Here is a 144179-nt window from a genome sequence, read left to right as displayed (position 1 = left end):
CAACAGCATGCGAGAAGCGGTTGAAACGCTGCTTTGCCTCTGAAGTAGTAAACAGTAGAATGATGTCTGATGTCTTGAGGGCATCTCCTTGGAAATCCAAACCAGAAACCCAAAAATTGAGGTAGAAGCAACAACAACAACAACACAAATCCACTCTTATTGAGCCCCCAATATGTCAAAGACTTATTTAATGACATAAGTTGTGGGTAACAGAGCATCTAACCTTGCTTCAACCTTATTTAAACCTACATTTTTGGTGTTACTTCAGACCCACTGTGTGACTCATATCACATAATAAATGGTGACAACACCTCTCTACCATCTATACATCTCTCTCTCTCCATTAATGTGGTACAGTAAAGGAAAGTTTACACATGCACCTCCTTTCTATCCCTCATTTGCTCTTTACAACTATCATTTTTCACTTCACTACCATCATACTAGTGGCCCTCATTAGGCTGTTGTGCAAAAGAGCATAATAGCTTAACATTTCTATTGTGGAAATGCCGCATAGATACTTCACATGTCTGTGTTGCTTTCTCCCACCACCGAAGTGAAATTTCACCCCTGATATGTATGATGAGACGCAGATGTGCAAAGAGTACTATGTGAGTAAACTGATCATTTTCATTGGACACTAACAAAATAATGCATGTTTGTTGGCTCCTGGTCATTAAAAGGATGGCTTGGTGGAGCAGAATCTTTAATTTATGGGGGGGGGGCAACTATCTAAAATCTCACATTGGACTAACAGATAAGTAAAGCGCTTTACTTTTAGTTATTGTAAAATTGTTGAATATTTTGTTCTTAAATGGCTGGAAAAAATGTGTATTACCATTTTGGCTATTATCATGCATATCCACTAATCTCACCTACCATCAAATTAGTGAGGGAAGGAGGGGGGGGCTCCAATCTAGAAATCTTGCCTAGGGCACCATATATAGTCAGGGCCGGGCCTGAATCTGCATATCCCACATGCAGGGACAAAAAACAAAACATCTGCTTTAAAGATGGGATGCAACTAGTCTATAACTGGCCAATGCCATCTTATAATTGACTAAAGCTCACTGCTTTCCTGAAGAGACTATGCAACATTAAGCAGCTATTTAGTCATAATTATGATTCAAAAATGCCCAATAAGTGCTAAATGTTGCATTATGAAATTTAAATGTGGCAACAAAAAAAACAACAAAAAACAATCATTCATTATGCTCACAGGCTATGGGGAAATACATCTATGAATTAGTGTTAATGTTTAAATATTTAAATGTATTCTTCATTTTAGTCTTGTGTCAAATATCCTTTTTAGCTTTTATCATTTTTAGTCAAAATCATCCTCATTTTCTTCATATCAAGTTTTAGTTGACATTATATTTTATTTTAGATTATATTTCAGTGAATCTAATTTAGTCAACACATTTTTATTCATTTTAGTCGATCTTATTTCATATGAGATTTTATCCTATCATTATCTGATGAAAAACAGGTTGAATTATTAAGAACACAGATATGCATAAAGTGTCTGGCCTGATCAATGTTATCAATTTAAGGAACACATCCAGACATAAAACATGTTCAGATTTGCATATTTGTCTTGAACCAACATGATTCAACAACTAGGGCCCAATACATTAATAACAAATAATGAGAGCTGTAAAGACAATAAAACAATTTGAAACTGATGTTTTGGTTGCCCAAAGTTCTTTCCTGAACAACAGAAATAAAAGAATACTGTAGAAATGCACACCAAGAAATACACCACTTGCAATCTGATTCTATTAGATAAATAAAAAAGGTCATTGTTAACAAGCAGAGTAGACGTTTCTGGCACAACTTCACCTACTTCCAAGATGCACAGAGAAGGGAAACAAGTCTAAAAACAAGAACAACTTTATTATTAATATATAATAATATATTATAATGATATAATAATTCATTCATAATATAATAATAAAGTTGTTCTATACTACAAGTGTAGCTGGACCTTTGACTTTATCAGTGTTAACAAGAAAAGAAAAAAAGTGACACATGGACTTAATAATCTCATAATTACTGTCTAGCGAGCTGCTTCACATGGCATTATTATTAAAAGGTTAAAGGTTTGCTAGAATAACAACAACCACAATAAAGAAAGGTAGCATTATACACTGTTGCAATACCACTCTATTGACTGGTTCACGGTTTGCATTTCACTCGACCTATATTTATATAAATGTCACCTTCAGTGTATTTCCCCCCATTTTATAGTATAACTACAGTCATTATAAATTATAGTCTGTATTGTGCTGTGAGGACTTCCAAATGTGGGTGACCTACACCCAACACTGTACCTGAACGCCTCCAGTGTAGACGCACAGACGGAGCAGTCGCTGCTGCTGCTGCTCTGCTACCATGCTGCTCACACTACGCCCTTGTGACTCTATATTTGTCACTTTTTTTTTTGGTGAAAGAAAATAAAAAGAGATTTAGATCAAACATTTTCAAGCTTTTTTTTTAGTCTCATCTTTTTCCTCAAAAATATTGCATGTTGATATATTAACAGTTAGTGTTTAATGACATCAATGCCGTCTAATCAAAGTCATGGAAAAAAAGGTTGTTGATAAATATATTTAGTCATAGTTTTCATAACAAAATTAACTTTGCTATGAGGATTTCATGAGGTCTAATTTTACACACAGAATATCAAATATTTGTTTAAAAAAATCACAATCATAGTCAACACATAACGATAGAAGTGGCATTTCTCTTTTATGCAAATGAAATCAGGAAGGCAACATGAATAATGTAAATGACCTCAGGACACAACGGCTAATCCGTTTGGCTCAGGTTGACATGTATTATTTTGTACTGAGTGCTGCTAGGGATGGGTATTGAATTTTAAATACTTTACATATCAAAATGGGCCCATAGCACTGAGTTTTCAAACGTGTCAAATATCGAACTGCTTTATAGCTTTATGATAATAATATTGATGATTGCAGCTTTAATTTTTTTTAAAGCAGCATGGCCCACTATGGATGGCTCTGTCTGTTAGTCGGTCCATCATTTGGTCTATACCAAAAATATCTCTACAACTATTGGATGGACTGCCATGAAATAATGTACAGACATTGATGGTCTCCCAAAACTTAATCTTCTGACTTTGGTGATCCCCTGCCTTTTACTCTGCTGCCACCATGAGATTGACATTTGTGGTTTTAGAAATTAAATATCTCACAGCATTCAAACAAAACTATTGGAATGGATTGCCGAGAAATTTGGTTCAGATGTTCAGGCCCCCCTCAGGATGACTTGTAATAACTTTGATGATCCCTTAACTTTTCATCTAGCTCTATCATCAGAAAAGTTTAATTTGTCCAATGTGGTCTATGACTAAACTCCTGCAATACTAATGCCATATCAGCCTCAGCTGTACTAAACTATATGTAGTGCTAATTAGCAGACGGAGAACATGTACAGTACATTCTACCTCATAAACATTAGCACATTAGTTTTGTCATTGTGAGCATGTAGTATTTAGCACTGCTGTAATTAAGTGCAGCCTCACAGATCTGATAGCATGTCTGTAGACTCTTATACCTTCTTATAAAATGACTTTGCATTACTATAACTTATATTACTTTGCTGTGTAAATAAAACCTCTATAGTATATTATTGTTATTGTGCATCACTGTGTCCCACTTTCTCTGTCAATCCGACCAGTCAAAGCAGATGGCCGCCCACCTACAGTAAACTTCTGCTCGAGGTTTCAAATGCCACTGTTGCCAGGTGCTGATCATGTGGGACAGCTGGGTCTCTGTAAATTAAAAGTGTACAGACCTGCTCTATGTGAAAGGTGCCCTGAGATAACTTCTGTTGTGATTTGGCGCAATATAAAATTAACTTGACTTGACTTGAAAGACATTGTACTGACTATCCAAATATGTTCATGCAGTCTTGCAATTGACAGCTTCAGTCAAGTGTGCCATTGTGTTGTAAGTTTTCCCTATTTGATAACAGCTACATTATAGTTGTTTGACTGTACTGCTGCTCTCTCAACCACAGCTCTTAAATAAATCACATGGCATGTGTAATTTGATCAAAATGATGACAGACCACTCTGGTACTCAGAGAACTATTATATAATAATGGATAATGTGATAGTTCATGGATCTTCATAGGGAGAGGTTGTTTACTGTTTTCCCTGAAAAAGACCAGAGAAAGAATACAGGGTCAAGTGCAGAACAGCTGTCTTGTTGCTGGTAGTTGCTCAGTGGCTTGCTGATGGACTCAGAAAATTGTCTCTTTTAGTAATGAAAAAAGAGCCCAAATCCAATACATGAAAGTCTCATGACGGACTCAATTACAGTAATAGGTAGGAGGAGGAGTGAGAATATGTGGATGCGCAGCGATTGACGTGTGTTCAGAAAAGTTAAGAGTAATAAATGTGTGGCCGTCCTGTTCAAGCAGCGGAGCCTCCATGTTTTTATTTTATAACCTATGTAAGTATGGGTGTCTATAACGCTTGGTTACACAAGTATCTCTTAATTGCTAAACACAACTGAAAAGTACAATTAGATCGGTTCTTCCACGGCAGGCATAATGCACGACAAGCAACGTCTCTCCACTGTTACAAAGTGAGGCTATGTGACTGCTTGGCAAAATAAAAAAAACTTTATAATGTCAGAGAATGTCCAAGTTTTTTTGTCGTAATATTACCCACCATCCTCCAGTTTAAAGAAATATATATTGCCCTTATACACCATCGTAATGATTTGTTGTATCTCCTGATCAGCATAGTAAAAGGCATTAGTTACCTTGACGATGTGTTGGACGATTGCCTGTTAGCTACAGATCACTGTTTGGTTCCTCTTTTAACATTCTTACTTTACACTATTTAACACACACCTACCAACAAAATGTGGAGAGTCTATATCTTGTTGAAGAGTCCAGTTTTTTCACAAACAATAGCTGTCAGGCGGAAATCTAGGTCACAAATGCTGCTGCTGCATTTCTTATAGCTGTTTTACAGTGCATGCTTTTTTGTGCTTCACCATCAGAAAACCTTTAATGTCAAGCAGCTTTGTATACTGGCTCACCATAACATGGTACAGCTAGAACGTGTTGGAACGGATGACTAGATGAGTATTTGATAAACCAGCAGATGAAGGTACCTCTATATACTGATCTCTATACTGACTGATGCTGACAGTCCAGTATGTATTGGTGATATTTTGACAGTGAAGCTAAATAATGTATTGGGGAACTTTGGGGGATTGCTGTCTTTTTGACTTTTTCTCTCCATCGTTCTCTCTTTAACCTTTCTCTCTCTCTACCATCTCTTTTCAATGGTATGAGAGCAGGAGTGTAAGTGCTTAAGGGTTGTCCTGAAGCAAAGACACACACACACACACACACACACACACACACACACACACACACACTACACACACAGCTCAGAAGAAGATCAATCCATACCACCACTACCAGCTACCACCCACTACACACACACACACACACACACACACACACACACACACACACACACACACACACACACACACACACACACACACACACACACGTACAATATAAATGTTAGCATGATCACTATACCCATGTTCTCCACCACACACACGCAGGCTACTAGAATGAGCCGCTCCATTATTCAGCCACAGAGCAGAGAATGACGAGGAAGGAGATGAAGTAGATAGTCTGAGATGGGATGACAAGCAACTTGTTTGTTTGCCAAATAATTAAGGAGACATCAGTCTATGCCCGAGCTCAGATTTAAAGAGGGGGAACACAAGCAGGCAAAGAGAGTTGTAATGACGGCGACGGCTGCGCTGTTGATGCTGTCACTCATGTAGATTTTATCTCTCGCAGAGAAGAAGAGGCACAGACAAGGAGAGGAAGTGCTTTCATGACAGGAAAGGTTTTAGTGCCTCACAAGTGAGCTGAATAAACCAGGAGAGATGTGGTGCTCACTTTCTGTTTATGGATCGATGCGGTACAGTAAATGTAGTCCAGACGAAAAAACTGCAGAAATCATATTTATCATTAAAGTGTATCATTTGAAATATTAAATATCACTGTTTAAATGTATTTTTTGTACATGTAAATGTATAATTGTATCATTTACATGCAGTAAATTGGGTCAGTTTTGTATAATCTGAAGCACTTTGGTGTTTCTTTGGTTGACTGATACCTCTGAGTGTCTCCTAGGCAACGTTACTCATTACACTTGCTGTGTTTACTGTATATGTTTAGTGTGCCAAGGGTTTGAGAGTGAGTACTTGACTGTCTCTTGATATCAGAGAGAGACCCCTAAGAGAGAGCACAGTATTGCATAGAAGGGGGCCAATCAGAGAAATCAGTTTTCCTGTCACTAATGAAAGGAGAGTGTTTCTATAGGTGCCACTTCATATATGTGGGAATTAGATTACTCTTGATAATGTATATTTTCCTGTAGCAGATGTAATTCCTGCCTGGAATTCTGCTCACCGGCACTATTTTTACAATTCATGAAGCAATAGTGCCTGGTACCATCTAAAAAAAAAGGGTGCAGGACTTGTACCCCAGAGACCAGGATTCAGAACCTGTGACTTGTGCCTTAAGGCAATTCAGGCACTTGGTTGAGATCCTCCATCACTCAAAAATATTCTTGTTCAATTGAATGTTTGAGCTTCACTGAGCAGAATGATGTATGTTTGACACTAGAAGGCTGTTTTCGTGTTCAGATGCTGGAAGTGGAAGTTTCTCTGTGCTCATCCGAAATTCTTTTTATAATTTTAAAGGGGCGGGCCTGTGAGATTTGTGACATCACAAGTAGTTTAGGACTTGATCCTGGTCCAATATTTTACATGTTAAAATTTCAATGAGTAGGACGTAGAGAGGCAAAGTTTCCACAAGGATTTGGATGAAAGTATTGCAGGCTCAATTTTTGGGGAAGTGTGTCAAAAACTGTTTTGTGACTTTCTCTCCAGGAGACGAAGGATCAAACCCTCTTTATCTTGTTCATTTTGTCTAAGACAAGACTCACTACAACCATCCCTCCATTCCAACTTGATGACTTGTTGAAATGTCCGTCAGCCAGGGCTTTGTTTGCCTCAGCAGGGAGGACAGCGGGGTTTGGGGTCAGTGGAGGTGGTGAGGGGTCTTGCCTGTGATATATTATACTTAAATATAATTTTCATCCATAATAAATGTAGGAAATAACAGATCATGAAAAGAAAAAACAGCTTTCTTGTGCTTCTTTGTTGTTTAGACCTACAATTAACACATTTTATTATTTAGATGGTGAATCAGAAAATAAATCTAGGGAGTGATACGCTTGAGTTTAATCTTAATCTGTCTCTACTTCAGTATGAAACTGCAGTGCTGTCAAGATTTTCATGACAGAGCAACATCGATGCTTAAACCTATCTTTAAATCATCTCAAAAACAGCTATTTGTATTCCTTTTCATTCATCTTCTAAAGATTAGGGATTGGACTGATTTAAGTGATAAGTGAAAATCAGATTAGAGTGTGAAAAATTCTCATGTAGGCATAAAATTGGTTGAAACTGGCTTTTGTTTGCTTCCTCATGAAGAGCCATGTTTATGACTCTTTACTATTTACCGTTAACCTTTAATGTACATTTGACATATTAGCAATGTACTTCAGGCATGCAGTTTATATGTAATTTGCATATAATTTGCAAAAACGACACAGTAGGGAGCAAATTACAAATTACTCAAACAAGTGTCTACACTTTTTTTTCATTTGCACACAGACACACACACACACACACATGCAAACATTAATGTGATGGTTACAGTATAAGAAAATGTTTTCCTGCTTTCTTAACCTCTTACACATTTCTCATTTGTATAATAATGCTGCTAGAAATATGCTGTCCCCAACAGATTTTGAATACTCACTCCCACCTACATTCTATGATTAATGGCTGTTTGGCCTTTCCTTTATTCTAGATTAGACTTGAATCAACTTTATTGTCAAACCTTCAAGCGGGCAGCCCTGCTGTAATGGAAATGCAAATCCCTGCTGCGCTAGGCTGACATCAAATGATGGAATTTAAGCTCCAATATCAGACTTTCAAACCAATTACTAGAGAGTTCTCCAACATTCAAATAAATCATCACTTAAGTATTTCGTATTGATGATTTATTTGTTATCCACAGCTGCTTTATTCTGTATGTAAAACTTCTTCAGTTCATTAAATACGTGGAGCATCAACTTCAGCCCTTTGGTGCATCAGTGCAACATGGTGAGGAATGAAATCATAACTGTTGTGGGTGACTCCATGTGTGTCTACACTGAAATGACATGTTCATTCCTGAAACTTAGTTCACAAAGTTTCAGTTTGCATTCTGAAAAAATACTGTAAAATTCACCATTCTGCTGAATAATGCATTCACACTGTGATCATATTTTTGGAGATCTATGAATCAGGTGGTATAAGCAGCACATATTTTGGACCATTTTGGCTTGACAGTAGGAATTTCATAGATCTAATAGTGACCCAAGCTGAAACACTCTTTCTCTGTCCCCCTGTTGTCTTCTTGCTGAACAAGGTCCAATTTTGTATTTATTTTGTATTTGTACTGACCCTACATTAGAGAGTCAATTCAGGGGCCACATCCCTCAAATGTTCAGCCTTTACAGTCTACCAGGGACAAACCATTGAGGACCGTGAAGGCTGAACCAAGCGTTGTAAATAGACTGCATTTAGGCTAGATAGATAGATAGATGGACAGATGGATAGATGGATAGATGGATAGATGGATAGATGGATAGATGGATAGATGGATAGATGGATAGATGGATAGATGGATAGATGGATAGATGGATAGATGGATAGATGGATAGATGGATAGATAGATAGATAGATAGATAATACTTTATTGTCAGACAGGTCTGACATTTTTCTTGCGTCCATCAGCAGCTCCATTGCAAACACAAAAATGCAGACAAAGCAGTGTCATATCAGCAGACAAAACACTGACACATCAAACTCTACAAACAACATGCACAGTACATTAGTGTCCCTTCACCTGGTCCTTGATCTTTACTTAGATTCAGTGTTTAGTATGAGTATCAATTGGTGTACAAAGGAAGGAAGGAATGCTTAAGCCTGACCTTATTGAATGAGGGTACTCTGAATCTAGAGTTAGATGGTAACAGTTGAAATTCTTTATTTAAAACATGGTTATGATTAGAGATGATGTTGTTAGCCAGCCTTAACATGTTGTTGTGATAGGCTGTTTCATAGAGTTTCTGGAGGGGACATCCTAGTCTTAATAACCACTCAAAGCTGTCAACATTAACCTATCCACACACATTCATACACTGGTGGCAGAGGCTGCCATGCAAGGTGCCAACCTGCTCATCAGGAGCGATACACCGCTTCCTATCCAAAGCCCCACAATGTTACTATGCTCACAGGTTCTGTATCTTGCCCAAGGACACTTCCAGCCAGGGATTGAACTGCCGACCTTCCAAATGGTGGACGACCCACTCTACCTTTGAGCCGCAGCTGCCCTTAAATGAGACGGTCGGGTCTACAAAGGATTTCCTATTTGCATCACCAGCTGGTTCTGCCCTTACCCTTGCGTCGTTGCCTAGCAACGTTGACAGCTTCAGTTGACAATCGGGACACAGCTAATAGAAATGGAGAAATTTTAATTTTATTAATGTGGCAGCCCATCAAGGTCCAGTAGCACCACCAGCTGAACCAGAAAATACATTTCCTAAGGCATAATATTTGTAACATTGAATTCAAGACTTTTAAGGACGTGCAGGCATGCTATTATTCCACTTCTTATGTACTTCATTTATGTTGTAAAGACATGTTATATAGATTTGTTAAATTATTCTCTCAACTGAAGAGCCCGTCCCTCCTCTCTCTATCTCTCTCTCTCTCTCTCCTCTCCTCTGCCTCGCTCTCTCTCTCCTCTCCTCTGCCTCTCTCTGCAATCTCATATCTTCTTCATAAATTAAAGAGACTCATCCTCTGTCTCTTTCCTTCTCTGAAGTGGCTTCTGAGGATAAAGGGAAGCAGTACGATCATTCTGCAGTTGGAACAGCAGCGTACTTGTTGACAGCAGCAGCTCAGCTTCAACACACCTGCCTGACTGTACTGTGACAAAATAATCTAATTTCAAAGCTCCACTATCACTTTTCTCTCACAAAAAATAACCTCAGTGACATAGAAATACAGTATATTATGTTATTTAGTCTGTAATGTAGTTATAATAAAAATCCAAACTGTTATGTAGCTTTATAACATAAAACTAAATGTAATATAGACTGATCTGTTCATTTTAATACATTTATACTGTATGTAGTGAAATGTGATGATATCTGTATGTATAGAGCTCCAGAGGCAGCGTTGTTGTTCTCTTCAGTAAAATCATGAAGCTTCACTTTACATTCAAACTAACGTTGCAGCTTCAACTGTTGGATTTCACCTGTGAGACCAACATTTATCTACTAAAAGGAATTACATCATATATTGAACCACTGATCATGTTCTCTCTCATGTTAACTTGCCGATCATCTCAGGAATCGGGCTGCTATAGCTGCTGAGATGATAGGCCGTTCTTTATATCATTGTTCTTTGTCATCAAAATAACTCTACATTTATTCAGCCTGTCTGTCAATTTTGAATATACACTTGACATGTGCGTAGTTACAGTATACATCTAATGTATGTGAATGAGAGCTTGTGCCAGCCTGTGTTTTAATGTGTTCTACAACAACCAAAATGTGTCCTCTCTACACTCTCTTGTGTGATCTCTTGTATCCTTTCATCATTATTGCCCTTCTGATGTTAAAAGAAAATACTACAAGTCTTATTCCTCATTTCCACTGGATGCAGCTACATTGTGTTCAAGTTGTGTCTCCACTCCCTAACTCTAACCCACATCTTTGTGACAGTTGAGATATCCACTGGAAACATTTCAGAAACAAGGCTTCTTCAAGCAGTCTGTTGATCTATGAACACAAATCCAACACTGTTCCAAGTCGTTTTGCCAGCATTTTTTGTGTTTAACAAGTTTATTGAAATATGCGGTTTATTCATTCTCGTTGTGTTACTTGTGGGCGTACGTTACTTATTGCTCACTTTCATTCGTGTGTTAAGCAGGCGGTAAATAGTTTGTATTAGCAGGAGGGAAAACTGTTGCAACTGTGGGAGGCTTGTGCAGCTTACCCCGATATCCATTGTTCTGTATGAGTCCTTGTTCGCCCAAATCTCAGTAATGGAGGCGGTGAGTGCACAGTTTGCGTGACCCATAGAGCTATAAATGGTAATTGTCTAAGAAAAAACTGAGAAGTGCCATAAACAAACAGGAAAAACTAGTTTTGCCATATATTAAGACAAAGGCAATAGCAAATGTACAACTGGCAGTGGGTTGTCATGGAGCTTGTTATTTACCAATGAGCACACACAAGAGAGACCTAAAATATTCAAAGGATTGTAAGGTTTCATTTGTCTTGTGTTGACTTGAATAATGATGGATTAATGGTTAGTGACCATTGACTCAAAAAAGCTTGTGAAATGATTTGTTACGATGCAGCACTTTTTATTTTCTTGCAGTTAACCAAACAAGAAAGTGCAGCCACAATCGATAAAGTGATTATTTGAAATCCTGCTGCAGTATTAATGTACAAAATGTATAAAATATTCAGTGAGTCAATCACTGGAAAAGGGGAATTTATCTCTCAGTGGCCAGAATTAACCAAACATCTCAACAATACGTCGCTAAGTTTGTGCCATGTTGCTCTCACAGTCCTCTTCAATTGTGCCAAATGGAAAAGTTGGAATGGCTAAATACAAGTAGCAGAGTGAATGAGGATGGAGGGGCAGCAGTGTGTGTTTCTTTATATCAAAGCGTCTATGCTAATCAGCTGGCTGGTAATGTGACGTTGAGCTGCTCGGGGCTCTGTGGGTATTTGGACCGCATTGCTCTGCTGTGCTGGCCAGGTAAGGCACGCTGCCAGGACCAGGCCGTCTGCCAGGCTGGATTGGAAACGCACTGCCAGAGCACTGGCACTGACCGTCAGCTTCAGTCACCACATTAACCTGTGGATGCTCCTGTGAAAGAACACAGAATATACAAAGTATGACAAATTCATATCAAATCTCAAGCATATCAAGAAATATATACAAGGGGGTTTAGGGTGGGAGGGAGTGTGGTCAATATAGGGAATTAAAACAAATGACAATATGGGCACATTTCAAAAATATCCTCCTCAACAGGTCCTGGACTATCATGAGCGCTCTTTTGAGTCTATGTACTGTATTACCAGGAGAGGTCTCATTCAGACACATCAGGAGACTGAGTGGAGAAGCTTGTAAGAGACCACCATGCACGTGGTACCTAACAATGACATGGTGGAAGCGTCACTACTTTTTTCTGCTGCTGTCTCTGTGAATGCATTGAGCCACACAATCATACAATAGCTGGCATAGCTGCAAACCTTTGTCAAGTTGAATTGTTTTCATCTTAAGTGAAGCCTTCCCAAATTGGCGCCACCTTGTGTGGACTTGCATTTGTTGCATGCTTCCATTGACGTTTGCATTCATACAGCCTCTAAATTTCTCTATGTTTTACAGTGTAATTTAATGAAATAGTAGCATTCACCACATTTGCTTTGTATACTGTTTTTTTTTGTCCTAGAAGATGAAGATATTTATTCTTCACTTGCATGAGGACGTTATTATCTGAGCATTTTTTATTCATTTTAAGGGGAAAAAGGATTTGCTTGTAAAACAAAATGATTAATTTTTTTCATTTTAAGAAGTTTTATTTGCTACAGTGATTTTTAAATAAGTCTATCGCAAAAACCAGAAGTGGTATATCTTTAAAAGCACTCTCCTTTCATGCTTAGTTTAGACTGTCATAATATTCATTTTTTTAAACTTTTGAAAAGAATATTGACTGTATTGAATTTTGAAACTTTAATTGTTTATAGTTGGATAGTGAGCTGATGTTCTTGTTTCAGTGTGTGCAGTGAAAAGCTTGTTGCTGCAGCTTAAATGAACCAGTCATCGTTAAGCATGGATGAAACAGATGATGCCAATCAGCTGATTAAAGCATCATTTAAGTGCTCTGGCTTGAACATACACTACTATCTATACCTGTTCATTATGAATTCATCATCTATCTTCAACTTTAATACTGAACATATTCTCAGTATTTTTTAGTTGTTTATTCTCATAATATCTGCTGATGCACTTTGAATAGATTAATAAATTATTATTAGAAAAGTAAATGTATGCTTTAAAAGTCCTACCAGTAGAAATCTAATCTGCTTCTGTGGTCTGTCATATGCATGAGTATAATAAACATATTATGATACATAAAATAAATGCATTTTCAACAAGTATTGGGCTCAAGATCTAGCCTTGGCTGTACCTCATGTGAAGTCAAATTTTTTATTTTTGGAGGTGAACATGAAAGCTGCCTGAAGTCCATGTGTTACTGAATGTATGTTTTAATATTTGTATTTATAATACAACATTTTGTTGAACATGAATTAAGTTGGGATGGCAACCTTAGTCCTCAGTCCCTTAAGGCAATAAAGCCACTTGGTTGGGGTTAAGGAATGATCAGGGTCATGGTTAAATGATAAAAATGTCAATGTATTTGCTGCTGGCGTTGAGCATTTCTGCTGTACAGTCATCCAACTCGCTGACCTCCGCAACCTCACTTTTCCTTACACTTTATATACCTCACACCACTGCAATGCCATCGAATGCTAAGTTCAGATTTGCTTCATATAGATATCTGTTGCCTGGTAGCTGTATATGGATTGTATACGTTGTAGAATGGTATGTTATGTTCATATAAGTTTGACAGCTCTGGGCTATTTGTGTGTATCAGTGGTTTTTTGTTTTTTGTTCAGTCTCTCAACACCTAACTCCCACATAGGTGAAGCTGTTTGGCAGTTTCTCCATTATTTGGGTTGTCATGTATACAATAGTTTTTAGTCAGTGTTTTTAGCTGTTTTTGATTCATATTAAAATATTCCTGCTCCTATTTATTATGTACTTCTTTATGATTGTTTTTTTTTCTCAATCTCAGTTTTCTCAATCTGTAGGCTTTTCCAATTCCTGCATTAATACATAGCGTACCTCATACTAGTTAATCAGTTAAAACTAATATTATTTGTATTTATAATATTGTTTCAATTTTTCTATGTATTAGCTGTTCTGCCTTTTTGTAACATTTTCTGAAGAAAAGTGCACTTAAAGCCAATTATCTGCTCAGCTGCAGCACAGTTAACAGTGTGTAAACATACAGTACATGCAAATGTCACTTCACTCCTGTTAGATACTGGTTTAGTCATTGCTCTTAAATACCACTGCTAGGAACACACGTTCTACTTATGACATGTATAGGCTACAACACATGTTAATTGCATCTCTTGTTGCATACAATGTCACACTAACACTCTGGCAGCCTGTCAGCAGCTGTCAATCAACACCTACATGTTCCTTAAAGTGGCTGAGACAAAAAGGAACATTTTTAATATTTCCCCAGAGACACTTAATACATAAAAAAATTATAAATAAAAAACATGTTTGAATGCAAAAAGGAATGACTAAATGTGATATTAGCTGGACTTTTTGTTCACTCTTTTGTGTAATGGTTACTATTCTAATACATTTCTAGGAAAATAGTCTGCCTATTGCCTCTGTGTGCTGCTTATTCATTGTAAGACCATGCTGAAATAATGCAGTAAGAAATAAAGTAAAGAAATGTCGAGAGAGGTCTTGCATAGAAATATCAACAGCAGATATAAACATTGCCAGTGTAGGTTATTTTTGTTTTTTTACTCTACTCAACAGAGTGTGTCATGTAGAGGCAAATTAATTTTTACAACTCCTTTTTCAGAACTTAACTATGTGACAAATATAGCTTTCACGCATTTCAACTTCAGACAAAACACTGTTGCTAAAAGTTTTGTGCATTACATTATTTCTGGTACAACTGCATTGTCTCAAACAGCTTCCACAGTAATTAAGCCTCTGAAGATGATACACTATAATAAAAATGTTGGATAGGAAGCTATTAAAGTCTGTCTATTGCAAGCTCTACAGCACTGAAACATGGTTTGACTACATCACTAAATTTGGCTCTTAAAGGTTTCTGAGTGACAGGGTGAAAACTCTAGGTTTATGGCTTGATTAGGTAGGGGGCATCAGTCTACTCATGGGGTCAATATGTGGAACTTTGTACACACAGAAGTCAAACATAAGCTGCCTTTCCTTCAAATTTGATCTACTTTTGTGTTAATTTCAGTCAGATTAATATTTCCTGTTCTTTGTTTGTGCTTTTTAAAATTGCATACACAGCTTTAAGAGTAAGTACGGAAGCCTAGAACCGCCATTATCTCGAAATCACGAGTTAATTATTTTGTTATCTTGAGAAAATTAGCTATGTTATTTCAAGATAATAAGATAATCAACTTATTACCACAAGAGAACAAAAAGGTTATTTCCTGTTATTTATTTCCTATAATTGTTTCTTATTAAGGCATTAATGTTTCAATCAAGCACTTTTGAAAGAAAGAGTTCCTGAAGTAACCTTGGAAAGAAATATTATCCTTTTATAATTGTTTGCCATTTGATTTGATGCTAAACACAGCTATAGTTAATTAATCACAAATTAATCTCTATTATTGACATCTGTCATGAAAAGTTGATTAATTCCTGGCCATTATATGATATATATTTCATGTAGGAGAAGTACCAAACAATATCTTTCAAGCATTTTCATTTTATTAGACTTAATTAGAGAAAGGAAAGCGGGGTGGAGAGAGAGAGAATAAGAACCAACATGTGACAGATTTGATACCATGTCCTTAAGAGCCACCTGAAAGGTCTTGAATGTGGTGAAAATGTAAGCATGCATGAGATTTATGATCTGAATCTTATCTCTAACAGAATGACACAATGCAATTTCTGCCTCTGTTGGACCTTGATTGAAGTACAGTCTGATATGTTGATCAGTAATGGGTTCTCTATGATCTGATCTGATTTTCGGCTTAAATCAGTTGCTACAGTTCTCAAGAGGCCACCTATGTATGCTGGTATGGCACTCCTGATATCTGACAAACATTAGAAGTAATAAGAGGAAATCACCTTTTCTTTTGTTGTGATAAAAGGTTGATTAGCTCATTTATCTCAAGATAAAATAATTAAACTTGTGATCTTGAGCATTAAAAAAGATAATCGCAAGCATGGCCGTTCTCGGCATCCGTAGGTTTGGGTTTCAGATTGACGATGCAATTAATATGGTCTCCCTCTCTCCAAAAATTGTACACAATGTATTGTCAGATTTGATCATTTTTGGCCCAACTGAGATACTTTTGTATGTGACTGGGTGTGTGAAAATGGCTTTTGGGTATCTTCTGATAACTTGGTTCCGTTTCGTACAATTTCAGCTGCCTCCACCAATGAAAAAATTGTCCTTAAATTATATTAAGTATGATAGAGATTGACAGGGATGCAATCACTGTGTCCAGACTGCTTCAACTTCAAGAAGAAGAGGAGATTGATAAGGCTCCCTGAGTTCAGAGGACTTGACATACAGTGACTGATGATTTGATGAGTGATGACTGACAAAACCAAATGTCATTTTAGTTCATTAAAACTCAATTAAAACTTTTTTCCTATTCAAGTATTATTTGATTCCAAAGACAAAAGCTCTTTGACAAAATATTTGTCATATAATTAAATACTGCTTAATGTAAAATTAACCAAAATTCTTGGAGGAAACCATGTTTTATTTCTGTAACTGGGATTTGAGGTTGGCCTAAACTGATAATAGTGACTAAAAAGATTAGAGACTCATCTTATGAATACTTTACAAAAGAAACTGGTGATTTCCTATGTGTGTATGTTATATTGTTATTGAGATAAAGTGTTAATCTTAACAAAACAATCATACCTCACTTCAGACTTTAAATATATCTATATTTCAGACAGCAAACAGGCAATAAACCCCTCTCTAAACCGTGGGCTACTTTTATGACAGCTGGCCTGGTTTGATGTTCTGATTAAGCTGTTTGGTGCCAGTCAAATCTGGCAACACTTTGACTGTCCGCACTGTTATTTGAAAGTGATCAGGTAGGATTTGAGTGTCCAGACATCAAAAATGCATTTGCATTGGGTTGCTGTGGTAACCACATAGGCGTCATCAACTATGAACACTGGTGACACAGCTTTCCAGCAGGAATCAATGTGGAGGCAATCTGGATATGCCAAAAAAAAACAAAAACGGATGTGGGCTGGTAGTCTGAACAAGGCCTTTGTCCATGAAAATCATACTTTAAATTAAAGCTTGTGTTCTTTTTCCTGTGTAGACATCATAACAAATGACAACTGTCTCTGTGAGTAAGCAGTAGGGGTGGTAGCAGTTTGTTTCCTTTTTTTTGCCAAACTGCCAAATGGGCCCAGCTGAGAGTACTGAATGTCCCTTGTTGCCTTGACTATTCATTGTTAAAATGCATGTGGGCGAGCAAACTGAAGGCAAGATTACAGTAAAACGGCTATCATTAATCCATAAACACCATATCAAGTATCTGATTCCATTTTTTAAGTGTTTTTATCGTCATTGCAAGTTACCTCAAATTATCTGTAAAGGTTAGCGTCTTGCTGCCTGACCCAGAGTTTCACTGATTTCACAAATAAGAAAAAAAGGTAAAAAAAAAGTGGTATTGGATTAAAATTGTTTTCTCTTTCTTGCTATTCACTTTCTGTTCTTTCATTCATACATTTTCCTCACATGCACTTCCTTTTTTCTCATTTTATGGTTCTCTTTTTCTCTCAAGCTTTATGTCCCTTAACCAAACAGTTGTAACTCTGTAATTGGATATCCTGAGATCCTTAATGAAGCAACTGACAGACCTCTGGCTGTCCTGTCTTCTTCTTCCTCTTTGTTCTGCTATAAAGAAATGTGCTGACAATATAACATAGAAGTTATTGGGTAACTTCCATGAGGCTGCCCAGACACTTCTGATGTAACTCATCCAGCGGGCAAACTGCACAGTGTGTGTGTGTCACTCACTTTTTTCCATTATTGTGAGTGTGTGGGTGCAACATTTGCGCGTAATTGTGTGAGTGTCCGTGTCTTGTCATTGAAAACCTTCTGTATCTAAGCTTGGTAATTTTAATGTTGTCAGATAAGGTAAAGAATAATCAGCTCCTCTATGGAACTCCTCAGACTCATAACACCCTTTAAAAAGCAATTAAGAAAGAAAAGTGTATTGTCATCAACATGTTTAGTGTTGATGACACCTTTTAACATTTGCAAGCAACTAAAGGCTAAAATAAGTGTTTCAACGATGTGTTATCACTGCCTTTTGTGGGCTGAGAAGTCAAAAACTGTTTTTACTCGCAGCCTAATTAATACTGACAACCTGTATCTATAACCTGAAAATGTGATGAGCAGCACAATGTGACGTTTAAAAAAAAATGTATCTGACTCTTTTAATTAAAATTTGCAGCATACTATACTTAACCAGCTACGTACATATAAAAAGGTCCTGAATCACAGATCCTATTCTGCTGCCTGTGATGTGATGTAATTTTAACCAGCGGCAGCTGGCAAAAAATTTGAAGCTTGCTTTCTTTTTGCCATTTGTTGTAATTTTTGATATCCGGGAATTGGACCCAATGGAATCAGCTATCAGAACTCTTCTCTGGTCATCGAACATTAAACAGCTCCCTAGAAGTTGACATTTTTGGAGATACAAGGTTTTCACCTGACAACATCAATGTGCGAGTCTTGGCACTGCATTACAGTCAGTTAATTAAAATTCTAATTAATGTGAATCCAATAGGCGGCAGAGGCAGTTGCCAGCCCTTTCAGCTTGTTAAAGCTTATTTACAGTCGGTACTACACGTCTTGTCTTAAACTCACTGCATGACAACCTGTTGATGCTCTGACATTTAACAGCAGAGAGGATCTGGTGTAACACTTCCCCTTTGGTATTTGAGTTCTGATGATGAAACCAGGTCTGGACAGAGTGGGGAGTGTGTCAGTGAGGTTATTGTCACTGTAGAACTATATATATATGCCATCCCAGGTGGATTTACAGAATGGGCTGGTGTCCCAGAACCTCTTCCGTCTCTTCAAATTTACTCTCACAGCTAAATAGAACAAATAGCTCCACCACTATGAACACTAGCTACCTTTCTGCCTTGTTCACATTGTTACATTTGAGGTTTGTAGTTGTCATTGAAAACTGAACCAAGATGCTTCTTCATGTTTCTGGTATGTTACCACATGATCCAGAAGCTAATTGAGAAAAAGTGACTGACTTTATGAAGTCACAAATTACACAGCTATATCTATGATAATGTAATTTCAGGATTTCACTAAAAGCCGACATGACTTTTATTGAAACATAAATGCTCAATGTGGCTGCTAGCGACTGTTCATTTTAGCAATCTGAACCCCAGTTAGCAAAGCATGCCTCGCTACAAGAGCTGGTTATCTCAGATTTGAGACACCTAGTGGTTGGATCAGATTAAAGTCAGATCAGATTTCCACCACAAACATACTGATCAAGGACTTGTTTGTGACTGATTCAAACCACTTCCTCTAAAGAGTCTCAGTATGGCTGTTTTGGTCCATACATGAGTGTGATTGGTGTGTTCAGATCTGCACAAATGAATCGAACCATGGAGGAAGATCCAATCCAATCCAACTTTATTTACTAAGCACTTTAAAACAACCATAGTGGACCAAAGTTCTGTACAGAAGAATAAATAAAAGAGATCATAAATAAAAGACATAACAGCTCACATGAGGCATAAAATTATATATAAAATACAAAATGAACCAGAGTCTCATTAAACCAGACAAAATAATAGGTTTTGTCCTGAGTCTGTCCCAAAACCCCCCCAAAAATGAGCATGTTGAATTACTAGAACATAACCAATTACTTCTTCTTTATAAAACCATGTAGAGAGTTCAAGCCAGTCACTTCCACCTGTGGCCAGTCTTTTATGGACTGAAATGAGTCTTCAGTTTGCTTATAAAAAGTTACACCTTGCTGGATGCATCTAAAAAGAAATTATAGGGTTTTATTTGTGTTTTTTAAGTTTCGTGTCTAAAACTATGAAAAACACACATCCTCTCACAAAGGCTCATTGATCTTCAGACTAAAGGTGACTTAATTCTGCAGATAAAAAATTTTCTTTGTAGTCGACCACAGAGAGTCTGTGCGAGTTGAACAATGTCTGACATTCTCGCCGTGTGAGCAGCTCATCAAGGGTGTCTTCTTCCTCCTGTTCTGTTCTTCTTGTACAAAAATGAATCCATGGTTAAGAAGAAAGGAGTTTCTTTGTTTAAATATGTAGAAGACATGACCTTAGCTGGCCTTCTTCAGAAAACAAACTCTGTAAGTAAGTTTCAGATATTCAAAAATTTTACCAGGTATCTTTTTTATTTTACTTTTTGATGACAAGCTTCAGGCAGGTATAAAATATATCCATATACAGATCATTACATACTGTTTAATTTAGCATCTCAAATACCATTCATCATCTATTATGTAGTGCTTGTTTCAGGAGCTACCTCTTAGCAATTCATTAATTGTGTGTTAGTCCCCTTGTTTGTTAATAGGAGCCTTTAAGATCTCAGAATGTTGTGTGGTGAATTGAAAAGTTTTACTCTTTAAAAATTAAAATCAGGTTCGTATTCAGCATTTATTTTTTAACATCTGATGCATAATTTTGTCCTGAGGGCATCTGTATGGAGCGGTATGGATGATTGTGTATGTATGCAGGTCTGTGTGTGTGTAGGTTTGTCTGTGTGTGTGTGTGTGTGTGTGTGTTACAGTAGCTCCCTGTGGAAGGTGTCTGCAGACACCTAACTGGGGAGTCCAGGCCTGAACCTTCAGTGTTAATTGAATGATAAGACAGCCACAATGGGAGGTGGATCACTGATGAGTCTGCTCCATTTACCCAATTACTACTTTACCCATCAACTGATGGGTAAAAAAACCCTTAAAAAACCCTTAAAAAAACCCAAATGTAGTCTTTATGTAAATTAAAATAGTTGGTGATTTGACTCAGGTGTGGGAAACAGCCCTGTTCAGTCATATTATTTCACAGTGTGTCTCTGCAGCACCTTGCATGCACAGGTACATGGACATGATACTGAAAATGCACTTAATATGAACATATCACACATGTTACAGTCCTGCTAATATTTGAAGTGTAAAAAAGATATAACACCCTTGGGGCCTTAATTAAGTTGAGATAGTTTATCACTGCAGGCGACATCCAGCCAATAGGGGATCATGATTGTGTTAAAAACAGGTTTTAGTCCACTCTCACTGAGGATGCTTGTATCAGTTATCTTTAGAAACATATGGTCAACATTTGGACAACATTTTATTTTTGTAACCTCATAGCACTATTATGAAATGATGTGCTGTTATCCCCATATTTAACTGATATTGCGTCTCCTTGTTCCCCCTCCCATCTCTGATGACCAGCTTTCCTTTGAGTGAAGCGGTTCAAAACAACAAAACAACTATAAACACATTTGATTTCCAGTGTGGGTCAGGCAGCACATCACAAGAACCAGATCTGAGCAACCTTAAATCAGCATAAAACAGCTTACAGATGTCTGGACCACTTTGCAAGAAACAGAAAGGTTGTCACCACTACAGCACAACTAAACTGTTTCAGTGATAGTTTTGACCAATAAGCCATTGTTGGATGTTTACATTTTTCAAAATAAAGTACTCAAATAAGATTTTATACCTTTTTTGTCTGCTGTACTAGAAATGAACTGAACCTTGACCCTTAAACTGAGGTATATACTGAACCGTGAATTTTGTGTACCCCCTTATAGTTATACAAAGTTATACATTTCATAATAAAGCTGAAGAAGAAAAACGTAGCACAGCCAGACTACATCTTGCTGCCAAATATTAGTCTGAAATATCCACTTATAAACTTCTTTTAATCAGGACCTTACAGAAAAATCGGCAAACTCTCGGGGAAAGTTAAATGATGGTGTAGCTCGCAGCCTTTCAAAACTCCTGAACCTCATTAGCAACTTTTTAAATGAGGTGTTGTAAATAAAAAATGACACACGGTTTCAGACCTGCACATCCTTGTCTGTCACCTCATGTTTATTAAAAAACTCTGCAAAAATGGACACATTTAACATTTCCAGAACACTTCTGAGATATGTGGGGTGTGTGTCACAGACTTATTTCCCCTCTGTCACAGTGGAGTGTAGGCAGGTGGAGCCAAGAGCAAGAGACAGCAGGCGGACAGGATGTAAAGAACAGCTATTTATTGAAACTAATAAAAAAACAGCAGCAGAGGAACAGGGAAAATGAACAGAAAAGTCAGCAAAGACTGAACTGTGAACTAGACTTAAATACAGACAGAACTAAAGAGGGAACAGAGAACAGGTGACTAAGCAGGAGAACCAGCAGGGAGCTGATTGGCTGGGAGAACAAATTGAACATGGCAGTGCTGATGCAGGGCAGGTGTGGAAATTACACAATGGCACTGTATAAAGTACTAGTGCTGTTTAACTTTCCCAGACATGTATAACTAACACTATGCATTATATTTACAATAATAATCAGTCTTTATCCACATGACCTGCTTTAAAGGATAATTTCCCTACAGTACATGTGCAATTGCCATCCACAGTCCTCTAAACACAGACTCATTCCACAAAATATCTTGGGTGTGGAAAAGTCATTTTTTATTAGTGCTTTGAACTCCAACCTGACTTAAAACTGAAACTATCAGCATCAAAACATGCTGACTACAACTGGACAAAAATGTGTTTTTTTCCTGTACGTGAAGTGACACTTTAAACTTATATACTCCACTTTCAAGCCCAAACAAGGTTGTAGAGTACGGTGCCAAAGTTTTAGGCTCTAAAAGTAAAGTGCTTTCAAAAATAATACAATGAATAGTTTTACTTCATCAATTAACTTCATACAAAATGCAGTGCATCGATAAGAAAATACTAAATGAACTGTTGATACAGAACATATGAGTGAAATGTTCATTGAAAACTTTCCTTTTTTTTTTTTTTTTTTCTCCAACAAAATATCCAAACATCTCTGTTTCGAGAGTCCTGAACCTTGTACTTCAAAGGAATATGTAAGTATATATACATGAAGCACATTTTTTTCTAAGCTGCTTTTGTCTCAATGTAATCCTCAACTGACTCTATGATGTTGAGATCAGGGCTGTGTGGGGGCCTAACCATCTTTCTTGCGTCACTAAAGATCAGTCTTTATAACTCTGGCTATATGTTTCAGGTTGTTGTCATGCTGCAAAATAAATCTGGGACCAATCAGGCGCCACCCTGATGGTATTACATTATGGATAAGAATCTAAACATCTAAAGTGTCTAAAACTTTTGCATAATAATGTTATTAAAGTAGATTTGTAATGAGAGAATTTGGTCTAGATCATGTGAAAAGTGCCTTGAGGTAATGTCTTGTTATCATTTGGCACTAAATAAAATAGACTTGACTCCTACGTGTAAATCCCAGAAATATACAGATTTGTGAAGAATTTGATATGAGCATGGACGTATCACATTCTTGTACATTCATTATCTCTATCTCTTTCTCACAATCCCACGTATTCTACACATATTGGAACATAGCATGTTATGATGTCAAGGGCTGCATATATAATGTGCAGTTGTTTCTCTTGTGTAGTTTTATTTATATCCTTTTGTCTTTGCTCTATCAAAGAAATCTCCCAACAGAGATCATTATATAGGCTACTACAGGAAAAACCTCTAAAACAGAGCCAGATAGAGAAAGAGGAGCAAATGCAATACAACGAAGAGTTTGTCTTGTGAGTGACAGTTCAACTCTTGAACAAGGAAAACAAATTAATTACACAAAACTTTAACAGTTCAAGATTGTAAAAAAAAAAAAGAGTACATTATAAAGTTACACAACGCTATATACACAGGTCATTTAGAACAAATCATTCTTAATTAAAGGACATTATCTTTATACTGTTCCATAATTACAAAAAACGTAAACTGCCATGGAGACAAGTGAAATGATCTAATTGCATTGATATAACACAAAGCCTGGTTTAGTTGTATAACATTGTATTTTCCAAGGAGAGAATTGAGCGCAGGATCACTCTACTTAGAATCACTCGAAAAGCCTTCATCACATCAACTTCTCGTTAATTTGAACATCACTTGACTGAGTCTCAAGCTACCGGGTAGGTTTTTAGTGCAGTTCATTGGAATTCTTTCACACAAAGGTAGGCACGCTGCTCTGAATACTTAATGATTCTGCCTAATGATTCTGATAATAACAGGCAGAGGGAGGTGAATTAGAAAGAGAATTAGCACAAACAATTAGCTCTGAAATACCACAGCTCTCGGAGAATGATAATTTAATGTGCACTCATAGAACACTAGTTCTTTTGGTAGTGACGTACATAGATTATTTTGAGGGGCAGTAAAGGGCACACCCACTGTAATGTTCTAATGCAACCTGAAGTCAATGTTTGTTCCCAAACACGCAAATGCACACAAGAGACAAACTTCCTTTATGTAGGTCTTCAAAAGATTTAAAAACATTAAATTTGATGTTGAGTGGTTCAGATACCCTGTTACAGAATGTAGAATTTTTTTAAGTGGAGGTTTTTCTGTTGCTCTCAAGGGTCCAAGTCTAAGGCCTCTTACAGCTTCCCCATTCTCAAAATCGTCCTATCTACCCTCGCAACACAAATGCCTTTCATTAGTTTTTCTTTTGTCAATTACAAATCTGCCAACACCTCCTTGTCATTCATCGGTCCCTGTTCAAAGCATCCACCCAAGGTCAGAGTCATAAGTGACCCTCCATGTGTAGACAATGAGCCATCGCGTTAATGAGAGGCATTCAAAGAAAAGCGCTGAGTGCTGTCTCGAGGGTCAATGATGTGTCTGAAAAGACAACGTTGTGTTCAGTGTTGGCTGAAGTACCAAGAATTTCTGATGATTTTTTGGGTGATTTAAAGTGTGTGTTTAGCTGCAGTTATGTAAATTGTTAAATCCATCGAGAAGTAAATACAAAACACTAGAAGTGCTCAGAGATGCAAAATTCTTAGTGCGCTCTCAATGTTAGCGTTATTGTAAACCAAACAAAGCATTTCAGTAAAATCTATCTTAAACCTGCAGTGTGGAACTTCTACATACAAGCCCTTGTCAAACAGTAGTTCAAGCAATGCTGATTACACCTATCAGTACTAGATAAATCTCTGTATTTCACAGCATGCGCACCAGACACTTCTGTTAACCAAATGGCTAACTTAACTCTTTCTTAGCTAACTAGAATGGGGATAAAATAATTTCATCGTGCAGCATTTTTGTAGTTACTCTCACCGCCAGAAGGCTGAAACAAATTTACCACACTCCAGCTTTAATTCTGACCTGCTTGTACTGCTTTCAGGAAATACTGTAACATTAACAATGAAGGTCAACAACATGGCTATAGCAAGGATTTTAGAAGTAGGCTACTGTGGTCCTCACAATACATACCTGGCAGAAGTCTCTAAAATGTTTTAACTATTTGTATTCAGCATATTTTACTAGCGTTTTCTACAGTAAGATCATTTTTGAGCCAAACCTAGACCCAATATGGTCTAAACCAGTGGTAACCAAACCTGCTCCTAGAGAGTTACTGTCCTACATGTTTCAGGGATCTCACCACTCTTACACACATGATTCTAATAATTAACTAATTATCTTACTTGCAGAGTTGGTGACCACTGGCCTAAACAATGTTTGAAGCCTTCTCTACAATACAATGGATCAAATTCTTAAGTACTAAATCCTTAAATTATTGAGCTTTTGGTAGGCCTGCATGTCGTCAAATATTTTTTGTGATCTGTTTGGAGGGAGATCTCTTTGAAATATATCACAAATCAAAGATTGATCAAAGGAAATGATTAAGAATGAATAAGAGAATAAGGACTGACTGGCTTTTAAGAGAGTGAACAAAAATACACTTATTGAAGCATTCAAAGGTTTTAAATTTGCAGTACTGGTGTCAGATCGGTACTGGGTATCACCCCATACCTTATACCTTAAACCTATACTCTGAGTTTTAGTATGGGAATTGCAACTTTATTGGCACACAAGAATGCAATATTGGACAATTTAGCAAAACCCTAGATTATGTTTTATATCCAATCACTATGGTATGATTATGGTTAGGGAAAGATGATGGTTATGATGTGATTACGGTTAAGCAACAACCACAAGATAAAAGTTAATTGTAACCTATTGAGTTTTTGACTTCTAGTAGTGCTATGGAGGATAGTTTTACAACAGGGTCCTAGTTTGTTTATTTGTATTGTCCATGCATGTCGGTCAGTTTCATGCTATTTGCTGGTTGACAGGTGGTGGTTTCAACAAGGCAAAGAGCTTAAGAACGTGCCAGCAAAGGCAGTGCAAAAGACTCCACATGTACATATAAGGCATGCAACTTCCTGCATTGGCAATGACCTCAATCATGACACACTGTATCATCCAATATGGAATAACTCCTGTAAGCATTCTGAACCTCACAATTGATACTGCGGGAGAAAAATCAGATGGGTGAATCCTTACTTCTTAAGACACGGTGTGTTCCTCCTGACATACAGTTATTGTGGGCAGCTAATGGGTCCGATTGGGTTATGTTAAGTGACATTTAGACAGACAATGACTCTGGGGCCTATCAGTGTCAGCAGATTGGGAGTGTGGCTAAATATATGATAGCAATTAGAGCTTTGGTGATGTATTCTGTACAAAACTACTGTGCTGTATCTCATGACGTTTGCCTACAGGGATAATAACTCTCAAAGTGTTAGCATTTTCCTAATTGTATTATTTCTAACATTCGGCCCTCCCGCTGCCACCCCTTCCCCCTCCTTCACTCCTTTCTTTCTTTCTTCCCAAATGAGATGGGGTGATGGACTCTTCCATTACATGAATGCTATCAAGGGAGTGGTTAATGAGAACGGATAAAGCTCTCCCAATCAGTTAACTGACCCATTATTGTCCCTTATTGTGGCAAAATCTCATTTGACTGTGTTTTAATTAAACAGCGCCGGCTAAGTAAAAGGCCGCCTCGCATTCAGCGCGGCTGAACCCGGGGCACCGCAGCAGTAATCATTTGGCACAGGTAACTTTTAATCATTCTGCCAACGCAACACGGGACTCACCCTGTGCTGTGATATGTAGGCAGCTTATTAGAGGCCCCTTTTGTTGGCTGCCCCCAATTGCTCTTTTTGAAGAACACAAGAAATAAAACCCCTCTTGTTTCACAGCCCGCTACAGTGTGGCATCAAGAGAAAAAGAGAGGGGGAATAAAAGGCGAAGAAGAGTGAGGGGAGAGAAAAAAAAGAAAAAGGAGAAGAGCTCAGTGAAGCATAGAAGCAACCCTAGCTTTAATCACCCCCCCGCACCCCTAAAAGTTTTATAACAAACGATACCACCTCCGCTGTGCTGCCAACTGCCTGGCTGTGAATTAAGTTTTGCAAGTGTGCTGTGCACTCGTCCTTAGAGGACAAAAAGTTCTCCTGATAAGAGAGAGGAGAAACGGGGAAAAAAAGAAAACATTGATTTCAAGATAAGAAAGTTCAGAGAGAGAGAAAAGAGGAGACCAAAAAGGCAAGAAAAGGAGAACACTGACTTCTTGTCTATGTTCTCCTCCTAAACTATTAGAGACAGGAGAGGAAAAGAAAAAAACTCATGAGCATATGAGAGAGCAAGTGAGGGAGGATGAGAAACTTTCTTCTTTCTCCCTTGCGTGGCCTGGTTGTGCAGGCTGGCTGGCATGTATACAGCCCAGGGGAGACAGTGAGTCTCCCTGAACGACACCAAAGCCAGAGCGCTACAGAACGATGGAGGATGAAGCTGCTCGCATCATACAGCCTCCCGCTGCTGCGAATCAAGAGGCGAAAAAAAGTGAGAAAAACAGCTTTGATCTACCCTGTCTTTCTCTCTTTTTCTCCCCCCTCTCCGTCCTTCCGCCTCTTTTATGCTCCCCTTATCGTGAACCTTTTCTCTCTCTCTCTGTTTTTATAAAGCATCACTGACTGTGATGTTACCGTATACGCTCCCATTGTTCTAATGATGTGAGTTGTTCTCACCGCATACATTTAACACAGCGTACGCACATTTCAGTCGCACTTCACTTGAAGCATGATATGATATATAACAAGCAGATCAAAAGCCCTTTTTTTTTTTTTTTTTTTTTTTTTTACAGTTTCTCCAAGGTAAACATCAGAGAATTATGTCTAATTTAATGACATGTCATTCAAATATCAAGTACTCAATCCACTATTATTATTAGAACAAACACATAGTCACAGTCAGACATTTCACTGTGGTTAAAGTGACCTGTAAGTCACCTCTCCAAAGCTGAGCATTATCAACATTTTGTACATCTGTTAAGAAACATTTTCCCCGGTCAGTTTAATCCTGGATTGGAATTTTTAAAGCAGTGAGTGAGTGAATGTGTGTGTGTGTGTGTGTGTGTGTGTGTGTGTGTGTGTGTGTGTGTGTGTGTGTGTGTGTGTGTGTGTGTGTTTGTGTTTGTTACCCCATTGGGACCTTTTATAATAATGATAATAATAATAATAATAACAAATATTACATTTTATTTATAGGCGCTTTTCAGGACACTCAAGGACACCTTAAGAACACAAAGTAAAATCAAACAGAGCAGTTAAAACAACACCAATAAATCAAACAAAGCAGCATTATACAAAAATATGGTTGAAATAGATAAAATAAAAGTATAAAACCATCTGGTATAAACAATGACCTTGTCCAGACCAGTAGCTCTCACTGGGACTAAGTCCAGTCATCATGAGGCAAAGTGTCATTCCTGAGGTCCTGGTTATGTTTAGCGGGTAGGTGTGAGATTAGGTTAAGGTACGGGTTAGACATGAACTGATTATGGTTAAGGTTAGGATTAAGGTTTGGGTTAGGCTGTCCACAATGTGTATGTGTCTGTGTGTTATGGGCTTCCAACTAAATCCAATGTTAGGTTTCTGGTTAGGTTAAGGGAAAGATTATAGTTTAGGTTAACATGATTACCTCAAACGTCGTCATGGCAACAGTAGACACCATTGCTCTGTCCCAACTCGTGTACTTCTATACTTATACTTAATGTTCGATTGAATAAGTGCATTCATACTGAGAAGTATGGGAAGAGTACCAGTAAGAACCCAGATGGTTCACTCAAACGGCCAAAAAGTTGAGTGTGGAACTGTGGACACTTCTTGTCCTCAACGGTCACCATCTTGGCTACGTAGCAGATGGGGGACCACTTCTCAAACAGGAAATGACAGCTGAGGACATTGTAACTACAGTGAACATCGCAACATTATTCAAACACACTATACATGTGTTTTTTGCAGTATCAGTTGGTTTCTTGGGTTAATTTAACATCTGTAATGATTTGATACCGCGAACGATAACACAAATGCTAATGCTAGCTTGCTAACTAGCTGTCATTTCCAGTATTTGAGACAACACAAGTAAGTACAGAGTGTACACAATGTATTATACAGAATTATGTGATATGAGACATGGCACATGACAAAAAACTCTCCTGACTCATGGTTATAAAAGTGACACTCACGGTTGGAAGCAGGACGTGAACAGTGGTCTCCTGCAGCAAAGTTCACTTTCTGCCATCTAACTATCTAACCACCCAGCCCGCTTCCTCCTTAGAGGGAAAATGTCATCAGTCTCTTGGTGTCTATTAATGCCATGGATGAGTTGACACTGATACAAATACAGAGGCTAGAGGGTGCCTTGTGTGTCTGTATCAGACATCAATGGGCATGACAAAGCATCTTTAATGCCCTGGGAATGAGAATGGGCCAGTGTGTGTGTGTGTGTGTGTGTGTGTGTGTGTGTGTGTGTGTGTGTAGGAGGTAGGGGAATTTATGCATCGTGTGTTTAGGGCTTGTCAAGTGAGAGCTGTATGGTGGACTGGATGTGAAATGGATTCATGGATGGACAGAGAAAAAAGAGAAAAAGGGGAGGGGGGATATTAATATTTAATCATCACCACCTCCTTCCTCCTCATCTCCCATGTCTCCAACTCCACATCACCTCCACTTTTATCTCTATTATTCCTCTTCTTCCTCTGAGCTAAAACAGGTCAGTGAAGTTCCTCCCTGTCGCTCTGTCTTATGGATTCAGGTCTACAGAGAAGTTAAGCTAACACAACGTGACTTCACTTGCATCTGACAGAACCACCAGGGGTCACTATTTACCTAAAGCTGTCAACAGGTTGAATTTAACCAGTGGCAGTTATAAGTGTAAATACCTGTGTTTTTATCATTTTATCACTATTTTTTAGCAATACGGGGTGCTACACACCATTATTTTAGAAAAAGTCAAAGTCTGGGTGACCTAAGTTTATTAATACATTAACTGAAAAAGTGCACGGTTTCAATGTTAAAGGATCATTCTGGTTTTATTAAAACTTGCGTTTTATTTTCATGGTGTTGGCTACGATGTCAGTGAGGATAACATTAACTCTGTAGTAATTTATGAGATGTGGAAACACAGCAACATTATTAATACAACAAAGTTAGGCAGTAGTTCAATGGTACAGATTTTTTTAAAAACTGCTGTTGACTTTATATAGAGATAAAGCAGAAGAAAATCATCACCACGAGCAATTACTATTTAGAGTGTACATTGATGTATTTCAAGAATGAAAACCTTAAATAATAAGCCCCCCCATCTGTGCACCGTGCACCCTCTTCCGGGCACCAAAATACCACACAGAGAGGCTAAGGTCAGGAAAATAACAAACTGTCAGAGCGCTGCTTGAGCGGGTCATCACACTGCCAAGAAAATAGGGCCTTATGTCTGATGGTCTCCCATCCTCTGTTCTATTTGATTTCATCACACTTTGGATAAAATCAAGAAACTGGCTTTTCGGGAAAATTACAGTGTTATGTTTAGACTTGAAAGTGAACTTGATGTATTTCCAAAATAATCATCTTTCTGGTTGTGCAACGCCCTTGGCCAGCGTGGAGAGATCAGAGGTGTTAAATATCTCATCCTGCTACCCAGTCGATGAGTTTATTAGCCCTCACCCTGAGATGTCTCCTTCATTAGCCTCAGTAAAATGTCAATCATGGGGTGTGAGTCTGTGAATGTGCGTCTGTACTAATCAGACATATCTGTGGAGCTTCTGAAGGGTTGGGATTGATCAGTCACTAAGCATCACACATCAGATAAGCATTAATGATGGGGAGGGAGAGGAGCAGCCCTCAGTACATGCATTAGTTAGTGGACAGGAGAGTGTGTTTTACTGCTGTGAGTGTGTGAGAGAGAGATAGGTGGAGAAAGGGAGGGACAAAGTTAATGTGCATATGTGTACTTATTTGTGTGTGTTTCATGTTTTAGTACCACCGTACAGGAGGTGGGACGAGGATCTTTTGATGCTTTGTAGTTCCATTAGTGTGCCAGCAGAACACATTACATTAGTGGGATGTCTGCTGCCATGTTGACTCCTGCGTGACCTTTTCTTCCTTCAAAAATCAAAAAATCTGTCAGATGAAGTTCTAACAAAATCAAACAGTGTTCGTGTTCATTGTTCTCGCTAATTCACCAGAAAAAGTCAAAGAAATAAAAACACTTTAATGCAGCCATATTAAATATACATTTAACATGTAAACTAGCTTGAGGACGATGGTTCAATTTGATTCTAATTACAGTGATGAATAGAGAAGAATTTTTTCTGTTTGGACACTGAACAATAATGTCACATAAGACACATGTAAAATAGATCAAATTAATTTGGTTTCATTTATTTTGCTTATTTAAGAGAGAAAATATATTCAGCTGCTCCTAAATGCTCCAATGTTCATTCCATCCCACAACAGCTGATGTTCTTGAATGCAGGGTCATGAACAAGTTCAAGTTCAGTGAATATATTTATAAATAATCAACCATCTAGACTTTGTGTCTAAGATTGGCATTTTGACCAGTCATGCAATACGAAAGCTCATGAAGTGTCAAAATGCAAAGGGTTTCATTTTCTGAAGGGCGTGATTGTGCTCAGTCAATCTTCTAACAATCGGTCCATTAGATTTTGTAGAGCCCGACCGATACTGGATTGATAATCTTATATATACAGAATATATGCATAAAATGCTTCTTCTTTTTTTGCAATGTGGTTATTAGAAGAAGGCTTGGATATATTACACTTTAACTATAAAAACATTGTATAAAATGAAACAGTAAACTACACTGGGAATGTAATAATAACAAGTAAAATAAAATTCCTATAAATAATAAAACACAACAAAAAACATGCATGTATATATTCAATTTAAAAAAAGAGTCAAATATACAAACAATGTTGCCTACAGTATATAAAAAAATATATCGGTGCATATCAGACAACATACATGCCGATACCGATATATCTGTGATAGGCCAACATCGGCCGATATATCTGTCTGGCTTTTGTATGGTGAAGCTGGTGAAGGGTCAGGGATTCGGTAAAGAATGTAGGATTCTTCCTGTGGGGAATGTTTACTGGAAATTTAATGAAAATCCATCCATCAATTGAAATTTTGGTTGGACGTTTTGCAAGCCAGAAATTTAGAGGTTCACCAAAGGGTTAGGATTATGGTTAGGGTTGCTATCTCATGAAGAACTGTTCTCTGGGGACCATGAATATCCATACCAATTTTCACAGGAAGTCGGACAGTTGTTATTGAGAGAAACATCTTGCTGAAAGTTCTTGATAGACAGACCAACTGACCATCCAATTGACAAGCAAGACAAAAAAATAGTGACAAGACAAAACAAGTGGTAACTCATTAATGGAGACCATCCATCAACTCTAATGCAGTTTTTCAATACGATTGGAGATACACATGCCATGCTGGAACAGTAAGACAGCTGTCTGTATCTGGTTGGCCAGCTTTGTTGAAGATCACCAAAAATAAGCAGATAAAAAGTGTTGTTATGTATTTTTATTCATTGCAACTTTTCATCTTCAGACTGGCCTTTTAGGTTTCTCTTTACCTCCATCCATCTTTTCAATCAGATTCTATTATCTTCTGCTTCTCTTATTGTCCTTTGTGTTATCTTACTGTCCATCTGCGTTAACCGGACTCACACACACATGCATTCATTCCCTTTAATTCTATCACTAACTCACATCATGTTCACTTTCACACTTAGCCACAAACAGGAGAGAGGGCGGAGCATCATTGTTCTTGATAATATGAACCATGCTGCCTGAGTGTGTATATATGTGTGTGTGTGTGTGTGCGCATATGCGGTCCTACTGTCAAGGAACATGAACAACATCCAACACCAGCCGTTTAGAATCAATGGAACAGAGCGAGTAGGCGATGTGACACATACTCAGCTCACAGTCTGGAGGCATCTATCTGGTGCAGTTTGGGATGGTGTGATGCTGACTGCAGAGTGTCACTTATAAACATACTAACAGTATTCATATATAAGCAAAAACTTCTATTTAACAAGGACATGCTCACCAATCTGCACTGACAGCAGCACAAACTCTAACTAGAACCTTTGAAACTTGAATTCTGTCTGCTGATGTATTTTGCATTGCCTTAGATGATTGTGTTTTATTGCAGGCATTGTGCATGAGCAGCTAAAGCTGTCAAATATACCAAATATGGTTAAGTACTCAGCTTCCACTTGTTTCTAGCAGCACATTTACAAAGTGATATTTCGTGCTGTTTCATTGCTGATATATATTAATGCCAACACTGTTTGCTACTGTAGCTCCCTCCATCACTCCAGCACCCCCCTTTTGTTCTGGCATTATTGCTGTAATGATATACATGCATGATTATCAAAGGGAGGTCAGCTCTCTCATTGCTGCAAAGATTTTCTGAGAGCTTTCTAAAACTGTATAGATTATAAATGATCAGTTCTCTGAAGAAAGAGTCTCTGACTGTAGTTACATTGGTGATAAGCAAGTAATGTGGTCCAGTGGTGGAAAGTAACTAAGTACATTTACTCCTGTACTGTACTTAAGTGCAATTTTTGAGGTACTTGTATTTTACTTGAGTATTTCAATTTTGGTTTTAGGCATATTTTGGCAAAAGGTGTTTGGAATATGAGCATATATGCGGGCAATCAAGAAGCTGGTTATGCTGCAGGAGTGTTTGAGATTTTTTTATGATTTGATCCTTTTATGTCAGGTGCTATTGCAGTCCTCAGACTCAAACTCTTTTGATTCATATTTCAAGTCTGCAGGGGCAGGGGTGGGGGTGGGGGTGGGGGTGAGGTGAGTGTTTGATATTTCATAGGAGATTTTGGAGTAAGTGCTGCCTAACCTGGTGGTCGCTGTTAAACATTCTGATCAAGCATAAAAAGGTTATCAGATATTGACCGTTGTGTGAGCTGACATTTCCTGGGTGAAGCCCTGCAGTGTGTGTGAATGCGTGAGAGAGCAGCAGCATATTTATTAGAAATAATCCATATTTAAAAAGTCTCTGTGTGGGGAGAAAAGCATCACTCATATTCAAGTCTTACTTCCATTCTACTATTTATCTTAACAACTTCAGCCTGTGGTTGCTTTGTTTCCGTTTTGTTCAACATCCTGAAACCTGGCACAAAAGACAGAGCGTATTTTTCAAGGCCTTGATTTTGTGAAGTCTTCACAGGCAGGGGTGCTTAAATTGTCCTTTTGCTGTTGCTAGGCAACAAGGCAAAATCAGTTACTGTCAATCACCTAGCAAATAAAGAGCAATATTAAGTAATGTAATTAGCCAACGAAAGAAGAAAAAAAGCATGTATTTCAGAGTCAGCTTGATGCTCTTAGTTATATCTTAATATTCTATATTCATGACTCAGTGTGGGAAGGAACACTTTACTCCATTTTCTTTCCCTGTGAAGAATCTCAGACATACAGGTAATGGTATTTCCAGAAGGGGCAAAGTCAAGGGCAGCTGTACTTCCTTTATATTCTCACCCACGTGACTGTCAAGTTGAAAGCGACCACAGAGGTCAAAGCTTGGGACTCTCCACCTGTCAGCCACAAGTGAAGAAGCCTTTTGGATGAGAGTGGAAACATCGTTAAGAACCTGAAAGTCAAATTGACCTTGAATAAACCCTTCTGGATGTTTCTTTACTTACATCAAACCTAAGAGAAGAAAGACCTACCTTTAGTTTCATCTGACTGGACGGTTGACCAGGGTCATTTTTTTTTTGCTTTACTTGATCATTTTCAACTAGTTGTTGCAGGTGCTTCATTGATAAAAGAGAGGGGCGACACAAGTGGATAAATGAAAGGTGCCCGGAGCTCAAAAGCTCAATGCAAAAGGGCTTCAAAGTCATTCAGAACAACTACAAAAAGCACCCCCTGCTGCTGGAAATGCATCCTGTACGATTACAGCCCTGAGGCACCACATGTCGAATCCCAGAGAGGACGTTCAGGGCAGTGCACGAGCAACAAAGTGACCCCTGATTTTGGAAAAGTCATGACATTCACGTTATCAAAGCGTTTTGGATTAAATAAAAACTATACTGTAAGCGAATATGCTAATGTACGGAGTAAGGATCATCTTTTCTACAGAACTATCATTTTATGACAGCAAATTTATTTGATTTTGCAATATTGTGACATTTCTTTACCCCAAGAAGTTCTGCTGAGATGTGCTTGTTTTAAAGCACCTCTAATTCATTCAGTTAGACATAGAAGACGTTCATAAAACTGGAGAGCACTTTCACTGGAGCTGTTCAGGGTTCAAGGAATAGAAAGTAAGATGTCTGAAGTATCATTTCAGAGTAGAAATGGATTATTATAAAGTATATCTGCAGGTCATGACCAGGTTCAACCTTATTTCAAGTCCCCTGCCCATCTTCTGACATATTCAAGTGCTCAACATCGGTAAGTGGCTCCTGCTTTCCTGTCTAAAATAAAAAGGCATCATTATTCTAATATTACACATGGTGGTATATTATCAATTCAGTGAATGTTTGGTTTCTGTTCTAATACCTTCTCTATCTGTCTCTGTATAACCTACAAAAGAGATACTGTGATAAGGTGCTTTATGTAAATGGAGATGACAAAAAAAACAGAAACAGCCTTGCAACATAATGCAACCCAGTGCCATTATATCTAACTCTGACAAAAGCCATGCTGAATTAGCTTAGTTTAAAGAGCACTTGAACATTGTGTTTTGTTCAACACTTTCCATTCACAGTCCCAGCCTCTCACTGCTCTGTCACTTCATTGCTCCAGCGTCCCTCTGTCACCGGCACATTTCAGATGTTTTCACCCATGTAAATGCCAGGATGTGCATCTGCAGGGTATCTAGAATTAAACATTAACTCTTGTTCTGAATTGTAAACCGGTCAATCATGTCTTGTGATTCACTCGTGCAACCTGAAGCATCTCTTTTTAATAGTTGAAATTGAAAGCAGTATCGGTGACTCCAGTCTCCTTCCCTCACCGACAGCTGAGACAGAGTGGCTCAGAGCTGTACTCATTTGAGCTTGCTTAGCTCAGAGAGGTATCACCAGGTGAAACAGGGGCAATGGAGAGTGACAGAATAGGGGATATGAATGAGTAGGGAGGGAGGTGGGATGTAAACTTCCCACAAACACTCACTTTCTAATAGTATTTGTACTACTTCTACTATTTCTATTTTTATTTGTACGTGACACTGATGACAGTTAATTGTATGTTTTGTATGTATTTATATTTTGAGGGGTGAGTGGGTGGGTGGGGGGTGGTAGAAAGTGATGTTGCGTTACAGTTCTGGGACGTGGTGTACCAGGCAATGACAGCAATTTCAGGGCAGATCTAGAGGACAGAAATACTGGATTTCCTCTGGTCAAAGCCAAATAACTTCTGTTGTAATCAACACTATAGACCAGAGGTCACAAATAGGCAGGCCGTGGTCTGGATCCAGAACCAGACGCCGTCTTATCCGGAACCTGACCTAAGGATTGTTAAATTGTGTCCGAGCATTTTTATTTTAACGGGCGCAGCTTCTCCAGCTATTACGGTAAAAGTGGAGCGGCCATCGGGAACTCATAGACCATTGAGCATAGTGAATCTTCTCACGTGACGCAAATCAGCCAATCAAATCCGTGCATTCAGACATGCGGGAATACTCGACTGTCAGTGAGTCTTTATGATGTTCCGGACCTTCACAAATTAGACCTTAGTGAATTTTGATTGAATACCCCTGCTATAGACCCTGACCAGGAGGCTGGTGTTCTTCTATATTTTTGTTATTACCAACAAATTATATAAAAAGACCCAAACTCATGCTAACTAAAACTGACTTCCCTACCTCATATGTGGCACTCTGACTTTATTATTCGGGCCATATTTTTTTCGTATAAGCGGGCTATTGTAGTTTTACTGTATTATTCATTCATTCATTTTCCATACCACTTAATCTCTAAAGTGTATCCCAGCTGCCATTGGGTGAGAGGCAGGGTACACCCTGGACAGGTCACCAGTCCATCACAGGGCTAACATTGAATAGACAAACAACCATTCACACTCACATTCACACCTACAGGCAATTTAGAGTGACCAATTAACCTACTTTTACTGTAATGTTACTCAAATAAGAGTAATCTGTGCATTTGTTGGGGACTATTTTCACCTGTGGATTAATACACATCGATAGCTCTAGTGAGAACAATACTTTTTTGGATACATATTCACCCAATGTAAAGATGGTAATACTTGTTGGTAGGATTGTTGGTTTTTCTTTCTTCTGTTGTTGTTGACAGGAAGATTTTTTTTCCCCTTTTTTTTTTTTGGTGATGATGGACATGTGTGTTATTTGTAGGCATATTGTGTGAACTGCTAATGCACAATATCGCATGTACAACCTATTTTTAATTGATTTAAATGCCATATTCAAAGCCTCTAAATCAGTCTTAATATCACTCCTCCTACATTCACCTACATGTCACCCACATGACATTTACATCTTCCGACTGGAATTATTGCTGCCGGTAAAGTCAATAATCCATCTAATCTTTCACCTGACATTCTCTTGTCAGCCTATAATATGGAGAAAGTGGTGCTAAAGTTTTGCAGACTCAGGAAATATGACATTTGACACTGGTGTTCTCAGTCGGTTTTTATAAGAATCTTCAGTCTCTTGGGTGAAGTGAGATGTGGTTTTGATGTGATTCGAGGAGCCCTTAGCGGCACTTGAACTCTTACCTGGAGATGGACCATTGAAGGAGAGAGGAGATGTTGATTGGCCTCATGTTCACTCTCCAGTGAAGCGATCCCTTCTTCTTCTTTTTCTCCAGCTGTAACAAGTAGCTTTAAAGGATGAGGGACTGATTAGCGAGGGGCTGAGAGAGGGTAGAAAGAAGAGAGACTGTGTAGAGAGATGAACATGGACGTAGAGAGGAAGAGGAGGAGGAGGAAGAGACAAGGAGAAAGGCAGAAAAGGGGATACGTTTTTAGCAGAGACAGGCTGAAGAACACGAGGATGAAGGGTTTAAAGGAGAAGAGCGTGGGCGGAGGTGGAGATCTGAGGCGGCGTATCAAAGTTAGGGTGAAGTGCAGGAATGATTAAGAAAGGGAGGATGAATTGAGCGCTGCAGTTAAGAGCAAAGGAGAGCAAGCTGAGTAAGGAGAGGCAGCTGTGACAGTTGTTTGCTACACTATAAGAAGCTCATATACATGGGAGCACTTCAAGTACCCTTATTTAGCACATATAAGCAGTATAATAACATTTAATAAATAGTTTAATACTATGACGTAGTTATAAGAAGATATGAGGACAATAAAGTGTTATTTATAAATCAAGTAAAATGCAACTATTAAAAAAATTGCAATAGTAACTGATAGAAGAACTAATTGAATTCTAAAGTGAAAAGATACGTTTTTTAGCTTTTTCAAATGGTAGACTGCAACTGTTCAGAAGTCAAATTTTCAATTTTTAAGTGTAGGCTGTGCATAGTCCTCTTATTTGAAAAAAAAAAAAGAAACATTTAGTTTTCATAACAGGAGTATTATGCTCTGAAGTGGGCAGAATATTATTGGTATACTTGTTTTGGGGGTTTTTTTTCTCCATTTTAGCAGTAATTATCAATTTCCAGATATAAATAGATAGATATAAATAAAAGATGTAAATAAATATATGAATAAAAAGATATAAATAAAAAATTGATATTAAATATAAGCTTTAATTTCGTCCTCAATAATGTGTACAGAAATGGAAAACAGAATTTGACTTGGATTTAATTATTTCCTTTAATAGTCCTTTTTTCGCAGAGGACATTTTGACATGTCAAAGCTGGAAAAGCACAGGTGTAAATAATAATATAACAATAACATTAATAATGTCTGATTTCCATTTAGGTGCTTCACTTTCAGGGTCCTGGTATTTTTCAAGCTGGCTCACTCATGACTAAGTAAAAATGTCTGCTATAAATAACGCCTATATTGGCAGCCCTGGACTTCCATACAAAACCAGATAAACATGTTTATAATAATACACTTCCTGTAATTTTTTGGTCTTTAGTAAAACTAAATCTTTAGTAAAACTGAAGATCAACATTATTGATTATGTGTGCAAGTGTGTGTATGTGTGTTGTTTTTGTTTGTTTTTTTACATTTGACTGACCAATCTTCTCTTTGACTAAGCACTTGGCTGAAAGTTAAAAAAGGATTATGCAGTCTTATGAAGCACAGTAACTTCAATGATGGCAACTTGAAAGTGGATTTGAAATGAAAAGACTGTGTTCTGCTGTGATATAACTAGGACTGACTCATAGGATATTTATTGGATTTTCATGTTTTATATTCTCATGGACGTGTAGGGTACAGAATAGCTCAAATATATGTGTATATGTATACTTTCTACTAACTTAAATAAGAAATATTAGACATTTTTAGATATCTCCATCATAGTAATTTGCACACCTTGCTGTTCTTTTACAAACACAAAATGATAATGCCAATGCTACATCAGACTAAGCCCATTACCATCGTCATGGCAACTAATCCAATACCACATACAAGTTAAACCTTGACCTCTTGTTCCTCTGCTCTTCTCTGCCTACCTGGCTGTGTCAAGCTGTCACTCATAAACCAATCATAAGCTTACATCTCCCTCCTCTGGTCTCCTGTCACCTCTGACCCCGCCCCTGAACTCAGGTCTTCTCCAATAAGGCTCCATGTCACACCGAGGCGCTCAGCCATGGCCGCAGACAGAGCCGCCAATCATCTTGGATAATCAGAAATGGGCTGACCCTGAGGTGACCCAGCCTTGCAGAGGGGCTGTCAGGATGAGAGGCGCTGGAGTGGAACTTACATGGTATTTCACTATCTCTCTTGCTCTCTCTCTCGCTCACACACACAAACACATATTGTGCACTCTTAAATAGCGTGTAGAGGTATATATGTCAGCGCAGCATACTTCAAAAACTTTAAAACTTGTTTTCACAGACCATTGTGGGTAATTTAAAAAAACAAAGCTGTTAACATTCTGAAGCTTTTCGGACTTCCTGATACCTCCTGTGGCCTCCCATAATATTCACACACTCTCTTGCTTTGTCTTCTGTGGAAATGTTTCATGTGATCAACTTGCCCTTGAGCAACAGCAACCACGGTGATCATCTGATTGTTTTTTTTTATGATGTGCAGCAGTGGATCCATTGGCTTGCTCGATTAACCTTTAACATGCTACAGTGTCCATCATTCATGCATGCCATTGGATGCATTATGTCCTTTCTTGTCATTGGATACAGTTTCATACTCCTCAGTCAACGGCACAGTTAGAGAACGTGAGATGGAGTATGGGAAGAGAGAGGGAGAGGTCTGGGCTAACCAACAATCCTTCATGCTCACTCAGTATAAATAGTGACACTCAGTCAGTACATATACTCACTGAGCGTGAGGGTTCATGACTATAGTCAGTAATGTCAGTAACTATAGTCACTAATCTGACATTTTGCCATGACTGACTGGATGACTGACAAACTAGCTTAGTCATAGTGATAGTGATAATGACAGTGGTTGAGTGTACAACCTAAATGAAGCATTCATATGATGTTATGTTTAAATTGCAGCTTACGTTTAGAGCAGGTGTGCACACTAAGCACAATAGATAAACATAACAATAATATTAATAATGATAATAATAATACTAACTTTAATAGTAATAATAATAATAATAATAATAATAATGATTTTAACACCTTTCATACACAAAATGCGGCTCAAATTGCCTAACCTTTTTTATAGGAAAGAACAGGGTATTTAGAATATAAACAGTTAAAATATTAAAACATATTTCAAAAGGACGAAGGAAATTAAATAATATTTTCATTTTTTAAAATAAAATAAAAATAAAGGTTTAAATGAAACTGTAAAGTAAAACATGAATATACTGCGTATGTATAAATAAGAACAACGACTATAATTATCATTACCATAATTGTGTTCACCATAATCATCTTAATAATTGTAATCCTACCAGATATTGGCAGAGCTGCACAGGGAATCACAGAGTTTAAACTGTATTTTAGTGGAGTAATATAGTTTAAAGAATAGGTTCACAATTGTTCAAGTCTGTCTTAAAACAACAGTGTCCACACAGTCATTTAAAAGTAGATGTGAAGCTTATATGAGGCTTCAACAATCAGAGTTAGTCATATCAAGTGGATATATGTCACACTTAAAGTCTTTTTAGCCTCAAATTCCCTCTTTGTGTATCTTCGGGCAGGGTTTTTGACTTGAAATAATGTGAACCTGCCTTTAAATACATAACTTATATATAAAAAAAGAACACAAAAACATACCACCCTCCCTTACTAAAGGTCTATGGACACTGTTTCGCTATGTGGAGAAATCCAAAGCTTGTCAGGTCCACCATGCTCAGTTACACTTGCTACACTATGATGTAACAATTGAACTGTTGGTTCATGGGGTTCAGTGAATGGTCAGTTTGCACCAATTAGACTGTATTCGCATCGTTTTGAGTTCATATGCAAAACCCACTCAGAATTCACAACATATTCCACTTGAACACACTTTAAAAATTAAATGGAGAGGGGAGAAAGAAATATAGCATGAGGGACACTGGGAGCCTTTGCAAATGTCTGCCTGTACATTTGTCCTACATTACCAGTGCAGACAATTCCCTTTTGGATGCAACACAAAACAGCCGGTTTGTATAATTATGACAGAAAACTCAATAGCCTTTCCAATATCTGGCAGCTGAAAGATGAGCAGAACTCACATTATCTGTACAGAGGCTATATAGATACATTACTGGTTTCATAGCAACTGCAGTGGACACATCATCAAAGGCCAGTGGAAAATTTACTGTACACACAAAAAAGCTTAATACTCCACTATTGGAGGAGGAAAAGAAGGTTTTTAAGATGATTTTGTTGGACTTTCTGTTTGTGAAGAAGGCAAAATGGGTTCAACAAGTGATTAAGGCCCCTGGTTGTAATGGAAGTTGCTCAGGATGATTTTTGGTACAAAATGCCCTTGAATTCATAAGAAGGTAGCAGGTCACAAGAAAATAGCACTAAGTCAGTGTCCATGATTTTTAAAGCTGTAATGACAACTGTCAATGCCGTGTTTGATGACCTGTAGCGTGAATTGGTTGAAAACTTCTGGCTGAGTGGTGTGAAAATGACCACTCTAGAAAAGGGTCTTACATATCAATGTGATGGTCACATACTGTACATGGAAATATATAATTTAACTGATGATACACTAACTCTTGCCTTGGCCAATTTAAATAAAAACCCTCTGCCTTTAGTTGTGGAGTGCTGCTCATAGTAAAACCATGTGCACACTTCTTCAGCATGCATTAAAGGACCAGTGTGTAAAATTTAGTGGCATCTAGTGGTGAGGTTGCAGATTGCAAACAGAATTGCATTTGGTATTTGGTATATCCATTCTGAAAACGGTAGAAACATGGTCCCTATGTAGATGTAAAGGGCTCATTCTGAGGTAATGAAAATACAGCAATTCTTATTTTTATTGGATTTTATACCAATTAAAACATACTTATTGATATAATATTCCATTTCTGCCAAGTCTGTTCCTCTAGATGCTACTAAATCTTACACACTGATCCTTTAAGCATTCTTTAGAAATCCAGAGCTTAACAGGCTTGCCTTGCTTAGCTATGGTTGCTATGGTATGACTGAGCAAACACTGTTTGGGGAAGGGGTTTAGCGAAAGGTACAAAAGGTGAGGGAAAAAAGCTAAAGATAAGACAGTCTTTATAGTCACATATGACTAATTTTTAGTAATACATCTACATTAAATCATTCTACTTCACCTTTGAACCCTTCTGTTGTCCTCAGGTTCATTTTGAAAACTGAAAAATGAGGTATATTTAATTTAAATACTCACTAATCATTTAATTCTATCTTTTAAATGAGGCCTATTGACCATAATTTCCAAAGAATGTGTGTAAAAAGCTGTGGTACTAAATTGGAATTAAGTTGGCTAAAAGGGTCTAACACAGAATTGGGTGATACTTTAAACCTTGTGCTTTATACAATCAAACCAAACCAAACAAAAGTTTGATGGGAAGAAAATAGAAGGGTTAAATTGTTCAAATTACCTATAATGTTCCTTTCCCAATTCAGTTGACAAATATTGAGCCATCATTTGTCCTAAAATGAGCCATAATTAAAGTTGATTGTACAGTTAGTGTATATGGTCACCACTAGATATGGTAACTTTAGAGCCTCCATAGCCTTTTTTCGTAGCTATGAGTGATAGTATGAGAAGAAAGAATAGGAAAAAGAATGAGATGGAGAAAGCAGAAAAGTTAAGATGAGCCTAACAGAGATTTGGGAAAAAGGTTGTGTTGTTAGAATTCAACCTCTAGTCTCAGATGTGGCCTTTTTTGAGACGTTCCATCTCCTATTCAGCTCTCGGCTGTCGTATACTGAGGCAAACAGAAGAGGAAAGTGCAACAGAGAATAAAAATTAGAGAGGTCACAAAAAAAAGATTTAGGTCGACAGAAGAGGAATAACAAAAGGAAAAAAATCACACTCAGAAGCTACTGATGCCGTGTTAGAATCTCTGATCTGTCCTTTTTTGGTGTGTTAGAAGTAGGAATGAGGCGTCTGTCACTGCAGCTGTCATAGCATTAAAACTTGCAATAGCCCTTCATCTCACCTTTTTTCCTCTTTTATTTTTTGTGGTTATAAAAGGTGATTTTTGTGGCATTTTGAATTTCTTTTTCCCCACGAAGACTGTGATGAGAGAAAAGAAAGGTGGTGAGGAGACAAAGGATCATACGGTTATCAAAAGCCCACACACACACACACACACACACACACACACACACACACACACACACACACACACACACACACACACACACACACACACACACACACACACACATTATAAAAAGGTCATAACTTACAAGACCTGAAATAAAAGCCTTTTGAATCGTATTTATTTTATTTAATCTTTCAGTCAGTTTATCAAAAGGAATATTTAACATTTTTTCGAAATGTGCTTTTTTGCTTTCTTATTCAAGAATGGGATTGGAAAATCAATATCACGTCTGGGTGTTAAGATGTGGCTAAAGCCTAGTTTAGCCCTGAATCCAGCTCTGTACTCAATTCAAAGAGTGGGGATTGATTTTATATGGATATTGTAATGTATAGTAGGAGAATTAAAATATTCACCATCATATGCAGTGGAAAATGAAATAAATGGGTTACCCAGATGTCACCAAACACCAAACTTTCTTCCCAATGACACACAAGTCAGGTACACTGAAAACTCTGATGTTAGCGACCTATTCTTATCTAATCTAGTGCATACTGGGCTAGACTCTATCCCAGTATACCCTGAACAGGATAAGAGAGTCCAAAGAATGACTGGAACAACAACATATGTTTTGTGGGTTAAATCGTCTCCTCCTCTTCTATTTGAAATGTACTGTGGACCAACTCTTCCACAAACAAACAAGTGAAATGCTTAAAAATGTATAAAAATGAATGTAATTAGGGTCTGGAGGAAAATGGCCCACTTTTTACCCCCCAAATTTTCATTGGACAAAACGAAGCTGGGTCCTGGCCATTGGCTGTGATGGGGGTGGTATTTTGTGTCACATCAGCAACAAGAGCGAGAGTCAGAAATACAGAGAGAGAGAGAGTTGTTGCTAATGACGACTATTATCTTCTCATCTTTTCGAGTGCTGCATTTGCAAAAAAAGAAAAAGAAAAAAAAGCGGAAATTAAATTATTCATCCCCCAGAAATAATAAATAACCATTGCAATTCTAATGGGAATGTGTAGCATCTATATTTTATGAACGAGCAAAAGATTTAAGACAAATGGGTTCATTATAACACACACACACAAAGACACACACGCGAGTAATTGCTATGATTGCTTCCCCAAACACCCACAGTCTAAACCTTCAAACAAAAGTCTACAGACGGTCTTATCCGAGAAAATCTGTGCCAGCTACTCAGATAATGTCTCTCTCTCCCTCTCTCTGTTTCCCTTTCCTGACTCTATTGAACCGATTTTTTATGCATATTCGCAAAAGCTAATTCCCTGATGTTCGCCCCTCGTACCCCTCAGAGAATGACTGTTCATAGCAGGGAGCAGAACCTGCGCGCCGCTACATGTGGCGAGATAACGTACGCGATGCAGAATACGTGATAGCGAGACGCACAAAGACGGAGAAAGTTACCTCACCTCAGACGTAAAAGTGATTGGAACTGCCGGGGCTGCAGGGGTCCTTATCTGGCTAAAAGGAATCATTTGACTTATCCTATCATGGTTTAAGACACTGACATTAAGTCTAGCAGGGGTGTAACACAAAGGTAATATATGTGTAGGATCTCTTATTTGGTTTCAAAGTGTAGAATATTTTGGGTCTAATGAGATATTTTATGTGGTTCCTGATAACTTAGGTGTATGGTATCCAATTAGGGTATATCTGTAGTTGTTTACTGTCTAATACCTGTACCTTATCAATAAGACCGCTGGGGCTTCCATGACACATCCTGTAGAGTGACGATGTAGACAATGTGTAGAAGAAGAACATGTCTCAACAAAGCAGTGAAACAACAATGCTGTAGTCAATGCACATGCTCTACAGGTACAGTTTGTGTTGACCCTTGCTGCCCTGGGTAGGTTAAGCCTTTTTCATCATGCTGACAACATTCGCTATGCTGATATATACTGTAGTTTAATATTTATGGAACTACAACATAGACAGCTTTTAGACTTTGACCCATGAGGATTGAAACTCTATTAACTGAGATGTCTTCAAGGCCAAGAAACCACCAGGAAAACACGTTGAGCAGAGGATGGTTTCGATCCATTGACCTCTGGGTTATGGGCCCAGCACGCTTCTGCTACGCCACTCTGCTGTCAATCACCCCAGATTGGACTCCAACCCACAATCCCTGGTGTAGGAGGCCTAAAACATGGAGTACGTATGTGGAAATGGCCCAAGTGAATGTAAAGGTGGTTAGAAGTGTTTTTGAAATAAATAAGAATGCTGTTAAGTACAATTGTGGCCAGTTTGCATGCTCTTTATAGGAATTAATCTTTTTTGTATTCGCTTCTTTTTATAGAGTTTTTAGTATGATCTGCTATACAAAATAAATGCACTTGTAAATTATACATTAGATGTATGAAGTAACAGAGAACAAAAATAGAGAGCATTAACAGAGCATTAAACTAAAATGTAACGGAACGGAAGGGTGAAAAAGAAAATAAATGGGAAGACAGCAAGTACAAAAACAACAAAAAGGGGGGGGTAAATAAATCAATTAAATAAAAAGTTAATTTAAAAAAAATATATATATTAAAAAAACCCTAAAACAAGCAGTTATGTACAGGTTAACCAGATCATGGGCTTTTATCCTTAATGCGCAAAGAGCATCCTGACTGTAAAGAATGAGTTAGCTGTGATCGTTAGTTGATGCCTGTGTGCTTTGATTTAACTGAGTCATGACTCTAATGAGAAATAGTGTAATGAGCGTGGTAAATTAGGTCAGGTGACAGATCAGTTGGAGGGAGTGCTGTTTAGTTTCCGCTCTAATATTATAAACAAGGGATCATAACTAGTGCTGGCAGAAAAATGAACAGTCTTTCTATTGAAACTTTGATATGATTTCAGAATGTAGCTGGTTAGTACTGCTCCCAGGAAGTAGCCAGTCACCGCCTCACTCTCTGACTTCAACAATGACAAAAGCTGTCACCCCTTTTGGCCAGCTCAGCTTTTATACATCACCAAACTAACTGCCTGTGGTCAAAATGGAAAGCTGTTCTTGCTTTAAGCAGCACAGTTGATGACTGACTGGCACATGATTTCCCCTCGGGACTTCCTGCAGCTGTATGCACTCACTGTTCATATCGTTCAGCACTACAAACACGTACTACACTTAACCTGACTCAGCTGATACTAGCTCCCATACACACCGGTGCCCTTGGTACTTCCTTTACATTATATGCTGAACTGCTGAACGTGTGCCAAAGAATATTGAAGATACCACTTTCAAGCTAGAGTGTTCATTATGTGGACACTATGCCTGCAGCGCTCAGACAGACTCACTGCTGCAGTTTGATTGATAGTTCAACTACTTGTAGTGGGTGTTAGCGTTCATGCTTGTTTTTTGTATTGATTTAAATACGTAACTCCTTTCCAATTGATTTATTATTTCTGCTACTGTGATGATACACCATACGTACAAGTTTATTTGACAGCTTTAGTTACTTTTCAGATGAAGATTTGACACAATGGATAATATAACAAGCTTCAAAAAAGATGAAACCAGTGGTTTCCAACCTTTTTGGCCTTTGACGGCTTACAAAAAGCAGTGTGTAGTCAGGGTCACATTTCACATGTCCATGATTTGCTTCTTTCCATACCTATTAATCGTCACATGACCCCTCAGATTTATATGGTGACCCTTTGGGGGGTCCCGAGGTTGGGAACCACTGGATTAAACTTGCCACCTGTATACAAACTAGTTCAAACTATCTCCACCTCTAGCTCTAACAGTGATGCATCAGTATTAATGGAGATGTAATCAGTCAGAGGGATGAAGTGAGTACATTTTGCCACTAATACTTATGTACTTTTACTTTCTCATGCAGGACTTTTACTTTTAGTGGAGTACTTTTACTATATTGTACTGTATTATACTTTTACCTAAAGAAACGTTAAGAAACTGAGTACTACTTCCTCCACTGAGCAGGATAGCAAGTTAATGAACAGTATGAGCATGTCATGCACTCTTGTCCTAACAGTCTAACACTCAAAATCCTGAAAAACATGGAAATTCGATACATTTAGATGTTCAGACGCAACTAATCCTAACTCATACCTATAAAATGCCACATTAGTGTGTATATTGTTTGTGTATTAGTGAACATAAATGTGCATTTTTCAACAAATACACCAGCAATATCTGAGATGGCATGTGTTCAATTCTAAGAGTACACAATCATTGCTGATTTTGCCTGAGAGCCATCCTTAAGTAATACAGCCTTCAAAATGTGCTTCCAGTCTTTTTTTCAGCATAATGCGAACATACAGTGCCGTAATACAAAATGCAGTGGTTGGCATAGCAACCAAAATGATCAAAAAAAGGTGAGGAGTGCTTTTCTGAGCTGGAACTCCTTTAAAATCAGGGCAGGATCTCCTTGTTATGGAATTTTGAAATTATTTTCTTACAGTGTAAATGTATACACTCGAGGTCTGCTCAACATCTACATATTTCCCTAGAGATATGTACAATTAAGCCAATACAAACAGGCTGAATGGAGACTAAATTATATGTGTTATAGGTTTAGCTTTTTCCATGTTTACTGTAGGTATTCAGTTGATACTTTTACCTAAAGCTATGTTAGAGCGAATATACAGGTTGTGGCTGTTTTTTACTCAGGAAAGTATTGAGAGGATGTAGAGCTTTTTATTCCACTAAATGTATGAGTATGATCAGATACAGAGAGACAACCTTACCCAGGGTTTCTATCAGGCATACTACAGCATACTACCCCAGTGGGAGAGTTTCAGAAGAGCAGGGTAGCATACTCTGGCCAAGCAATTTGCCTTTTAAGTTAAGTTGTAATGTTAATACAGTAATTACAGCAGCCCAATCAAATCCTAATGAGTGTCTATAGTCTACCATAACTACTGCCCAATTCTCTTTACTTGCTCAAATGTAGTTGATTAGGTAATTTTCCTTCACTTTTGTGGTTCTACTGTGGGTCAGTTGGCTGTGTAATTAAATATTGTCTTCATTTGTCGGTTTTATTTGTGTTTATTGCAGAAATACGATTGGGAGTCTGTATGAGTTGTTTTATTTTGAAAATTGACCAGATGCTCGAGCCTGACCGACATGTCAGTCAACCGATATTATCAGCCAATATTGGCATATCACTGATATTTCAGTATCAGTGTTTATGCATTCCAATATGTGCCAATATTTTTTTTAAGATATATAGGCCGCATTATATTTAATCATTTTTCCTAATTAAAGTTTAATATATACAGATTAAATTTCCCAGTGAAGGTTACTGTTTCAGAGCACTGATGTCATTTTATATAAATTAAGTTTTTCTCAATTCTTAAACTGTAAAATATCACAGCCTCCATTACATTTGTCACAAGTGTTTGGTAACCACATTTGGGAAAAAAAGTGTTTTTTTATGTATGTATTCTGTAAGATTATCGGCCAATATATTGATATTGGAATTTTTTTATTTCCCAATATCAGTAAGGCTCTAATCTGACTTCCTGTCCAGCTCAATTTGCTCTGTTGAAGCAGCTTTGTCACAGTCTGCTCTTATTTACCTGCCTCACTGGTAAATTTCCAGTCACCTCACCTCTGCCCTACTCCTGCCAGTCAGCCACACCCACCTCATCAGTTAACCCCGTTTACCTGGACTCTCAGCTGCACCTCATCATCACTAATCAAGCTACTGTACATGCTCCTGCTGCTCACTCACTCCTTGCTGGATTGTTCTTTGTTCCCATGCAAGACTTTCCAGCACTCACTATCGTTTTGACTTCCCCGTTCCGACTGTTCAATCCTGAGCATCCTGCCTCGTCTCTGCCCCGCTAAACACCTCAGCCTTCTGTCCCCGACTACGAGTTCAGCCTCTGTACCTGATTTCTGTCTGCCTGTCCCCGTGGCTACCTGGTGTTCCTGTGCTTTGATTGTTGCAGTGTGAGTTCCTATCAGTCATCACTGTTTGTCTTCGTGGGTGCATCTGGTCCTGATCTTCTATGAACTGTACCTAGATGCTATTTTCCTGTTCACCTCCACACCTGCCATTGATCTACAATAAAGCTCATTATCAACTATACCTGTGCTGTGTTTGTGCTTAGCATGTATTTATAGTGCAGTGGAGAGCTGCTTCTGGGACACTTCTCAAATGAGTCGCGGTGCACCCGGTAGGGTCACATTCATTGACTAGAATGGCAGCAATCAGCTCCTGAGGCTTTGTAGCAGCCGGAAAGTGGCGCATCCGTGCCCGGTGAAATCAAGGGGTTGTTGTCCTAAATATTCAAGCCAATACATTTTTTTCCCCCTCATTTTTAAAGCTGCTCTTGTTGCAAAATGAAGGCTTAAAAACTTAAGCACACAGTTAATGCAGATTTCAATGACAGCTCCAAACTTGCACAGGAACAGTGAGAAAAAAAGTGTTCATTCCATTAATTCTGTAGCTTCTTTCATAAATGTTGTGCAAGTTCCGGAGCCGAACTTTAAGGTTGTTTTTAAAGCCTTGAGCTAGGATGAATACTTCTTATAGAGTCCTCTCAATTGACAGACAATATCAGGATAGCGCTCTGTCAATGTATTTACCCGTCTGTGCCGCCCACTCACTGCACCTCAAGTACACCCAGTACTTCTTTGCTGACAGTAGAGTTGATGACGATCTTCAATTTAAAAAAAAAGAAAAAAAAAAAGACCTGTATAGTTAAGAAGTCCTTGAAAAAGAGATTTATTTGCATAAAAAAGTATGATTTGCTGCAGGAGAGAAGGAATAGGTGTGAGTGTGGTTGACATTCCAAATAATGAACAACTTTAAGTGAAGAATCAGCACAAAAGGAAAAAATGTTTCGAAGAGAAGCCAATCATTAAATGTGAAGGTTTTTTGTTTTTTTTCCTGTTATACTAAACGTTACATAATTCACCAGGGACAAATCATTATAACTTACTGACATCTTTTTCTTCTTTTTAACTCCTTTTTTAAAAAGAGCCTTTCCCACATTTTTGCTTTTCACATACCAAATGTCACATATTTTGCTTTATTCCAGTATTAATTATTTTTATCTTTAGTAAATAGAACTAATTGTTATTATTTCTTTCCACTATTTAAATTGTGTTGTGTCCTCAAGCTCAAGTCCACAAATCACCTTTTAACATTTATCTACGCAAAAATGGGTGCTCCTTCAGTTGGATGTTGGAGCTTCACTGTGCAGAATGATATATGTGCAGTGTTAGCTTTCACATTCATCTGCTGAAGGGGGAAATTTTCCCTGTGCTCACCGTAAATCTCTTACCTATGAGCATTATTTGTGGTATTGCAAGTTTGGAGCCATTATGGTCCAGTATGCATCTTACACAAATGTAAGACACTGAGAATGGACTTTATAGAGAGTTTTTTTTACAGTAATACCAGGAGTGAATTTAGGAGTTGACAAGATCCAGCGCTAAACCAAGAATACCCAGAGTCAGGGCCAATTTTTAACATGCGCAGAATCTAATTATACAGCATTGAATGACTACTGCAAACATTAGTAGTACTTGTAATTTATTTTGGTCCTTATCAATAATTTTCAAATAACAATATTAATAACTGACAATAGGGAATTAGATCAAAGGGGCAACAAAAATATTACATTTATATTATTTAATTTTAATGATTACATTTTCAATTGCAATTCGCTCTAAAGCTACGTTCAGACCAAACGAGATGACGCGCGACAAGTTTACATGTTAAGTCAATGCAAACACGTGATTAGACGCAAATTTGCGCCGGGCGACGCGATGCTGCGAAAATCGCTCGCGATGGTGCAAAAAAACGCACGAGTTGAAAATCTTGAACTTTTGCAGCGACATCGCATGCCGCGATAGCCTATCAGCGTTGAGATTCTCCAGACGTCACTTACGTCATGACGTATAGCCCAGCTGGCTTTCCCTTATAAAGTTTTGAAGAAGAAAAAAAACAAACAGCTGACTCTCCCGGCATGGATTCAACAGTTAATTTACGTGTGTTTCTGTCAGTTGATGTGTGTCGCAGCAAATGGAAGAGCCTCAGGAGCCTCAGGGACACATATGAGAGAAAAGAGTAAGTAATCTCAGCCAACACTGACTCATCTGAAATTTCTTCAGAAGTTTCACTCTTAATCACAATTGTTATAAACTACAGTTAAGTCAGCAGCTAGTGAAAGTCAGTGAAAAGTGAGATTAGTAGATTAAATGAGTCAAGCCTGGTGTTCTCCTGCTTGGTTGGAATGAAAACCTGCACATGGCCCTTTATTATGATAATAATAATAATAATAATAATAATAGTAATAATAATAATAACTTTATGTGTATAGCCCCTTTCAAAACAAAGTAAAAAATGCTTCACAGTAAAAACAGATAATGCAAGTAGATGATCCAAAACATAAGAATCGACAATATACACTAAATTAAATAACACAACAAATACCAACAGTCAAGAAAAAGCGAGTATTGAGTCTTAAGAAGAGATTTAGAAGATGACACTGGGTTTGCCTGCCTGAATACCACAGCTGAGTGGCCCGGTCCCCTCTAGTAACATATCAAGATTTTGGAACCATCAGTAAGGCCCTGCTGGAGGATCTCAGGCAGCGATCAGTCTCATAAGAAGTTAGTAGTTCACAAATATAGTAAGGAACCTGACCATCCAGTGATTTAAAAACAAGCAGTTAAATATTAAAATCTACTCTAAAATTGACTGGTAATCAGTAAAGTACAGCAAGGATTGGTGTAATGTGCTTTCTTCTCTTAGTACCTGATAGTACCTAGTCATTTATGGAATAGTTTGGACAGCCATGTGTTAAAGGCACAAGACACAGCCATGTGTTAAAGGCACAAGTCATGTTGTCAAACTCTTTCTTGGGCTCAGCTGGATCCAAACAAAGTTTTGCATAAATCGATGATGCATATCAACTGAAGTTAACCTGACCTGGAAATGGAGTGACTGGACTTATAAGTGTAGACCAGCCTAGTCCTCAGGTTTTTGGGCATTTAGAGGTTTTGAGAAGCCTTCAACAGTGTTTCAGGCTTTATTTTCTTTTCAAGGTCCTTAATCCATCAGTTCACAATTGTGTGTGTGCTCTGCTTTTTACCTTTGTACAAAAAGAAATGATTATCTGGATTTGGTGCATGGGTGTAATGGCCCTGATCCTTTGCTGCATATTGATGGAAAATGTTTCAAAGTGTGAATTAAACTTGAAAGCGGTGAACTGTTTTTTTTTTCTTCTTTTGTGCTTGTCAGCCCCTCTGCTCTTCTGTCATACAAGAAGAAAAAGTGTGGGGGCGGATGACCCAGATCATGAAAAGAAAAGGCAGAGAGAAATAGGGGTTGGGGTTGGGGTGGGAATAAATAAGGAGAGGAAGGGGAGTGAAATTTTATGGTTGGCTGAAGAAAATTGGTGGAAAGGAATCAGAGTGCTACATAAAAATGGATCATGGACAAGTAGAGTAGGAGACGAGGGTTTAAAGGGGGGGGGGGGGGGAGTTAAGGCAGCTACAGGTGAGGAAACGAAAGATGATGGAGAGTCTGGAAGAGCAAGTTGTGAAGAGAGGTGAAGTAATGAGGGCAACAGGGAGAGAAAGATGAGTAGGAGAAGGAAGTAAAGAGTAGAGGGAGGGCAGCAGGTAAAGACGGAGGGATTATAGGGTGAGAGAGAAGAGCTGTGTTTCAATTCAGGGGCCACATCCTTCACAGGCTGCAATTGAATACAGCGGCTGTCCCAGTTTGAAGGTTCCTTAAAATGCAGCTGAGAAATGAGGCCTTCTTTTCCTGAATTTGGAGGACCCATCATCTCAGCTGCTAGCGGCCCGACTCCTGAGCTGATTGGCTAGTGAACATCATCCTGGGGAGAACATCGTCCAATTAACTAATTTGCAGCAATTTGATATATGATATAATTCTTTTTAGTAGATAAATGTTGGTCTCACAGATGAAATCTAACAGTTGAAGCTGCCACGTTAGTTTGGATGTAAAGTGAAGCTTCATGTTTTTACTGTAGAACAACAGCGCTGCCTATGGAGCTCTATACATACAAATATCATCACATTTCACTAAATATAAATATTAAAATGAACATATAGCTACATTACAGACTGAATAACATAATAAACTGTATCTCTGTGTCACTGAGGTTATTTTTGTGAGAGAAAAGTGTCAGTGGCGCTTTGAGGTGAGATTATTTTGTCACAGTACAGTCAGGCAGGTGTGTTGAAGCTGAGCTGCTGCTGTCAACAAGTACGCTGCTGTTCCAACTGCAGAATGATCGTACTGCTTCCCTTTATCCTCTTTAGAGCCTGGGGATTCAGAGTCTGTGTCCTTCAGAGGCCGTCGGATAAAACACAAAGGTTAAAAACACAACAGAGCAAAAGTGAAAACACAATACTCAACTCAATAAATAATTAAACATGCAGCAACTAGACATGCAGAAAAACCCCGTAACTTTAACCCTGTCACAGCAGCAACAGGAGTGTTAACTATATGACTACAAACTAACAACTAACAACCAAACTACAAAAGTTCATAGTGGCTGGCAAACTATGAAGTGGCCAGGTATCTTTATTCATTAAAAATCATTTTCTTTAAAGAGAAAGAATCTACTTTTTTGTTTTTTGCATCTTTTTATGGAGTTTATATTTGTGCATAGTATATTCTAGTATATTGGTGCTATCCAATGCAACAGCTCTGATTTATTTCTAATGTTACAAATATTATACATTTTCAGTTTTTGTTGATGGAATGGTGATATTTTTTTCTTTTTTCTTATTGAGGCCATAGTGGGTGATATTGTACTAGAGTGCATTATATTGAAAAGTGTTCCAAATATTTTGTCCACCCCTTACATGCTTTGTTTTAATACGGTGCACTCCAGTACAATTTCAATATATACCATACATAAACATTTTGGAACAATTCAAAAGCACCAGTGGTTTGGACCAATCAGCATCCTATGAGGAATCCAGCTGCCTCTCAAGGTAAGATGGTGATGGACAGATGGTTCATCCAATCACCTGTCTGTATTTCTTCAAACTGTTTCCAAGGACGACTTCTTCAATGGTTCTTTGTACAAAAAAAACAAACATCTGGTACATCAGGTTGTAACTTTTGGTGGTTATAATAGGAGTATTTAACCATTTTATTTAGAGATAAAAGCAATTAATCGAGAAAATAAACTTTAATAGTTTACCTCGTGGGGACCTGCTTTTTGTAAAGAGAGCTGAGTCACCACTATGTGACTGTGTGAACAGATTTTTCCGCCTCTAATGTGATTAACACAAGTACAGAAACACACACAAAAAAACTCTCTTTCTCTCACACACACAGAGGAAATCAGAGTGTAACAGCTCCGCAGAGGCCTAAGGCAAACATCCGTTGTAGGAGCTAGATACAAAGTGACATTTTACTGATTGCAGTTTAATTCATAAATAGTCAATTTGACAAAGGGAACATGCTTAAATTAATTTCTCACTGCAGCACACATAAAAAAAAGCTCATTTATTATTTGCCCAAGCTCTATCAGTGTACAGCTGCCCACAGCCACCGAAGCAACAGTTAGATAAACTGGCTACATGCTAAAACCAGGAGGAACTAACTGTACATAAGGCCACGGTTAGATGTCCGTTTTGTTCAAACAGCTACAAAAGAACATCATATTATTTTCAGTTGAAGCATCTCCCTTGCAGCGGAGGGGACGATGGTACAGTAGCAGGAGAGGACAGGCACTTACAGGCATTACACATTCACACCAGTCCTCCCAGTGCTGCAGCTGTCACTGTTAGGGGCACTCAGATGTACTGTAAGTAAGGAGAGAGGAGGAGGAGGAGGAGGAGGAGGAGGAGGAGGAGGAATAGTGTAAAAAAAAAGAAGAAAAAAGACTGCAGTTGAAGCCATTTCACAGCGACAGGTTACTATCACCTTCCTGTCCAAAAATACACTCCGTCAGCCTCTCTTCCTGTCTCACCTTTCAAACACTGAATTAATTAGCCTCTAATGTTATGCAGTAATTAATATCTAGCATACAAAGCACTGTAAACTGATCATTTTGTAGCATTACACCTGTTGTTATATGTGTGTCTTGAATATAATACTTTGGCACCTACAAATTAAGTCGGAAAAATTGTTACAACTCCACAGCAGCAGCTTCCATCTATTCTGAAATACGCATTTCATCCGCCTCTCCCTTCCTCTCTCTCTGTCCGAGCTTACTCCGACACCGAAGGGATTTAAGACAGAGGTGATTTTTACTTTGGCTCTCCTCCCACAGCTGCTTCAATAAAACTTAAAAAAAATGAAGTGGCTAATATCACAGTAAATTGTGATCCTAAAAGTTCAACATATATTGGATTAGTTGAAAATGTTCGGCCTACTTCAATAATAATTTCGCTCTAATAAAAATGTGAGCAGAGTAGTGGCATTGACTATTTAATGTGATGTGAGAGTAGAGGGGTTATAGTGTGTTTTATTCATGAAATTAACATGAAGCAAAGAGGTTACTTCTCATTGTTTTACCTTTTTTTTGTCAGTGTTTGAATAACTAACAAGCAGGGACAATATAAGATAAATAAAGAGATTTTTGAACTGTAAATCATACACAAATATTCCAGTGGGGCTCCAGAATTTGAATATAGAGCTAAAAATGTGCATCATATTATCTTTCCTGATCCTTCCCATCCATATGATACAGTGATATATCCAGATGACACTTTAAATTATATTATCATGCTTATCAGTATTGCGAAACTGTTACAAAATTTCATTATTATAAAAATACACACTACTAAAGATCAGCATGTGCTTTGATAAGTGGAAATCTTGTTCCCAAGGTGCTTTGGAAGGCATGCAAAGTATTAACCTCTCGATTATATTTGCTATGGTTAAAGACAATAATGATGAAAACAAGTCTAATGCAGACGGTCTCTCAGGCAGTCACACGATTTGAATATCAAAGTCCAACTTCTTGCTTTGTACAGTCAGTTTGAAGTCGGCTCCATGTTTCCCGAGGCTGAAACACTCGCCTGTTGATTTCTCTCACTTCTTAGAGAAATGAAAGCATCTCCAAACTTGTCAGATGTCTGCGGTGCGGAAGAAAAAAAAAAAACAGACTCTATCAAATGACGGGATGGGATGGTGTTGAGCTCACAAGAAGCACCAAGAATGGCTTCAAAAAGATGCTGCTTTTTTCTTCTTCTTCTTCTTCTTCAGAAACACAAAAGAAGCAGTCTGATCTTCTTCTTCATCAAATAATTTATCGATGAGCAGATCAGTGCACCGGTTCCATCAGGACACTGTAAATCTAGCTTCTAGTTTGTATTATATAAAGATCATAAATCATGTATTGTTCATCTGACTTTCTGAAAGCGGCTCACATTTAAAAAGACAAGCCGGGTAATTACTTTCAATAAAAATCACAGCGTGAAAAAAGAGAAACAGAAAGAATAAACCTTCACATGGGGGAAGTTCCCCATTAAAAAAGTATCAATTGCACCCAAAAGTTGTCTTAATGAGAAGGAGGTAAAGCTGACCAGAGCAGAATTGTTTTGACACAAGTCGCCCTGTTTGACTAGACACCATTATTGCCCATATTCTATCTTTTGACAGGGTCGGCCCAATTTGTCACATTACATGGCAAAACATTGTTAAGTGGGCTTTCTAAGTTAGGTGGAATAAGAGGGAATATTGTAATGTACATAACCTGTGCGGGAACCTGTGTCACACACACACACACACAAGCGCACACACACGCACACACACACACACACACACACACACACACACACACACACACACACACACACACACACACACACACACACACACACACACACACACACACACACACACACACACACACACACACGTAGAGATCTGTATGAAATGAAGAGCTGGAAAGGTCAATAAGATCCACCAATTACTGCCACTCATTACTCAGAGAGGAGAGGAGCAGGAGTGGAGGATGAAACAGTGGGCTGAGAGAGGACAGCTGCTGGTGAAATGATAATAATAGTTGGGAAAATGATTTTTCTTTCTCACGCACCCCCCCCGCCCCCCCCCCCCCACACACACACACACACACACACTCCCACCCCCACTCCCTCTTCTCTCTCTCACCATCCTCACAAGCTTTTTCTCTCATCCTTGCTCCGTCATCTCCTTCCTCCTCTCTCTTCTTCTCCCTTCCGCGGAGGAAGAACCCGAGCGCCGGCATTGTCCCCACACCACCTTTTTTCCCCCCCTCTCCTCTCTCATTTATTTTAATTTGTCATGCTTTGCTCTCCTCCCTCGGCGCAAAGGGTGGAGAGAGGGGTGGATTGAAGAGGAGCGAAAGAAGTGAGGAGAGATGGGCAAAGAAATTGGTATCTCCACTCTCGCCCATAATGAAACATTTAGATGCGGGCGCAGCTATGCCTCCGAATTAATGGCTCGCGTTGAAGGAGAAGAGAGAGGGAAAGGAGGGAGGAGATGGGGGCCAGGCAGTCGCACCACTTCACCCTAATAACCCCTCCTCGAATCCAGGTCAGACAGGATTATCTCCAGATAATCAGTTCTCTCAATGAGCTGCTATGGCTTGAAAAGGCTTTTTGCGGCCCGTAAAGTGATCTGTGCGTGTATGTGTGTGTGTCAGGTGTCCAGTTTCCTCCTCGGGGAGATCTCAGGTGTCATATATTTCCCCGACAGGAATGAATATTGACATTTTTCCATCTCAACCTGAGATTAGACTGTTAGCAAACTTCCTTTAAATTGTTCCAGGAGTTTAAGTCATAGCAGGTATCCCTCCAGTGATAAAGTGGCTGAGATATTACAAGAAAATGATGATTGACTGGTAGGATTGGACTCGAAAGCCCCGAAGGAGACAGAAGTGAAAATTGAGACCTCATCATTTGCTGAATAATGCAGCCCTCGAGAAGAAAGGAGCCAAAAAAAAAGAAAAAAAAAAGCCCACTACATGTTTCCCACTATCTCTTTTTGTCATGAGTTTCAAAAAATCAACTCGCCGAAAATGTTGGCTCGGGGTCTGACGGCGTCCCACAGCCGTGCGGGATTCTGTAGTGAATCGGCGCCACATTTTTTCACAGCTCAGATGCTGTAAGTTCTAAAAGAGGCCATTAATAAAATATTGGCATTAAATATCAGAGCAAAATCAAGGCTATTCAGGAGGGAGGGGGGGCTTTGTTCTCTTTTATTATTTATTTATTTATTTTTGAGTCTTCTGCTAACTTGGGAGCATGTTAGTGCCCCCCCATCCCCCCCGTCCTACCCCACCGCACCCCCCCTCCGACGACTGTGACACGAGTGTGCTTGCGATGAATCTGCCCTCAACACTTGTCACTTCAGATCTATCGGTTAATGCGCGCCGGTGCAGCTTCGAGGCTTTGTGCTATTATTTATCTCCGGCCAGTAACTGAGTATGACATGCAGAGATAAAGGCGCACCCATATGCAGGAGTACACACACACACACACACACACATACACACATACACACAAGGCTAGATCACACTAGATTTGACACTGAGAAATAAACATGCACATATTCCACCATATTCACATACAGCACTAAACAATACTGGTGCAGCAGTAAAAGGAGCATTTAATCTGTTCTGATACATCAAGATAAAAGGACGTATCGTATGCATATAGCACACACTTTCGCAAAAAAAAATCGAGCACATAACAAATTACGCTTGATTCATCACAAGCATGACTCATCAAAAAATGAGCCGACAACCGCAGAGCGTTTATTTGTGATAAGACTCTGAATGACTTTGAGTGAAAACTGCCATTAAGAGCGATGCCTAAAGATACTCCTGTGTTACGCCGGGGAATTGGCTCTTCTTTTTTTTTTCTTCTTTTTTTTAATAAATGCCTTTTTAACTTGTCCGGCTTCTTCTTTTGTCATCTTCAGACACACACTATCTGTAAGCTAATGGCTGCCAGAGCCCAACGGCCTGCATAACTCTTCACCGTCTGACACTGTACTGTCATATCCGGCCGAAGCTTCATTAATTCCACATCCCAGAATCAATGACTCGCCTTTGTAACGGATTTGCAGTCTCAGGCACTTTCTTTTTCTCATTGTGTATTCTTGTGCTCTCTCTCTCTCTCTCTCACCCTCACCCTCTCTCTCTCTCTCTCTCTCTCTCTCTCTCACTTTCTCTCTCTCCCCCCATCCTTCACTCTCCTCCTCTCTCCAGTCCAACCTCAAGGGAAGAGATGTAAAGATGAATGACAACAGGGTCATTTTATTACAAGCAGAATGTCCTGCGGATAATAGAAAGTGTATTTTTCTGTGTGTGCGTTTTTATTTATTTACACATCACAGGAATGTGTTTGTACATATCTGGTGGCTGAATGTTTACGTCTATTAATGCTCTATGTGTGTGTGTGTGTGTGTGTGTGTGTGTGTGTGTGTGTGTGTGTGTGTGTGTGAGTGTGAACAAATGTGTGTAGGTATGTATATGTATTTGCATGAATCGAGGGTGACATCTCCACAAACTGTGTCGCGGCCTTCAACCCCGCACAGACTCTTTGCATTACAGTCACTGACTGTTCATGACCTTTGAACTGAAATGTCTTTTAGTTTTGGGTCAGATGTTACTATTAATAAGTGATTTTCTTTGTTGTTCTCTGTTCTTGTGAGAGGTGGATAAGAACTTGATTTCTTCCTGTCTAGCACTGATTTCAGTGGTCAAAATTTGACCTGGTTAAGGTATAAATTATCACCCAATTTTGTGTTAGACCATTTTAGCCAACTTCATTCCAACTAATTACCACAGGTTTTACACATATTTATTGGAAATGATGGTCATTAGGCCTCATTTAAAGAAACTGTACCTCATTTTTGAGTTAACACAGTCAAAATTGACCCAAGGACAACAGGAGGGTTAGATTTTGAGTACAAATTCACAGTTACTTCACATTCATTTACCATTTAAAGTTTTTCTCCATTTAAATTTAGAGAACAGCAGCTTTTCATTTGCCGGACTGATGTTACAGATGTTACATCAAGGATCTATTTGGTAAAGCCTTTTATTGAAACTCCTGTGTGGACGTACAACTTTCTATATTGATCTGTGACCAAGTAGCTGAAATAGGCCTGTAACATTAATTAAGTTATAGACTTATTGTAAAATAGCGTAATTATCAGCATCATCATGTCTATATATGGACTTATCATATGATACATGGACATGACTTTGATCATTTTTTGACCTCAATATTGCCACACATCACATTAGCAGCTAAGAAGCTATTCATGTCACATTGGCTAAGCGAGCATCACAGCTTATATATGTAATTAAAGGGAAATAACCGCCCATAATGGCCATCAGTGTAGCGCCCACTCTCCAATCCCACCCCCCACCTCCCTTGCATTATTATGCTATTATATTATCATTATATCGATGGTATAAAATGGTTTTCAAATGAAAATATTATCGTTTATCACGATTATATCTGAGACAATATATCGTCCAACCAAATAGTTATTGTAACAGCCTAGGCAGAAAGCAAGAAAACAACAGCACTTTGAATAACAACAATAGCCAAATAATTTGTATTCATGTACATCTCTAAATTATTAGAGGTATTTGACACTTTCTGGCAATAGGGTACATAATAACAATGCTACCAATAATAATTAATCTTATTTATAAATAACTCTTTATTGGTGAGTTTACAAAAGGACCGGCCATAAAAATAAGAGATAGTTTACCATGTGACACAAATGAGACAAAGAACAGGAGAAATAAAAAGAGACAACGTATGAATTATTACATTCAAGGCTCTTTATAAAAGTAATTTTGTAATTCTAGACTGACTCCCAAGAATATAGGGTTGTGTCAAATGTCAGGTCACTATCTGAAAGTTTAATAAATCCAGGCTGTTAGTTAACCATCAAACCCCTATTAGCTCCTGTCGTCACCTCGCCATCTGATTTATCTGCTACCACCGTCCTGTCACAGTGTATCTGTAACATAAAGTGATAATGAAATATCACTTCTTTTTTGTCCCCCTCTATACTCCCACTCCAGCCCCTCCTCCTCCTCTCTCTCTCACTTTGTTGGGATCACCCTATACCAAATCATAACAGCAGGACCCAACACTTATCAGTCATATAAGCGAGTGGGGATGGGGTGGGGTAAGCCTCTGTCTCTCATTCGACCCCTCTATTTGTCAGGAGACTCAATCAATGTGTAATTACTGTGGATGGCTATCATAAAAAACAATGCCAAGAGCCCTCTCAAGGTTATCCACCTAATTGTGTTATTTATAAATATGAAATGGTTGTAAGTGCGGCGGCAGCAATGGACGGAGCTAACGGCTGATGAACATGATATATTTCCAATTTGCAGTGTGAGATCCGTGCGGACAGGTCGATGCCACTAAGAGCTTTTCTCACTGTGGCTAATAACACTGATAATAAAGGTTCGCGCTTGAACAAGGCTCTGAGGTAAAACAGATAAGAGACTAGAATTCATTCAACCAGATTTGACACTTCAGTGGTTTCAGTGAAAATGTGTTATTTTATCCAAATTAAGCGAAGGTGTAAAATTAGGGCTGAGCGATACGCTCAAAAATTTGAATCCCAATTTTTATTCAAGCTTGGGGACAACTCACAATTTTAATCAAACAAAGAAATTCAAACTATTTTTTTCCCTTGTAAAATGCAGAAAGACTAAAATATAACTGAAACATGCTGTTTGGGTCTCAACAGATGAGATAGAATAAAAGAATATAATAGGGCTGGGTATTATTTAAAAAAATACAATACCAGTACCAATCCATGTACCCTTAAAGTGATACTGATACCAACTGAGTACTTCATTCCATACCCATTCCACATGTTGTGTGCATGCTTTTATCCGGTGTAACAGGCTTGTAGTGTAGACACACTTTAGAGGGTTTACGTGGCATCTTTGGCTGCTGAACTGCTAAGTGCGCTAACTCAAATGCACCACAAGTCCAACACCAGAGATTGGGTTGACAGAGCAGAAAAGTTCACACAATAATTCATCTGCTGTTGGTGTTGCTTGATTACAGCCCAATATCTGCCAACTGATGGTTAGTTAGCATTAGTTAATGCCTGGACTCTTACTTCAAGCCACAAAAGTTTAATAATGACAACATTTGGGTGCTACTTGGCTCTTCGTCAGGTCAGAATGTTAAAAACAAATCGAAACCACACCATTTTTTAAACATAGCCTCGCACCTACGTGATGAGCGTGTAATAACCTCAACTAGTTAGGAACAAACTGAACAAAGATGATTCCACACACACGGAGATGATGCTTAGTCAACGCAAAGCGACAGCATAGATGAGTGTGCTTTTTTCAGTCTGTTCCCCTTATAGATGTGACCATATACTACTAGATAGTCAGAACAGTTAGCCTTTTAGCCCCAGAGCTGTAGCAGGTACACATACATGTATAGTGTAACTAAACACATCACAGGACTGTTGTAACTCAACACAGCTAATGTAAAAGTATCATCAATGTTACTTTTTGACTGAAAATAACCTTTTTGTGCATGTTAGAGTCAGTTGAGTTCCATGCAAAAACAGAAATATGTATTAATTGAACTGATAAAATTTGTTCCACAGCCATTACATGCAGAATTTTAAACAACCACAAAAAACACATTAAAAGTAGTAATTAAGGATGTCAAATCTCCTGTTTTAATTGCACTGGGTTTTTGTGTAATTTTCTGTTTATCTGTAAATCACTCTGTAAACTAGTGCTATATTAATTAAGGTTATTGTTTTTGTTATTATTGTTATCGTAGAGAGAGAGCGCTTTATTTGAAACAGGCGAATAACAGAGCAAAGTCTTTATTCCTAATTTGCCTGATGTTTCATTTTTATCTTTTATATTGAAATGTTTTAGCAAGAAACGTCTTTGTTTTCTGATCAGGCTCACATTTTAATTTGCTGTTGATTGAAACTCGCTGCTTCCTCCATATCTATTTGGTGTTGTAATAAATCCAGCATTCTGGACATTTAGCTAGTGGGGCTAGAGATAAAGTCAGAGAATCTCTACAAGTTTTTATGCTCTGGATGTCTCTGAATTTCCATATCCATTAATGTTGGCACAAAACTATTATTGTAATCCATCTAAAAGTTGCTGAGATATTTCAGTCTGGATCAAACTTATCAACTGTTTTCAATCACAGTCAGATTTATGCCTACTTTGCTGTGTTTTTGCCCAGTATTAAGCTACTGTGTTCTTTACTAGCCCAGCAAAGTAGTGCAAGATGAAAATTAGCTTATTCTCATTGAAAACACCTTTCCAGTGGTAGTAGCCTAATGTTGAACAAATAGCAAAAGCAAAGTTTACACAGTTGAAATAAAATTGTGGGAAAAAACTGTACTTATGTTAAAAGGAGAATGCAGAGTAACAAATTGTTGAGTGTGACTTGAGAATGTTGTTTTAGGGATGCCTTTACTGCTTTGGTAATATATATTATACTGAATTTAATCCGATAAGCCATTATTGTAGCCTACAGGTATTTCACTCTTTCTCCAATATTTTTGCTGGGCTTTTATCACCGTTCTTTTGGTTACTTGCTACTATTTGAGAATTTGTGGTATCAAAGACAATAACTGGTGCTTGAATGACTCTAAAAACTTGAATTGAACATTTTCTCATATGAACACAGTTCTCATGATAGAAAATGTCATCTGTGTCCTCTAAGCACTGATAGAGAGGCAACTGAGTGACAACCCAAGTCAAGACATAGGGGGAAAAAAATCCTCTGTATCCATCATCCTTTAATCCACTTTTTTCCCCCCCTCCTTTCGCTACCACCCGCCTCTTCCTGTGAAACACTCTTATTCCCAGGTATCTCTCACCCGTCTCCTCCGCAGTCAATCTCAGTGACTCAGCTTCTCTCATCAACCTCTCCTCTGCTCCACCTCGTCGCTCCCAGCCCACCACGTTGCCTCATCACCTCCGCCTCCACCCCCCTACCTGACGCCCCTGGGGGGAACCATGTCAATCCCAAGCCTATAAGAGGGGGCTTGACATGGGCCTCGGTGGACAGCTAGCTCCCCTTTGCTCCCCTGCTCAGTGGAGGATGAAATTAGCCTGCGGTGGACCGTCTATGGTGGTGGGTCACTCCAGACACCGACCACCCAACAACTGCCCCCTCAATCCCTCACACCCTCTGACTCACCTCACGTCCATCCTGCCTGTTTGCCCCTCAAGTTAAAGCCATTTAACCCCAAGCATGGGGCAGAAAAACAGGGCACAGGGGTTGGATGTCTCACATTAAGTTAAAGAAACTTGTTGTTTAAATCAAAGCCTATTTGGTATTCTAGGCAGTCAGTGTCTGCTCCTGTCACGTAGCAGGACTAGGACTGCTGCTGTCCTCTGCCATGCCAGAGGATACTACTTTCAGAGCCTTCTTAGAATGCTGGCATCCTTTTATATTAGCAGATTTACTTCATTTAAGTCCATGATGAAGCTATTTTCTAGCTGCCTCATCTGTATTTACGCAAAAGCCTCTGAAGTCTAGTTCTTAGACAATCATGTGACAGTACTTGAATGAAACTAGAAACTGTCATGTAATATATGCAACACCAACCTCCCCCCGCTTCTGCATATCATTATTACAACAGTGGAAGCTCAAAATAGCCGCACCATCCAATCTCATCCAATCCCCAAAACACAAGGCTCGGCCTTTCACAAGCATCCGTGCCAGAAGTCCCCAAAGTTAACGGTGCAATTACCGTGAGTGTCTATTAAAGAGGGCATAAAAAATGGCTGAGTGTGATTCACCACTACATCAGACACATAAAAAAGAACCAAAGATGTGGAGGAAGAGGTGTGAACTCCCATTTCGGAGCAAAAGGAGGACAATTACACTGCGGTTTTAAAAGATGAGACAAGAGCTCGTCTTTAAAGTCTGTTTGCTCCGGAATGAGTTGAGGGAGAGAGGAGAGAGTTTTGTTGTATGATAGGAGGGTGGATGGTAAATGACTGTCATTAGGTCTTCCTTGGAGTATTAGCTCCCCTGTGCGGCTAATTCTGGCTGACATTTTTGATCGCCTCAAGTGAGGATTCTTTGTAATTGATTTGGGGATGCCAAATGGCGCTTGTGGGAGAAAGCACACTGTCAATCTATATCTGGATTTTCCCCCCCTAATGGCTCATTATTTTAACAGATATAATGATGTAACAGTGTGAAATAAAGTACCTAAAAAGCTAACTAAAAATTACTGGAATATAGAGGTCTGGTTGCTCTCAGATGGATGATTTCATGGAAAAACAGGACTGTATATTGGTGTTTGGTGAGTTTATGTTTGTTATAAAGGTTTATTACTATTCAAACCAGAAGGGGAAAGTAAAAAAAAAAGGCAGGTCAAATACTTATTCCTTCCAAAGTTGGAACCCACAATAAAGATGCCACCTTTCAAAGACTATTCCCTTGAAATGTCAGGGCCATCTTCAGGAGCCTTGAAGGACAGCATCTCTTTTAAAAGCAATATTGGCAGTAAACATACAAGGCGGAGGCTGTCTATCTGTTTTTGCCATCAGAGCGTGGTGGAGGATGATAATAGCTGTGGAGGAATGGCATCTGCAGGAGTTGAACTTTACCTTTTTCACATTTATTGGATCTTCTCCAGCTGTGAGGTGCCGTGGTCAAACAAAACTCTTTTACCCGTGGAGAAATCCATGCATTTTCCCCCTTTCCTCTTTTCACCAGACCATTCACAGACATCGGCATAAACATGCATTTCTCTAAATCTCTACAGTTTTCTCTGAATGTCAGGAAATTGAAACCACCATGTCTTGTCTAAGAGATCTCACTTATCTTCTTTGGAAACCTTTGCACACCTCCAGAGTCTTGAGTATTTAAGGGCCATATTAGCTTGTTTTTTTTCTCTGCTGTTATTGTATTGTTTTCTGTCATATAAGCCCCAAAATGATTCATCCAATTTATTACCGGGAACTGCACCGCTACAATGTTGTTAACTAGATGTGGCATCACAGGCGAGCACCAATCTCCGAGCAGTTCTCTGTTGCCTGACATTCATCCTGAATTTAATTTGGTTGCTTTATTGTTTCCGTGAAAACAAAAAGGAAAACAGCATATCAAGTGTGCATGTAGACAAGACAGGCTAATTGTTTATGACAAATTCTGTACTGCCGAACAAAATAAAAGCACCTGCAAGATATCCTGTCTTGCGTGATCAATTACAATATCAAAACTTTGACAGCAACGCTTTTCTCATGACAGAAGCTTGTTTGGGCATTTAAGGGCCATTGACGTGAGTTGACATTACAGTATGTGGTAAAGATGTGTTAGTTTTAAATGGTTTTTATATTGAGTTTGAAGTCTGTAGAAGAACATTTCCAAGATTTGTTCCCATTACTCTTCAACACGTTCTGTCGGTCATCATGCTTTATATGTATTTCTTGAAGCACCTATAAATTATGATACATTCACTAGTCAGGAGTCAGGAGGGTATGTTCCACACCTTGTCGAAGGAAGCAGAAGCAAAAATAGACGATATGTGTGAATGACAAAAAACAGAACAAAATTGATAGGAACATTTCTGTCAGGCATTCTTCACGTGGCGGCTGAATAAAACAGCTCTGCGTTGGTTCTGACACACTCATACCTTACAGATCATATGGTGAGCTGTGAGTCAACAGGACAGATGGTTTAAAGACTTGTGTGTTTGCATTCACACTTATTCCTTTGCTCACATTGTTCTTGACAACAAAAATAAACGGCATGCAAAGGTAAAGAGTCAACTTTGAAATAAGGGGATTTAACTATTGCACCCTCATCCAGATGTTCAAAATTAAATGTTATTTTATTGTAGTTATTCAAACAAATCTTGTAACCCTTACATACTGTTGGGGTCAATTGAACCTGTTTTGACATTTGACAGCTGTAAAAACACCCCATATGATTTTTACTCTGAAATTTGATCACAATGCACAACAAATTAAAATATTTTAAAATGTTATACTTTTGTATAGGTACTATACATTTTTGTCCATTGACGTTGTCCCAAGTCAAATTTGACTTGTATTTATTGGCATGGCTTTTTGTTAAATTAATAGTTCATAGTTTTAATAAGATAGTAGTTATGAGGATTTCTTTTTATGATGCAGCAGTGAAGAGTGATGGCTCTAATGGTTATACAATAAACCCCACACTTCCATAAAGTTATTGCCATTTTCAGTTTCAATAAAATACATTTAAATCATTATTGCTATGTTATATTTTCATGTCATAGGTAAAATAGGACACAATATTGTAATAATAGGCGTGTAAAACCTAAAAGATACACTCTCCATGCTCTCTGAAACATTAATCAAAGTTTAATCACCCATTTATTGATCAGTCAGATCGGCTGAAGCTTTCTAAACAAATCTGTGGCTTAAATTTTTGGTATAGACACTTTTTATGAGGGGATTCTTAGACCGGGTCAAAATTGACCTGGAACATACTGCAAGGGTGTAGAATATGAGCACAATGTACGGGATAAAATAGTGCTTGCTTGGTCACCATTTATTGTCTATACACCTCCTTAAAGATGTACGTTTTCCCCTAAATGTTAACAGTGGATCAAATGCATAGTAACTGTAAGTGAGCTTCCCACAAAAACAGCAGACAGACAATTTAGCACTTGCTAGTAAACATACTTGTTTAGTACCTGTTTTTCACAGGATTTGGTGGAGAACACACACTCCAAAATAATTATAATGTTGTGTAAATGCAACTTTACATCAATACGTTTGCCATATTAAGTTTATGAACAAGGTTTTTATTATAATCTGTTGCCCCTGGTTACTGCAGGATAAAAAAAACTCTGGCACTGTGGTTACGGTTCTTGTATGAAAGTCACCAACCATCCTGTCCATGTAAACGTGAAAAAACCTGGTGCTCTTGTCATAAAGAAAATTACATGAAGGAGCACTCCACCGATTATACACATGAAGATCACTTTAACTATTTACTACTACTACTACTACTTAGCCTTAGAAAACGGTCAAATCTGTGGCTTTGGAGGAGCTTTCTAAAGTATGAGAAAATGGCCTTGATGATGTCATCTGGGTTATCTCTGCTCGGACTTGAGACATAAAAAAAAAACAGTATCATGTACTGTGATGGACCCAGCAGAGGTTGTATTAAAGGAAATGTATTCTTATTTATGTTTCCACTCTTTGTTTTTTACTGTTCCTCACATCACATCATCTTTCACCAATCTGCATACTTGCAAATCTATTATGCTCAAGAGCTTAGAAGGTTTTGTATAGCGAGCTTAACAAGATAAGTAGTACAAGATCTGTAGTAGCTTACAACACATACAAACTCATTATTCAGTATACTTTTGTCCTCATTTGATTTTTTATCTTGCAGGATATATCCATGTCTGCATTAGCAAGGCGTACATTTCTGGCTCATGTGTTACAGAAGCAACAGCATAAGGGAGAAAAAAGGAAGAACACAGAGTGGATTTGACATAGATCAAATTTGATATGTGATGAAAGTGAGAAGACAGAACAAGAAATGTGAGCCCCTGTTTTAATTTAACAATTGAAGAGTATATCACTCAGGGAGACGACGGTCCTGTGAGACATCCTGCATTTTCAAATCTATTGCTTCATAACTGCTTGTAAAACAATTAAACAGAGATTTCCAGTGATTTGCCTATAACCACTAATTACAGCTATAATTTAAACATACTGCAATCACCAGTTTACTATTCTTATCATCCATTTAGCTGGCAAGCACCTAGCATTTAGACTGGTGGACAAAGCAGGGGGTAATGATACCTTTTTAGGAGTAAAAGCCTCTCTAAGTGAGCGGAAAGTGAGGGATCGTGCAGTTGTTGCTGCTGTGACAGTGCCGATAGCAGGGTCCAACCTAACACTTTTTCACCCGTGGCCCACCTGGCCAGTAGTTATACCTTGTATTCACTGTTTACTGACTACATAATACATTCATCAGTGGAGTTCCCTTTAGATTGGATTGTTTTCCTTTAGTTGTGGATGTGTAATGTTGATATAGTACAAAACATATGCAAAATATAGAACTGGGCACATATTGGATCAGTTAGGGTTAGGGTTGTTGTTAGATGTTCTATAAATGGAGGGAGTTATTCATTGCTGCCAACAGTGTCCTCTACTGTAAGGGGAATCTTGGTAAAAGGGGATTCATTTAGGATTGATTTATTAGTTTCAGCCTATAACTACAATTATAACCACATCTACAAGGAATTACATTTCAATAACCCTGTCAAACCTGTAAAAAGCATTCGAAACACACAAAGGCAAAGACTTTGTGTTTGAAATAACAATGAAAGGATCAAAACCGCTGAGCTCTTTATGAGCTAAAAGCTTAAACGTGTTTTCAAATACTCTTTTGGCAAATGTTAATGTGAAAGGGTTTAAAATCTAGCTGCGTATGTACATGAGCCGGGACAAAAAAGTCGGCGTCGTTTTCCTAAAGCCGACGCAGATATTTCCAAAGTGGCAACGGAAACACAGAGCTACACACAACAATTAAATTACCATTAAGTGCATGGTATAGTAGCTGATACACAATATATGCTACATCAGGACACAAATCAAACCAAAGCTGAGTTTAGTGTAATAATGTGCTGATGTCCCACAGCAGCATCAGCAGCATCATAGTTCCATTCACAGCTGGTACCTCAACAGAAAACAACACAAGCTAGGGTGACTATTTAGTGTCATTAACATTTCAAACATTGACATTTCAAACATCTCCCAAAGCTAAGAGACTACTGTTAGCAGGTGCGTGAGCTACTTCTTCTTCCACCAGCTGAGCCTCCAGACGCCCTCAAGTTAAGAGACGAGCCTGCAGCTGTTTCTCTGTGGCATGGGTTCTACTTGTTTTTCGAAAGGAACTTACCCATGACTCTGATTGGCCGTCAATAGCTTGGACGGACCCTGTATAAACTATTACAGGCCTCGGGTCATTTGACCATTTGGCCATCAGTTATGTCAGATGGATTGATTGGCTGGTTGAATTATGTGTGATATGCCCCGACGCTGCTTCACACTCCACTGCTGGCCTGGGGGATGCCAAATGGGGAGGAGTACCAAGAGGGGACAAGGCAGTGCAGTGCAGGGGGGGAGCTGTAGCCATACCAAATTGGTAAGGACAGGTATGGTGAAATAAATAAAAAATAAATAAATGGGTGAAAATAAGAAGAAAAAGGAAAGAGGAAAATATCTCACGATTATGTATTTCACGCTAGAGTGAGCATTTGACATATCCAATTTCTAACCTGAGACACTTACTGTGTCTTTGTGCAGCTGAGAGAGGAGGTTATGGCCTAACAGATCAGTGTGTGTGTGTGTGTGTGTGTGTGTGTATTTGTCTACACTCAAAGCAGTAGAGGTGGAGCCAGGTAGTAAAACTTTTTTTTTCTTTTTATATGCTGTTTAAGTAAGCGCTTAGTATTTGAATGTTGCCCTCTCACAGAAGGGTTGTTTATTCTCTCTTGGAGCGTTGTGTATGGATGTGTGTGTGGGTGAGGGAAAGAAAATGAGTGTTGTTACCCTTTGGGGAGAACACATTCAATACCCTCGGGCACACACACACACACACGCACACACACACTCCCCTCCCAGCATCTCCTGGGGCGATTTAGCAGCTCCATCACCATTACAAGCTCTTAAAACCAGACTAGTATATGTGCCTCTGCTGTCAGTCACAGAAAAAAACATAGAATAACCAGTTTCTTTCTTTTAATACAATTGACTCGACAGACTAACATACGCCTGCTAAGTTTTAAACAACATGTATTTTTGTTTGCACACATTTAACAGCTAATTGCGCGCCTTTGTTTTCACGCAGACCTGCAAATCTATCAGTGGGTTGTGAGACGCACGCAGATAACCACCATCAAAGTGGATATGTAAGTTTACGCGAACAGCATAAGCTCTCCAAACACTAAAAAGATTGTTTGGTGTCTCTTCTTAATTATACGCTATTGCAATTATGCAAGTTATTTCTAAAGGAGGTGGGGTTTTCTTTTGTTTTGTTTTCTCCCACCTCCTGCCTCTCATTCATGCCTACTTTTTCCCTCTCCCTGAAGCTGACCTGGTGGCTCACCAATCTCATTGTCATAATTACCGTCATCACAATCACTATTATCTTAATTGGCCTTATCTCCTCGTTAGCTGCTCGTTAGCTAATTGACTCAGAGAATATCCAGCCAAACGCTTTACGTGGCGAGACAAAAGGAAACAGACGGAGATCAAGAGGAGACATCTGCCTGTTGAGAGAATAGAAAAACTACGACGCGCGCCGGCTCATCTGTCACAGTAATGACTGTCTCAACAACTGTACACAATTATGAGGAGGGGAGCAGAAAAAAAAACTACTGCTGCTGTAGAGAGAGCAAACACACACACGCACGCACACACACATACACACACGCATAGAAACACTCCTACAAGTGCTTGCATAAAACACACAATCAGACATAGACAGATGCTTAATGACATGTTCAGACAGACCTAAGGACACACACTACTGGAGAAGTGAAAGAACGCAATTATACAGCAGGTAAGACACACACACACGCACACACACTCACATATATAACCCCACACGTACACACTACACAACTTCTGTGTGTCAATAAGCCAATTATAGGACATTGAAAGGAATGGAAAGAATCACTGCAATTACAGCAAACTGATCTGTGTGGAAATTAGCTGGAATAGAAGAAAATATCAGAATTATCATCAATTAAAGCAGCCAAGAGGTCTCAGCTTTCCATTTAATGACACTGAGAGGCTTTAGAAAAGATCAGAAAAGAAGATTTCATCCTGCGCTTTGCCTCATATTAAAAGAAATACTGCAACATTTTCTACATGTTTGGGTTTTTTTTCCCTTTTCCTGACAGCACTCTGTTGCTCTCACTGTCCCTGGAGTTTCTCTATTTGTCAATCCTTGAGTCCTCCGCAAGTTTCTTTTCCTCCTTTCACTCCCTATTCTTTTTGTCACATGATTCCATCCTCTTTTTCTGCCCTATGGACATTTTCACTCTAATCTTCCTTCCTTCCTCTTTCTTTCTATTTGGATTTTGTCTCTGAATCGTCTTTTTCTCTCTCGCTTTCTCTCTCTCTCTCTTGTCACTGTGTTGCTGTAGGGTTGTGGAGTATGCTGGTGTCACTGGTAATAGGGTCCCATGGGTGCCCTGTACTTTATTGCTGGGGTCTGAGAGCTGCCTGCATAATATTAAAGGGGGGCCTCATGCTCTCCTGTCCTACTTTGAAAAGGGTGTGTGTGTGTGTGTGTGTGTGTGTGTGTGTGTGTGTGTTTGAGGGCCATATGCATCATGTATCAAACTTTTAAGTGACATGAAGCCACCACGAGAAGCCGACTTGAGCAGCGAGTATGCACAAGTAAGAGTAAGAAGGATTGTGAGATAGACGATGTATAGGTGCATCATCTGCAGTAATGTCGGCATATTGAACCACTGTAATGAGCTGACAGCTGGGCTACAAAGCAAAGCTGTTGGTCAATCTGTATCCAATTCCTCACCCGCAGTCACAGGCGCTCAGTACTGACTGCAGGACTGATGATACAAGCACCTGAGGAGGAAGAATGATGGGCAGTGTGACTTTATCTGGTGGTGAGCAGGTTATATGTCTATGCGTGTATGTTTGTGAGTTGTAAAACTCAATTGCAGGTACATTTACATTTACTTTTAGTGTTTCTAACCAAACTACTGCATGCCAATCCTTGAATCCTGCATGTTTGGCTACACATTACAAGTTTTTAGCAAATCAATGTAAGATCCATGTGTTGCTGGCACATTGTTATGTTTCTTGGCACCTCACAGCTACCAACTGTCAAACAGTGGAATATCATGAATGTATACTGTGTCGCCCACGTGTGTGTGTGTGTGTATGTGTGTGTGTGTGTGTGTGTCCGTCCACATTTGCTTACTCGTGTCACGTGTCACATAAACAAAGCCACTCATAAGAAATATTAGTGGTAAAAAAAAAACCACAGAGTACTTTTAAATCGCTTTCCTTTGGAAAAACAGGACAAAATATCTAATGTTATGGTGTGAGTGTATTTTTATTCAGTAAATATGTGTGTGGCATCTAAATCTGACCTTGTATGGCCTTTTGGGGATAACAGCATGTGGAAATCATTTTAAAAAACGAAATACTAATACTAAATAAGGTTGTTTTTTTCTGCATCAGTTCATGAAAACCAAAATAGCCAAATATTACCTCCTCCACCTAACGTTGTAGTGTTCACTGTTCATTGGGTTGCAAAACACAGTTTCACATGCACTTGCCTGTTGACTCTGGTGGGTTCTTTTCCAAAAATAAAGATAGATGAGGCACATAAAAAAAGACAGACTGGGGGGGGGGGGGGGGGGGGGGGTAAAGAAAGAAGAAACACCATCTTGGCAGTATCTGCTGCCAACCTGCCTGGGTACCTCACACTACAATGGTCAATTCTCATCCCTAAAGCCTAACATAAAGCTTGATGTTTAATAGCAGTGTGGAGTTAGTGGTGGCTGTGCTGAGATATTTGAAGCAGATGGAGTTGTACAGATGGGACAGGAGTTACCTCATTACTACAGAGGGACTAAAGATTAGCCACAGGCAGTTCTGAAAGCAATCCAGACTGTGAAACAACATGATTTTAAAAACACACACAATTGGAAAATTAGACATTTTGTAAGCAAATATAAGTGAAATATAAAGTTCATGACAGTATTCTTTAAGCATCAGCTTGGTTGTTGTGTGGATTTGAAGTCACTAGGGGTGCAAATTAATATAAATATGTTATTCAAATATGCACAGATGCAGTAATGCACTTTGAGCGGATATACGATAAAAAACATCCCAATTTTTTGTGCATTAATATTTGCATTTCCATCAGCACCTAACTCATACAATTTTCCACAACTGTGACTGCTTCTTCTCAGAGGCATAACTCAGTCAAATCTAAACACACAGGCATCATACACATTTTGCTACAATCACTGTTGTTAAGATTTCTGATGTATATCACAGATAGAGCTCCATAAATCTGTTTTTTATATTTATACTCCTTTTGACTTCAGATCTGGTACTATAATTATCAGATTACATAATCATACTCCAGGTGGTTGTATTTTTAACACTGTGAACAGGAACTTCTAATAACAAGGGCAGCATGACTTTTCATGATGATTTGCCAAATGTGAACAAACAACTAAAAAACAGAGAAGTGTACCTGAGTTTTAATTCACCACTCATACATTCAGTGATGTTCACCCTCTATAACTTTTATCAGCTTTCACCTGTTTGTTTTTTCCATGACCTGACTTTAGACTGCTCTCGTGACTTAACAGGAGAAGGGGAAACTAAAAGACAGTCTCGAAAGTGCATGTAAAGGGCAGCATTGTTAGAAGCATTCTCTTTTTTTTCTTTCTTTTTTTTGACAGCCTTCCAACAGTGAGTGGTCAGAGTTATCTTGTCTACCCTGCTTTGCTAGACTTTTGCTGATTCTTCTTCACTTCAGCTCAACGGATTTAGTCACAGTAACTCTACCTCAGACTAACTTTACATTCATCTTGGCCTCCTCCCATTACATACTGTAGCTATATATGGGGAAAAAATGTGCAATACAATAGACATTTAATGCAGAAAATGAAGTAAGTTATGGTATAAATACATTGTGACAAACAGTTATAGATAGTAGCTTTGTGTTACACCTCTAAAAACCACTGAGTCATAGCAAATTGTGCCAGCTGTGATGGCAAAACCATACCTAACTACACATCCAGTTCAAAGCAATGCTCCACTAATACAACTTTCCAGACCGAATATCGTTGCTTAGGATCTGTCCAGCTAACCATGGTGGATGTGCACCCTGGGAGGTCCAAACAGCCCAGAGACCTCCTGTCAATGTATCGGTTTGGAAGCAAAAAGATTATGGGTATAAATGAGGAGTCTATGAGAAACTCCCCACTGAGAGCCTTTCAAGTCCAAAAAAACTCCCATCTCCTGCCAAACAGCATTTCAAAGAGAATATTTTATGATAGTCTAGGCAACCTCCCGCAATGCAAACAATAAGCCCATTTATCTCAATGAGAACTGCCCTAATACATGAACTTATGAATCGTGTAACCACTTTTTTAATGAAGCTCTCCATGAGACCACTGGATGATAAAAGCTGGCCCAGATTGATCATTCTTGTACTTTTTGGTCAGTCAGAATCTTAAAGAGACAGTCCAAGAAATAGTGCTTGTATAAAACTAAATGTCTCAAAGTGTTACTGCTTTGAATTTGCATCGCAGGTTATTTCTCTCAAAGGGAGCAGGTGGAGTGGCTCTTTTATGGTGACCAGGTGTTTAACTGACTGGCATGTGGGACTCGTGGCAGACTGAGGAGCTGCTGAGTAGACTGCCTCCTTCCTCTGCCATAAATACATAATTCCCTGGTCAACTAATTAATTCAAACAAGGTTTTTCGTGTTCATCTGTTTTCATTCTTTCTGGCTGCATTAACGCTTGTCATTCCATGTTTTACATATACTGACGGTATAAATATGATGTAATACACATTCATTTACGCTTACAAGTGTCCCCATTAGCCATATAAGAAATGTGACTGTACCTGTCGGGACACAGGTCTTGATAGATCTACCACACTTCAATTCATAAGCTTGTGGAGGACTATGTATTCATTCTGTACGACTACAATAGTTTAAACTGCTGCCTTTTCACGGAGTAGCAGCCCATCTAACATGAATGCTTCTTGGTTAAACACACTCACACATGGCTGAAGGCCTTGAAAGGCTGAAGACAGGACTTCAATGATTGTCTGTAGCCGTTGTGAGTATAGTGTGGTGGTGAGCTCAGATTCCAACCAGTCAGCCAGTCTCAGCTTTATGTTGGAAAGGTCACACAAGAACATGCAGACATTTGCAGTTGAAAGACATTATACATCACAAGTATAAGCATCCAATTGTCCAACTGTCACTACCTGCATGTTGAACCACCATGTACTACAGTAGCCCAAAATGGACAAACCAAACACTGACTCTGGAGAGGAACTTTTGTGTTTTTTGTGAGTTTTGCAGCCCCCATAGGTAAAGATAGAGGTATACAGCTGACCATTCAGCCACCAGATGCCACACAATTTAACACACTGGTCCTTTAAGCACAGAGTTGCTTTGAGCTAAATGCTGATGGCAAAACTATGGCAATAATATTAACATGCTGATGTTTTGCAGGTAGAATGTTTACCGTTTTCAACATAGTAGTTTACCATGATAACATGTTAATATTAGGCAATTGGCACTAAATGTTGTAAAGTATCATTCAGTCTAACATTTGGACAACTGAGGCTGATGGGAACGTCTTTAGATTTGCAGGTATATGGTCTTAACCCAAGGAATTGGACTAATTAGAATTTTGGCCTGAAGATGACTCGATTAACAATCAGAAGATCACTAATTGTTATTGTTGAGCAGGACATAAATGTCTGTACCAAATGTCATGGCATTCTAATAGTTGTTGAGACATTTCACTAAAAATTACAAATGTCAAATTGGGGCACTAGAGGAAAAGTCAGAACCACCAAAGTCATGATGCTCTGGGGACCACGAATTTCTGCACAACCCTTCGTGGCAATCCATTCAATAGTTGTTGAGATATATCAGTCTGGACCAAAGTGGTGGATGGACTGAATACCACATGCTGTTTTGTTGCAGGGTGGGCTGTCATTGGCATTGCTACAGCACAACACAGAATAAGAATACAGGACAGTGTTCTATTTTCCAACCATAAGCAGCAATGTAAGTCATAGCAACTGAGCTTTACAAGGCACAGCTGCATGTCTTTTTAATTTCACATGTGTCAGTGATGGTTGATTCTTCGTTTCAAGCCTTTGCTTAAGCCAAAAATGTCAACATGTTGGAGAGTCTCATTTAGTCTAACATTTTAGACTGTGTGCAATGCAAACAACCTCTCAGTGCCACATGAACATGAAGCTGGTCAGCAGGACCACAAGCCAAACTCTGCCAAGTACATAAAGGACACAAGTGAATTGTAATCAAATCAGAGTGTTGCTTTGTAGGACTCTGTGGTGCTTGTTGAATCCAAGCCTCCAAGAAATCCAGCAGCTTTGGAGGTAACCGGAGAAGTAGTACTGACCAAATTTACCCAATAAAACCACACTGTTAGAACCAGTAGCCTTTCAGGACCAGGCACACTTCCATTTCTGGTGCATTCTTCACCTGGACACATTCACTTGTCATCTGAAGCACACACTGCATGGTCCACAGTGCATGCAAATGGTGACCATGCCTTTTTAAATGACATTTTAAAGAATTACTTTGGAATTTCATTAAGATTTCAGAGTTTTACTTAGTTTTATATTCAACCGTTTTCTTTTCATTTCATATCTTTTCAATTCCCACAAGAGTTAGTTTAGTGACGTATGCTGGATTAATTAAAAAGGTAATAGAGGTACAGTTTTTAATCTTTAAAGTCAAATAGCAGCCTTAATTTTGATTTCAGCATCTTTCAATTTTGATTTTTCTCCTTCCTATTTACTAAAAGCTCCATCTAATACAAAATCTGCCATTAAACTGCACCTTTAACCTCTCTTTTAGTCATGAAATAGGATCAGCATGCAGACCCAGAGACTGATTGCATCATTTTCTGCTGCCTGAGTGGATCACATGTCAATTTCAAGCAGATTGTGTGTGTAAATTGCATGAAAGGTCTGGTGAAATTTGCATTCCACCTTACATGGATGCACAACTGGCTTTCAGGGCATAGCTTCACCTCAACAGGTTGGATGTTATCCATTAGCAATGGTCTTTTTTAGCTCTTACCTAGCTGTCTCAAATGCAGAGACACACACACACAGAGAGAAAGAAACAGAATAACGGACAGATAGGTCCAACAAGAAAAGCTTGATTTTTATTGAATTCATACAGCTGAGATGAAATCCCATTTCCCCTTTGGGCTCAGCGGCCTATCAGGAGAGACAATGTAACAAGAGTCTTAAAGCTACCGAGTCTAAAAAGGGTCAAAAGTCCTGAGGATCAGGTGGGTTTTATCACTGCAAAAGTCTTATCTGACATTTGTCACAGGGACAGGCCTGGAGAGATAATTGGAATGGGATTCTCTCACTCTCTCCTCCTGAATTCCCCCCCCACCCCCACACAAACACACATCCTCTGCGCATTTATCTTGACGCACTAAGTGTGTGCCGAAGTTGGTCTGCGAGCCTTGCCTTCACATCTCTCAATATCTTATCTCCAAGTAAGACGCCCACGGTTGGCATTTTCCGACAACACACACAGATAACCGCCGCTACTACTCACTGTCGCTCACAATGGCCCACACACAAGCTGTGAGTGTGTGTACATGCAAGAGTGGGCGAATGAGGGGTGATTGTTTGTATGACGAGGCATGTGTTGGCTCAGGTTGAGCTTGTGTTGTCCTCTTGTATAGTGATGTGTGTGTGTGATTGTTTGTGTTCGAGAGAGCTGGAGAGAGTGTGCACGCATGTGAGTCACTATTTTTACACGAGTTGATACATTTTTGTTTATATCTCGGAGTGCAAGCGTGTGTGTGTGTGTGTGTGTGTGTTGTTTCTGTGTATCTGCCTGGTGCAAGCAATGGTAAGCACTTATTATACAGTAATGCTAGGGTTGTCAGGAAGCCAGCAAGCAGCCTGGTTTTAGCCACAGCAGGAGGTGGCACCATCATCACCATTATACCAGCCTCAGTTTCAAACTGAGAAATATGCCAGCCTGGACAAAAAGAGGGTTGCTCTACAGTTTATTTTATTCTTAGTGGACCTCAGCCTGTCTGTAAAAGGCTTGCCACTTGCATTTAATTGGCAGGGCGAGATGTAGAAAAACACTTCACCTCGAGGTGCTGGTCATTTTGTACAGACTCTGTTACACAAACATGCTTTTAAATGAGAAGAGTTGACACTAAAATAACTTGAAATGGCCATTTCACAGAAACCATGTTAAAACATTTTCCCACTTGCATATTGTAGGCATGCCGATAGTTTGGTGATCTGCTGCAGCTGCTGCTGAGACACTGACGTAGCCTTGCCACAATAGACTCGAATAGGGCTTGTAAATGGCGCTCAAAGCATAGAAAAATTGAAAACTGACAACCAACAGTTACATGTAAGGCAAGGCGAGGTAAATGTATTTGTATAGGACATTTCAGCAACAAGGCAATGCCAAGTGCTTTACATAAAATATAAAATGCATCAGGACGAGATATAAAAACAAAAAAAAAGGCAAAATAAAAAAGGATATTTCAACACAATTAAAAGTATAAAATTGGAAATTAAATTAAGCTTAAAGACAGATAAAAACAGGAGAATAAAATGTTAGTGCAATTTGGATTTAATAAAAAAGCAGTCGCAAACAGAATATGTACAACTATATGGTATGAAAGAGAAGGCTGAATTTTTTCATTTGGCAGTGCTGCATTATGGCTTGTTGTAGCCTTAATATTGCTTGGCTAGTGAGTTTCTTCGGTTTGAATATTAAAGTTGTTTCTAACAATGTTTAGGACTTAAAGGGGTTCTTGAAAGCTTGCGTAACATGTTTCTTTGCCACAGAGAAAATAAATTCACCATAAGCATCTCCTGACATTTCTGCTGCAGAAAAAACAGACATGGGACCAAATCATCTGTCAATCATCCATCCGCTTTCACATAATGTCATCACGAATAGCTGGAAAATAGTCTGAAGAATGCTAACTGTCAAAGCAATTATTCAGAGTGCTTTTTAGAGCCCAATATGAGAGTTTGTGAGTACCTTTATGAGATAAAAGGCAGCACTTGTAGTATCTTGGTGACACATCCCCAACAAGGCCAGTCCTATGAAATGTTTATTATTGTCAAAACATCTTTATCCAAAAAGTGTTTGAAAAGGGTAGTTACCTTATAATTAGGGTGGTCTTATATTGAGGCCAATGTGGTACTTGGGAACCTTCACAGATTCTTTATAAATGTAATGCAGTTATGCACATAGACCCAACACAGCTGGGATGTTTTCTGCAATAGTTGAGCTGTTAAATCCTGAATAACTAGTTTTATTGCCGCTTGGGGGCAGCAGAAACAGCACAACATTGATAATGTTGTGCTTATAGACTACTGGTTAATACACATGCCACATAACCTCAACGTCCACGGTTTAAATCCAGCAGTGGAGCCTTCATTTCCTGTCATCTCTCAACTGTCCTTATTATAAAGTCATTAAATGCCCACAGTGTAAACATTTTATATATAAAACCGTTGATATCATCACCTTTTAAAGATGCAGTTTGTAGTGTTTAGTGGCATCTACTGAAACGGAAATAGAATATATCATAATCATTAGTGTATAATCACCTGAAAATAAGAATCATTCCATCTTCATTACCTTAGAATGAGCCCTTTCTATCTACAGAGGGAGCGGTCCTCTACTATGGAGGCTGCCATGTTGAACCACCATGTTTCTACAGGAGCCTAGAACAGACAAACCAAACAGTGCTTCTAGAGAAGGACTTTTGTGTTTAACAGCTAGTGTAAGTTGCAACATGCTTAGAGGGGAAGGATGAGTGGAGATGTGTTCGGATGGTTGCAATCCACAACTTCACCACCAGATGGCACTAAATTCTACACTTGTCCTTTAAGTTGATAAAGAGACTAGTCAGCAAAACAACACATACAGATAACCTTTCATTTGTTTTTGTGTTTCTGTCAAACTCATGTCCAATATTCACTCTTCTTTTTGTTATTGGTCTCCACCAACTCCTCACACAAAGGTCTGCTGCATTAGCTGCTAAGTGCTCTACTGTGTTAGCTAGTCAATAACTTTGTCTGAAGTTTGATGCTGAGCAGGTGATGTTAAATGAGGTGAGAGTGAAGCAAAACAGTAAAGTTGTGGCCCAAAAAGCTAAAACAAGCTGAAATACACTTCAAAAATTCTGTGGAGTCATGCTGAGTCATGTGCTAATTCTCTGTGGTTTCATTGGATGACCTCCTTCACATAAAAGTAGTCATGTGAGCCATTGTTAATATAAATGTTGATTATAGATACTCTAAAGACAGTCCAGTGGTATTATTCCCTTTCCCCACCAACAGTTTTCCTAAATATTCAAAGTAGCTTGGAACTTGAGCTCAGCTACATAACAAAAAAGTAGAAATGCTGTTTGAATAAATCTAAACAACAAAAAATAGAAAGACACAAAAAGAAGTAACCTATTCAGGCAGCAAATGTATACTGAAATTAACTATTGTTGAAGGCGTGTGTTTGTGGTTGAGCAGTGTAACAGCTCTCAGTACACAGACAATAATGAACCAAGCATTATGTAGCAACTTTGTTCTGCCGTTTCTATTTCACCCTGGCTGGTTCTTCATTAGAGTCGTCTGGTACAACTGAATGCAGAGCGGGAGGAGATCAACCTGCGTCCTGTTTCCTCTGTTTGTCATTATGTGCTCCATCGCTCTGGCCTTACCTTCTCATCAAGACCTCGCAAATCTGAGGAGCAAAACGGATGGGGGGGGGGGGGGGGGGGGGGGGGGGGTGGGGGGGGGGGGGGTCAATTGTGGTGAGGCAATTAAGCCTTTTTTTTTTGCTTTAAAAAAGTTTTGTTGTAAAGTTGCTTTCCTTTGAGAAAAGCGAATTTGAAAGACCAAAGGGCGTCTAGCAGCATGGACAATGACAGGCAGACGCCAAGAAATTCTCCGCTCAAGCTTTTAAATAACGGGAGTGGTAAAGGAGAAAGAAAAGAAAGCAGAACAGAGAGAACAGTAGCAGAGCCGAACACAGGAGGCTGCTATATCTGGTCATTAATAGTCAACCAGGATATACCGCAGGGGGATTGCAGACTGTGGAGGCAGCTTGATAATTCAATCTGTCAAGCGCACGCTACAAGCTAGGCCAATTAACTGGAGAGGAGGCAGGCCTGACCCCAACATCTCTCCCTCCTCTGCCTCCCCTCATCCCTTCTCCGTTGCAACATCCCTGGCGTGTGTTAAACCAACATCTATGCCAGTTAAACTGTCACTCCTGCTGAGGTCAGAAAGAATAGAATAGAAGAGTGTTTGTGTGTGCGCCTGTGTGTGTGTCAGTGCATTTAAAAATCACTTCATCCTGTTGCTACAGTGTCTGCTCTAATAATGGAGAAGATGCAGCGTTTATGGACAGATGGCCAAACAACAACTGCTGGTAATTGACAGCTAATTGCAAACACTCAACAGGTGCACAAGCCCTCCAATAAATGAAACCTGAGTGATTTCTCTCTTTCTGTTGCTAATTTATAGTTCCATGTTTTTTCTTTTTTTTTTAAACTTGGGTTCCTGTTTTCTTTCCTTTCTGTCAATACACCTGTCTTGTCTCTCTGCTGTCACTGCAAAGGCGAAGAACGGAGGAGTCCTCTCTCCGCCTCGTCCAACACGCCTTTTTGACTTTGTTCCAACGCTGCTAAGAAATGGTTAAAAAAAAGCCACCAATTAAAACAGTTATGGAGTCAAATAAATGCAATGCAATGGGAAGCATGGGGAAGGCGCCATGCCAAGTTAAGAGGCCCTCACGATTGGAGAAAAACATCCTTTTATGCTCTTGAAAAGAAAGAGCATGGAGACCTTTTCTTGAGCAAGGCCGCTGTAGAGTGTGAAAGAGAAGCTTCACGGTGAGCAACATACAGTTAGCTGGGCTTAGTACCTGATTGATTGGGCTTTTTATTGTAAATAACTTGTCAAAATATGTATCACAGAACCCCAAAGCCAGAGGTTCCATTTACTTGAATGTTCAGATACGCCGAAACATATTTCGTCCGCCGGTAAGCAAGTTCCCTCTGTGAATAATATCCATCAAATAACAAACATTTATTCAAAAGACAAAAAGAGATAGGTAGTGTTTTGAAACCCAGCTTGGGTAACACCTACAGAGAGACACTTTGAATATCAAGTGAATGTTGAAAGGCTTTCAGGATCATTAGAATTCTGGATGCAGGCTTTCCAATTAGAAACATTCCTGCGCTGCCAAGCTCTACAGTCGCTGTTGAGCCTCATGCAGGTTAGTTCTGTGTGTGTGTGTGTGTGTGTGTGTGTGTGTGTGTGTGTGTGTGTGTGTGTGTGTGTGTGTGTGTTTCATGCAGCCACGTGTTACTTTCTTTCTCTCTCTTTCTGCAGCTGCACGGCAATCGGTTGTGCTTGCTGCTAGGTTGAGAAAGGGCGTCTGTGCATACCACGCGTTGGCGAAATCCAGCACATAATAATATCTGTTTTTGAAGCCTCTCGCTTTGATAGTCCTCCACCAAAAATTACTCTCCAAAGAATTATTCGCGGAACTCCAGACAGCTTCCATGGAAATGTACTCTAACTTTCTGTGAAGGGGGGGAGGAAAGATGTAAAGTTTTGCATCAAAGAGCCTCAAAAAGAGACTCCCTTTCTCCCACAACCATAAAAAAAGGGTCTAGTTTTGCGTGAACTCTCAGATGAACACTCTTGCTTCTTCAGAGGAATGAAAGAGTCCAAAGAGGTTTCGGAGAGCGAGAGTCGAAGCAGGTGGAGTGGAAGAAAGAGGGAGATAGAGAAGAGTCAAGGGGTGGAGGAATAAGAGAGCGGGTTAGATGAAGAGGGAGAAAAGCGAGAGACTGGTGGCGTGGAACAAAATCTGGCTCCCCTTCATCAGGAGTAGCTGCCTCAGTGAAGATGACTTTTTGGGGTTAGCGCAGAAGAGACCCCTCCCTCCTCCCTTATATATATATATATATATATATATATATATATATAGGACACACACACACACACAGAGGCACGGGCACACACACCTGAACAGAAGTCTAAGCTAAGAGAGAAACATCTTAAAGACAAAGGTGGATTAAGAATTATCTCTAAACACACGCACACAAACACACGCATCTCATAAACTCCCTGCTTAAATATCATGCAGCCTTAAAGGCAAAATAGTAAACACTAATTACAACAGAAAAGTTTTGAACCTGAGCCTCGCAAGCATAGACGTGGTTTCTTCACAATAAACTGTCAGACGGCAGAGCTAACATTGTTTGATCATGAAACTTTTATGACATGTTTGCCTTCGCTCCGACTCCCTAACAAATCTTGCGAGTGTCAATTAGTGGCAGCAGATCAGGAAGCCCTGCCAACTAAAAACAAACTTTGTCTTTTTTCCGCTCCCGACTTCAGAAGAATGCGGATTAAAGGGAGCAAGAGGAAGACAAAAGGGGGGTGCATGTTAGTTTTGCATGGCAAACATCCCTGACACTTATGATTTGTTTGTAGTGCGGGCGACACTGTCAACCGTTCTGACGCTGTTTTGCAAGCGCTGCATTTAGCACGTCGTTTAGTCTCGTTCAGATGTTCCAGAAAGGTCAGAAGTGTGCGGCAAAGAGTTGAAAATGTTTCATTACAATACAACAATATCACTATTTTCTATTTTGATGAAGATCCAATAGCCATCTGAGAGACAAGATAATCACAGCATCCCTGGTTTGACTTCAGCTAGGGACCCTTGTTCAAGCTTTTGCCCTTCTCTTTTCCCTTGTTTCCTCTCTGTTTATCTACTGTCAGCTATCCCTTAAAGGCAAAAATACCCAGAAATTACTTCCAACTTTGTTTTTGGATACAACTCATGGTGTATAGAGACAAACAAGTGACTGTATTTCAAAAGCCTGCAGCAAATGTAGAATAATTGCAACAGAAGACTCTGGGGTATTGAATTTGTTCTCATCTGTCTTTGTCTAACCTGTCTTTTACTTCCTAGGATTGTTTTTGTATCTTTTTTTGTTTTTTTTACCATAGTCTGAAGAAGTTTATTTTGATGTGGTAGACAAAGGTCAGTGTTTAGTTTTGAGGCTGTTATGTCTGTAGCATATTCCACATTAAAAAGACTCAAGATCAATAGGCTTGGTCATCTTTCTGGGATAGCAGTGTCAACCATAGACTGTATGCACGTAGTGAGGTCAAATGTTACCCATTGGTTTGTATTGGTTTGAAGCCATGGATTGCATCTTTTCCAGTTGGAGCCAAAAAGAAGTGGGTTTTTGCTATTGACGCTCCTGAAACACATCCTGCTCCCTCAAGATGAAGCAAAGGCGAGTGCACTGGGAACACCGAGCAGTGCACTTGTGATAAAATGAGCTACTTAAACTAAATTGTGCTAACAGGGAAGGTATTGTAATCAAGTAACATAAAACTGAATGACACATTGCAATAATAGTCTGATTCAGTGCAAGTCCCGCAGCCTGGGAGAACAGCAGTTGAGTGAATGGTTAATCTCAGCTGTCAATCACCGCCCCCACATGGCAGATCTCAAAGCTACTTTAAGTCTTCAAATCTCATTAAAGGAGCAATAATTTCAAAAATTACCACCAGCACACTTTAGAGGACCCAAATTTAGCAATTGGGACCTTAATGACACGTTGAAAAAATTGTTTGACTTACAATTTCTAGAGAGAAGTTTATGTTTTTTTTAAAAGATAGTCAAATGGAGCCAACATCCAGTGGCCATCGCTGGCATAACACTTAAAGATACAGTACTTCTGCATTGGTTTCAACCTCAAGCTGTGGTAGTTGCTCCTTGGCATTGACAAGTCGGTGAGGTGGTCATAATAACTCTCACTCATTGGTCATTCATACTACTGCTGTTACTGATTTTATTGCTTTACTATCCAAGCCTTCTCTTGTTCTTGCTTCTTACTAAGAATGCCTTTTGTATAATGTTTTGATTATGACGTGAGGGATACTCAATTGCAAACTGTGATTATTAGAAAAGGTAAACATTAGGCAATATGACATTAAAATGTATAATCACACTGGTTTGAGTATATCATGGCACCTTGCATGCCATTGAAATAATAACATTGTTTATTGATACTTTATGGTAATACACTCTTGAAATACCTTTGGAATAGATGTTAGAAATAGATGTGACAGCAAGAACAAGTAGGCCTCTAAATGGCAGGACTAATAGTTAAGCAAATATTGGCTTATGTAGTGTTTTTTGGTCTACTTTTTGGTATTGTTTTCACTCACTATATGCTGAAGAAGTACCAATAACGTGAAAGGACAACATCATTTGTATGTTGTACTATGAAAGTATCCACAAACAAATGAATAAAAGGTAATAATGGTATTATTTTCATCCAATACATAAAAGTGGTACCGTATTAACACCAAAGCTGAAAGAGCCTGCCTCACTAGAGTCATCTCAGTGTTCAGCACTGCCACAGAGCTGAACTGAGTGCACACCACACAAGTGCCAATACTGACCACCCTCAGCAGAGTGCAAGACTCCTAAAGGGAACAGGATTCAGAGAAGGATGAATCCAAATGAAATTGGTTATCACTTGACTTTTCCTCTAATGACGCCAGCCGGTTGTAATTTTGGTTTCCGATTAAAATATTTCACCAACTGTTGCCATGAATTTTGGTACAGACATTCTTGTGCATTACAATATATTGTAAGGACTTTGGTGATTTTCTGAACTTTTTTCATTTATTATGGTCAAAGATGATAGTGTTCTTATCCTTGGTGATTTACATATACACATTTGCTACCCTCCCTTGACATGTTAAGTATTTTTTTAACCTCTTTGAGTCTTTAATCTTGAACAATCTGTTAAAAATCCAACTCATAATAGGAGACATACTCGTGGCCTTGTGCCGTCATGCAGTGTCTCTCTCAATAATACTGAACTGCTAGACTTTAATGTCTCTGATCACAAGGCTGTGATTTTCCAATCCTAGCTCTCGCCTCCTACTCATAAGCCATCTACTTCTATCTGCTCTCAGTCTTTCAATTCAAAGTCAGCAAGATTTTTTTGCAAAAAGGTTCTTAGCTGCTTCTGCTAGTAATACCCTTAATCAGAAGGGTCTCTGACATGTTCTATTAAAATTATTTAAATCATTGACAGACTATCCTTGATGGCATCCCCCCTATCAATATGAAACTAGCTAAACATAATGCCCTTCCCTGGCATAATGACAACACAAGGGATTTAAAGCAGTGTAAGAGAGCAAAGTGAAAATGGAAGAAAGACAAGATGTCTCTGAAATCCTTAAAAGTTTGATGTTGGCCTATCAGCATGCAGTTAAGAAAGCAAGGTATTATTATTATTCCAATGTGATTGTTAGCAGCTGCAATAACCTGCCTCTCAACTAATCTCACGTGAATAAGTGTAGTATTTTGGGAAGTATCAATAGTGATTTCCTGCACAGCAGAGAAACAGCATTCATTAAGGTTGGCTTACTGCTTGCTGTTGATTCTGGGGCATGTACAGTTTTAATTCTGCTTGACATGAGTTCCGCTTTTGATACTGTCGGCCATGATATCCTTTTAAAAACAGCCTGGAAAACTGTGTTAGCACAGGGCACTGCTCTTGCCTGGTTTTACTCCTACCTCTTCCTGGTCAATAAGTCCAAATCTTAGGTTCTCCTTTTTGGCACACCTAATGTGACCGGTGACTTGAAAGAGAATCTTGGGAACCTGTTAAACACGGTGTGATCTTTGACTCTGAGCTTTGTTTTGACATACAAATCATCAAGGTAGTACAATCATGCTTTTTCCAAATCAAGGAACATTGCAAAAGTTAAAAATGATGGACCTTGATAAGGTCATCTATGCATTCATCTTGTCATCAGTGGACTGTTGTAATTCTCTGTTTTAGGGGCTCAGCCAAAAAGCCATCTCTCGTCTCCAGCTTGTTCAAAACTCAGCTGCCAGATTTTTAAACAAGTTCTAAGAGACACTCCCATCCTTGCAATGCTACACTGGCTACCTGTTAAATATATAATTGATTTTAAACTTTTACTAATTACTTTTAAAACCCTATGTGGCCTTGTTCCTACATTTATCATTGGTTTATTTGAACCATATGAGCCAAGCAACTGCCTGTGCTCCTCCGGCAGGACCCTCCTAACTGTTATCACAAGAAGCCTCATTACAAAAGGAAACCAGGTGTTTTCTCTTAGAGCCCTGCAGCTGTGGAACTCAGTGCCTTATTTTAAATTACTTCTCAAAACTTACTTTTACAGGAAGGCTTTTCTATAGTAAATCTGTTGACAAGTTTCTGTCCCTCTTTAATCACTGTTATTTCACTTTTTATATTAAAGACATCAGGTCTTACATTCTATGCTTTATTTTTGTTCTTTTTATCCTCACTCTGTCTACTATTTTCTCTTGTTGTGGAAAGAACCTTGTAAGTGGGTTCTAAAAAGTGTTCAAATCAAATGTATCATGATCAACATCATCATCATCATCTAGTCCAATTTTGAATTTGCCCAACACTAAAAAACCATTGACATCAGCCTCTGCCAAACTTTGTGTTTACTGCTAAATTATTAGCAAATATTAGCTATCAATAAACTACAGCGCTGAACATGGTAAATATTATACCTACTAAACATCAGCATGTTAATACCAGCCATTGCACACAAGTGTCTACATCAGCATTTCAGCCCTGCTTTACAGAGCTCGCTTTAGATTATTGGCTCTGCAAACAATTTAAGATGTATGTCTATAAATAATTATAATAATCAAAAGGCCTGAAAGTCAAGCTTCCAATCGTTTTGATGTCTAGCATGATGATGGCTTAAGCTTTGAGCTATGCGCTCCAACATTTATTCAGGCCTCACAACCCCACCATCCCATGTGAACTTCCTCCCAAAAACATCCTGAAACAAAGCAGACACATCTTTTTAGTAATGGCAGGCATCACCATCATTCTTCTCAATTTCCCAGCTGTTAGACAGCTAGTCTATTGTACTGCAATGAGATATCACTTTAATTTAAAAGAAAGGAAGCAAGGAGGACAGTGCAGCCTCTGATGTTTTCTCTTGGCATCCATTGTGTCTTGGGACCTAATAAAAATGAGACTGCTGTGCAGTCACTGCTTCAACACAGTAGCACCCCCCACCCCCTCATACACAGCATTGTACGCTTCTTTATTGGCTTAATAATGGAGGACTAAGGGCATGGTGGAAACAGTTTTCTCTCTGTGAGTGCTAGAGCCAAAAATCAAACATGAACACATTGGCTTTAGCTTCTCTGGAGGACTTGGTGGAACAGAACAGCACAGTGATATAATTAACAACTGCCTCCTGAGACACAAGTGTGTGTGTGTGTGTGTGTGTGTGTGTGTGTGTGTGTGTGTGTGTGTGTGTGTGTGTGTGTGTGTGTGTGTGTGTGTGTGTGTGTGTGTGTGTGTGTGTGTCATTCTGGGTATAATATATATCAGTGAGTATGTGTACAGATGCATGAGTGTGGGCACGCTGCACATGGTCCATTACCCACCCACACCCCCTTTACACAGGCATGTGCACAAGTGCAAAAGCCCTTTATTCCCCCTGCTTTTGAAGTTGAGGGGGCAAACATGATTTAAAACAGAATTCCTTGTAATCTAATAATGAACTCTGCCATTGACATGCTCTCGTCTAAGTCGTGCCACGCAGACATGCCCAAAATCTAACCCTGAACAGCTGAACATGAAGGACGGCATAAACACGGTAGCCCAAGAAACCACATTAAGGAAAAACTCTCGCTATCTCCCTCCTGACAGCTCACAGGGAAGCTGTAGGTAACAAATCAAACAAGGAAGTCGAAGCCCCAAAACATTTAAATGGAAGTGAGGCACGGTCTCACAATGGTTCTCGCCTTATCTCCCCTCAAACACCTGCCATGTCGGCTGCTACTTATCCTCTGATTACAGCTGTAGCAATTTTGCTGTAATTCGCCAAAAAATTATTCCTGAAATAAATATTATAACGCTCAGACAGAGAGTGAGAGTGGGGGGATGTGGGAGAGAGAGCATGTAGTGAAATATTCAAGTTAAATATTCTCTGGGAACATGGTGTTCTGAGATTGGAATAAATAAGTAGACAAGGAGCAGAGGGAAGAAAAAAGGGAAAAGTCAAAAGGAGGTTTGACGTGATGTCTAGTCTGAGTCTGGGCTGACGCGGTTGTGCTGTTGATCTCTGCTTCACACACACGCAACTCTAAAACAAGGTCACATTATCCCACGCAGTGTACAAAGAATGACAACTTTTTGGCATTCATGTTATACCATACAGAGTTATCTGCATTGACCCTCAGCTCAGCACCCAGATTCTAAAATGGGGGGGGAAAAGTAGAGAAAAAATGCATTAATGCCTCATAGAAAAATGGAAACAAAAGTTCTCATTCACCATAATGGAAAAGCTTAGTTCACGGCATCTTTGTATTTGGTTCCTTTAGGTCCTTGCCCAATGCAATCAACTGAAGTCAGATGAGTTACAAATAGGGAATTGAGTGAACTGTTCCCTCTTATAATGTAATCTGATATCCCTTTTAGTTAGTCTTAAAACAACTGTGTGGTACCCAACTGAACATTTAAACAGCATTCTTGCTGTAATCATTCTTAATGTTCATACTGACCATTAGAATATCTCTTCATAATGCACTTACAATGTAAGAAATGTGGGCAAAATCCAGTCCACCTTCTGTGCAAAAGTGTATTTGTGTGTAGCTTCAGTATGGAGCTTCAGTCGTCCAAATGAGTCACGTCAACTAGATATGTTTCAGCGATACAGTCTTTTTAGTGCCAAAGTCCCTCTTTTTGGTATTATTATATTTCCACCACTGCTCAACAATGAGCTGTATATATATTATTGCACAAAATGACTTACTGGCACACTGGATTTTGGCCCACATCACTTTCATTGAAAACCAATTTGAGGGGGATCTTTTAATAGCCACTATTAACAGGAGGAATGATTACAGCAAGGAAAACCTCTTTTTCAGACAGACTTGAGAAATTGTGAAACTATCCTTTAGGGTAATACATTTTTACATTTTGCAACTTCATCAGATCATGATGAACCTGCACTTCTTCTTGGAACTAACTCACTGTATTGCTTGTATAGATCAACACTTGAACTAACTGAAGATAGGGATAGGATTATTAGCCCTGGCTGTATAAGCATAAAAAAGTGCTCTCATATTGTAGGAGGTCCTCATGGATTCACTCGGTTCTTAGTAACTAAGATTCAACCCAGAACCCGAGCTAGACTCTGTATCAGCTCTGATCATGTGGTGCATTCTAATCCATGATGTAGAAAAATGTGTTTTAACCATGAGACTGTCATGGAAAGCAGAGCAGGTGGACCCAAATGCAAATGATCAAAGACAGGGCTGTAGAAAAAGGTTTTAATACCTGGACATGCATACAAAAAACAAAAGTGTAGTGCTGAACAGACTTGATGAACTTGGCCAGCTTTAACAAAGGAACCAACAAAACTGAAGCACAAACCAGGACTTAAATACTGACAGAGCTAATACATTGATAGGGAACAGGTGACAAGACAAGGGCAGGCTGGGAGGACACTGGAGACAGGGCAGGGCTGACGAGAATGATAGGATAGAGGACAGGTGTGAAGGCTGGGGAAAACACTGAAGGGGAAAGCAGGGCTAATAAACCTGATGAAGGGCAGGTGTGAAGAGAAAAATAGACTGGGAAGGAGTGCAGGGAAGAAGGAAAACAGAACAAACTAAAAAATCAAAACCCAGAAAACACAGTTACACAACCCAAATACAAGCAAAACCAAAAGGACTGAACAGAAGTATAACACTGGAAACCAAGAGAACAAATACAAGAAGTTCAAAAACCATGAATCCATGACAGAGATTATGAACTGTGAAGTGCAGGAAAAAATATACATATTACTTCTCTTAATGACCACAGCATCTTGTTAATTGGTTGCATCATGCTGCTGCCACTGTTGGGGGTCTCTAACTCTATTTGGGTCTGTTTGGGTTGACCCCATTTTGGACCCTGTCGCTAGACAAGAACTTCTATATTGTATGAATCTGCAAAGTCCAAATTGCTCCAGATCATTCATTGCTGGTCAATAGGCGTTTACTTCAGGGAACTCCAGAAAATTAAGGCTAGCACCTGCAATTTTTTTCCATGGTGTGGTTTTCATGGTTGCCATGGTGACATGATCACTCAAGATGCCTAAAATGCATTAGAAAGTCTCTCTCCTGGCCTCCGAGCTAATGTTTACATTGAGAACAATGGAGACAGCACCAGCTTCTGCTCACAGTCTGTCTAGTTTTCAAATCGCTGCATTTAGGGAACACTATTGCATTGGCACTGAATGTTGGCATTGGAAATACATTGTGAGACAGCAGAATTGTCCAATGGATGTAATTCCTAGGGATACTTGGCTGTACTATCTATCCTCTGGTCCCTTTTGGATCAGGTAATTGGGCTTACATAAAGTCAATTTTCAGATAGGGTTTAAACTCTTAGACATGTGAATACCTCTATCATACTCATGTTGGGATGCTGTTGCCGTTTACTGGAATTGTTCTCACCTGGTTAGTAAAACCAACAAAGCCTCAACAGATGGATGTGCACAAAGTCTGTTAAGATATAATACCTGCTTATTATTAACATGTTTATCAACCCAGCATCGTTACACAACTGCAGCACTTATTGTTTCAAATAAAGAAAGAAATGTTTTGTTCACTTTTTTGCATTTACTATGGTGTGTTATGTATGAATCAGCTGTAATTCAATCAGTGTGTCATGTTCTTTCCACTGATGTGCAGTTCTCAGGCACAGGGCCAATTTGCTGAGCAGACTGAGTATGCAATTTAATAGAACCACCACTTTTCATTGAAGAGAGGAAATGTTGAATCCACATGAGAGCTTTCATCCTTTCGCATGTATGGATTTATGAAGATGTTGGAGATGCAGATGAAAGGCGGCACGCAGGTTAAAGAAGACCTTTATGGGATTAACTGAGATAGAAAGTGTGTATAATTGGGAGCAACTCAATATTAGGGTCATGGTATTTGATGCTATACACTCATTGTCATTTAAGTACATCTTCACACTTCGTAAATGTTAATCAAGGCAATACAATGTATGTATATGAAAGTATATATTATTTTTGAGTTTTAATGCATGGCTGCTTCATTTTTATCAGATATAAATTTTTTAATGACAACTAAAGACAGAAATATGGATAAGGATGTGCCGATATGGAAGGATGGTGATGATGGTGATAGCCTGCATAATGGGTGGATATGACACACTGATAATGAAACACAGTGCAAAGTGAGTGTGAATGTAACACAAATTAAATCAGGCATTTCAATTTTAATCTTCTGACTCCCATCATAGATCTGCAGTGAATTACAATGTTTAAGTTTCTCAACCCCCCATCCCCCTCAACCTATCTGTCAGTCACTGTTGCTTTATTCTCTTTCTTCCTGTTATCCACCATCCGGTTGCTCTTTTATTTCCCCTCCCAAAACTCCCCATTCAGACACCCACCACCCACCACCACCACTGGCTCAGTAGCAGGTAAAAGACAGTGTGAGTGGTGCTTCTATCCAAATTTCTAAATATTGTCAAACAGATAGCAATGCTGCTCTCTGCTGGTCACCGAATTGAAGATATTACAATATGAACATCTGGAGATGGAGATATGAGTGGGGTGAATTTCTATTGGTTGGGACATGAACCTTCAAAGTTCTTAATTTGATTAAAATGGCAGTAAAAGAAATAAGGATTTATTTGATATCATGCATCTGTGCGTCTGACTGCCTGAGTACAACAGGACCAAACAGTGAGGCAGAACATTCAACTGCATCTTTAAAATTTCACATTGGTTGCATTCACTGTTGGTTTCCTCAGTGCCTGTGGTGGCTTTATACACACTGGTTTCCCTCCGCCTCAGGCTAAATGCTGTTTCACGGTAGACAGCTCATCAAGATGACTGACAGGTGTTGGAGCAGGAACTTGACCAGCTGAGGGGGAGGAGGGTGAAACAAGCATTGCACTGAACCCCCACAAGGCAAAAAAAAGAAGAAAAGTCGCATAATTTAGCTTCTATCTTGCTTTTCTCTGCATGGGTCAAGAATTAACATATATTACAGTGACTGCTGTGATTCTCAAACAATGGTGAAATCAAATAAACCATAGGTAGTTACTGTAGAAATCTGTCCAAAAATATAGCTAACAAGTATAGCTTTTAAAGGCTTGTAATGTGGCTGGAACAATACCTGCAGTGATGGAAAATTGCACCAAAATACCAATTTTGTGATTTGTATTGCAGTATGCAGCACACCAGAAAAGCAGGTTTCAAACATAGAATAAACAGGTAGAGATTATTCTTACCTTTGATATGCTGAATCAGTGCTCTATACCCAAGTGCAACAATATTTTTTAACCATGTGACATTTATTTTCTAGAAGTCAAACTGAAATCTGAATTATCTCTAAACAATAATGTTATTGCAGCTATAGTGCATATCCATTTTTCAAAAGGGCTGAAATTGTTTTGGGGCATGTTTATGGAAACAGTGTCTTAAAGTGTGTTCAAACAGAAAGTGAAGCACATTTTTTGTATTGCATCATTCTCATGTATTCACATCCCAAACCTATACTGCACCAACTTGACGTTAGCTGTTAGGGTTAGGTTACTGTTTGTGTTCAGCTAAGTCTCAGACTGAGCTCAGAACTCACCAAAAACTCCTATTCCTTTTGTTATTTTCTTGCAGTTTGTTGAAGTTGAAGTGTTTTCCTTTATTACATTCAAAATTACGGGGTACCTACTGTGCTGTTTATAAGTTTGTTTTCTACTCTGGAAGTGGCGAACAGGCTAGTCTATCTAAACTCCACTTGTAAGGTTGGTGATAGTTAGCCTAGCTTGTTAACAATAGCACTGATTCCCACTAGACATTACTTTTTGGTCATATCATTTGAACACCTGCTGAGTCATTGCACAAGCTATCTCTCTTTCATGGGTCTAGCTTTGGTGACACCAAATGACCAGACTTTAACTTCATGAGACCCGAGCTTTTGGTTGGTATGCACCTTTAATTTGTTTGTAGATATTTGGGATTAATAAGACTTGACAAGTACAAAAACTAAGCATCATCTTTGAACAGGAAGTAGTTTTTGAAATAAATAATGTCCACATATAGGGACAATGGGTTTATGTTAATGTATAACACAAATAGTGTATAAAACTATTTATTTCCTTACATTTTCACTTTCCCTTTGCACAAATAACAATAAAGTTTCTGAGTCCTAAAAATGACTACTTCCTGATTAGCAGCGTCATAGCTTTTTGTTAAAATAAAAAAAATGGTATTACATCAAACTACAAACGTTATTAAGCAAAAATACACAAGTTTCAACCATACATTTTGATAAGGCTGTTGACTGACTTGGCCAAGATGCCTGCCATCTCGTTTTTACACTGATTAATGTATTGTGTGTTTGCTATCACTAGGTGGCACAAAAAAACCGATGCGGCAAAGGCTTTTCATATGATACTTACCCCAAGATGTGAGTCATGATAATAAAGTAGGGATTGCCCAAATCACAGATGGCACAAAGCAACAGCTAATAACATTACCCACCCACCCACGAACACTAAGGACATATAAACTGATTTCTGAGCAAGACTGCATTTTAATTAAAATTCACCTTAAACAGTAGCGCATATATGTGCTGCAACAAGCGTTACCTTATAAGCTTCCTTTATCCCATGTTGTCTGGCAGCCTCTGATTCTTGGCTAATAAGCACAAGCTACCACACTAATGCTTTGCAGCAGAATGGGCATACTGCTATTGGAGAGACCTGTGGAGACAGATGGGAGATTTACAAATGCTGGAAAAGCAGAGAGCTGAGCTGGCAATGGTACACCTCAGAGAGATTTCCATTTAACACAGCCTTCTTGTCTTCATCAAGGTTGGCTTTATGGTGTCACTTTTCTGCTGCCAAAGTGAGCTGCGAGAGAGTTAAGAAAGACAATGTCACAGCATCTGCTTCGACTGTGGGCCGCATAGACATCAATTGCATCTGCATTTATCACAGTCAACTCAGTTAATTTATCTTGTAGATTGTGCCAAAGTATTAATATATACAGCCATAGCTTTTACGTATCAAACTGTTGGGGAATTGAAATGAAATAGATGATATAATTCTTCTGCCATAATTTCTATCTTAAGTCATTAAGTCATTTTCTCATTCTGTTTCAGAAATTAGTCACATTGGGGTTGTGTAACATTGGGAGGGTGAGGTTGTTTGTCAAAAGGTAGAAGGCAGTAATTCTGCAACTGAATAGCTTCCTAATCACACATTACTAATCTGGCTTCGCTCTCGTGTCCTTGCACACAGCTCCTCACGTTCACCCAGCTTCCCCTTTTGTTTGCTAACACGTCTAGCAGCCTTGTGGATAATAACGCGGACCATTGCTCCGGTCACAATGAGGAAACGGATCCCAACTCAAATCTCATAACCTGACGCTGGCGACTCTATTGATTTCTTTCATAAACCACGCTTGGTGCCTCTCCCCGCTCCCACTCTTTCTCTCTATTTCTTGACCCGTGCGCTCTCGTCACCCACATACTGCACCCGCCCCACCCACACCCCTAAAGAGTAATTACTCACTCTTTTATTTTCTCCTGCGTGGCGCCGTATCAGGCTACTCATCTCTGACAGCGGTGCAGCTCAAATTAAATTCCCCCATCTGATAATGAAAGTCATTAGGTCCCGCTGGAGCCTTGTTGAAGGCCAAACAAAGCATGGTGGAGGCCCATGTAATAACCTCAGGAGGAGACAACACAGCTGAACAGAGAGAAATAAAGGTGGACAAGGACTTTTTGGATGCACAGCTGATCCTTTTCTACTGATTATTCATAGTCATCATGTTTTTGACAAATATAAAATAATTGTTAACATCTCATATTACAGAAGACTTAATAACACTCACAATAGAAAGGTGTAGATATATCTTGCATGTGTTTGTGAACAGAAATTTGGAATCAGCAACACTGTATCGTTTAATGGGTTACACCGGGGGTCTTTCTCTACCCATTTGTCCTGCAACATGACAGCATGATTGATAGCCACACCAGCGTTCAGGCTAATTCGAACTTGCTCTCAAATTTGTTGGCATTTAGAATTTCCACCATGGGAGTGAGTTTAACCGTCCTCCAACTCTATTAGAAACACATTCAGGTGCTGTGACCTTTGCCGCTCATGTGAGCTCTAGAGGAAGGTTGGTATGTTAATTTGCCATGACCCTTCTGCCAAGGGTAATTTGTTTGTGCACTTTTAAAAAAACACAAACTTGATTTATCAGTCCCTCTAGGAATGTGTGATCTTTGTATTGCAAGAATTACAAGACCATTTGTGAAAGTGTGCATTTTTTAAACATCCCCACAAATATTTAAGCACAAAATAGTTCAACTAGAGGAATGCTTGACAGTTGCATAACCACATAATGTTGCATTAAAAAAAAATCAGAAACATCTTAAAGAGCTAAAGTCAAGTAAAAATCATTCTTGTGTGCTGTCAGGGAACTTTCTTTCACATCTTTCACCAAACACATAACACAGTGTCACAAGTAATGTCTCAAGTATAAAACCTCATTCTACATCACTTTGACATTTGTCTTATTTATTTAATCTTTGTAGGCAGCCTTTAATAAAAAAGCATTGCATTGGTGTAGACATTTCTAGACAGCAAAGATTAAAGCTATAAAGTAGAAAAAATCACATCAAAAGATTGTGTTGGTGAATTGTATGCATGTGGAGTTAAGCACCTCTGCTGCTGTTCTTGAAAATGTTCATAGGAGCTGTAGTTTATGTAAAAACCTAGGAACACACAGAATACTGATTAAATAAAGAGAGATTGCATTGAGTTACATAAGCTTGTGGAACAGAGGTGGGTGACATGATTTTGGCTCCCTAGTAGAGGCTGTTATGGTTACCTTAAGGACTTGGCTTAGGGCAAACATGGAGACATTCATATTTGTTGTCTGTTGGTGGTTCAATAAACTATTGTATAAACCATTAACTAGCATTGCAGGCATGTAGGCTAAAGCTATGAATTTCTCCACATGTTCAAGCAGTAATAACAACAATACACAACAAACAGTGTGGAGAGCAAAAGGCATGGAAATGGATTCAATTCTGTTTGCAGAATTATTGGCACATCTGGATAACTGGGTTACTAGGAAGCCTTAATCCCAAGGAAAGCACATCATTAACTAACTCCATAATTTGTAGGGTAACAGGTCACATTAAAAATAAAGCTAGATTCACAACTAGGACATCGATTGTATAGTATTTCCCCACTGTATAAACTGATCATCGACCTGTGAGAACACTTGTGTGGCTTTAGCTTCAGTTTTTTGACATGATATAATGTATGTACAATATATAAATATCAAGTGCATATTTAATAGCTCTTTCACTGGTTTCTACATTCAGTTGGAAGCATCATTAAAGTCAAAGTTAGGCAACATTAAAGTCAGTTGGAGAAAGTGTATCAAATAATCAAGCAAACATTTGCTTAATTAAGCTAATGTTAAGCTATATTAGCTAGCTACCTTAAACTACAAGCGAAAAACCGTCTATAACAGTCTAAAATCAAGTTGCCATTGTTTCAAAAAATGACCACAACACTGTTATCGTTGTGAATTGTATGTGCTTTCTGAATACGACTGATGTAGCGACAGTAAAAGGCAGGGCTTAGTGAACAAGCACTTTATATGGTAAATATATAGCGTATCCTAATTGAGCTACTTTTTTGAGCTAAGACCAATATATAAAAAGAAATCTTCACAAACATCCATTTCTCCACATGCCATGTTTGTACATTTTTATATAAATGTACATTAACTAAATAGCTTATATTTTTTGTATGTATTTTTTTTATTTTAGTCTTCTTCTAGAGATAGTCATCTTAACCTGCCTAGGATCTCAGAAAAATGGTTACATTATCCTGCAAGCTGAATAAACAAGTCTATTGAATAAAAGCAGCAGAAATGGTTGTTTCTAGTGCGCGCGCGTGTGTGTGTGTGTGTGTGTGTTGTCCCAGGTGGGGGGTCCCTCTATTACAACACTCAAACCATCAAGTTCATTAGCCCAACAATTACACATTCATGAATTTGCCGTTAAAATGGCATTTGCTGAGCTGAGTGTGCCAGCTCCTGTCAACCTTAAGTGCTGGGTAAAATACTTTTAATTGGTCTCAGTCTTTCGCCTGGTCAATTATGGGGGCTGGCTTTCTGGGAGCGCAGTTGAAACATGGGGGCTAAAAGCCTCCAAGATGGGGGGCTGACAGAAGCAGAGTGGAGGAGATGCTCTGGAGGAAAAGGTCACAGTAATCACCATAAAGGCCAGCATGCAAAATAATTAAAGAGAGAATAATTGGCTGTGAGTTGTTTATGTGCATCTGTCTGTGCGTGTGTGTGTGTGTGTGTGTGTGTGTGTGGGGGGGGGGGGGGTAATGGTAGCAAACTGCAGTAAGAGCATGTGCACTATTTATGCATTGCATATATGAGTATTTATTTTATAGTTGGTGGAGATCACTGCCTACAGGTGTAGAATAATTTAATAGCTGTGTTTACATGGTAACGGGAAAATCCCATAACATCCATTTCTATCATCCTTGAGGGACCAAATCTGGTTAATGCATTATTAAACCTCGGCTACATAAGTCATGTTAACTAGCACTTCTATCTAATTTACATCAGTACACGACTATTTATTTATTAAGCAATATTAACCATGGAAGTATATATTTTTTAATGGGTTAAATGTATTCCTTTGCTTTCATCTTCTGCATTATTGTTTTTTGTTGTGGATCGTATGTTAGACCAAAATTTGGTTCAATACATATATCACACTTACCATGAACACACGAATATAATATATATATATATATTTAAAACATCACCCAATCTGCTGCTTGTCCCTTTCTATCAAACAGACAAGCCATGATCAGTACAATGTTGCCACCCTGTGAATAATTTGCAGCACTTTGTGTTTCTGGCAGATGTTGTTGCTGCTATTGGAGTCCAGAAGCTAGTGCTCAAATGTGGAAGACTCACATAAATCACAAAATATAATATGATGTCATAGCTAAAATTAATTACCTGTCATAGAAGTATCTATGTCAAGTAGCAGGGAGATTCCGCTCTACATCTTAGGCATGTAGGAGTTGCTTGTGTGTGATTTAACAACTGAATGAATGATGAACTAAGTAGTTTTCTGTATTTATAACTAGGACTTTTTAAAAATCATAATGTCTTATTACTATAACTGGTCTCATTCATAAATCTAAGTCATCTACCTGCCAGTTAGACCCCCTACCTACCCACCTGGTAAAAATCTGCCACACTGTCCACACCCATCTGTCTGACAACAATCTCTATGAACAATTTCTGTCTGGCTTCCGTCCCCTCCACAGCACCGAGTGAAAACAGCCCTAGTGAAAATCACCAATGACCTCCTGATGGCATCTGACTCTGGACTTCTCTCCATTCTGGTTCTCCTCGACCTGAGCGCAGCTTTTGACACCGTTTCCCATGACATCCTCCTGGACAGGTTATCCTCCATTGGAATCACTGACATCCCTCTGGGTTGGTTCAGATCATATCTCTCTGGCCGCACACAGTTTGTTCAATTCAAGAACCTGAGATCCGGCTCCTCTCCAGTCTCTAGAGGTGTTCCCCAGGGCTCTCTCCTTGGCCCCCTCCTGTTCATTATTTATCTTCTGCCTCTTGGCCACATTCTCAGGAAATTTGACATACAATTCCACTGTTACGCTGATGATACCCAACATTATCTTTCCACTAAGCCTTCTTCCACTCTGCCACCCATCGCCCTATCGGACTGCTTACTGGAAATTAAATCATAGCTCTCACTCAACTATCTTAAACTCAACGGCGAAAAAACTGAGGTCCTCCTCATTGGTACCAGATCAACCTTAGCAACACTCAACACTTTCTCCATGTCCATCGACAATTCCACTGTTCCTACATCCCCTCAGGTAAAGAGCCTGGGTGTCATCCTGGACAGCACATTATCTTTTGAAGCCCACATCAATAACGTTACTCGGACTGCATACTTCCATCTACGTAACATCAATCATCTCCGTCCCTCACTTACACCAACCCCTGATCACATCCCGTCTGGACTACTGTAACTCTCTACTCTTTAGTCTTCCACGGAAATCTCTTCACAAACTCCAGCTGGTACAGAACGCAGCCGCTCGTATCATAACCAGAACTCTATTGAACACATCACTCCTGCCCTGCAGCAACTTCATTGGCTCCCTATCAAATCCTGCAATGACTTTAAGATTCTACTCCTCACTTACAAGATCCTTCACAACCTGGCACCATCATATCTCTCGGAACTGATTCACATCTACACACCTTCCCAAACTCTCAGATCCTCCTCTGCCAACCAGCTCTTTGCCCCATCTGCCAACTTAACCACCATGGGGTCAAGAGCCTTCAGCCGATCTGCCCCCCGCCTTTGGAACTCTCTCTCACCAGACATTTGCACTTCTGACTCTGTTTCCACCTTTAAATCCCTCTTGAAAACGCACCTTTACAGAGTGGCATACTCTGTCTCACACTAACTATGCAATCATGTTCTTGTTTATTTGTTGTACTGATGCACTTTATAGTCACATTCATATTTATTCTTTACCATTGCACTAAATGTTACCTGATTTTTATTGTTTGATGTACTGTTGTTGTGTTTTATGTGCCTTGTAAGGTGTCCTTGAGTGCTTTGAAAGGCGCCTTTAAGTAAAATGCATTATTATTATTATTATTATTATTATTATTAAAGGTGAAGTATGTAGAATGTAGTGTTAGCTAATAACTAACAGACTTGGCAGAAATTGAACCTAATATTCAAAAGTATTCTTTAATTAGTGTACAAACCTCAGAAAATAAGAATTACTGTGTTTTTTTTACCTTAGAATGAACCTTATATCTACATAGGGAGCAGGTCTTCTTCCATGGAGCCTGCCATGTTTCTACAGTAGCCCAGAACAGCCAAACCTAACATTGACTTTATGGCGCTTTTCCACTACACAGTTCCAGCACGACTCGCTTCGACTCGCCTCGGTTCTTTTTGCGTTTCCACTAGGGAAAGTACCTGGTACCTGGTACTTTTTTAGTACCTGCTCTGGTGATGTTCCAAGCGAGCCAAGCCGGTACTAAAATGTGACGTCGACACACTGCTGGCCGCTGATTGGTCAGAAGAGTTGTCGCTGGAAGAGTCATGAGCCGTCCGGCATTTTTAAATACCGGCAGCAGCGTTACAGCTATACAGCTCAATTTTCTTGCTTTGTGTGTGACAAAAAGCCACACACAGCAGCAGGTACACCACTGCCTCAATATCCTCCATTGTTTATGTGTTTTGTGTCGGGTATAAAACGAAGTCACGGCAGTTTCGCGGAGCCGTGCTATGACGACCCCTTTTTTCCTAGGATGGCAAAGTAATGTCCCGACCTTCTCTGCCTCTGATTGGCTAGTACATGTTGACTTTGGTTTCAAGCATGAGGAGTGAAATTAGTTAGAGTTAGGGTAAAATAATAGGGTAGAGTAGTGCAGGTTATGATTTCGCCATCCTAGGGGGAAAAAAATAGTGGAATATGGTTGGCTGAAATCTGCACCCTCACTGTAAGATACCACTAAATCCTACACCCTGCACCTTTAACATAATTTTGGCCTCAAGTTACTTCTATAGGATTTCACTTATAACCTGTGGTCATCATATGTGTCTGACTTAATGAGATTAGTTGAAATGCAGCTTAGAAAAACAAGGTAATACCACATGCACAGTTCAAAAAAACGAAAAACTAGTGTCACAGTTTTAAGTTATTTAAGTTCAGTCAGAAATCCGAAGCCACAATAAATTGTCTGGCAGTAAACTACTTTATATCACACACTGACAGCATTTGAAAAACAATGTGCGACAGTCAATTCACTCATTACCTGTAAATAGAAGTGTCATCATGGGGGTCTTCTGCAATGTCGAGGAGACACTTAATATTCCATCAGCGCCGACGCATCATCATTTTAACTGCCCTGACAAACAGCCACTGCGCCAGAGTTCTGACTGTAAACACGATATAACCAGTATTATGAGATGAGAATCAGAGGCATGCTAATGGTTGAAGGGAATCAATGCCCATGTGGCATTTAGTCGATACCTAACAATGGAACATGCTGAAAACTAAATGCCACAGGAGCACAGTGCTGGAGTTAATTGTTGGACACTTCTCTCCTGCTGTACTTTGAGGGCCTAATTAGTTTAAGGTGTCTGGAAAGAGATAGGTGGCTAAATCAATGTTCACCAATGAAAAGGATGGAGATACACATCCTCCTGTTGTGATTTTATTGATTTTGAAAGTCAGATTGGCAGGTATTTTTTTCTACTTCATAGTTTGAGTTTGGAACAATTGCTTAAGTATTGTTTTCTGCTTTTATTCCTCACCTGTTTGGTGGATGCATGCTCTGAATAATACCGTATGTGTTTTTCATATTCACAGATTGCATTCACTGCGGAATTTAATGAATTTCCGAATGAAAAAAGGGAACGCCGAACCATTTGATTGTAGCCAGCGTGGACGGAACCATTTTCTGCCGCCATTGCTAGAACGATTCACATCTGTTGTCACAATGGGTGGCACTTACTGATAATGTCTATAATCAGCCTATTTAATGCTTTCAACAGAGTGGCAGCTATGAAACAGATGGTGAATCTGCAGGCGTACTCTAACACAACATGCTCCATATTATTGAGATCAGCAGTTGGTGGAAGGCCGCTGTATCTAAACATTTTACCTTATAGCAGCTGTGGAAGTCTTTGTGGGTTAAGAAGACTGACTGAAGCGCAACGCTCCCATACATCATTGTTTGCAGGTACACCATACTCGGGTAACCAACCATGTAAAGACTTTGCTTGCATTCACCCATAGAAATGCTGGAAAGCATACAAAGTGGCAATGCACTTTAACCTCCCATTGCAAGCAAAAGAAACACTTTGTTTGCTTTGTTGTTCTTCTCTGGCCAGGATAAAGAAACCCTTTCTCCCCTCCTCCCTACCATGCTGCAGCAGAGATTTGATCAGACCCCTGCGGTGAATCATGTTTACAGTCCTGCACACAAGGTAAACACACACACACACACACACACACACACATACACACACACACACACACACACACACACACACACATACACACACACACACACACACACATATTATCCTCTTCAGGGAAGCTGAGGCTTGTTGCACATCTGAAATCTCTTTACAGGTGCAGGACAAAAGTGAAAGCCATTGCGGGAGAAACATGCGTCGCCTGATTACCAACATGTTTGGCGAAAATGCTGCTGTGAGCAGTTTGTCAAATGAAGTGCCCGTTTGGGAGCTGACAAACATAAAGGAAACGTTCTCCTCGGATGCTCGTTGAGAGGTTATGGCTGCAATCAGAGCTTCTGATGGAAATTGAAATGAAGTACCCATTTAGGGCCACACACACACAGAAAATGGACCCATGCAATCATTTACTATGCATGCAGGCTTTAGCTTTGACCATGTATGATTTCTTTGCCTGCTAATTTTTTGCTTTAGCAGCTTAACATAGAACATAATGAACCACAGTACTATACATTAATGAACTATTCGTAGATATAAGATCACCACGGCGATATTACAGCATAATATGTGAATGTCCAATCAACATAGACACCAGTTAGTGTGTGGTGTACGCTGTAATAGTGCAGCAATCAGAGCCATCAGGCCAGGGGATATGATCTACAGAGGAACCAGCAACCTGTCATTGAAAATGTCCTTTCAGGTGACGAGCCGTCATTTACAATACATCAGGAACGGCCTTGCGATGCAATCCCATTCAGCTCTGAGCCCAGCGCCATTCATGCTTGGGAGAAAGGCACAAAAAAAAATACAGTATTCTAATTAACATCCCCAATGACCCGAAAATAAACATTTATTTTCCCCATCTTGTGCACACAGTGAAGGATTTTTGACGTTGTCCTTTGATAGCTTCCAATTTCCATTTTCATCTCCGTTTTTTTTCCTCCCCATGCCTCAACCGTAATTTATGCATCAAATTCATGCATAATTAATTTTGAATTTACCACTGTATAAGTATTAAAATACCAAAACAAATTCTGTGATAATGGAGGTGTTTGAGGTCTCCCTCATTTCAAATTAATACCATAACCCCCCCCCCCCCACCCTCCTTCTCTCTTTCTTTGAGCAGGATAAAATAGATGGAAAATATCATCTGAGAACACAATTACAACTACAACAAACTATTCTAGTGACAACATCTGCTTGTGGTAATTTAACATTTATATAAGGATAACAATGATAGTCAAAACATAGAGGATATTCGATGTTACTGTAATGAAACTGAAATGTATTTTTCTCCATTTTCGCCTCATTAACAACACATTTCTTTGTGTAATCATTTCAGCCACACAGCCCTTTCAGTGAGAACAATGAATCAAAAATAGCTGCAGCAGCAACGTACTTTGTGTCATGCTTTAACTGACACATTTATACCTTTTATATGTTTCAGTGCATGCAAAGGATGGGAGGATGTTTTTTATGCATACATTATATACCATTGAGATCAATCGCAGATCTTAAAATACAGATTTAACTATGAGACAGTCATTCACAAAGTGCTTCAAGTGAGATGCTCAGCAAGAATGTAATTCCTTGTGAAGGTGAAGACTTTAATCATGCCATAGCGGGATATTCAGTGTTACAGCTGCATTAAAGAACATCATCAGACAGAGTGTACCCAAATACTACGAGTGCTGCTAAATTGCCATTAGCACAATCCCTGTCTCGCTTTCATGGATTAAATAGTCCCACTACAGTATATCCTGTCTCTGCTCCGACTGCATTTCCTATTCATGACAGAAGTGGGTCTAATAGGTGAGACTAATAACATGCCATTTGACAGCTGCTTTTACCCAAAGAGCTATGTCGCATCACAAGTACATATATTTTCAGCATGGTCGGCTCGAGTGCAAACTGAACCCTTAATATTGGTAATGTTAGAACATTACTTTGCTCTACTCTTTTAGAGAATTAAGCTATGTAGTGGAGTTTCTGTATCTGTCTATATCAAAGAGGCTGAGATAAGTGCTCATTCAACAAATCATTATGGTTTCAATTACTAAATCCTCTAATAAGTGTGCTGGTGGTCATTTTGGAAATGATTGCTCGGTTAATAAGATTTGAAGACTTATAGTAGCTTTGATGTCTGCTGTGTGGGTGTTGATTGGCAGCTGGTGATTGGCAGTTCGCTTGCCTGCTGTTCTCCCCGGCTCTAGGATTCTTTTGGCATGTTTAATTTTATTTGATTATAATACCTGCCCTGTTTGTACAATTTAGCTTTAGCTTTAGTAGCTAATGTTACCTCAAGAGCACTCAAGCAGTCTGTGTTCCCAGTAAACTAGTGTTTCTAGTGTTTTGCTTCAGTTCAAGGTGGAAGGGTGTGTCTCCTGGCTCCAAACAGAAAAGATGGCACCAACCACGAGTAGCAACTTTGGGCTTCAAAATGGCTCCAATGCTGCCTGAATTAATAAAGTAAAATTAACCACTTTGGAGATGTGGTCACATGAAGTATAGCAAATAGAGAATAACCTCCTTGGGTCATGAACAGAAGAACACTAGCTAAGGTTGAGCAGTCTTTGGGAGACCCTGGGGTGGGTTGTTGTTAGGGGAACTATTAAGAGTGTGGGATGAAGAGGCAGGGAAGCATGGATTTATGTGTAGTCAAAACTCTTTAGTTACCTTCATCTGCCACTTTTCACTGCAAATAAAGATTTGTTCACCAAAAAGAACCCACAAAATGGCCCCAATGTATACCATCGGGTGATATCACAATTTGCTACTTCCATCTTATACAGTTAATGGTTTCCCTTCTATTAAAATGATGTTTCCTGTAGCACACCTTCCAGGTATGGTGTTAGCTTAGGTGAGGGTATGGTTAGGCATAACAGAAATAACTGGTTGGGGATAAGATTAGATAAGTATGGACAAGGAAACAGTCTTTGACAAAACACCAGTGTTACACTGATGTTTGTATGCAACATGAGTAACCTGGTACTCATAATGATTCTTACACAACAGTGGGAGAATATGAACCACAGGTAGTAGTTAATTAGTTCATTAATGATAAGACAGTGAGCATCATCCTCCAGCAGAGTGTCCTTCTACAGAGTCTACCAGTGTTCTTCTCTCATTAACAGGTGTTTTGTAAAAATGTGAATGTGTTATTATATTATTAAACAATGCAAGATATCATGCAATAGATATCAGTGGCTTTTATAAGTAGACTGCGGCTGAAATTAATTAAAACATATTCAAATAACAAGGCATTGATTCTTGTATACAGGTGTCAGCTTGGCCAACCCTATTAAAATAGATGCCTTGCAAAAGACAAGACATGTTCACAATCTCTGTATTCTTTGATGTGATTCCTTCAATATATTTGCTGAAGTGTACAATATTTATTTTTAGAGTAAATTATGAATCTGTTTCTGTTTGTGGCTCTACACTGAAGAGCCATCTTTCCAACCAAGCTTTTCATTAATGTATTTTTTTTTTCTGTATGTAAAGTGCCTTTGGGTTGTGTGAAAGGCATTTAAAATCAAATTTATTATAATCATTATTAAATACTAAATAAAAGGTTTTTCATTAGTTGCTTTGCAGGAAAAGGGTTAACCCCTCAGCTTTCCTCATTGCACATAATCTTATATAGTATGTAATACTTCAGGGGTAATCTCGGCAAAATGGTTAATATTCTAAGCAGGGCATGAAAATTACGCATGATGACGGAAAAAAGAAAATAACTTGGACTTAAATTAGAGCAGTCATGTGTCAACACAGCAATTAACAAGGCCTTCGCTGCCTATAGCTTTAATGGAGCAGGAGATTTATCAGGCGTATTAACAGCTTAAGTCTTCCACACCAAGGCCAAGGTTCTGTGTCAATCAACAGTTTCCCTGTGCTTCCTATCAGCTCCAGTCACTTAGCTGTCTCTGTGCAACTGTTTTTTTCCCCTTCTGGCATCAAACCTTTAATGTCATAACATTAGATTTTTATAAGAGATAGCTGTGAGTGATGAGTCTTGGCTCGGGTCGATACCGCTGTTCCCTCTCTGAACTGCTGTTGGTAGTTACAGTTGTGCCAGTTTGCAGAAGCAGACTGAGAGAAAAGGAGGACAGAAAGATTTTTTTGCTCTGTTCAAATAGTAGTGGTATTAACAGGGGGGGCTGTTTTGATTTTGCCTGTCCACACTAGTCATTTCAGTCTGTCACCTGGACAGTAAAATAATTTAATGGTAGATAGTGGAAATTTGAGGATACAACACAATGTCAGCCAGAGTACATCAAAATAGGTGAATCTCTCTTTGAGTGGCTTCATGTCCTTGTAGAGAGTGATGCTGCTCTCCACCACTGGTTATATGGCTCTTGTAATAGAGATGCCAGGTGTGTGAGTTGATAAGTGTTTAATACAGCAGATGCAAAAATTAGCCCAGGACATCAAAAATAGAGGAGGTCCTTTCAGCTGGGAATTTTTAGTGGGAGAAAATTACTGACATGCTCTTTTCAGGAAAAGATGAAATTCCCAGGCTCCTGTGTGTGTAAGGATAACCAACTATCAGCCATCCTCTGGTTTTACTAATGTAGTCTGGAGAGGGCTTTACACTTCCGCTGTTCTTTGGAGCAAAATGTTGCAGAATTCAACCTAAAAATACATCAACATCCATACAGTAATTGCCCACACATGCTGTATAATCTGTATTACGGGCATGACAGTAATCACAGATAAAAACTCTGCTTCCTCAGAAATGTAGCCACCATGCAGGTGTAATCTTTACCATCATCATCTTCTTAGTGAAGCATGCTAACAATTTATAATTAGCACTAAACACAAATTATAGCTGAGGCTGATGGGAATGTCATTTGTTTTGCAGGTCTTTGGTCATAAATCACAGCACTGGACTAACCCTCATGTTGTCTTTCTTTCGACCCTGCTACTTTTGTCTCCCTGGTTCAAAATCGTCACCCAATTTTTATTACCACAGGTTTTACACATTTTTTTGGAAATTATGGTCAATAGGCCTCATTTAAATGAAACTATACCTATTTTTGTAGTTGTCCTTTCAGGTCAAAATTGACCCAAGGACAAAAAGAGGGCTAATTGAGATGTTGACAAGAAGATGGTGCTAGATGGAAAGTCAAGGAATCACCAAAGCTATTATAATTCATCCTGAGGGGAATATGGATGTGTCTCATTGTGATTTAAATTCATCCAGTAGTTATTGAGGCATTCACTTTAAATGTCAATCTCATTGTGGTGGGGCTGTAGTAAAAGATCACCAAAGTCACTTATATTCATCCCCTAGGCAACACTGGATACGTGTACCAAATTTTGTGCCAGTCCACTCTGTAGATGTTGAAATATTTCACAAGATATTTGAAAAGTTTGACCTGCTGTTGGCACCACATGGAAAGTCAGGAGGTCAACAAAGTCTTTAGGATGAATCCTAATATATATACTGTATAGTACCAGTGAATAGTTTGGACATTCAAGTGAATGAGACAGTGTGTCCAAACTTTTGACTGCGACTGTATATACATCACTGTATTGATTGATTGTCCATTTGTCTTGGAATAGACATTTGTTTCCACAGTGTGCATACCTCCAAAACATCCATCACTACATGCATAATAAAACACTGATAAACCTAAGGCTAAAAATATCAACCTCATAATAGCGCTTGAAGAAAAGTTAGGGGGTCACCAAAATCAGTAGGATTTATGCTCCAGGAACCATGGAGGTCTGTGAAAATTTAATGGAAATGTGACATCTCTCCCTCTGTGCCTGCTGCTTGTGTGGTTGGTTTGGCTTCCTGGCTCAGGAACCAGTAGGCGGAGTGTGAGAGGACATGAGGAAATGCCTACCGCTGAGTGAATTGGGCCAGAGCCTATTTAGGTAGCTTCAGTCTCTCCTCTCTTCTTCCCAGGCCTTCACCAGCCAATTTGGTTAAAGAAAGGTTTACAATTGTTCAGGTGTGTCATAAAACAACAGTCAGGTGCCTACAGGAACACCAAGAGAGGTTTTCTTTCATGTAATTATTCCTCATTCATAGTGGCTATTAAAAGATCCCCTTAAAAAGTGCTTTCAATGTAAGTGATGGGGGTCAAAATCCACAGTGTGACTATACAGTCATTTAAAGTTAATGTGAAGCTTCATGTATCTGCCATATTTACAATCTTTTATAGCATCAAATTCCCTCTTTGTGTTTCCTGTTGAGCTGTGGTGGAAGTATAGTGACAAAAAGAGGGACTTTGGCACTAAAATTATTGTAACCTTGAAAGATATCTACTTGATTTGACTCATTTGGACGGGTGAAGCTTCATATTAGCTTCAGATAAATGTTTAAATACACTTTTACACAGAAGGAGGACTGTGGATTTTGTTCCCCATCACTTACATTGTGAGGGTGCCCTCCAATAGCCTACTGGTCAGGATGCAGGCCATATAAACACAACATTTGCATTTCAAATCTTGCTGTTGATACTTGTTGCATGTCACCCTTAATCATTCTCCCCCTTCAATTCTTGTCATTTCTCCACTGTCCCTAGAATAAAGGCATATACCCCAACCCACCCTCGGTCTGTATGAACATGGGAATGATGATGGCAAGACAAGCCTGTTTCAAGGTTCATTGGGTGCCTGACTGTTGATTTAGGACAGACTTGAACAATTGTGAACCTGTCCTTTGAAGTTTTTTTGTTTTGTTTGCTACACTCATTCATACATATATGCATTAATTACTGAGCTAGAATAGAATAGAATAGAACGTCTTATTCTCATTGTACAAAGCACAACAAAATTGAGATGCCGTCCTTAAAGTGCAGAAACAAAAATAAATAAATAATTACTTCTAAAAAAAAAGCAATTTTTTTAATGCAGTTTAGTGCATTAATGGCTTTAGCGTAAAAGCTGTTTCGTAATCTATTAGTGCGTACTCTCAATGTCCTGTAGCGTTTGCCTGAGGGCAGCAGTTTAAAGAGCAAGTGTCCTGGGTGCGATGGGTCCCTGAGGATATGGAGAGCTTTCCTGAAACAGCGGGAACTGTACAGATCTTCCAGAGAGGGGAGAGGGCAGCCGATAATATTCTGCGCTGTGGTGACAACCCTCTGGAGCGCTATCCTGTCTGCAGCTGTGCAGCTGGAGAACCACACACAGATGCAGTATGTCAAAACGCTCTCTATGGAGCAACTGTAAAAGGACACAAGCAGTTTTTGTGAGAGTTGGTTATTCCTGAGTACTCTCAGGAAGTGCTATCTCTGCTCTGCCTTCTTAATGATAGCAGTTGTTGATGCACCAGGTCCGGTCATCCTCTCTGTGAACGCCCAGAAACCGGAAGTCTGTGACCTTCTCCACACAGTGGTGAACAGGTGCAGAGTGACTGTTTTATTTCTCCTGTAGTCTATGACCAGCTCCTTAGTCTTGGTAGTGTTCAGTGCCATGTTGGTTACTGTGCACCAGACCTACCTAACTAATATAATTACCTTAGTTTATGTATTAAAGTCTATGTAAAGTCAATTCATTGATTTACTTCTAAACACATTATACCATGTTGGAAAATGGTTACAGAAAACATGTGAAAAAGCAGATAACTATGCAGTACTGAATTGTGGAGAGAGAGCCTTAAACTGTTTCTCACCCTCTCATTTTTCCTGATTTTCTGAGCCTGCAAAAAACAGCTACTCTGTGATGTTAACCTGCCTAGTGGCGAGTTATTGTTACTACATCTAACACTACTACTACTACAGGCTGCTCTCCTCAGTGGTTAACCTGCCTAGTGGCAAGTTATTGTTACTACATCTAACACTACTACTACTACAGTCTACAGTTAGCTGAGTTAAGGCTGATTTAGGCTTCTGCGTCAGAACGACCTGACGTGCACCTCCAAAAAATCCTAACTACGCGTCGAGGCGACGCAGACCGCAAGGGCTGTGATTGGTTTGCTTGGTAGCAATTTCCAGTATTGTGAACTTCCGGTAGCCTGCCTATACCCCGCTATTGGATCAGTGAGGTAAACACAACGAAAATGGACCAAGTAGAAGAGCGTCTTATTGAACAAGTGCAATAAAAACATATTTTCTTCAACATTCAACAACTGCAGCAAGATCCGCTCTCTTTCGGTTGCCGTTGTTGTTTACTGTGACCGGAAAAGCCGGAAGCGAAACAAAGAATCAACTAGAGACACTGATAACCATTCAGGAAAGGAGCACATCCCCCTACCGCTCTGGTGGTGAATTGCAACGCGACAAAACACGACGCAGAACTTCGAAAGGTAAACGACGCCGTAGGAACGTAGCTACGGCGTCGTTGCGACGCAGAAGCCTAAATCCACCTTTAGCAGCAGAGAATTAGCGTCCATGTTTCAGGTAGCGGTGGTGATTTTGATTGACAGGTGACACTTGGTAGGGGGCAGGGTTTTAGCCTAATTTCATATATTTGGCGATTTTTTTAATTATTCAATTATTCAATTTGGCATGGTGGTTAACAACACACTTTTCAGTGGTATGTCAAACTCAGAACACATATTTATTCTTTATTCTTTATCATTTATTCGTACTTTACACAGACTTTAATTAAGTACTTACTTATATTAGTTATCTATCAATCTAATCTTCATAAAAACTTAATTCATAAGTGATTCCTTTTTTTTTATCACTGACTCTGGGTCAGCTTGTGAGAGCAATCTTTGTGGTGGACCGACCAACAGACGGATAGACTGACATTACCCTAGAGTGCTGCTGTTAACTTGCAAAGTGATGGGGAATAGGTAGAAGATGGAGTAATAACAAAAGGGGAACAGGAAAAGAGTTGGAGTGAGCTCAGCAGACAGAGATCAAGGAGACAGTGAGGAAGCAGCCACAGCTTCAGCAGGTAAATTTAAGTCTGGAGTCAGAATCACTTGTAATACAACTGGTCTTTTTGTGGCCTTTGACTACCACAAAGATGAAGTAGCAGGTCAACTTATATACGAAAGAGAAAATGTGAAGAAAATGACGGCAGACCCCCCCCCCCCCCCCCAACAATATCTCGAGGAAAGTGCTGACTGCGACTGAGCCTAGAGAATGAAAGATCAGGGCTTTTTCACGGGACCTTTATCATTGTAATGAGCCAGAATGGACAAGGGGCAAGCTTTGCAGGGCGGTGTGGTAATGTGCATGTTCGCAGCAGGTGTGGAAAGATAGAGGAGCGAGCAAGAAGGAAGGGAGGGGAGGGAGGGGATGTGAGACGAGTTTTATTTCTTCCTTCAGTGTTTCATTATTTTCTATTTCCCATTAATACAAGCATCTCCGGAGTCAGCAAACAGCGCAGGGTAAATGGAAATGAAAGAGGAGCGTCTCGCCATGCTCCGGTTGCCATCAGCGTGGTGCATTTAGTCGTGCACATAAACTGCCATCATGGACAGCGGGAGCCGCTTGCGGCCGGCGTTTCGCTAAAGCAGCACGTCGTTTGTTTGGCGAGATTACATGGTGGGTGATCTTGTTTAGGAGGTTTTATTCTTTGTTTCACGCCGGATGGGTGGGCAATGTTTGCGGGGAAATGAAGGAAGAAAAGCAACTGTGAGAAATAAATACAAAAAGTCAACAGCAAAAATGGAAGAAAGTCTGGAAAGCGCAAGAATAACTGCATAAACCATCACACTGAGGCAGATTTGCCCTACACATGCTTACTGTAATGAAAATGAAGCATTGAGGAACAAATGTCAGTGTCATGTCTCTTTAAACTTGATAAACATAAAGATGGATAAAGGATAAATCAATAAAAATAACGATATTGGAAAGATGTTTTTTCAATTGCCCCTCAGAATTAAATTCAGAGAGAAACTTAAAAAAAAGCTGTCTCTTCATCAGTACACAAAAAATAATACCAATAATAAAACATCAAACATTGAAGTTATTTTCCACATGACAAATCATGTCCAAGTGAATGAAATGAGCTTCAAAGGAAAGAGAGTGGACTAAAAAGTGCACAGAAGGATCATAATTAGGAGGGGAAGGGGGGGGGCTTCAAATGTCGGTTCCACTAGCTTAGACTTTTCTCCTCCACCACGTCATGCAATCTGCCTTTCTAATTCCCCAAAGCCCCCCAGGCCAATTTTCTGCTATGCTAGCACTATCCTTCCAAGGAATTGCTTATGTTAATATGGCGGATAAAATACTCTCAGCAATTAAGCAATTAATGTGTCTGAAATTTACTGTTGTTGTTTACTGCCTTTAAATATTGACATTTTCATGCCTCCTCAACCAAGACAGAGATGAAATAAACAAACAAAAGTACTTTCTTTAAAAAAATACCAGATGGAAATCTAACACAAACTAATGTGACTCTTACAGTGAAAATGGACTTCTTGAAAAACACAATTTACCACACACCGCTTTCTCGGATAATGTTTTAGGGCATTACTTTCTAACAAGGCATCCTTTGTGGAGTAGTTGAACAACTTACTATCAGTAAGTATTGGTTAGGAAATCCACTATTACATTGCCAGGTTATGAGAAGTTATTTTGGCTGGTGTTTATCCTTCTCCAGCAAGATCAGCATGGTCTCTCTTAGCTTAGATCTTTAACCATCTGCAATTATGAGCATTAGTAAGTCATTAATGGAATGTTCTTTCTTATTTCGATTATGACCCTTTATAAAAGTGTTTATGGTGTTCATGTTCAACAGTTGAAACATAGCAACATTAGCATTTATTTGGACTAGTGTTTCTCGCTACAAGTCTACCAAATCAAATGAACAAATGCATTGTTTGAGCATGTGCACTTAAGAACGACATAAAGTACTGTTTTCTAATCTATCATCCCTATCGGCAGTAATCTGCAAGACATAATTTATCTGTGCTTTCCAAAACTGTTAATGAGTAACACTGCGGTTAAGGTCTGGTTAGGTCTAGGCACAAAAAAATCTCTTGGTTATGTTTATAGAAAGATTGTAATTTGGGTTAAAATGATCACTTCGTTAAGGTTAGAGAAACCTGGTATTACTACTTCTGTAGAGTTAGGCAACCTTCGTCATCATGGTAACAATAATAACTACAGCAGGCATGTCCAAACTAATCCATAAAGGGTTGTGTGTCTGCAGGTTTTTGTTCCAACTGATCAAGAGCACATGATTCGATCAATCAACTGAAGACTGAGATCAGTAGATTAAATTAATAAATTGGAATTGAAAACCTGCAGCCACATGAACCCTTTATGGAAACATTTGGACACCTCGGAACTACAACATTAAGGTAATGGGACAATCATAGATACATTTTTTTTTTTAGCTGTCCAAACTTATGGTTTGAAATGTGACACTCATGGTTAGAAACAGGAAATGTACAGCGGCCTCCTGTGGCAAAGTCCATTTTTGGGTTATTACCCTCCACCCAACCCACAACTTCCGTCTTGAGAGGACTGTCTCGTTTCTGCTTGTGTACTAATGTAATTCCAATAATAATTCTCCTTCTGGCTTTCTTGTGGTATTCCCCTTTTCCTGAGGGGATATATCTGGCACTTTAGGAGCTAATTGCTCCACTATGTTCACCAGATAATTGCTTACTTTGTCTGTAGCAGGTAGTGTACAATAGGTTCATCAGAGCTTTGTTGCTGAAAACAGCTGCCTGCTGCTACTGAAAACGAGGTTGATGGGGGCGATAAGACTGAACCTACACAGTAAAGTTGCGGGCCATAAAACCAAAACAATGAGCTGGGAGAGGCTAAAGTGCTCCATAGAGCTGAGGCAACTGCACGGTCTAGTGATTATTCTCTGTTTCTTCCATCATTAAAACCTATCCCTTTTCCCATTAAACATATCATTAAGTTACCAGAATTATAATATATTATTAAGTCGTTAATAAAGGGCTTTTACAACAATCCATCATGTCTGCAGTTCTAAATGTTAAATGTTAATGTTTGATTCACATGGCATGCAGTTCTTTTCTAGAAGGCAACTGTCAAATGGTATATTGGTTGAGCCCAGGATTTAAAAAAAAAATTAGCAATATTATGACTACACTAGGAAAGTTATTATTTGCACTCATTGGAAATTAGTAGAAGTAAAATAAATACCTAATTAAGCAATTTTGGTTTGAAAGTCAGGAACTCAATATAGAGATCTCCATTTATGCTGTACAGGAATACACAAGTACAATGACTCAGCAATAAATCATGATGTTTATTGAACTACCAAGGTATAGTTGTGAATAGGAAAGAAATGAGCGTATACACGTACATACAAATAGAATAAATGAATGGTTGAATGGAAAGGTTTCAGCAACAGTGAAAAAGACAATGCCTGAAATGCACAATATTAAGTGGGTGGCAAGGCAGAGAGAAAAACAGAACAAGCCAAGACAAAGAATTGTAAAACTTGTAGTAGGCATGATCCTTGGCGCCCTTTTCGATTTTCGACTCTCGATTACTAATTAATTTCTTTTTGTGAAGCGAAAAACTGGCCTTCAACTAAAAGGGAAACTCAAACTGACTCTTACAATATTCAATTTTACTGACTTTTTTCTGTCTGGTTGAATGTTCTGAGAGATAAGGTTACACTGGGGGGGAATTGGACTCCCTTGACTTCAGTATTAATAATACCCAAGCTATGGTAGCTTATAACTGATCTATAAAGAATAAGAAAATTGTCTTTTAACCATTAAAATACCATTAGCGACAACTTATAAACCCTTTACAGAGGTATCTTGATAGAAAGTGGTGCACATTTTTGTTCTTTACATTTACATTTGACTGCATAAAACTAATCTGGCCAGATTTCAATATATTAGTATCCTGACAATCCAATTTTATTTTTCTATTTGAAGCTGCCTGTCACCTTTGATCTTGATTGGATCTACACACACATGATTATCTAGTGTATGTTATCATGGCAGTATGTTGATTGGCACCACACTGCGTTTTCACCTTGTTTTTAATGTGCCCTAAAGCAACTCTGACCACCTACAGAGGAGCTTTGAATGATTACATCTTCAATATGTCTGTCCTACATTTACACATTAATCTTATGCATTTTTGCATAAAATTCTGATTACAGCCAAATCACCTGCAGGAGCACACTGAGTTTAAAGTGAAATTGTATTTTTTATTTTTTTTTATAAGTCAAGGTTTGTTATTAATGCGACAAAGCTTCGTGAAACAGCCCGGATGAAGATAGACTTATGAGGGGAGTGGGGAGCGAGGGGTGAGGATGAAAGGCTGGTGACTGGAGAGAGGATGACAGAGAGACAGAGAGAGGGAGACTATTGCTCATCATAATATAACCCAACCTGAGCTTGAGGAAAGGGATAGAAAATCACAGAGGCTCCTAAGTGCACTTTTTGATGCTGAAAAAGAAGGTGAGGCTCTTTGAAACCAGTCCATCAGTGCTTTTTCATGGCCTAGCGCCAGCCCATACAGACATGGGTAAATAACACCTGCAGCCTTCAGTCAGTCTGACCCAACATACAAACACTTTTCATCAGACAGGTATATTGTGTGTATGTGTGTGTGTGTTTGTGCTTGTTGGTGTGTGAACAGCTTCCTTTCATTCCTGCTAGAAGTAAACTCAAACAGTATGTTGCTGTCTTTTCCTCCCTTCTTTGTTTTTCTTCTGCCCTCTTTCACCCTGTTTGCGCTCCAGTTTACCTTTCAGTTGAGAACCACCATTATCCCACTAAACATGTCCTTGGACTAGTTTGGACCTTTGCACCTTTAGACATACCACAGCTTTCCTGTTTTCTCCTTTTATTGGTCTTAGAACAGGTATTACTACACTGCTGCTTGGTTTATTCCGTTAAATCATTCATTCAACTGAGTCAAATACTATTTCAGACTGACTTTCGTGTGAATTGTGCCACTTGTTTGTGTCTAAACATTTTAAATCTGACTAAATTGTGTTTTCTGATCTGTTTTGTTACTCATGTCTGTCTATTTGTGGGCTGTGCTGATGCAAACCCTCTTGTTTTGATCTCTTGTGTCTTTTCTCTTGTTTCTGTACACTGCATTCAGTGTACTCAGTCTATTCTTTTGGTGGACATCCCAAGATGGTGCAGTTGTTAAATATGGCCCTCTCATGCATGTTAATGGGGTGGAGAAAACCTTAATATTATATAACACTTTGCAATATAATGCACCCCAGGACACCACCACCCACTACGACCTCAATAATGAAAATAAAGTACAACTATCATCTTTATAACAATGTCAACAAAACTTTAAAATGCATAGGCTAACTTAAATTATTCCACAGTTGTTCCTTATGAAGTGCTTGGTAGTTGCACAGTATATGTATACCTGTGCATGTGGGTCTGAGTGTGAGAGACAAGGTGGGAGGTGCCCTCATTGTCGGATTGAGCCACTAACCTCTGCTTGTCACTCATTTTGATGAGCTGTCATTTATCCTGAGGCACATTTAAGATCACCACAAACCCTTCACTGATATGGTACAAGAAGGTGGACCTAATGCAATCTGCAACAAACAAACCAAAGCTGGTGTGCCTTTCATATCATTTCAGGCTTCTTGTTAAAATGACAACCAGGAAAAGTCTCTCTGACAGCTTTCCCTCTTCTATGTATCCTGGACACCATGGAAACACACAAATTAATGCAAATTGTACAGCAAAACACAAAAGTATAGGGTTTTAGAAGCTTGGTGATATAGAGACTACTCACACAGCTACTTGTTAATCAACTGTAGCTGGCAAACCAGTTTTGTACATTCTAGTTATGGTTACAGCAGCATCATACTACACCAGATTCATGTGGACTTAACAAGGATCCTGTTTGTGGACTTCAGCCCAGCGTTCAAAACCTTCATTCCAGTAGTCCTCAACTCTCACAAAGCTCATTGTGTCCACATCCACCTGTAAGTGCATCATTGACTTCTTGACAGACAGGAAGCAGCAGGTGAAGCTGGGGAAAAGGTGGATCAGGCACCCAGAAAGTCAGCACGGTTACCACATAGTGCTGTCTGTGCTCCCTGCTGAGATCCTCCCTATAAATCAATGAACGCACCTCTGGAGACCCTTCGGTTAAACTCTTATAATTCGCAGATGACACAGTGGTCCTCAAGTTGAACAGTTGGCCCTGTGGTGTGGTCACATCAATGTTGAGCTGAATATGCTCAAAACTGTGGCAGTAACAGCAGACTTATACATTTTCTTGGAACTGTGATTAATTACATTGAGAGCCATTAGAAACCAATGTCAAACTCCTTGCGTTAGTAAACAAACCTAGCTAATAAAGTTAATTCTGATAATAGCTCTCCAAACTATCTAGCTCAGTCGATTATCAAGCATGTTAGCTTGGCCGCTAATGGGACAAAAAGTTCATAGAGTTGATTCACAGGATATGTATGTATTGACTCCTGTCTCATACTGTCTAAAAACCCTGACTTATTTTATTCCTCAATAGAGGGGGGTCAAGTAGGATGGTGCCACACAGCTAATAAGCTATGATAACCCCCTCCACCATTTTGGACTCTATAGCTCTCCATTTCATCAAATGTCAGCACTGTAAAAAGGAATGAGTTTGTATATCAAAGCCTACCAAAGTTTATTTGATTTCACCACAAAATGTTGCCCATGCAAATACTGGTGTGACCAGGCCTTTAGTAATATTAGCAAAAGTTAACAGAGCTATATTAGTTAGCATCTTACAATCACTTCCCTTGACCCTGACCACTGCCTTAGCCAACCTAATTTTTATACCTAAAGATAATTAGCATTAATACCAGTTGTAAATAAGACCTGTAATCAGATGCAATTAACCAGATAATGTATCCAGATACGGATTACATGTTAGCCTCTGTTTGTATATGGGGTCCTGGGTTAAGATATTTGTACAAGAACACACACATACACTCCATTTACAATTACTTCAATTTTGCCCCACCCGTTCCTCCACTCATCAACCATCCGTGACCACAGCGCTTCTTTACACCTCACATGCTTTCCCATCCTCTTCCCCACTGACTGACGGGCATCACTCTGCCCAACCTCCCCCATCCCTTCCCTCCCCCCTGTCCCTTCCCTCCTCCTATTCAGACAGAAAGATGGACATATGGGTAGAGAACAGCAGGGACAGTCTAAAAAGGTAGATTTGCCGCTCAACCTCTGCACTGTTATGATATCGAACGCCCGCCCACTCCTGTCAACGCCGCGGTAGTAAATAGATTGCCATTACACAAAGCCACTTTACAGGTCTGAATAGCTCTCTCTCTCTCTCTCTCTCTCTCTCTCTCTCTCTCTCTCTCTCTCTCTCTCTCTCTCTCTCCATCTCTCCAGAGTTTCATTTTTCTTTCTACCTCTGGCATATAAGCAACACTGGCGTGACGTTAACAATCAATTTAACAATATATATTGAGCACAGTTCCCAGGAGAAATTTGTAATCAAGAAGCTTATCGATCCAGTGTATTATTCTGTAGTTTGCTAGTGAATGTTGGAACAAAGTCACATAATAATGCTTGATTATAGGCAGATGCATCCCAGTTTCAGTGCAAAGAGGAATAAAAAGGTAATACCTGGATTTGAGTTTCTCAGGGAATTGGTTTTTACCTTGACAAACTGAGAGGGTGGAGAATTTTATGTTGTCATTAGAAAGAAATGTGTCATTACGCTGATGTATGAGGGTACTTCAGTTCCTACTTTTGTGGAAGAATTCAGAGCTGCAAGAAGATGACTGACAACTAGTGAGGTAAATATAGTATTATAGTATATGATGAATAAATTAATACAATTTAAATGATTGGCAATTGTTTTCTTGTGATAAAAAACAGACTGAGTGTGTGACAGATCAGACAGACCAAACTTACCAAGAAATCCAGTTTAACCTTTTTGACCCTCTATTTTTATGACGTACAGTACAACTGAGAATAAACAATAATTTCCACTCAAGCTGAAGCCTTTTCAGTTCAAGCAGATGTATGATTTACCTTAATTAATGCTGCCTAATAAAGACCTGCATTTACACTGTCCCTAAAATATGAATTGGCGCTCTGACACCCTGCATTCCTTCATCCCAAACTGTGCCATGAGACTGAAAGCTGTCTTACAGAAGGCAAAAGACATTATGTGAGAAAGAGATTATTTTCTACCATCACGTAGCTTCAGAATATTAAAGATTTCCTCCAGACATTTTGTAAGTTATATAAATAAATAAAATACTGTTTGGAATAATAATAGGTGACTAATACTGTTTTGCCCCCAAAAAGTCCAATTACCTCGTTAAAATCCTTAAAATGACATTGCCTCCTTCTCCCTTATTGATATATACAGAATCTATGAATATGTAAATATTGTTAATTTCAAAAGTTTAACTGCTGGGCACAAGATGTCTTTTACTTTACTCAAAAGTCCACTCTCAGTGTTTGTGCACAGGAGGCTTTAAGTTTCCACATCAGACTTATGTAAATTGGGTACTGGAACAGGATTGGCTTCCAAACTAAAGTTGTGATGTCACAAATCCTGCCCGTAGGTCCACCAATGAGCACAGAGAAACATTCTCCGTTCAGCAGATGAATGTGACAACAGCTTTCCAGTACCAAACTCTGCACATACATTATTCCATACATTGAGGCTCAGACATCAAACTGATGTCACAATAAGCAAAACACCTATTTGAGTGGAAGGTGACAAACCATCTTTGATCAATGGTATCTTCTTCTGAAGTTGTGCAACACCGCATACTGATGATACAAGTTGTTCATGTTTATGTCTTTGTGGAGAATGAACAATAAACTCTGTTTGAATGTGAAGTGACAGAATATGTTCTCAGGTTCAACAAACTATCATGTTTCATTGCATGTTTCATAAACATACTATATGTGTATTTCAGTCTGTTTTTACATCAGAAGCAGGTGGAGCAAACACCAGACTGAATTATGCTTAACTGTAGTTGGCCTCATTTTCCATGTCATATTGTTTTCTATTGCTATACACAGACATATAAGCAAACAAATAACTGCTCACATAATGTACAAAATAATGTTGAATGTTTGAAGCATGTAAAACAATGTAATGGTAAAATATGAACGATACCGTAACTGATAAAAAGCCAGATTTTTCTTTCATGAATGGAAGCTGTGTTTATAATAGAAAGAGATGGCCCAGATGAAAATAAAGATGATTTAAAGTCTCTTGGATTTCAAGGAAAATAACAAAAAAGACAGTTTCATGTTTCAAGTTTATTTATATAGCACTTTAAAAAGCAGATTTTGCATCACAGTGCTTCACAAAGGCAGACATATGAATGCACACATAAGTAGAAAAGGAGCTAAATTAAAATAGTACAACGTTTGAGCAAAGATTTTAAATCAGATAACAAATAAAACAGATTAAACACAGTTAAAAGCCAGAGAATAAAAGTGAGTCTTTAGATGCATCTTAAAAGTATCAACAGATTCTGCCTAACAGCTTCTGGCAGGTTGTTTCAGAGCCAAGGGGCCACCACAAAAAAGAGTCTTTTTTTGACACAAACAGGGCACTGCCAATATGCTAAGGTGGGATGATCTGAGGGGTCTGGTGGTGCTGTAAGGGATGAGAAGTTCTGAGATATTTATAGGGGTGAGACCATGGAGCGATTTGTAGACAATTAGAATTATTTTGAATGTTATCCAGTGTAAGGACGCAAGGATAGGGGTCATGCGGTCTTGTTTTTTGGATCTTGTTAATACACAGCAGCGTTGTGGAGGGAAATGGTAGCTTAAGAGATGCCTGGGTAGAGCAAGTTACAGTATTCCAGTCTTGATTATATTAGTGCATGAATTACCCTTTCTAGGTCGGAGGATGAGGGTGAGAGGAAATGCCAGATTTTGGAGATTTTTCTGAGATGGAAGAAATTGGACCTGACAACGGAATTTGCCTGTTTGTTGACGTTTAGATCACTGTCAAAGCTTCTGATAAATATCTGTACCCTCTTCGCTATTTTGCATACACTTTTGAAACGGTTGCCAACTTGAGCTCATCAGTTTCTGTCTACAATTACAGTTCATCACTTAAGTGCAGGCTACAATATCAGATTGTTATGTCCTCTAATGTCTAGGAGAACACAGGGCGTAACGTAAGTTTAACCAAACTCTTTGCATATGAAAAATGATGATAAGATAGGAAAAGCCATAATGAAATTGCAGAAATGGAAGCATGTAAGACATCAGGGTTTCCAAGGCCAAAATAATGAAGACAACCCCACACTAACTAGAAGATAAAGGCTCAGTTGTGCTACAGTGTGAAAGAGAAAAACAATACTAAGCTCCCCGGCCAACCACAAAACAGGAGAAAAAGAGAGAAAACTACATGGTGGACAACCCCTAGAAGACTTCCTTAAAATGTATCTACAAGTTACCCTAGAGCTATCCTGAGCTGTATCAATGTGCTGTCAAAAACACTAAGTATCAACAGCAGCACCAGCTCAACAAACAGCTCAGCGGCCAAATGGCAATGAGCAAGGGTTCTCTGGGTTGATAAACAGCTCCACTGACGAGATTAAGTTCAGGTATGGGTGATCCCAGCATTCAGAGAAAGACCTGAAACACAGAGAAAAAAGTATCTTCCAAAAAAGAGGCCAGGAGATAGTCAGTGGATGTAACACAGACACTGCCTACAACTGAAAACAGATGAAAAGTTATAGAGGATGAAGTCTACTAAATAAGTATTACATGTACTAATATGTACACCCCTGGCTTCTTTAGCATGAAGTCTATTCGTTTGCATTTTGGCAAATCTATACCATGGATTGGCTGCTTGTATTTCTGGTTTACACTTTACTTTCGATGCAGAATAAAAGTCTACATTCACTAAAAATCATGAGGCAAGATTACAATCTCTCTAAAAGTGCAACTATGATTTCTGTGTGTAAAGATTACACTTAGTTATTATGTATATGACCACAAAAACGCTAATGGTATCTAGTCAGAGCAGATGACAGTATCTGTTCATATGTATTTGCATTTGTTTTCATCCATGATCATAGTTGTATCATCTGTATCATCTTCTATGGATCTTTCCTTTTTGGAGTTTGGAGTTAACCACAACTAAGTGCAACTCTGAAACTCTTTCACAACTTCTTTCCAACTTCAGGTCTGTCGTGTTGAAAATGCGCACAATACGAAGGCAGCAACTCTGCTTCCTCTTGGGAGCAGGTATGCAACAACACCTTACCTCTTCTCCTTCTCCTGCAGAGAAGAAGATGGAGCGAGGAGCAGGCCAGCTGTGCAGGATGCGCTCAACAGCTGGCATAAGTGACAGCCACCTTGCCACAACATGCCACAGCACCTCTTGATAAACATTTCAAAGAAGGCAGACGATGGAAATTTTTTGACATCAAAACATAAGGCTGTTATTTCATTGATAATGCAGATGTGAAGGATGTGACACTGGCATCCACCCTGTATCAGCACTGTGTTTTCCTGCTTAACTGAGGTATTAGCCAAGCTCAAATGATACTTTTTTTCACAGTTTTCGTGATGCATGCTGCAATAATCTTGTACCAATGTTGGATGTGTATGAAGTTGTGTGAGGCTTGGATGAATTATGGAGGATAAGGAGTAAAAACAATTTTACAAAAAGTGTTTTCTGAAGTGTTTTCTTGGGTTGTTTGTGTTTCTAATGGCAGGAGCACACCTTTGTCTGCTGTCTTTTCTGTCAAATTTGAGGCGAGACACACAAAGGGTTCATTCAGCTGTGCAATTTTCAACTCTCCAAAGCCAAACTGCAGTGTTTAAACTGCTCACTGTATTAAATGCTTTCTTTCTTGTATGAAAGACTTATGACTAGACTGGCAGGTAGATTATGGGAGATATTTACTAAAGCCCCTTTCACACATGCAGTTTATGCCTGAGATGTTCAGGAACATTTCCTACATGGTGTCATGTGTGAAATCTATATCGCCAGTTTCCCACCTCAAGATCTACAGATGTCACTCATTTCAATTGCAAGATTACTGCAATATTATAACAGTAATACCACAGTAATGCCATGGCCAAAGTGAAGGGGGATGCAATAATGTATCCAGGAGTATCTGCAGTGTGCTCTAACAACCACCAGGTGGGACATGTGAGCAGTCCAGATGCAGTAACTATTTTTCTTTGGGGTAGTCAATACAAAATGGCGACCATGCTCTGTAAGCAGCCGCAAGAAGAGAGAAACACTTTGAAACTGTTTGGGAATTAGACATAGCACTCTGTTATAATTTCTGCAGGGTCTGTACAGTGTACTTACATGTTACACAGCCTTAATTTCATAATGTACACTTACGTTGTGATATTTAAACCAACCATCCATCAAACACAGTTTCAGCTTCAATATATAAAACATGGAAATTTAGCTCCCCAATATTTGAAATTGACTGGACATCAGATTACCCTAGAAGCTAAAAGAAAGCTGATTTGTTCTCCCTAATATTCACAGTTAAACTGTCCAAAAACGCACTGGATGTATCATTCACAGAATACCTGTTGCGTCTCATTTGTGTTCGTGTTCAGTAATAGTGAAAAGCAGCTGTGAGCGTGGTTCCATAGCTTTGGGTTCATCCTGCAGGTCCTATGGGCTGCCTCTGCTTCAGCCCAGACTGTTTTGAGCATATTTCTACTGCACAAAACTGTTTTTTAATGTAATGCTGCAGAACTTCACGTGGAGCATCGGAGGGAGGTGAGAAATCATCCACTGCAAACAGTCTGTGGATGTATTTTAAGATCAGTAAAGTTATTTTTTTGCAGCTGTCTCCGGTGTTTATAACAATAAGTGCGTTTTTAAATTGAAAGTGATCTGATCATTTACGCATGGGGCACAGCAGCAGCAACAACTTCATTAACACCACATCAGTCAGGATCTGATGGTAATTAATGTTCTGCTACACATCTACATAGGTCAGCTGCTACAGGGATACCAGCTTTACACAGTAGACACATGTAAAAGGTTACGTCCATCTGATGAAAGACGGTCTCACATAAAGCAAGTGAACCCATCACAAGACTCTGCTGATGAAGTATTTTAACCCACAACTATTTTATAGCTGTGCATGTGCTTTTACAGTCAATTTGAGAACTAACAAGCAATACAAGTTATTACTGGTGTGACAGCCCTAAGCCTTATGACAGTATCTGTGCTGGCCTGCTTCTGTGTCCCTCTTTCCCTGGATGGTCTGGCCCCTCCCACCTCATTAAGGGATTGGTGTCACCTACTTGGAGCCTTTACAAACTGGGTGATACAAAAATGACCCTCTCTTTAGTTTAGCTTTGGTATATATTTTGACTTTACACCTCATAGTTTGCTTAAGTTGAATTATCTTACATAAATGATTCATCTAGCTGTTACTGGGTGGACCTCCCTTCTTTGTTATGCTACTAAACCTGCTGAATAACAATGGACAGATCCAGAAATAAGATAAGGGAGCTCCTCTCAGTCCATGCAGGGCGGTTGACTTCCATACATGTTGCATGACCCCCCAATGTGTTCCTGAAGGTAGCTGAGTGAAAGAGGCTAAAGGATTTGTAGCTGTTTTAAGGCACTAAAACAGTCAAATTCTGATTGTCTTTATTCATTTTAGGATTGAACTCCAGGCTAGAAAAAAAAGGGAAAATCATGTGCTGGGGCACATGCAATATGTATGTTAAGGTTTTCATTGTTTAGATGCACAGAGTATGTGAGGTTTGTTCACAATAAAAGCCCCTGCGCCTGTATTTAAAGCATCATTGCTGAGTGACCATTCCAGCAGAGGAAATAACACCTGAGATTTAACTGGAAAATGTAACAGTAATTGTATTGTAGTATGTAACCATACTAATTTTCACTGGAAGTGTCTTTATGCTCACAAGCATTTTTTAAACGTGCAACATGTAATTTCTGCCACTACATGTCTCCAAATCAGAACAATCACAAAAGACAGAGTTTGATGACATCAGAAATTAGCTTCCTCCTCTCCCAAAGGAACGTACACAGGGATTAAAACCGATATAAACAGTGAATAAAGCAGTTTCACATAAAAAATAAGTATTTCTTTGTAGCTGTTTGGTGGAATGTCCAGGAGCTGCTGTTAACATTTTCACAGCTTGTTTCTTTGATAGCTTAAAATCTAGACATCCAGTGACCAAAATCTTTGTCAATGCAGGAACATACACCAGGTAAAATGGGAGAAGGTTTTGAGGAGGGTTCGGGAAAATGGCATTTTGATGCTAAAACATTTGTATTTGAACATTACTGGGAAGCTACATAATGATATCAAAAACTCAAAAACTCAAAAGATAACGTACCTTCCTGTTAAATCACTAATTGAACTAACTAACTAATGGAAATGTATTGTGGGAAAACCATATCAGATGTGACTTATTATTGAAAGCATCTTTACACATGACTGGAGGGGATCTTTAAAGTTACATTTTGTAAGGCATGCCATTGCTTATGATTAACACACCTTCATGGACATGTTGCTGTTATGACTTTGACTAAAGTGTCAATAGTATTTAACGCCTGACAAAATTAGAATAAATAAAGGATTTTCCTCTGCAAGTTTGTTTTTAGTGATAACTCCTGGAAATCCTGTTAACCCTGTAGAGTGTATTATATTGTTATATCCCAACTAACAATAGGGCATCACTCTTCACTGCAACTTTAAACTGTGGATATCAAGATTTAATGGTCTCACAGCTGTTTTGAGCCGTTTCCAGTTAGCCAGAATTTCTAACTATGCCCCTGCTTCTTTCTCTACAGGAGGTGATGGATCAAAACTTGAGAGAGAAACCCAAAAAGTCTCTTATACAGCAGCAAATGAGTGCTACTTCCAGATTGCCGGACTTGCTGACACTTTCTCATCCCTTTTTCTTTCTTTTTTTTTGTTTTGTTTGAAGCACATGACATGAAGAGCACACACCGGCCAGTACTTTGCAGCAGCTTTAAAATACACATCATTAGTGTTTCTCTTGAGTCACTGTTTGCATGTAACAACTGCACTTCTGTCTGGTTGTAGCTTTGGGTATTGTGTATGTGTGTGTGTGTGTGTGTGTGTGTGTGTGTGTGTGTGTGTGTGTGTGTGTGTGTGTGTGTGTGTGTGTGTGTGTGTGTGTGTGTGTGTTTACTCAAAGAAGTCCTCCCACATTCACTGCTGAGCGCAACATGAAGTAACTCCTCACGGTCCCCATTGGCCTCCTATCCAGCAGCGTTCAGCGGTTGCTGTTAATGCACTGACCCGCCGGGAACCCTGGGTAAATGGAGATCCCACTGTTACGGCCAGATCACAACCCAACAAACTAAACAAGCACAACAAAGCAGGCCTCAATTCAACGGAGACCCAATCACAGCATTAATGGAGCGTTTACTGTATTCATATTCATATTTACATTAGGGACCATTTAATTTCTTTACTTTTAAATAATTATGTCTCTGAGGATGTGTGTGGATGCGTATGCATGTGAGCACCTCCATGTGTGTGGAAGTGTAGCGTAACGGGTTTGTTTGTTCTCCGGTGAGTCCAATCGCAGCAGAGTTGTGTACACAACACACCACTCATTACTACAGTATCCAAGCCTCCGCTGTGAAGACATGGCAGGAGTCAAGCAGCTCCTCTCAGTGTCTGTGCTCCCTGCAGTACAGCTTTGACACACACACACACACACACACACACACACACACACACACACACACACACACACACACACACACACACACACACACACACACAATCAGAAATCAGTTTCTGTGTTGAGATCACCTCTGTGGAAGCTAATCCTTTTAGCTCGGCTGTAGCATTTCTTTTCCAGCTGCTTTTAAATGTTTGCAGTTTTGCATGTGTGTAAGAGTATGTGCCCATTTCCATACTGAGATTAGTCAACTAAGACTTGTAATTAAAGCTAGCTGAATAAAATAATGTCAGAGAAAGGTGTTTTTTTTTCTAAAGCAGAAGGTTTAATATATGTTGAGAAGTGTTTATCTCACTCCACAGATCCAGGCTGCTCTTAATCTCACATACAGCTTAAAACACACAAAGAGTTTTTGAGTGACATCTGCTCTCAAAAGTGCTAAGCTAAGAGATAAAATAGGTATTAAAAACAATAGGTAGACAAAAATAAACAGTAACAATTTATATTGCATAAACCCACACAACATTTAAAACTATAGTTAGTGTTTTTGTCACAGTTAAATCACAGGGACGTAAAACACTGCAGTTCATCCACACGAGAAGCTTATAAAGTGTAGTTTCAGGAGCAGGACCACACCACAACTGGCCTGCCTCCGGGCGATTCCTAGAAAATACCACCTAGATTTCTCCTCCCCTTCCGCTCTCATATTCTGCATTCCTCCCACCCCATTTTTCCTCTTCCCTTTTTTTCTTCTCCTTCATAGGGTTCTCAGGGGGTCCTCACTGCCCGGGTGCTACAGCAGACCTCCTACCAGCCTCCCAAAAACACAGTCGGCAACGGAAGAACTATGCTCATCAATCGTTTTTCTTAATAAATTGTTTTAGCGCATCATGTTGTGGCTGTGGTCCTTGCTAATGAATATAATATAAAAGGCTTTGACAGCACTTCTATGAAGTATTTACCAAGCTTTGCTATCAAATACTACATGCAGATGAATAACAGTTTTTTTGTTTTTCTTGACACTTCATCAGTTCATCAATATGATATTTTTAAGTTGATATGGTAACGTTATCATTCAGGCATCTGTTCTGATTACATCATCTTACTGGATAGGCTCAAGGTGATTGGGGATATTGGGAACCACCTGAGTGTTTTAAATCTTCTCTGACCAACCAAATGTTCACTGTCACCTTAAATGATCATCAGCCTCTTGAATATGCGGTGCGCCACAAGGCTCAATTGTAGGTCTCATTGTGTTCTTTTGATATTTCTTGTCATTATTTTGCAGATGACACACTGTTGTATCTCGCCTTAAATCACAATCAACTATATTTACATCTTAACTGTCACAAAACAATATTCTTTTTATTGGCTCATACTGCACAATTACTCAGATTTAATTGACACACTTGCCCAAAAAGGCCAAAATCCTTTAGAAAAAACCCTCCACACAAAAATACGTTTCACTCTTGTTCCTTTAGATGGATGTTTGAGCTCAACTGTGCAGAATGATGCATGTGCAGAGTTTTCTGAAAGTTTCTGTGTGCTCATTGAAAATCCAATTTAAATTTTTAAGGAGAAGGAGTAAATGCCAATTGGTAATTGTACTTTTTATTCTGTCTAGAAACAAATTAGTATTCAAAGCAGAGTAATTTTATATGTCTTAAACCCTGACTGGAGGGTATCTTTAAATCCTGAGCTCCATGTGAAATTTCTGGTTCGGCCCTGCTTTTTCCAATTAAGGAAAATTGCAAAACTCAGACCCCTGCTTCAGCTTGAAGATTTGAAAAATAAATAAATGCTTTTGTTACATATTTAACTAGTGAACTAGTGCTTTGTTCACATGCTGGCTCAGCAACCTATCTCAACACCTTCTAATCGTGTTTAAGTCTGCATTGAGGTAATAGGATTGTATAAGGCATTGCATGATCAGACAGCTCCAATTATAAATTAGTTGTTGTGCCCTTCAACCACTGGGAATGGTGTTGATCCTTCAGATTAAGGACGTCTGGGTGTTCAAGTTCACGGCTAGAAACTAAACATGATGAAGTCTGCAGCCAAATCAGTGCTCATCTTTTAAACCTCACACACTGTTCATATTCTGACCTGTCACAGTATTTCCTCATAATTATTCTCTATAACAAACTACTGAACCCCAAATCATTTATAAAGACCTTATCAATCACAGATAAACATGATTAATCCTTAATGAAGCTTTCAGAGACCAGATTTATTTATTTTTTTTATGAGAAAAAACTATATAAAAAAATACTATCATGGTCATTTTTGAATGATTTTGGATATTTACAACAAAAATGTTTTTAGAAAGTTGAAATATTTCCTTTTTTTGTATGTTCTGGGCCTCATTAAGGGAAGCCATCAAATTTCAGGCTAATGGAAAAAAGTATTTTTATTGCTTTCAGATGTAAAAATGGGACAAATAAATAATAAAAGCATCTTAAAACCAATTTGTTTTTATTGTCTTTTTCTAGATTTTTATAACTTTTACTCTGTTAGTTTTGTTGTTATGTATTGTATTTATCTCGCCTCTTTCTTTTCTAGTTATATGACTTCTAAAAAAAGACACACTAGAATCAAATGGGTGATTTTACTTCTTCAGAAATATCAGGTGAACTTTAATGTGCCCTAATATAACCCGGCTGGTAATATGGCTGTATAATCAGTTTGCCTGTTTACATAACCGCATACACAAAGTCTTTAAATCTCTATGATGACATTAGCAGAAGCCATGCGTCTATGTTATGTGTGTGTGCGTGAATAAGGGGGGTTGGGTGTAGTTAGTATTAGGACAAGTCCTGTCAAAGGCACCTGTGAACTGCAGAGATGAAAGCAGGGCTGTTTTTTTCTTCTTCTTTCTGATAGACGGTTGTTGTGCCGTCTTTCTATCCCTCTGTCATCACACAACTTCCATAATCTCCTTATGGAAATTCATAATCACAAACCACAGCAGCACAACACAGGCCACAGCGATGTGGGTGCATCGTACGATGAAACGAAGATCTAAATAAATAATAATAACAAGTGTCACCTCTGCTGGAAAAGCTGGAGGAGCTCTCTCGGGGATTGTGACACATCTCATGTGGCTTCACTGTTTCCACTTGTCAGCTAAAAAAAAAAAAAAAAAAAAATCTAATCCAGCTGCTTTTCACCTAAGAGCTTAGGTACGCAGTGCCGCTGTTTCAGGATAATTTTGTCTAGAGTGGACTTAGCATACATCAGCCTCATTTTACGCTTCTTATCTTTCCTTCTTCCTTGTCGCCCTTTTCTTTGATTCAGTTGACTTGGTTTTTGCGCCTTGTTGACAGATTCTGTTCTTTTGTTTGTTGTTTAAACCAAGTGAGGATTTAGCCCTGCACTGACACAGCTTTTGGCCTCGGAGCTGAACCGTTTGACTCCAGGAAAACAGTTTCCCCTCTCTTTTTTTCCCCTCTCCCTGCACTCAGTGTAATCCTCACAGATAAAGCAACCTCTTCGAACACAGTGGAGTGTAGCAGTTGCTTAGGCAACAGACTATCCCATCTAATCCAACCTGTTCCCATCTCCCCAAAGTCTGAATACCTGTCGAATTGAAAGGCTTCCTAAGCTCACAACTTGTTAGCCTTGAGTCTTTGAATAACATTTTAAAACTAAGATTTCAATAACAGCATGTCAGCTTATTCATTGACATTAAAACTGGAGCAGCAACTCGTCTAAGTGCAGGACAGCGGGGTTGAAAGAAAGGCTGCTATCAGTTCAGTTTTTAAGGCAACAAACAAGTCAAGAAGCACCCATTTCACAACCTCAATAACAAGATTCATTCTTAACAGTGTGTCCAGCAGTTGAAAATTGGCTGTAATGAAAATGGAGCTGACCCCAGATTACCACGCAAGAGCACCACGTTGTTTTACTTTGTATCCCCCCCCACCAAAAAAAGAAAATCATTCTTCAATTCGGCTCTTAGTTCCCACCTCAGAAAGAAATGATGGGGGAGAGATGATCAGGCCAAGCGGTTTATAATCTTCCATGGGGTGCCGGGAGCAGCAAAGTGTTGGGGACATAGTATTGATTTATATAAAACTCAATGTTCCCTCTGCCGCCCAGATCTGAGTGTGTCTGGACCGTGAGAGCGATAAGGGATTGGACTAATGTGAGTGCAGAGCAAAAGGGCCTTGATGCCAAAATGGGTAAGCTCAGAGTTTTAACAACCTGAAAGTTTGCACTCTTTCTGCTGTATTTTTTTTCCTTTTCTTCATTGTGTCATTGTTACAGTGCTGGGTCTTGATGAATTGGAGCATTAAGGATTATGTTCTCCAAGAGATGCCCCTGGTGATTTGGGGTAAAAACTGGAATATGTCAAGTCACAGTCTGAGTGGAACTAGCAGCTACTGAATAGTTTTTGGCCAGATTTATAAGTCTAATTAGGCCAGCCCACACAAGCTACAGACAACTCTGCAGACTTTAACTTGTCATAGTTTCTTATCTAATGTTATCTTAAGGCTGCTGAATCTTGAAAATGTCTGCTAGGACAACAAATACAGCAGTTGATTGGGTACAAAATTCATATAAATACAGTGTACATCGTGCAAGGTAAAAACATTGTTGCAATTTCCAGCTCAGGCAAACAACCAAAGTCATTTATAAATGTTGTAATGTCAGATTTCAGTCATCTAATTGTCTAATTGGATACAATGCCTTATTATTTTCCAATTATTCAGAGTGGCTAGCAAATTACTTTTCTTTAATTATTCCATTATATTTTCTTAACATGTATAATAAACACAGGCTTAAGGATCAGTCCTATTGTTCATGTCTTAATTAAGTTACCCTATTTACTGAAATTCACAGAACTGGTCTATTAAAAGAACAGATATGGAAAGAGAATCATCATTAACACTTCCCTCTGCAAAATCTTATAAAGGAACATACCAGGGATTTTGCATGTTGTAGCCCATTTATTATATACTTTAGCGCTGTGACAACATAGAAAATCATTGTGCAAATCATGCTGTTGTTGGATGCAATTTCCCATTGTTTCAGGTAGCCATTGTCTTCCATTCAAGTGTATGTCTATGACTGTGAAAACTCTTTTAATATGTTATCTGTTGCTCCGGAGGACTCGGCTTGTCTGATTATGTCATAATTGTCATAGTTATGTCATCAAGGTTATCTCAAATTGGTGTGGACGAAATGTTAACAGTGGGTCTAACAGAGAGTTGTATCATGGGAATTGTAGGATCAAGTATTTCTGTAGCTTGATGCATACTAAACACTAAAAGTCAGTAAATCTTTGTCTTTGTTGCCTCAGTTTTGACAATTCCTTTTTAATCTGTCACTTGTAGCCCCCCAGCTTTATGCAAGTGCAATACTAAAATCAATAGAACACCCCTTTTTCATTTTCTGGCGACTGACTAATTCACTAATTGTTTCAGCTCCAATTTCCAAACAAATCACTATTTGAGGAGTTTACAATGGAAACTAAAAGTCAGAGGTATAGTAAGGCAAAAGTAGAGAAAAATGTACAGCATGAATTGAGAGCTAAAACACAGATATAGTCGTTAAAGGCTTAAAAACATCACTTCTACTCCTATCTTCTCCTAGCAACACCTGCCTCGCTGTATGTGACTGAAATAGATTCATATATTAAATAAGGCATTATACATTAGTTGTCAACCGCTACACTACATTGATAATTAATGAAGCCAGTAACACTTTACTTTAAGTACCCCTCTTAAGCATTTATAAGTAATATATGCTTATAACTGCTTATAAACCATCAAATATTTGTATACAGCTTATAAATAATGAAAAGGGGCACTTAAAGTTTCTTTGGTGGGAAGAACATGCTTTTCTTATTTCCGACAGCAGATTTGTAGTACACAAGTGCAACGTGTCATGATATTGTATTCGTATGGATTTGAACTCTGCTTTATAGATTAAACAGCTGACAGGTGAAACATTGTGTTGACTCTGTTGCATGCTTTGTATTTGCCTTTCAAACATGAAAAGTCATGGCTAGACTCCTTCAGCGCACTGTTCATCCGGTGTTTCCATTACAAAGGGAGGCACGCACGCTTTGATGGTGAAGGTGCTCTCTCACTGCCTCTCTAAACCCCCTAATGATACCTGCTCCCATGCCTATTTCTGGTACATCAAAGGATCAACTATCCTAAGTGCTCGTGCCACAGTTTGAGGGTACATATTGAAACCTCTATTTGGAAACTCCCATCATTACCATACTGGTGTAAGGGGAGTTTTTTGTTTTTTGTTTTTTTTGGTGAAGGCTCCAAAGAGCTTCACCTTTGAGAGGTTCAGGCCACAAGGAGGTTCTCTAACATGAAGCAATGGCGCCATCATATGGACAGCAGAGGTAGTGATGGAACTGATAGTGGCTGATTATCTGTTTGAATAAAAGATGAAACCACAGGAGATGGAAAAATATAAGACTGGTGGAATTCATGCATGGTTCTTTTAGAAATGGGTTTTTGACAGTTAGTTAGAGTTAAAGATTTAGGAGCCAACCGTCCTGCTCTGACAGTGAGATCCCTGCCTCTGTTCAAAAGTCTGAACAAAACTCATCCTCCCTCAACTGTTCCACAGGTAATATTCAACCTCTGACTTCCAAAATAAAGTCTCACAGGAAATGTCACATTTTTTATTGGCAGAGGAGAGCTAACCTGAGTCATCTCAACTTGTGATTTTCTGTGATGTCTCAAAAAACATCCTTCAACAGCATCTGCTGCTGGAGGAAGGCCAGAGTGATATATCTGTTGCTAAGCAACCACTTTGACTATTATTTTGTTGTGCAGGACCACTAACTAGATTTTCAGTCAAGGTTGCATCACTTTGGTTTGATTCCTTTGCCACGCTGGAGACAGGGAGAAATCAAAAGATGAGGTTGTTTATTAATGATGTGCAAAATCATAGCAAGCATGTTTTTAATGATCACAGATAGGCTGCAAATGTGTTAACCATGGAACGGAAACTCTACATTTTATAATGAAGTTTGGTGCTGATTTTTAAACAAAACTTTGTTCTTATACCTTCTTTCATCATCAGAAAACCACAGATAAAATTAAGCCTGGAGCATCAGTTTTTGAAAATTCAGATTGAAAATGCAGTCATAAGTCCTGAAAAGCTCCAAAACCAGCCTTAAATCCTTTCATCCTTAACAAAGAAACCCTGACTAAAAAGACAACAAATGTGTTAGTGGCATTTAAGCTTCTAGTAATTTTGAAGCACCATACTGTGAAGTACATGTACAATGTGTAATTTTCAGTCCTACACCTGCAAGCCTGCTTCCAAAATCTTACCATTCATTCTTTTCCTAGTACAGTGTGAAAAGCATATAGTGAGAAAAAGCGATTTCCAATTTGTCAGAGTCATTTGTCAGAAAATCTATTATTTCCATTTCTCATTTTGGTGATTACTGTGATTACTTGTTTTGTTGTCTTTGCTACTCTGCATTTGTCATATCTGTATTATTTCCTGGATAACCCAATTTCCTACAGGGAATATTTAAAAAAAATAAAATCTACCATGACAAATGCAAAACCAAAAGTTGACAGACAACTACGACCTGAAAGGAGCGGATCACACGACAGACAGGTGCCATGCCATTTCTCTAGTTCCATTGTCCCATTGTACCGAAAGCTGATTAATCCAACAGAAAACAAAAACCCACCTCTCCAAAGACCTGTTGTTTCGAAAATACACTCTCTCCCTGGAGTTTTTGGCCCTTAATATTTATCCAGTAATATTTATCTAGTATTTTGACATGCAAACTTTAACCCACACCAAGTTTCAAGTGATCATTTTAACTCAAACCATGATTTTTCCCTAATCCTAACAAAATGGTTTTTGTGCCTAAACCTAACCAGACCCATACCTTACCAATGGAACCTAGCAGCGGGCATTTCTTTTTGTGACAACAGACCATTGGACTGATGGGCACTTGGTCTAATGGGGCATTTTTCAAAGTATTGGGGTTTTGAAATAATTGGCCTTTGTACCACTGTGAGGACCGCGACTGACAAGAGTTGGTAGAATAGTACCTTTTGTTAGTGGGCTAATCTAATAACTTGTTGTACTACAGTCAGGAAGTACTTCATGGGATTTGAATTAAAAATATTACAGGCAAATTTTAGCAGGAATTTATTGTTGTGTTTTTTTACTTGGCTGGTATTGAACTGTGTCCTCTTTGATATCTGATATTTCTCTGAACAAACATTCAGGTCAGAGTTGCTGGAAGTCTTCTGCTGGGTGATAGATCCACACATTAAGAATGTATTGAAGGAAAATTCTGTTTGCAGGGCTGTGATACTCAAGCAAATACATAAGAATCTTTAAATGTAGTTTTCAGAATCTGATCAATTAGACGTCATGTTTGCATAAATATATACGATGTAATATTTTGGAGGGAGGTTGGTTTCTACAGTGTTTAGTTTGTTTCTCTTGTACATACATTACTCATACGTTTCACTCATTTCCTAGTGCCAGTTGTGTTTTGTGCTTCTTCACCCTGTGTTGGAGTACAACTAGACAAACTAAAAAGGCTAATGAAAACTAGCCTACTAATGCCTTGGACTGTCTGTCAGTGTGGGCGATGAGGAGACTCAACAGAGTAGAGACACAAGGCCTTTTCACATATTCAGCCTCTGTGGTGAGTTGCTCTCACAACTGTCTTTCATCCAAAATTATCTAATGATCTGATGTTGGTTGGTTAGTTAATTGATGGATGGATGGAGGGACGGACAGACAGATGGACAATCAAATAGATAGATAGTCAGCTGTGGATTACTTCTCCACCTGGTTAACTACCTGGTCAACCTTTGTTGAGTTGCAATACCTTACATTCAGCCACTGGATGTCGCACTATAGCACCAATATCTCAGACAATTGTGGGTGTCATTTAATCAGTTGCCTGTTTCTCACCTCAAATGCCTTTAGAAGCATGTCCTAGTGTACTGTCAAGCTGTAATTTCAGAAACTTTTTGACATGGCTGCCATCTTCAAGGACATGGAGGGACTCACATACACTAACATGCATGCATGGCCAGGTCAGCTACCAAAACAAAGAACAGAGAAACTCAGATCACAACACGCAAAAAGGGAGTGTCGCTTAGTTCTCTGCTCTGGTCGCCATTACTTCACTATATCTTCACATAGAAAATAGTTGTTTGCTGACATCCAGCAAGGCTTAATATATATTCTATTGCACCTTTAAGCTTTTTCAGGCATTGCAAAGAAGTAGTTTGCCAGGTAGGAAATACCAAATTGTACGTCTCCAGCCCCACATACCTTTCGTCTTCTGGCTCTGTGATGCAGAATAGTCAGATATAACAGAGAAATTCAAGTCTCTGATCCTGATGTGCTGTTTATCTCTCACCAAGCACTGAATGCATGTGCAATACCTTTCCCTTTTTACAACTGCTTCTCCTCAGATTCTCTCTGTGCACTGTGGAATTCTGAGGAGTCAGAAACTTACTTACTAACTTACTTACTTCAAAATACAATCAAAAGAAATCACTCATGATTAAACCGGCATGTATGAAAACATGCAAAGACACCAAGGTTGTTCTGGTAGTCCATCTCTTACTCCTATAACAGGCTGTCAAAGGTGCAGGGGTCATGAAACACTTAGAAATTCTGGATCCACAAAGATATACGGTACATAACTGCTGCAGCACAAACAAAATCTTTACAAATGATGTAATCTAGTTCTTGTAAAATGCGACATAGCAAAAGTCAATACAGTCTATTTCCAAAAACGATTTAGAGACGTCTCATAACTGGAGAGCTGTGACATTCTATTATGCTAAGCGGCGAAATATTAAAATTTCATTTTCAGCGTTTTGTTGTTTGTGACAGGCAGGTAGCAGAGAATAATTCTCCTTATAGCTGTTGTTGTGACTGCAGCAAGGAAAGTGACAGATTGTTTATGGCAAGTTGCTAATAGAGTGCCGAGCGTGGTTTCGGTGGTGTCTCCAGTCTCTGTTTGTGTTTGCAAAGGGACAAACTGCCATTACAGATACGATAGACCTGGCTTGTCAAGTAGTAGAGTCTGGGAAAACTTACACCTGCAATATGAAACAGTTCACATAAAAAACACAGAATCCCATTGTTGGATTTAGAAGGTGAGAAAGAGGCGTAATGGGAAGGAGGAAATGTCTCAGAGGAGTCTTTGTGATCTGTGCATGTTGTGTTTGAATAAGTTTCAAAGCAATATTTTCTCCGGATGGATGAGTCTTGCCCGGTGATGATGCAGTGGTTAAGACCCCCCACCTGTCAAACCATTTGTACCCCTGCTGGCCAGGGAATTGAATCCCCTAGACCTCTTTTCTCTTTGCGCTCCCCTACTCAGAACCCCTTTCATCTTTCACACTGCTTCAGAAAATAAAAATACTGAGAAGAGTGCACTTCCCTCACGGTTGGTGTGGTTAGTGATAACTGTGACGAACAAAACATCAAGGTCCACCTGCCTTGCAACCTTTTGCTCCGTATTTTTGCACAAACTAATATACAGTACATGTTCATGACACCTAGGTTGAGCAGATGTGTAAAAGTACAGCTGGTGTAATAACAGATGGCCATTAATGAATGGGGCACTCAACAACATTCTTACTACTACAGAAAAACTACAGCTTATTCAAACTTTATTTCATATTCATAGCACAGGCGAACAGTTCCTTCAATCACACTAATATTGTACTCACCAAAGTAGTTGCTGAGATGCGGGAATGGAGCAACTTCACTAAAAATAGGTCTGACAGGGCAACAGACAGTCAAACAATACAATATAAATACAATGCATACTAACAGAAATAACCCTGTGTAACCTCATTAAAATGTAAATTACCTTAAAACTAACACACTTTATATATTTTGTTTCTTTTCAGAGGTAACAGTAACTACATACAGATGCCAAGTTTTTGATGGTATTTCTATAGTAGACTACTTCAAGGACAAGTTGTAACTATCCATTTTTCAGCAATCTGAATCAATCTCAAGATTAAGGGGTTGTTTCTTTGTGGATGCTGTTAGTTCATTTTTGGAGATGTTACTTATGGATGTAGCACTGAAGTAGTTTTGTAGAGTCTGTATTTTGTCTGTAATTTGCTGTTCTCACTGCAAGACAAACTGGTGACTATGTTTAAATTTGTTTAGTAGCTGCTTGTTTTTTATATGTGTATTTGGTTTCATTAATCATTCTGACTGTTAAAAGTTGTATTTGAACAATATAGAGATTTTTTCTTATTGTTTGATGTTGGTTAATTAATACCTCCTATATGAGCTGTACTTTGTACAGACACTCATTACTGAACGGTGCTCATCAATAATACTATTGTCATGGATTGGCGTTTACAGCAGTCCGGTTGTGATGTTGTTGCACTGAATGCATCTCTAGCCAGTACTTATGCTCTGATTGAAAGCACCATTGTCAGCTGTAATATACTGTTCTTTACATCCAGGTTAAAATCTTATTAAAAGGCTGCAGCGTCATGATGTGGTAACTCACGATTATATAATAGGTGCCTGCTGAGCTTACAAACAGATGTAAGCATTGTTGTTTTGTACATAATGGTTTAAACCAGTAAAAGAGTGAACCTGCCATTGAACAGAAGCGGTCCCTGACTGATGTACATACTGAAGTGCATTGAACAACGATGTGATTGCTGAGCTTGGGGGAAAAGTTAAGGGTTAGGGTTAGGATTAGGTTTAGGTTTAAATCAACTGAACTGAACATAATGATTGAAGTGATTTGTGATCTCCATCCACCAGTTACGATAAGTGAGTTATTCTTTGATATATTAAAAAAAGGAAAAAAGGTATGCTTGTATTTGCTGTGACAGTGTGTTTGGTATGTTTCAAATGCTGGATTCAGATGTGATGTTGGTAATAGGAAACTACTGGGGAAATGATTTCTGTAGAATCTGAACTAATGTGAGAGAAATGCATAAAATGACCTGTGTAAAAAAGGTTCTTGTCAAATGTATATATCTGAGACAAACCAACCAACAGAGCTGATCAGGAGCAATGAATGCTGCCCTCTGCTGGCCAAGTCAGGAAGTGATATATTTTCATCCATCCATCTTCTCAATGAAACCTTCACTATCAAAACACCTGTATGTTATATTCTAACTCATTGTGTGATCTTTATGTTGTCGTTCAGCATTGAATGTGACCAAACAAAACAATCAATGGGCACATATTTCAGATAACTGATCATACATGACCTTCAAAATAATAGAAACTCTCTTTCCAAGCACTTTTGTATGATGAAGCAACTCGCCACAAAAAGCCTGATTAAGTGATCAGGTATGTGGAGGGTAAAACCAAAAGTTTTGTTTTCAAAGAATACTAATATTAAAAAACTGAATTATTTATTTTTTTGTTACATTGGTGGTTGTTTTCCTTGTGATCAGCAGATGTCAGAGTTTACCCTGCTTTAGTTCACTTGGTGAAATCAACTGGCCTCAGACCAGCTCTGCAAATTGAAGGATATTTTATGTAAACAGACTCTGGTTCTCATTGTAGGTTCTGAAGTGGTCACGCCTATTCATGTTCTATTTCTCTCAGTTCTGCAATAAACATGTCATCTGCATCCCACATTCATTTTCTGTGCCAGTAAGATATTTCTCTGTCATATTTCATTTTTCTTGCAATCATATTTGACCAGATTTTTAAAAAATCAGACCATTTCTTGTCAGATTTCATTTAGCTGCTGTCTCTTACAGGTCAGAAGGCTGTTTTTCATTAATATTTTCTTCCACAATCTGAAACACTCTATGCTGTAAATCCACAGGGACCCCTTAAATAGTCACCTGCTTCCTTTATTGTTACCACTATTGTTAAATTGCTTTCTGCAGAGTTGCAGCTAAGCTGAAGTGCATGTGTACCTTTGAAGACTGTCAATGCACTTGTAGATTTGAGTTCATGAGAATTGGGAGAAACATGTTGAAGGGGCGTGTCTCCTGCCACATACAGTAAATCTGGTTTACTGTAATATTGCGTCTCTTTCTCTGTATCATTACCATTATGACAAATCTTAAAACTTTCTTTCAACCAATGAGAGCAAAGCTATTGATTTTTATTGTTAACATCTGCCAGTGTTGATATTATACACGCAGTAACAGATCAGTTACAGCTTGTTTCTGTTGCATTTGCTCCCTCAAATTAGCAGATTTGGAATCGCAGCTTGCAAATGGCTTTACAGCAGAGACACTGCTCACTCATATCCTGAGTTGATGCCCCTTGTTGTCAAGTTGTTTTTCCATGTGGCAGACCATCTGCAGCTTGAGAACAATGAAGGGTTTATAAGATGCAAACTACATAAAAGCTGCCAGCAGGTTCATTTTCCACTTATATGAGAAAAACAAAATGTCAGAAAGAGAAAGTTGTCACTGCACAGTAACAAATCAGATGTGATTGTTTAACTGTGTGCCATCCTGCGGGAGGTGTAGAGATCATGGACCACTGGCCATGGAGTCATCTTAACTTGGAACAAACATATCCAATGACACCATTGCCTGTTATCCTACTAGAAGACATACACCAGTTGTACTTTCACTGATGATTTTTTGGATTATCTGCTGTTCTTGGGCACTGAAACAGAGAAAGTGGAAATGGTGAGCTTTTCCACAGTTTAAGGGTAGGGCAGATTACTGATCTGCCAGACCCTTGAGGCACAACCAGGTGGAAGCCACATGGAGTCCATGTTCTGTACTGTCCAGTTATCTAACTATTGCTACTCAGCAGACTTTTGTTCTGGAATGAAGCCATCTTGCTTGTTTAGTTACTGTCTAGTAATAGCAAATACAATACAGGTATAGTACTCACTATAGAGTGTTAAAACATTAGCCACACTGTATGAAAATGTGTTTGTGACTCATGAGAATTAAGGTTGGATGGGTGATAATGTGCGTCTGTTTGACACAGTGAGTGAAGTAGGAAAATGCTAAGCTGGCACGTAATGGGCTGGTACCTTTGATGCCTAGCTGGCATATAATAGGACAGTACTGTCTGCAGATTCACTTTGGAAAACTGTGAGTCAGTTTTTTTCATCATTTTTATATGTCTGTCCCTCTGTCTGTCTCCTTTTCCCCCTCTTTCATTTCACCTCACTCCTGCCTTTTGAGTGATGTGTCTGTATTGGGAACAACAGTGCCTCCTGGTGGTACTGTTGGACTTCTGTATGACTTTACCTCTTGATTGTGACTCATGCACATTCAGTATGACACTCCAAAAATGTATTCATCATATTTTAAGAAAAAGGAACATGATACGTCATTGTTACAGCTATAAAACTAGTGCAATTTTAGATGTGCAAGTCATATTTTTTAAATTGCATATATTTTAAGTGGAAAACATTTCCACTTAAAACCACAATGCAAGATACTCTGATATTT

This window comes from Scomber scombrus, chromosome 10, assembly GCF_963691925.1.
Source record: "Scomber scombrus chromosome 10, fScoSco1.1, whole genome shotgun sequence".
Lineage (NCBI taxonomy): Eukaryota > Metazoa > Chordata > Actinopteri > Scombriformes > Scombridae > Scomber > Scomber scombrus.
This window is presented reverse-complemented; position numbering follows the sequence as displayed.